General features: G+C 39.5%; 4 protein-coding genes, 2 long non-coding RNA genes and 1 other non-coding gene across 11 annotated transcripts; 2 read left to right on the forward strand and 5 right to left on the reverse strand.

Moving 5' to 3' along the window:
- Nucleotides 1–1,498: 1,498 nt before the first annotated feature.
- LOC134217496 (protein daughter of sevenless) lies at nucleotides 1,499–39,074 on the reverse strand. Of its 3 annotated transcripts, none has more exons than XM_062696264.1 (8): nucleotides 38,949–39,074; nucleotides 38,063–38,833; nucleotides 14,559–15,940; nucleotides 14,429–14,498; nucleotides 14,101–14,376; nucleotides 13,845–14,033; nucleotides 13,677–13,778; nucleotides 1,499–2,644 (listed from the first exon to the last, which is right to left on the reverse strand). In XM_062696264.1, the coding sequence occupies exons 2-8, from the start codon at nucleotides 38,135–38,137 to the stop codon at nucleotides 2,348–2,350; spliced, it is 2,391 nt and encodes a 796-aa protein (XP_062552248.1). In that variant the 5' UTR covers nucleotides 38,138–38,833; nucleotides 38,949–39,074; the 3' UTR covers nucleotides 1,499–2,347. The 3 variants fall into 3 exon arrangements, with proteins under 3 accessions (XP_062552248.1, XP_062552250.1, XP_062552251.1); XM_062696266.1 differs by having other exon boundaries at nucleotides 38,932–39,020; XM_062696267.1 differs by having other exon boundaries at nucleotides 38,973–38,991.
- On the reverse strand, nucleotides 27,061–27,171 carry Trnay-gua (transfer RNA tyrosine (anticodon GUA)). The gene is made up of 2 exons: nucleotides 27,135–27,171; nucleotides 27,061–27,096 (listed from the first exon to the last, which is right to left on the reverse strand). It is a non-coding gene; the product is annotated as a tRNA-Tyr (tRNA).
- A 570-nt stretch (nucleotides 39,075–39,644) lies between the features above and the next one.
- On the forward strand, nucleotides 39,645–58,867 carry LOC134217500 (acylglycerol kinase, mitochondrial). The gene is made up of 3 exons (XM_062696271.1): nucleotides 39,645–39,896; nucleotides 57,558–57,693; nucleotides 57,757–58,867. Exons 1-3 carry the CDS (start codon nucleotides 39,787–39,789, stop codon nucleotides 58,822–58,824), a joined length of 1,314 nt encoding a protein of 437 aa, XP_062552255.1. The 5' UTR covers nucleotides 39,645–39,786; the 3' UTR covers nucleotides 58,825–58,867.
- On the reverse strand, nucleotides 58,840–60,115 carry LOC134217501 (polyisoprenoid diphosphate/phosphate phosphohydrolase PLPP6). 2 transcript variants are annotated; one of them, XM_062696273.1, is made up of 5 exons: nucleotides 59,970–60,097; nucleotides 59,867–59,886; nucleotides 59,763–59,836; nucleotides 59,543–59,698; nucleotides 58,840–59,464 (listed from the first exon to the last, which is right to left on the reverse strand). In XM_062696273.1, exons 1-5 carry the CDS (start codon nucleotides 60,080–60,082, stop codon nucleotides 58,970–58,972), a joined length of 858 nt encoding a protein of 285 aa, XP_062552257.1. In that variant the 5' UTR covers nucleotides 60,083–60,097; the 3' UTR covers nucleotides 58,840–58,969. The 2 variants fall into 2 exon arrangements, with proteins under 2 accessions (XP_062552257.1, XP_062552256.1); XM_062696272.1 differs by having other exon boundaries at nucleotides 59,763–59,886; nucleotides 59,970–60,115.
- Nucleotides 60,116–61,166: 1,051 nt separating this feature from the next.
- LOC134213945 (ubiquitin-related modifier 1 homolog) lies at nucleotides 61,167–118,861 on the forward strand. Of its 2 annotated transcripts, none has more exons than XM_062693398.1 (5): nucleotides 61,167–61,325; nucleotides 81,306–81,411; nucleotides 81,736–81,803; nucleotides 118,232–118,362; nucleotides 118,426–118,861. In XM_062693398.1, the coding sequence occupies exons 2-5, from the start codon at nucleotides 81,350–81,352 to the stop codon at nucleotides 118,492–118,494; spliced, it is 330 nt and encodes a 109-aa protein (XP_062549382.1). In that variant the 5' UTR covers nucleotides 61,167–61,325; nucleotides 81,306–81,349; the 3' UTR covers nucleotides 118,495–118,861. The 2 variants fall into 2 exon arrangements, with proteins under 2 accessions (XP_062549382.1, XP_062549381.1); XM_062693397.1 differs by having other exon boundaries at nucleotides 61,168–61,325; nucleotides 81,101–81,411.
- Nucleotides 85,018–85,508, reverse strand: LOC134213943 (uncharacterized). Its single transcript, XR_009979580.1, has 3 exons — nucleotides 85,411–85,508; nucleotides 85,267–85,347; nucleotides 85,018–85,065 (listed from the first exon to the last, which is right to left on the reverse strand). It is a non-coding gene; the product is annotated as an uncharacterized LOC134213943 (long non-coding RNA).
- Nucleotides 104,008–117,095, reverse strand: LOC134213944 (uncharacterized). The gene is made up of 4 exons (XR_009979583.1): nucleotides 116,937–117,095; nucleotides 116,689–116,870; nucleotides 116,247–116,351; nucleotides 104,008–104,537 (listed from the first exon to the last, which is right to left on the reverse strand). It is a non-coding gene; the product is annotated as an uncharacterized LOC134213944 (long non-coding RNA).
- Nucleotides 118,862–144,179: the final 25,318 nt, after the last annotated feature.

A 144,179-nucleotide genomic window follows, 5' to 3' on the forward strand; every position in this document is an offset into this window, starting at 1 on the left:
CGTACTTTTGGATGTAAGGCTTTCGCGCATGTTCCAAAGGAGCATCGAAAGAAAATGGATGCGAAGGCGTGGAAGGGAATTTTCGTAGGCTACGCTCCCAACGGCTATCGTGTGTGGGACGAAAGATCGCAGAAGATTGTGCATGTGAGTGACGTTGTGTTTGACGAGTCTCGTGTCCCGACACTGAAGAATCAACGGATAAGCAATTCAGATATGTTTCTGTATCCGACTTCGAAGAATTAGTTAGCTGTTATAGACGAGTCTCCTGATAGTGATGAGCAAGTTTCTTCTGAAGAATCTGAAGAAGAGTTCGGAAGTTTTATGCAAGATAGTGAAATTGAACCGAATGACGAGCTTTATTCTCCGAACGAGAATTCTGGTGATGAGCCACAAGTTTAGCAGCAATCACAGCAGCGTTCGCAGCGTGTACGAAGTGTCCCTGAGTGGCACAAGGACTATGAGGTTGAATATGCGGCATATGCTCTAAATGCAACAGGGTACGTTGATGACGTACCGAATTCCTTCCTTCCTCCGGATCAAACGTGGTATAAATGGACAGCTGGATCGATAAAAGGCTCGTTTAGTAGCGCGCGGCTTTAGCTAACGAAGAGGTTTCGACTACAGTGAAACTTATTCACCGGTCGCGAAACTAGACACGCTTCGCACCGTCTTGGCGGTTGCAAATCATGAAGAGATGATCTTCCATCAAATGGACGTGAAGACCGCCTTCTTGAATGGAGGGCTTTCAGAAGAAATCTTCATGGTTCAGCCAGAAGGTTTTGAAGCTGGGAAAAATCTTGTGTGCCGTCTGGAGAAATGCTTGTATGGGCTAAAGCAGGCATCACGAGCTTGGAACGAGCGGTTTCATTCGTTTGTGGAAAAAACGGCTGAAGTTCACGAGGAGCATGAATGATCAGTGCCTGTACACTTGGACGACCAATGAAGGGACAGTGATTATGGTAATTTATGTGGACGATATCATCATCGCTGGTACTTCATTGTCGAGACGGTGAAGCATTGTTTGGCTAGTGAGTTCGAGATGACCGATGCTGGAGAAGTGAAATGCTTCCTTGGCATGCGCGTTGACCGTTATCAGCATAAGGGAGTGATGCGAATTAGCCAAAAGCAATATCTCGAAGGTTTACTGCGGCGTTTCGACATGGAAGACTGCAAGCCCATTTCAACTCCCATGGAAAATCGATTGAAGCTATCGCGCGGAGAAGAGGACAATCGGACGAACCAACCCTATAGAGAGTTGATAGGGTGTTTAACCTACGCTGCAATGACAACTCGTCCTGATTTGGCAGCATCTGTTAACTATCTCAGCCAATATCAGAGCTGTCCTACGGACTACCACTGCGCACTGGGCCTACTTGAAACGAATTCTGCGCTACATCAAGGGAACATTAGACATTGGTCTTGTGTTTCGACGGAGTTCTGATGCGGTAACAATGAAGGAAACAAACAGGAGAGTTTCGGATCAGTTACGTGGTCTGTGTTACAGTGTGAATTTGATGTATATTGACATAGTTTACGTGCATATAGACATATGGAATAAGTATCAACTAGCAATGGTTATTTTTCCATAAAATAGTGCGAATGCTCCCTTTCCCAGCATGCAACTTTAGCCCTCTATAAAATTGTTGATTTTTATAAAATCCTAATAGCATATAAAATATTTGCTACACCTAACAATGAACGAATATAAATTTGTGACTAAAGGAAGTACATATTTTCATTTTAACCTAAACTGGACTGTGAATATACGATACCGAAAATATCAGTTAAACATTAATACAAACGTTACATGATTTTACGTTGTTTTCTGTTTTTGTTTCTTGTATGGAATACGATTGGACGATGATCATTGGATTTTCTGGCGTAACTATCTCGTAATGCTTCGGAAATATTCATGTCGTTCTAAAATTGTTGCTTACTCATTTGCTAATTTATATGCTACAGTTAAAAAAAATACTTCTTTGCTTCACTTTGTGCGAAATCGTTCTAATATCAATGTTCGATTTGGATCTACATTTCGTTTCGTTTTTTAAAGAAAACGTTCTGTTGCTTGAACTCAATTTCCTTTTGAAATCACAGTTTTCTAGTATGCCTACAGCTAATTGAAAACTTACGTAGATTTTTTAAATGCAATAAAAAGTTCATTGTGTTTTCAAACTACTATTTTTGGATTTTTTTTTTCATATTACGTATTACAGTAAGGCATCATTAATTAATTGCACTTTTGAACGAAACCAACATTTTTCAATGTGCGCTTGAAATTATGCGTTCAGTCGCGGGCAACTGACCATACAAACTTGTTCAATTGATACTTACATTTAAGCTAAAACTATTCCTTCAGTTTGCGACTAGCTTCCGAGTCCTCGCGAATGCGGTTCAGCGCATCAGTTTTAACAAAGTCAACCGTTGTGTACGGTGTGCGTGTAACGGGTGGTGCAGCTAAGCTGTTGGAACCAACTAAACCATTACTGCCGATGTGGTTAACTGCTGTAGGGTGACCTCCACCGATCGAACCGTGATGGTGATGACCGGATGACTTTTGGGGGCTGTTCGAGTGATCGAGATCGAGGTACTGCAAGCAGTCGTCGCTTTTAATAGGGGTGCGTGGAGAAATTCCCGTAAAATGCTGAAATTAGGTAAATATTTATGAATTAGAGCTGGAATTTTTTTTTTTTTTGTAATGGTAGTCGGAGGATAAGGAATGTAAACAATGAACTACCAACAGTGGCTGGTTTCCTACCCGCCGCTGCCAGCATCCAGGCGTTACGTATATTCGTAAATAGCCAGCATGAGAAATTTGTATAGCGAAAGACATCTAACCCGGGTTTTCTCAAAAGTAATAGGTTTTCACGAAAAACTATTTGGTACCAGTTATGCAGGAAGGTGCCCTCTACTACGCTTACCAAATACTTTCTCAATAAAGGAGTCTAATTTCAAGAAATTCAACCATAGATGTCTTTCGCCAAACTGATTTTAGCAAGTTAACTCCTAGTGTGTCGCTGTAAGCACGCTCAAAGTGGGTGTTTCATTAACCCGTTTCGGCCCGGGTTACGATTTCAAATTGTAAAATCCACCGTTCTCTTGTTTTTCGACCGATTTGCATGAAACTTGGAGGAAAGATGCATTAAACCCTATATTTTTGTGTAGGTGTATTGATTTGATGATTGGATCCTTGGGTAGGGTTTTATCGAGGGGGTCCCCTGGGTCTAATGGGGTCAAAAATAGGTCAACTTCCTTTTAATCGTAGATAACTAGTGGTAAATGCTCTCAATAATGATGCAATCGTTTTTATTCATCCTTTTGCAATAGTGGGAATATAAACTGCACGTTTGGACCTCAAAAATCCGGTTACAGATGTTCCGGGAACCTGGTTCCCCCAGGGAAGTGGTCACTTTTTGAGATGTTCTGAATCCCAGCTTGCGACACATCAAACTTCATGATTTTGCAACGCAAATATAATAGAAGACATTCGTAGAGCATCTGAGTAATTTGGCCACTTCCGGAGGTTCCCTGGGAACCTGATGCCCCAAGGGAAGTGGTCACTTTTTGAGTGGTTCTGAAACCAAGCTTGCGACACATCGAACTTCATGATTTTTCAACGCAAATACAATAGGAGACATTTGCAGAACTTCTGAGCGCATTGGCCACTTTCGGAGGTTCCCTGGGAACCTGATGCCCCAAGGGAAGTGGTCACTTTTTGAGTGGTTCTGAAACCAAGCTTGCGACACATCGAACTTCATGATTTTGCAACGCTAGTACAATAGAAGACATTTGCAGAACATCAGATCACGTTGGCCACTTCCGGAGGTTCCCTGGGAACCTGAAGCCCTCAGGGAAGTGGTAACTTTTTGATTGATTCTGAAACCCAGCTTGCGACACATCGAACTTCATGATTTTCAACGCAAATACAATAGAAGACATTTGCAGAGCATATGTGCACATTCGCCACTTCCGGAGGGTCCCTGGGAACCTGAAGCCCTCAGGGAAGTGGTCACTTTTTTTTATTGATTCTGGAACCCAGCTTGCGACACATCAAACTTCATGATTTTGCAACACAAATACAATAGAAGACATTTGCTCAACATCTGGCCACATTGTCCACTTTCGGAGGTTCCCTGAGAACATGATGCCCCAAGGAAAGTTCCCACTTTTTGAGTCGATTTGATACCCACCCGAGTAGACGAAAATAGCTCAATAATATCAAATGTTGATAAGATAGCAAAATGAGATATGGACATGATTGATATAAGAGATATACAAATACAATAGAAGACATAGGCAGAATATCAGGGCACAATGACCTATTGCGGAGGTTTCCTGTAAACATACTGCATTTCACGACCTTGGGTGGTTATGAAACCCAGCTTGCGACACATCCAACTTGATGATTTTGTAACATAAAGAAGTTGAAGGCATTGCACATTTGCAGAGAATCTGGGGACATTGGGGTAATTCGCTGAAAACCTTGCCAAACAAACCCTCTCCCCCACCCGAAAGTCATGACACCCTGCTTGCTATATATCATACATGATTTTGCAACACGAATACAATAGGCAACATAAGCAGAACAGCAAGACCAATTCAATACTTCTTGAGGTTCGCGAGATGCCTGTGCAGCCATAAAAGTGATTACTTTTTTATGGTACTCCAGCTTGCGACATATCAAGCTCCTCATGAAACCTGGTGTCATCAGCACAGCACGATGTGTCCCAAGCTGGGTTTCAGAAACACTTATAAAGTGACCACTTTCCTAAGGGAACCAGGCTCCCAGGGAACCTCCTGAAGTGGCGGATGAGCACAGATGCTCTGCAAATACTTCCTATTGTATTTGTGTTGCGAAATCATGAAGTTCGATGTGTCGAAAGCTGGGTTTAGGAATCAATCAAAAAGTGACCACTTCCCTGAGGGTACCAGGTTCCCAGGGAACCTCCGGAAGTAACCAATATGGTCAGATGTTCTGCAAATGTCTCCTATTGTATTTGCGTTGCAAAATCATGAAGTTCGATGTGTCGCAAGCTGGGTTTCAGAATCAATCCAAAAAGTGACCACTTCCCTGAGGGCTTCAGGTTCCCAGGGACCCTCCGGAAGTGGCGAATGTGCACATATGCTCTGCAAATGTCTTCTATTGTATTTGTGTGGCAAAATCATGAAGTTTGATGTGTCGCAAGATGGGTTTAGGAATCAATCAAAAAGTGACCACTTCCCTGAGGGCTCCAGGTTCCCAAGGAACTTCCGGAAGTGGCCAATGTGGTCAGATGTTCTGCAAATGACTCCTATTTTATTTGCGTTGCAAAGTCATGAAGTTCGATGTGTCGCAAGCTGGGTTTCAGAATCAATCAAAAAAGTGACCACTTCTCTTGGGGCATTAGGTTCCCAGGGAACCTCCAGAAGTAGCCAATGTGGTCATATGTTCTGCAAATGTCTTCTATTGTATTTTCGTTGCAAAATCATGAAGTTCGATGTGTCGCAAGCTGGGTTTCAGAATCAATCAAAAAATTACCAGTTCCCTGAGGGCTTCAGGTTCCCAGGGACCCTCCGGAAGTGGCGAATGTGCACATATGCTCTACAAATGTCTTCAATTGTATTTGTGTGGCAAAATCATGAAGTTTGATTTGTCGCAAGCTGGGTTTCAGAATCAATCAAAAAGTGACCACTTCCCTGGGGGAACCATGTTCCCGGAACATCTGTAACCGAATTTTCGAGGTCCAAACGTGCAGATTGTATTCCCACTATTGCAAAATGATGAATAAAAGCGATTGCATCATTAATGAGAGCATTTACTACTAGTTATTCACGATTAAAAGGAAGTTGACCTATTTTTGACCCCATTTGACCCAGGGGACCCCCTCGATAAAACCGTACCCAAGGACCCAATTATTAAATCAATACACCTACACAAAAATATAGGGTTTAATGCATCCTTCCTCCAAGTTTCATGCAAATCGGTCGAAAAACAAGAGAACGGTGGATTTTACAATTTGAAATCGTAACCCGGGCCGAAACGGGTTAATGAATACCTAAATTGATGAAATAGCAAAAAAAAACTTCAGCTTCCTTTTTTAGAAAATTTGATAGGGAGTGAGTGCTAGTAGTGGACCCCGTGCGTATAATGGACCCCCTGAACAAAACCCCAAATTAAACGCTGGAATCGACTATTTTCTGCAAACTTACATCGGGTTGAGTTGCTTCATGTAACAGGACAGCAGTTCAATACATTTTTTACGTACTGGGAAGCAGGAATTTAATTATACTAACTATTTTGTAAATTTAAGTATGCTAAAGGGTCCATTCATTACTAGCACACAAGGGGGGGTCCATAATATGCACAAGGAACATATGGGAATGGAACATGTGGGAATAGAACATGTAAATCAAATGGGAGAACCATAATACGTATAGAAACAAACTCAACGTTGCGTATTATGGACCCGGGAGTGGCCATAATAGGCATGCTAGATATATCTTTTTAAAATGCTTGGTTTAGTAGTAACAATGAATGTTTTGGCTAGTTTTATGTACGAAACACGATGCTGATACCTATTGTTTGTCATCTGGTGCTGCAGAACTACAATTTGGCAAGAGGCTCGCTGATGCGGAGCGACTGAAGTAAATTTTAGTCGTTAAGGGGTCCATTACTAGCACTCACTCCCTATTTATTTTTCCAATAATTTTTTTATTTTTCCTCTCAAAATTTTTAATTAGATTAGAAATTAGACCCCCTCGGACAAAACAGCAAAATTATATTTGTCTCCACCATATTATTCATATTGTGCGAATTGTTTCAAAATATGTTTAGAATACCTAGACTAGATTTTACAGTTCCTACAGTTCCTTTTTCAGCTAGAAAGTTAGCTCTTTTTTTGCAAATCGAAACATGTGCTGTGCATATGCGCAGCCAAGTTATTTAACAAAAAAAAAAATTGTTCGTTCGGCCGTGTTGCCGAATAATATGCAATTCCTTCTTCCAATTTCTTCCTCCTTCCTTATTTCTTGCGTTTCTCGTACAACGAAGTTGTACTGAAAGGCTATCATTACACTCCGAAAAACAGAAGCCACTGAGACCCATAGTGTTATATACCAATCGACTCAGCTCGACGAACTGAGCACATGTCTGTCTGTCCGTGTGTATGTATGTGGAATTCTTGAAGAAATCTAAGAATGTCGGAAATTCCTTCAGGAATTCGTTCAAAAATTCCTCAAGATTTTTCTAGAATTTTGTCCTAGAACTCCAGAAGAAATTTTTGAAAGTATTCCTAAATAAATTGCCCAAGAAATCCACGCAAAATTTTCCGGAGGTCCTGAGGTTCTCCCTACGGAAATTTCTGGAGGAATTCATTGTGGTAGTTTTGATTTGATTTTAAGAGAAACTCCGAAGAAATTACTGGATTCATTTCCGGAGGGTGCTTTGAAGAAATCCCTTCAGTAATTTCGTAGCATTCCTAGAGTAATCTTCAAAGCATTTATTGGAGGAATTTTAGAATAAACTAGCTTTATGTACCCGGCCTTGCTCGGAATTGCCAGTTAGGTTCGCAGTTTTTTTTCACAATCGTAAAATGATAAAACCAATTGATCAACAGGGTAATTGTGTTTACTTATTCATACTTTATCATTTGATTAAAAGAAGGCTTTTGGAAACATTGACTGATTTTGAAGAAGGGATCTTGGGTTTGAAAGGTCTTATTCCGGGAAAACGTCTATTTCTAAAGAAGGAAAAACATTCATCGATGCCATATTCGGGCAACGCATATTTTTGAAGAAGGGATCACACCCACCATTGCCTTATTCCGGGCAAATGCCTACTTTTGAAGAAGCAATCACATCCACCATTCAGAAGGAAACACATTAATCATTACTTTTCACTGAGCATACAATTATTCCGATGAACAACAATACCCAATCCCAATACCCCCCCCCCCACATCCCATTCCAAAAGTCCCATCCAGCTTCTCTACAATAATTTTCTTTGGGTAGGGATTACGTGCTTACGTGTTTGGTTTGAATTGACCTATGCGATAAAAAGGTATACTAAACTGTTCGTTTAATGAATATACCCTCTCTCTCATTTAGCTATGGCACTCATACCCAGTCTGATATAGTCTTCCTCAGACAGATAATATGGGTTCCAAATTTGGTGGACATCGATAAATGGGTTCAGAAGTCATGCTGAATTGATCGATAACTAAACAATACCCCCTGTCCCACACCCACCCATTTTTTTAAAAATTACTTAACCACATCCACTAAAATCGCTGCCTTAGGACAGACAATATTTGATACAAATTTGGTTCAAATCGGTCATGAGGCTCAGGATTTACATTGAGTTGATCGATTGCTAAACAATACCCCTCCCCCCATACCCTCCCTCTTTTGTAAAGAACACCCCTCCTCCTACACCCTCCCTCTTTTCCAAAGAGCATGCCTAACCCCTATCGTCCCCTTCTTAAGATAAAGAATTTGTGTTCCAAATTTGGTCGAAATCGGCCAGGGGTTCAGAGTTTACACTGCGTTGATCGATAATTAAGCAATACCCCTCCCCATACCCTCCCCTTTTTCAAATAGCATACTTAACCTCCCTACCCGACTAGAAGAGCATAACAGAAACTTAACACAATTTTAACATATTGTGATATGTATAACTTATTTTGATACAATTTTGTTCTTAGTAGCCATTATCTTTCAAATATTGTAACAAGATTTTATCATAATATGATTTAAAAAATGCTGAGCACCGAATAGCCCAACAGTAGGCAATTAAAATGTATGCAGCAAAGTCTCCCAGCCATAGATACCACAACGCTGATATAATTTGAAAAGGTTGCCTAATTTGTAATGTTGTTAGTTTCATGTTCTTGAAAAATATTCTGACAAAAACAAAAATTGTGGGTTGTTGACCACAATCTGAAGACCTATCACGACCTGTAAAAAATCCAACTGCACAGAAACAATATATTTTGTATCTTATTCTGTTATAAATTTCTAACAAAATATGTTATTTTTATGATAAAATTGTAACCAAATTTGATAGTTTTTTGTTTCCAGTAGTGTAATTTTTGATAGAAATTTAGATATTTTAACAACATCCTGCACCATGTTCCTAACACATTTTGATATAAAAATTTAGTATAACATAATAACATATGTTGATATATTTTTGATATGACCTTCTAGTCGGGTATCGTTCCCTCTGTAAGATAAAGGATTTGTGTTTCAAATTCGGTTGAAATCGGCCAAGGGGTTCAGAATTTAAACTGAGCTGACCGATAACTAAGAAATACCCCTCCCCCACACCCCTTCCCTTTTCCAAAGAGCATGCTTAACCCCCGATCGTCCCCTTCTTAAGAGAAGGAAATTGTGTTCCAAATTTGGTCGAAATCGGCCAAGGGGTTCAGAATTTAAACTGCGTTGATCAATAGGGGCCCTCCTTAGCCGTGCGGTAAGACGCGCGGCTACAAAGCAAGACCATGCTGAGGGTGGCTGGGTTCGATTCCCGATGCCGGTCTAGGCAATTTTCGGATTGGAAATTGTCTCGACTTCCCTGGGCATAAAAGTATCATCGTGCTAGCCTCATGATATACGAATGCAAAAATGGTAACCTGGCTTAGAAACCTCGCAGTTAATAACTGTGGAAGTGCTTAATGAACACTAAGCTGCGAGGCGGCTCTGTCCCAGTGTGGGGATGTAATGCCAATGAGAAGAAGAAGAAGAATGATCAATAGTTAAGCAATAACCCTCCCCCCATACCCTCCTCCTTTTCCAAAGAGCACGCCTAACCCCCCTATCGTTCCCTCTGTAAGATAAAGAATTTGTGTTTCAAATTCGGTTGAAATCGGCCAAGGGGTTCAGAATTTACACTGAGTAGATCGATAACTAAGCAATACCCCTCCCCCCACTACCTCCCCCTTTTACAAAGAGCATGCTTAACTTCCTATCGTCCCCTTTTTAAGATAAGGAATTTGTGTTCCAAATTTGGTCGAATTCGGCCAAGGGGTTCAGAATTTAAACTGCGTAGATCGATAATTAAGCAATACCCCTCCCCCCACACCCTCCCCCTTTTCCAAAGAGCACGCCTAACCCCCCTATCGTCGTCTCCTCAAGATAATGAATGTGTGTTCCAAATTTGGTTAAAATCGGTAAATGGGTTCAGAAGTTATGCTGGAACATACATACAAACATTGAGTTTTATTGTATACTAGCAGACCCGGCGAACTTCGTTTCGCATAAAATTGATTTATTCTCTGTTTAGGTCTCGAGTTATGCAGGAATTCATGATTCATTTGTATGGGAGCCCCCATTTCCAAAAAAAAAAGGGAGGGGTCTCGAACCATCTTAAGAACCTTCCCCGGCCCCAAAAACCTCTACATGCAAATTTTTACGCCAATCGGTTCAGTAGTTTCCGAGTCTATAAGGGTCAGACAGACAGAAATTCATTTTTATGTCTATAGATAGAAGATAGATAGATAGATAGATTACTGGAAGAATTTCCAAAGGAATAACAACCTGGGGCTATTTTCGAGGGAAGTCCGGGAGAAATCTTCGGAAATTCCAATAAGTATTTCTACGGAAATTTTATTTGGAATTTTTTATTTATTTATTTGTTATTTAATTCATCTGACATAAGTAGCAGGGTTTGCAGAAATCGCTATCAATAGATAATGAACGACGATAAAATAGAGGCAAAAACTGTTCCGAATCATAACAAGCCATGATAACAAATTTATCAAACTTGTATTATACAATAATACAAGTTTGATAAGTATAATACAAGTGCGAAAAAACAGAATCGGACAGGCAGCCCCCACAGAAAAATGGTTTTTCTCGCTTTGTATTCGCTCCTTTCGTGTTGGTTACTGCTCAGCTGTGTAGAACAAGTTGAAATGCATCATCAGAGCCAGTGCTCCCCGGATTTGAAGCTTTCTAAAAGAAATTTATCATACCGCATGCATCCCGAATCAGTTCTCTATCATGACAGCTTGCGAAAAAAAAGTCTCTCGCGGTATGCTACATATCGTATATGTATACAGAGATGATAAGTGAGAGACTTGTTCTTTCTCTTTAGGATTCAATCCCTGATAAATAGTCTTAATGAATATGCCAAGTAATTGCCCATTATTCGACAACTCGGCCGTACGAAAACCATGGAGAGCATGGTGTGCGATCTTCTCGTTTAATAAACAATGTGCACTCGCTTGACTGTGGATAAATCAAGCATCCGAAAGATATTCAATTTGCAAAAAAGAGCTAACCGCGGTGGACTGTACTGTACTGGTGGTTGGTACTCGGATTCTGATGGCTTTTCCGCAAACGTGACCTTTAAGTGGTCTTGTTTTGTAGGGGTTATCACGCCTATCTAGAGAGTAGGAGGTTGAAGGTTCGACACGTGGATTCTTTTTCGCAAATTTCATATCAATTTGTCCATTTCGAAACATGTGCTGTGCATATGCACAGCCAAGATATTTAACAAAAAAAAGAATATGCCAAGGTTACATAATATTCAATTTTCTTATTCTGTAAGCGAATTAAGATGCCGACATACCAAAGTCAAACATATATTCAACGGAAGTAAACATGCGGATCATTGCACAAATTGGCTGGTTCCAATCCATAAAAAGTGCGATGAAAGTTCGGTTGCAACAGAGATCGCTGTCTTAGCATTCTTCCTGAAGTCCTAAAGTTAAGCTGCGACAAAAGACAGGGGCAATTGATGTCAGCGTTGAGCAATTTGACAACAAATGTAGCTTGCTGCACCTTACGCCTCCGATCAAGGGTTTCGAGGCCAAGTAGTTTGGTTTGCGAGATCACGCCACCGATGTTTGAAAGATGTTTGAAAGATGTTTGAAAGTTGTCCGTAAGAACCTTTCTTGGACCCGCGCAATTCGTAAGCTTCTCTTTACGTCGTTCGGCGCCCACATAACAGAAGCCGTTGCCAGAATTGGTTACACGTAAGCACAATAAAGTGTTTTAAAACAGTGCGAATCCGTGAAATCCTTGGATATTCTTGAGATGAATCCAATCTCTCGGTTTGCTTTTGAAATCATTGTGGCATAATGTGCATTGAAGGAGAGCTTGGGATCCAAAACAACACTAAGATCCATCACCTGGTCCACTCTGTTCAGCACAGTTTTCATGATGAGGTAATACATTATCGGATTTGTGGAGCGGTGGAAAGTCATCACGTGACATTTTGTAATGCTGATAATTAGCTTATTCACGGCCCACCAGTTGGTAAATGAGTTAATCAGCAATTGTAGTCTAATACAGTCATACAGTCACCCGTTTCAATCGGTTCAAATACGGTCCAGGAAATACAAAACTACCATAGAATACCATAACTTTTGAAATCATGAAGTTTGATGGGTCGCATGATGGTATTCGCCTATTTCCGTCAAGTGACCCCGTAACAGGTTCCGGCTGAAGGTCCGGATTCCGGAATACAGGCCATATTTCGGACCGATCAAATTCCTGATCAAATTTGGTATAGTTAGTGCGTCGTTTCTCTTCAAAATATCTCAAATAATAATTTCCGAAGTATGCGTTCTGGCATATGGCCAAAAGCTAACACCCATTTTAAATCCGGAATAACTCCGGTATCAAGTGGCCAGTCCTAAAAATTCATAGAGCACTTGAAACTTGAATAAATTCCGCTACTTATGGTGAAAGTTGCGAGAAAAAACAAACGTCAAAAGACAAAAAAGTTACAGCTAAAAAGATTTTTATTTTCGTTTTTAAAAGGGGGTTGGTAACGGAAGGGTTAATGTGGGTAAACTACACTGACTCCACCTTCATGGGTCACGCACTAATATGAGTCATTTACATTTGACCTACATGCAAAATGGAGTGACCAACTATTGTTACAAAGTGACCCATATATGTGGGGTCAGTGTATAACGCATATTTCTCGCTTAAGTTATCAAAAGGTCCTAAGTAACATTTTTTTCATGAATTAATTTGAATAGCGCAATCAACAGAACAACATGAAAGCTTTTGATTGCAGTACTCAAATTAATTCATGAAAAAAATGTTACTTAGGACCTTTTGAAAAATTAAGCGAGATTTAATCATTAAAGGATTTTTTTTCTCAATAAAATTAATGATTTTATATATACAACTTTAAATAAACTGATTACGAAATTATAAGAAAAATTAACCAAATCGACTTATAATGAATATTTCAAGAGATTTTTAGGTTTAAAAAAATGTTTTCCAGGTTCAATGCCCTTTTACGTTGTAGAGCATCTTTCCTCATATTATTAATGTAAAAATAATGCTTACTGATGCTACAATCGTTGTTGGCGATCTTGCCTTACTTTCTCCTATAATACGAATAGGCGCAGGTAAACGGGATCTTTCTTAGTTCACAATTATAGAAACATCCCGATCTATTGATTTGTTTTCCCTCCGTATTTTGCTAGAGAAAAGCGCGTGAAGTTATCGACATTTTTTTATGATTTTTTTATCTAAATATTCTTTATTTCCGTATCCGTCCGACACAAGTGTAACGTATTCTGATACCAAAACGCACTAAAGTAGAAATATTGTAGCCACACATTATAGGCGAACTTGGGTGATGCTTTCAAGTTTAAATTTGTTTGTGCAATATTCATAAAGTTGTCAGATTACTGATGTTGTCTAAAATGTTATAAATTTCGCATATCGCTTACCTGCATGCCATGCTCTTGTGTATTTCCATAAACATTCTCGTTATGATTCTGAATAGTAAGTGAAATAGGTCCACCCTTACGTCGCATTGAATTCGTGCCAATCTAAAACGTAACATAAACAGTTCACACTCTGAGCATATCAACGAAGTAAAAGAAAACTCATCTAACCTGTGGAGTGGTTGGCTTTTTTCTCCGGTCGACATTTGGCGGTTGGTTTTTCATGGCCGGTGTTGTCGGAACATTCACTGCTGGCGTAAAGCTAATCTGCTTGAACGATTGCCCAACGCTCTCGACCGATTTGGTAATGTCGACGGACGATTTGGGTTTCAAATTGCGATTGATTGCCGGCGCGTCACCCTAAAAGAATTGGATTCCATTAGCCAAGTATGGGGTGGGAATCCGAATTGGATAGATTTCTGCTTACCTGTTCGCTGAAATCGAACCGAAACACGTTGCCCTCGATGTGTTGTGGTGCGGCATTGGTGTAACAGTGCGGACGAAGCGTTCCACGACCAAGTGTTCCACATTGGCTGCCATTCGTGCTGCCGCTGGCCATCAAATTGGGTGTGCTGGATGCAATCAAATCACATTGACTAAGCGGTGAAAGTAAATCTGCTTCCGGTAGGTGCATCATACTGCTACCGCCTGGATATTGTCCAGGTTGATGCGATCGTGGGATATCGTAGAACTGCTCCACACACTGGAAATGCATTATTAGGAAATTTATTTAGTGCTTAACAAGGGGAACTCACCGAAGAAGCATCTTTTGGGCCAATTGCTGGGGAAGCATTCTCTGTGTCAGAAGACTGAATATCTTTGTGTCTAAAAAATACAACATTAATTTATAAAAATAAAATCTTCTTTTTACACCAGTCCACCTACTTCTCAATACTATCCAGAATTAAACTAGTTCTCTTTGGTGGCCTGGGTGGGGCGGATGCAGCCGGCAAGCCGGCTGTTTTCGATTGATCGTCTTGCGACACTCGGGCGAAACGTTGCACGTACGTCCACCCGATGGCGTCGTTCTCGATGGAACTATCGGAAGGTCTAGTGTTTCGATCCTTCGTTCGGGAAGAGTCAATTGACGCCGTTGCTGCACTCTCATCATCCGTAAAGACGCTTTCCGTGTCGGATGGACTGGATTTACCACTACGAGATGCCTTCGCGCAGCCGCTGGTAGCATGCTGAACCGGGACGGTGACGTTGCTACGTTTCGGAGAATACGGCTGCTCATTATTGATCAGATTGAAACCGGAATTTGGATGACTTCTGGGGGTGTCGTAAAAGCGAGGATCTAACGAGTTCAGTGGGGTGATCGGCGAATGCAGCATCGGACTGCCGGAAAAGCACTCGTGAATCGGAATGTACGGCCCAGAAGAAGTACTCAGCGCAGGAGAGGGTTGTTCGGTTCCACTATCGGCTCCTCCAGCGGTCATTCGATCGTTTAATTTTAGGTTTTCAGGAATTTTCTTTGCACTATTTGCCACAACGGATGCTATAGTTTTTTGGTCTGTGTTGAGAGATTGAGTTCGCATATGATTTCCAACTGGAATTGGAACAGAAGCACCCTTGTCGGGTGGAGTTGGTTTTCCACGCAATGATTGCGACCGTTCGATCGTACCCAAATTTGAATAGGCTTCGACGTTATTATTTCTAGGCGTCGATTGGTTTTGACTCAATTTTGAGTCACTAATGATCGTTTCTCTTTTACTGTACTCCGATGCCCGAAAATTCAACATCTCTTCGTTCTGATAAGTTCCATGCGGATTGTAACCCACCATTGTTGATTGCCTAGGCTGAGGTTGCACCTCTTGTACCTCTCCCAAAGACGAATGATTCAAAAACGAAATCTCAGTATCATTTGAATGGTCTTGCTGCTGCTGATCGCAATGCCCGGGAACATCCGTCGCCATGTTTATCGCATCCCCGGTGTTGATCGCACTGATGTTGTAGTACGGCCTCGATTCTTCATTTGTCTGTGTCTCCTGCAACTGACACACCTGGCAGATGCAATTTACCCACCCACGCATGTCTTCCTCGGTATCCGCCGCAAGATAGTACGTCCTTGTTGGAGTCTTTACATCGAACATGTGCGCATATTTTTCCTTCTGACGGTCCAAACGCAGCCCAGCGTCCACTTGTTCGCACTGATCCAGATCGATGATTCCCTTCAGCTTCCGGCACTTGCGGTCGGTGTAATATTCCAACACATACTGGCCGGGAAGCTCGCCCTGCTTCAGCGTGAACCAACGGCGTCGCCATCGCTAAATAATGCAAAACAGAAACACAGGAAGAGGAACAGTTTTAAAGCACAGTATGGATTTCGCTCCGAAGGTGTTGCGGGCGGAGGAAGCCGCGAGAACCGCAAATGGAAATCGAGGTAAGAAAAACAAACACCAGTCGCCCTCCCAACCCCTTGTTAGCAAACTATTTAAAAAGGAATGAATGAATGAATCATAAACCTGATTGGTTGAGCGTCGACGTCTATGAGACGACTACTTGAATGGAATACTTAAGAAGCACGAGGGACGGATGTTACACCGAGATGCCAATTAAGCTGTGACATAACATTTGCAGGTGAGTTAGTATGCGCGAATTGGTACATAAAATAGAATAAAAATGCTGGGCATGTTAGTTGGATGAAGCTAATGTGAAAGAATTCGTTTAGAATAAACATTTGATTACTGTACTAGAAATAGATATGCTCGTAATAGTTGCGTTTATTATTAGGGTGTAAATAACAGTTTTACAAAGCTTTCTCGCGCGATAAGCCGGATTTATAAGCACTAAATTCGAAAATTGACAATAAAGAGAAGAACCAAATAATTCAAATCAGTGGGTGACATTTTTCCTTATTAAAACGATTTTGTTTCAAAAAATTTTGCTCTTTTTATTTTTGCATAGTATTGTATATCAATCGAATCAGCTCGACGAACTGAGCAAATGCCTATCTGTCCGAACAAAGCTAGGTTGCATTTTCTGTTTCATTTCTTGTCCGATTTCCTTTAACAAGTTGCATTCAACGGGGGGCAAATTCTATAATTGATCACTTAATTTGATAACGATCAGCAATGCTTTCAAAAGTTAGAAAGAAAATGATTGTTTGAACAAAAATGGTTGCTGTTAATTTCTCTATAACTTTTTAAATGATTTTAAATGCTCTTTGGAATGGAATTGTAGAATTCCTCAAAGAATCCTAGTAAAAATTATTAGGAGGTATCTTTGTAATTGTTCTGTGGAAATACCTTTGTAGTTATCCAAAAATACCACAAATTTTTCGCATTGAATTACTGCAATTTTCTTTTTCAGACATTTGAAAGTCACCTTCAAAGTTATTTTTAAGTATTTCTGCGGAAGCTCGTATCAAAATGAGGCATCTGCATCAAATCAAGGAACATTTTTGCGTTTTCAACTGTTGTATAAATCCTGATTCGTTCTAGATGAATGCTATGAAAGCAATATAAAACGTTCAACAGTAAGGAGAAATACTGACGAAAAAACTTTCGAAAAATTATTTATCATGTTGTGTGGTCCATCGTAATTTTTGTTTGGATTAATTAATCGGAAACCGGCAAATATGACGAGATCATGTTATCGTAGTAGCAATCGGCTGCAACCGTACCCTTGATACGGAACGTAGTAACACCCTTGGTAACCAGTTTGTTACAGTGAAAAACTTCAGTTAGTCGTTATCAAGAACTACAAACTAGACGCTATTTTAAATAAAGCTGTTATCAATCCAGATTGAACCGATCGTTCATTTCGTCCCAAAATACTCGAATCTCAACAGGTTATGGGCCCAGAGATTTGGCGTGCGGAATTCCACAGTTCCGAGGACGGGAAGATCAATACTGGAGTTACAGGGTCAGACTGTTTCTAGATGCAACCGGTGTTTCGGAAGTGCTAACTGGAACTGTGCCAGACGTAGCTGTCGATAGAACGAAGTTTGAGCAGTTGGACATAAAAGCGAAAGCCATGCTAGTGCGCTGTCTTGCTGATGAATGTTTAGAAGATGTTTGAGAGCGAAACACGGCGAAGGAAATGTGGAGGCTAGACACTGCCGAGAAGTCAGTGGTCAGCTAGACGCTTGTGAGGAAGCGGTTGGCAGGATTGAGAATGCAAGATGAAACAGACATGCGAAATCACCTTATGGAGTTCGATGGGCTGGTCCAAAAGCTGAAAACTGCTGGACCAGGGTTGTAAATTTTCGGCAGCACTGGATGAAGGTGATGTTTTTTACATCATGTTTTTATTTTCTTCCTGCTTTGAAATCAACCTCACATTCCCGGAGAGGCAGAAAAGTAAACAACAGATGTCACATCACCCACTGCGCCGCGAAGATGAAATTTACCACAGCAAAATGTACACATTCACCCAGCAAATTGAAAAAATTCACCACGCGTTTAAATGGGCCACTCACAGTCATACGGTAAGGCGCGAACTGAGCAGTCTGTCAGAGCGACTTGTGAGTGGCTGAATGCGAAATTGAACAGACGGTGTTGGAAATGATTTTTCGGCTGCACCCAGTCGCACTCACCACGGCGGCGATGAAGGCGACTACAGATTATACTGAGATCCATGTTTTTCACTGCATTGACTGTGAAATATTTCTACCCTGGCTGGAACTACGCTGACAGAGGGGGATTTGGTGTCACAGTTATTTCTGACTCTACCAGAATCATACGATCCGTTGGTCATCGCCATGGAGAATGTACCTTACACTGGAACTGGTGAAGCAAAGACCTCTATCTGAAGAATCAAAGCGTAGCGATCGACAAGGAAATATTGGTGACGATAATCCGGCGGCTTTTTCGGGAAGTTTGCAGCAGCCAAGACAAAAGTTTAGGGTTAGGCGGGGCAAGATGGGTCAGGGCCGTTTTTAAGCATCGTATACATTTTAATGTGGAGAATATGACTTTGTAGGAGGAATTATTTGGATCTTCTTTATTGTCACTCGATTTGATGATAAAATTTAATTTTGGTGGAGTATGACAAGGTAAATTATTTTTCAGAATTGCTACTTATGCGAAACACATTTTCTATAAAACGTGTAATCTCGTCGAGCAATCTAAAATTAAAACATTTTTAGTAATATAGTGAAAGTATTATCAGTAATGTAGGCAATGTTGTACTAACTGCATTGAAATAAATAAATTTGATCGAAAATTAGACATTCTAACACGAACTTGCAAATGGGGCAAGATGGGTCAGCATATACTAAAGGACATAGTTCGTATTCAAAACATATTTTTCATTGCTGATGTAATCATTTTAAGGTTACTTTTTAGCATAATGATGTTAATTTGTTAATTAATGTATATTTTTGTCTTTAAAAAAGCAATGCTCAGACGACTTGTTTTCATAAGAAATTACAGACATTTTTAAATGTAGTGCCATTTCTTAATTCGAGATTTTAAAATCCTTTTTTATTCAATAACATCATTGGCATTAAACTTATCTATCTGTGTGTAATTTAATATTGTGAATAAAAAACAATATTAATTGCAGAATTTAAACCATCTTGCCCCGCTGTTTGACCCATCTTGCTCCGGCATTTTTTGATTGACAGAAAAATAGACTTCTACTTTAATGACTCAAAATAAAGTAGAATTTTTGTTATTTCATACCGCTGGCTTACAGATTATGAGCTATTCTTATACTGCCGCTAACCGCAAGTCAGACTTATCTATATGGGTGCCATATACAGATAAGTCTGACTTGCGGTTAGCGGCAGTATAGATCCACGTTGAAAAGCTACATTAAAATGTTTCTATTTTGAGGCATTGAAGGTTCGCCTTAGGTGACCCATCTTGCCCCATCCTACCCTACTGGAAAATGTCACAAGTGCGGTAAGCGTGGGCACGTGATAAAGAATTGTTGGAAGCAGTATGAAGATGATGAAGAAGAAGTCGCAAAAGAAGGACGGGTAATGCATGCAAGAATGATTGGAGAGATTCTGGGACTAAGAAGCAACAAAGGTATAGAGGTAAACTTGGAAAACGTGTTGTATGTGCCGCAGCTTCGGGAGAATCTAATATCGGTGTACAAGATGACGAATGCTGATATCCAAGTCGAGTTCAGAAAAAGGGAAGCCTTTTTTTGCCCAAAAACAATAATTTGAGGCGGCAAAACAAACAAACAAAAATTCCGGAAAAATTTGAAGATTTTCAGAATTTTTTTTAGCAAGTGTGAAGAGTTTTTTGACGTAGGACTTACGTCTTTCTTTACTATACTGGGTGTCATTTAGATTTTTGGAAATCGAGAGCGTTACGCTGCAAGGGAAGATTTCGAACGTTACTAGCGCCTTTATCTTTCGATGGATTTTATAGATTTATATATCAATCGACTCGGACACTCTCCAGCAATTTGTCAATTTCATTGAAACTTAAGATTATTAACGATAAGCTATTGAAATTTTCAATTCTTGTCAAAGCTAATAAAAATTTGATATATGTATAACCAATTCCATCCATTCCGAACACGGAAATCAGAATGCGGGTCCACTGAAAGATTTTCTTTGTATATAAAAGAAGCTGTGCCTGCCGTGTGTGAGTCATTCCAGGTGACAGCAGCGCGTACTGACCTGTACTGATGTGCTTTTGCTCGTGCATTTTTTTTTTCTCGCCAGCAGGATAATATGCTTGAAAGAAGAGTATGCATTTTTTTTGTCAATCTATGCTTGATGATGGTCGGATGAAGTGGTGTCGGTTGCGATTGATGCGATTGCCATGAGCGTAGCCAGGATTTCGATTTGGGAGGGGGGCAACTTTTTTAGGTCTTCTGAATCGTAGTTTTATAAAAATACATGAATATTAGTACTTGGTACTAAGTTCCAAAAACTTTGAAACCAAATCCACAACCAACAGTGAAGGCTGGATCACAATAGCGCGTCGTGCTGGGCGTTGAAGTCAGCGTTTTATAACAAAACGCAACGCCCATAAACGTGACACATTCACGCCCACAATGCTACGTTCGCGTTGTGTTTTTATTCAACAACAATAATGGATTTAAAAGATTTATTGGTCATTGAATATTTTTAAATAAAGTGAGAACATTATTAACGAACTTAGTATTCAGAAAGAATATAAAATCGGCTACAACAATTATTATAAAAATCCTGCATTCTTCCATAAGTTTAAAAAAACTAGAACAATACATCTGAATTTCTAAACAAATCCTCTGTGAAATAATATTTATTATAAATAGGCAGAAAAACAATACACAAGTTTTCTCCAGGTATTTCTTCGACACTTGTCATAAGACGAGTTAGTACAATCCCATTGAATTCCACCACTTAATTGTATCTTGACAGATACGTATTTCGACCTCAAATGTAAGGCCGTCTTCAGTGTCTCGTACTTGACTCGACTTCCGGCAGTTCCTACGGGGGTTCCTCTGAAAATTCTTTCGGGAATTTCTCCAGAATTTCCTCCGGGAATTCATTCAGGCTTTCTTTCTGGAATTCATTTAGGCTTCTTCAGGAATTTATATAGAAATTCCTCCAGAAGCTCCTCCGAGAATTTCTCTGGGAGCTCCTCAGGGAATTCTCCGGGAGGTCCTCTGATGATGAGCAGCTTTCAGCAGTTTTCAGTTAGACGAGAATTGTCTATAAGATGAATTCTTCAAGATTTTTTCCGAGAATTATTTCGGGTAGTTTCACTGGCAGTTCCTCCGAGGGTTCCTTTGAGAATTCTCCCGGGAGTTTCTTCAGAAATTCCTCCGGAAGTTCCTTCGAGAATTCCTCCGAGAGTTCCTCCGGGAATCCCACTATCATTTAGGCTTATAAATCATTTAGGCTTCCAGAGAAATTCTCCGAGGAAATGACGGAAAAGGAAGTGAAAATGGGAAAGGAAGAGGAAGTGAAGTTGAAAAGGGGAATAGAACAGTTTGCTGGAGAAGGAGGATATATTCAATAATACATACATATGATGCGAAGCGCGAATGAAACTGGATAAGTCACGCAATGCGAAAGCATATGATATAACATTTATAGGAAAGCCAGTTATGTAGGCTCACACGCATTAAACTAGGGACTAAAGAGAGGTGGCACAAAACCACTGAGGACGTAACAATGGACGAACGTCAAAGACGAAACACAGAGTGCACTGTGAAAATCGTAAAATGCGAATCCAAATAGGTGACAATTTGTTGAAAAACTAAGCAGAAAACATATTCATAACCCCACTATTATTTAACCTCAAGTTGAGATTGAATAAAAGCAGCCTAAACCAAACAAAGACGAAACACAGAGTACCCTGTGGAAAACGCATAATGATAATCCATATAAAGGACAATTTGTTAAAAAACTAAGTAAAAACATATTCATAACCCCATCCTTATTACCCCTAAAGTTGAGATTGAACAAGATTAGCCGAAGACGAACGTCGAATACAAAAAACAGAGTACACTGTGAAAAATGTATAATGCAAATCCATATAGGTGACAAACACAGAGTACATTGTAAAAACCCTAATTAATCCACCTAGCGGAATTGGTGCCTTTCTCGTGCAAAAAAAAAAAATACTAAAAAATATGAGTGAGTGCTTTTAAGCGTGTTTTGCGCATAACAAATAGTATTTTGCAATAACTTCTGATCCCATAGTCCAATCTGGCCAATTTTCAATAGTAAACAATGGGACAGGATTCTCAATCGAATGGAACTTGTTGCGAGCAATTTGGCCAATGCTAAGTTCCAAAAACGGTGTCTACAAAGTTTTGTACACACCGTACCGGTGAGAACCATGACCCATTCTCATCCCCCAGACCCATTGTCACCCACCAATGGCGGTATACGAGAAAGGCAAAACGCATAATGCGAATCCACATAGGTTACAATTTGTTAAAAAAAACTAAGTAAAACACACATCTTCATTACCCTATCCTTATTTAACCTCAAGTTGTGATTGAATAAGAGTTATCTCGGAGAAGCAAAAAATCAACTACGTCATAGCTTTGGTTAGCGCAGCGAAGGCTAAATACTGTGAAGGGGGCCCTGGTGCTTCAAAGGCTCCGTTAGGTTAGGTTCTTATTAGACCCCCCCAACCATTAATTCGTAGGCACGGTAAGCATAAAGCCGCATCACACCGAGAATTAGGGGTCACTTGTATGGTGGGCTTTTACCACTGGAACAGGCAATCCTTAATGTTATTCTTAGGCAGATAACCAGCTGCCGACACTACACGGCTATCTAGGCAGTTTGTGCAGAGAAGTTGACATTGACTTTACATCAACTCTCAAACCAATAGGACAACATTTTTATTAAATAATTGTAATGGCCTTAGTCCTCTTGAAAAGGTTAGGCCACAATAGACAACGAATTATTTGACAACAATATATATTGTCTGTAGAAATTTCGGAAGGATTTTTTAACCATTTTCGGTAGTATTATTTCTTCAATTAAACAAAACAAAATATTTTATTAAATAGTTTAGGAAGAAATTATCGGTTGATTAGAACCAGTGGCGTCTCGTATTTTCACTTTAAAGAGTTGATAAGCACATAAGAAATGTGCGCCGATTAAAAAAAAAAAACAGGCGGCGTGATATATCATATTCAACCAGCGGCAGCGGCGTGGCGGTGTCACGCCGTTGGTGATCGGCGTGGGTCGACGTGAACTGATTTCAAGTGTCAAAAAATCTACGTAATTTCATCAACGAGTTCGTTGGGAAGATCATCAAGAAATTTCTCTGGATATTCCTTCAGATATTCCTCCGGAAGTTCCACCAGAAGTTCCTCCAGAAATTCCTCCAAAAGTTTCTCCAAGAATTCATTCTGAAGTTCCTCTAGACATTACTGTTGAAGTTGCTCCAGAAATTCCACCTGAAGTTCCTCCATGAATTCCTTTAGAAGTTGTTCTAGGATTTTAAAGAAGTTCCTCCTAAAATTCTTTTGGAAGTTCTTCCACAGTTGCTAATAACTAGGATTTTCGGCTTTCAGTCACATGAAAATGTTGGTAATTTCAAATCATATCATTGCCAACATATCGATCCGTTGGCAATGATTTGAAATTATCAACATTTTCATGTGACTGAAAGCCAAAAATCCTAATTATTAGTTCTTCCAGAGATTCCTGGATTCTGAAGGATCTACCAGAAATTATTAGACAGAAGCTGTACGACCGTAATCAGTTCAAATTCAATTTTATTGGCATATCGGGCCATTTGAGAATAATTAAATTATCGAAGATTCCGTCTTTGTCGTACATCCTTTCTGGGCATGGCTCGGCCAGTGAACGAAAGTCACTGTTACAGAAGATCCTCCAGAAGTTCCTCCAGGAATTCATCCGGAAGTTTCACCAGGAGTTAGTTGGTAAGTGCTTCATTGAATTCTTCGAGAAGCTTCTTCAGGAATCCCTACAGAAGTTCCATGAAAAATCCTCCAGCAATTCCTAAGAAAATTTTTTCAAGAATTTCTTCGGAAGTTCTTCCAGGTATTCCTTCGGAAAGTCCTTCAGAAATTCCTCCAGAAGTTCCTCCAAAACTTTCATTAGAAGTTGCTCCATGATTTTTTTTAGTAGTTGCTCCTGAAATTCTTTCGAAGGTTCCACCAGAAATTAGTTGGGACGCTCCGCCAGGAATTCCTCCGGAAGTTTCTCCAGGTATTCATCCGGAAGATCCATCAGAAATTCCTCCGGAAGCTTCTCCAGGACTTCCTCTAAAAATTTCTCCAAGAATTCATCCTGAAGTTCCTTCGGCACCTCTTCCAGGCATTCCTGCTGAAGTTCCTCGAGGAATTTCTTCGGAATTTTTCTAAAGGAAATCCTTCGGAAGTTTGTCAGGAAGTTCATCCGGAAGTCGCTTAGGTAATTCCTCCGAAGACTGCTAGACGGTTTTTTTTGGAAGCGCCTGAAGCAATCCCTCGAAATTCCATTTAAATATTTCTGTGGAGTCCACAAGTTCCATAGAAGCTATTACGAAATTTCTTCATGAATTCTTCCAGAAATTTACCTGGGGATTATTTAGATTTTTTATGAATAGTCCCGAATAGCCCACCAGAAATTCTCAAAAAAATTGAACTCCTTTGGAATTTTACATAGAATTTCTAACCCAATTTCCACCCACCCAAATATCTTCAGGAGTTTTTCTAGGAATAAATTCTGATAAGACATAAATTTCTCCAGAAATCCCTCCAGGTATTTCCCAAAACATTCCTCCAAGAAGCTATAAAATCGTTTCTAAAAAAGTTACCCTGGACATTTCTAAACAAATTTAAAAAAACGGGTTCACCGTCTTCGACCAAAGGTCTTCGTCTTCGACAGACTGAATACCTACTTGAAAAAAATTCTACCTACTAGGGCGAGAACCGAACCCACACTCCACGGCTCGCAAATACGCTTTGACGACTGACACCGTTAACCGCACGGCCACTAAATTCCTCTAGAAATCGAATGCACACGAAAATTCTTCGGAAATTATATATATTTGAAATTCTCTCGGTAATTCCTACAGAATTCCGTCCGAATGTCCCCCATTTTTTTCTGGTACTTCCACCCAAATTTTGGTCCTGGAAATTCTTCTGCCTTTTCATCTTCGAGTTCCTCCAGGAATTTCGGCGGACATTACTTTAAGAATCCTTCTATAGATTATAGATAAATTCCTCAAGTAATTTCACGGAAAATTATTTTGAATTTTTCCTAGGAATTCCTTGAGGTATACTACAAAAAAAAAACTCCAGAAACTATTCCAGTATATTCCTCTAGATGGAATTTACGATGGAATTTTTGTGGGAATATTTGAAAGAGTTGTTCTTAAAAGGTACCATGACACAAGTCCTGAAGGATTTCTTAAAGAAATTTGCGAAAGAATTTTCGGTTGAAATCCTTATAGCAATTTTAGGATGAATTAATGTGGGAACTTTCGATGAAATTTCTTATTCCTTTCCCAATGAACATACTCGAGGAATTATCGAAAATTCTGAAAGAGTTGTGAAGCAATGAAGAAAAAAAAATTAAAATTAAATAAAGGAATTGCTGGTTTGAATCACTGTAAATATTTTTTGAAGAATTCTTGAAATAATTTCGTGTGGATTTGCCGATGATTTTCCAATAGATATTCTCGAAAGTATTGTAAAGAGGCTCCTGTGGGAGGTTCTTAAATTATTGGCTTATGCGCCAGACGACACTGTCGTCTGCCAAAATCCAGTTTTGGGCTGCCCAGCTAGCGACGTTTACGCCCACCAACAGAATCCTTCACTCCGTGTCTTTCCAACTCAAACTAACTAAATTCCTAATAATCCCAATAAATCTATTCGCGGTCATTCGAGATATTCATTCGCCATATTTGTCGGAATTTCGCCATATTTGTGGAATAAATTAAAAAATTGGAAATATTTTTTTTCTTCAATTTTGTCACATACCCTGTTTTATCACCCCAAAATTCACCAGGGGGATGATAAAATCGGGATACTACTGAATAACATCATGAGTCTCCGAGCCTTCTACAAAAAGTTTGATTTTGGAGTGAAATGATAGCCTTTCAGTAAAACTTTGTTGTATGAGAAAAAAAATCTTTTCGATTTTCCAAATTATATTAACTGAAATTTAAAATGAAATTCTGAAACAATTTCTGACCTGTTTTGGTCAGGCAAACACACCAATAGACATTTGTAAAAAGCAATTCAATGTCTGTCTTAATTTCCTCCATGAACTCGTCGAATACAAGAAGCTTCACAAAAAAATGTTACCCACATTTTTTTGTACATAGCTTTATCCGATTTGCTTGCAACAAATTGCATTCAACGCGGAATCCTGCCTAATTTTTTGCTATTAACAATTGGTTCAATTTCAAAAACTGCTGCTGTGAATTGATGTGAATTGATGAAAATACTGAATCTATCTCTCTAAATTGCAATTTGGCCTCTCTTTTATGTGCTTTTCTCATTACAATTTATAATACACGAGAAAGGCACCATCAGCGCTAGGTGGATTATTCAGGTTTGTATATTGTCGATAAACTATTTGCTATGCCATCGGATTCTCGTACAAGATCAAAGTATATAAACATTTCATAACAGGCTATCGGAAAGATGGAAGTTGTACACGAAACCACATGCCTAATTGAGCAAAGTAAAACAAACATTTTCCTTATTGTGTATAATTAACTGATTCATCGGTTTGAACAAATATAAATGATGAATGACTAATGATGCATCTGATTGTCTTGTTTTCACAATAATCTCTGACCTATCAAGCCCTATCAAACGAAACGATCCGAACACGTACAACGCATTACAACCTATTCTCAGATCTTACCAAACAGGAAAGTTCATCAAAGCATTATTGCTCTGCTACAGCAATTCAATACAATGTAATTATTTATTACAACGATTACAAATTTGTCAGCTGGTCAATAATATGCTGTGGTTGTTCATTCAAACAAAAAATGTATCCTTCGAACCGGATTTGAACCAGTGACCTATGGATTACTGCTGGCACGTTGTATGTTCAACGACCCACTTCTACTACAGTCCACCGCTCTACCAACTGAGCTATCGAAGGTTGGTTGAGTAGACCGTAATGAAATAGTAACAAAAACCTCCAACTGGATAGAGAGCTGAGCCACTGCCCCTAGACAAAAAAAATGCTGACTGAGTCCGTATCGCCTCCGCCTGCATTGCTGCGCTGATACCGAAACGTATAATTTACGACATTAGTGGAGGGGTCTGTTCAGCGAAAACTCTAGAGCGGTGGGAAAACAAAACAAACGAACGTCAGACGTGCGGCAATAACACAAGATAGTCAGCTGCTGGTGTGTGGAGGGATGGAATGCGAAAAATAAGGCACTATTATAGGCTTTGGTGGTGGTGACGCTTGAAGCTTAAAAGCAGCAACATTCACTTTTCTCGAGTGTACCTTCGTAATTTCGAGGCAGAGAGACCCCGAAGATATTTTTAAACAGAAACGGCATCTCATCTGAGCTTTTTCAGATCAAAATATGAAAAGTGCAAACTATGTATCGATAGCCAAGAGAGTTAAGGTTATTGGAAATAAACCTTGGTGGGAGGTCGATAAAGACGAAGCGTGCCGATTATTAACAAAACTATAGACACTGATCAACTAAGCAGGTCTGAATAGGTGAATGGTATGAAAAAATACCAGCGCAAAATATCTGCTTGAATGGTCATTTATGTGCAACAGAGGCGTGTATCAAATTAATTATGAGGTCACATTTCAACACTGCAACGATATTATCGTTTTGAACTTATTTAGTGACACGTTTTTGAGAACGATTTTGTTTTTATTTAATTTTAATTTCCCTAATGATATGTATCCAAGTTTTCCAATCGTAAAGTTACCTTTACTAAGTTTCACATATTTGACTTAAGGTTCAACGTTCGACTGCACACAATGCAATCCAAAATAATTATAATTATCCAAACAGACAATTTCAGCTTTTAAGCAGCAGCAAGCGCAAAATTGAAACCGTTATCAGCATTGTTGGTTGAATGCACTAAAGAAGGAGGATTGGCCTCTGCAGTGACCATATCTTTTTATGGACAATAGTATCCGATGCTGACGTATGCGAAAATGCCAATCACCTATCGATCGGATGTGCATTGGTAAATCGAACGTAAACAAGCATACTGGTGATTGCGTCTCGGAGATATTGAACATAAAAATCGTTACAACTTGAAATAAAAATTTCTTTTACTTCGTGTGAGGTCCCAGCGAAAAATAATTCTCGGCGTATGAGCGGCGCACGCACTTTTTGTTTCAAAGTTTATCGTACCGTTTCGCTTTTGATGTTGTTGCGTTCGTTTTAAGTATGATGAATTATCGTCTGGTCAACATCCATAGGAAGAACAAAGATAGATTTGTTTACTTTTTGAATCATTGATTAATGACGATGAGGCGGACAAAAGGTAGCTCGTTGATGTGAATTTGAGTGGAATAATGTCCCTAGTCATCCGTACGATAGATAGGTTAGACGAATGGAAACCGCTACCCTAATCCAGAGAGACCACACGTGCTTGAATAGAATAAAATAACGAGGGTATTTGACTTGAATATGCAGGAATGGGTATTCAGGCTAAAAGGATGGAAATAGCAGGCCCTTTCGATACAAGGCACGGTTAGGACAAGATTTTGAGGAAACTTAGGCACCAGTGGCACGGTTGGCCACAATCCGTGTAGTGTTGGCTGTTGGAGTTCATGGCAAGTTCCTCTTCCACCAAATGAATGTAAGGTCTTCTTCCTGTATGGTCGTCTCAAGGAAAACATCTATATGAAACCTCCAGCTGATGTTGAAGCGAAGCCTGATGAAGTATCTCGATTTATCAGATTGGAATGAGCGCTTCAACGACGAACTTCTCGAAATTGGAGCGTTTTGGGATGAGTTACCTCAATCCGGTCAGAGTTCCGGATTTGATACTGGACCAGACGCACAATGGCGGAAACCCGGACAAAACCTCTTTTTTTTTGTTCGTTTCGTGGAACACGTATTTTTTTAATTTCACACATATATTAGATGAACTGATTCCAAAATTTGATGATTGTAGCTTGTAAATTAAATTTTTGGTGGCTTGTTGAAGTTAATGCTGTAAAGTATCTTCCGAACAAATATGTATGGAAAAAGAAAATTTGACTAAAGTTTTTTCGGGAACGATTCGGAACGATCTGGTATCATGTATTGAAACCTATTTTTGGTCTACTTTCCGGTGGTTAGTGTGGTGATTTGCTCCTAGCTGCTCCAAAGCTGGAAATTGACTGCTTCAATGTAGAATGAGGACGCTGTTAATGCTTCAGACCTTAAGGCTTGCGCCTCCAGAAGTACTCGAGTAGCATAGTATATGTTGGATAACAATTCTGACCTCAAAATGAATTTAGCGTCCCAAAATTACTCTTTGGTGGAAGATTCGAGAACATATTAGGTTTTGTCCGGCATTTGTATGGGGGCCCGCCACTGTGAGACGGGACAACACTTCGATGAACCACATCGGGGAATGTTCGGGATCGCTGATGCAACAACCGACATACAGTTTCGTTTCGGGTCGTTCACCAAGGCTTGCATGTGCCATCCAAAATCGTCCATACAGGGAGTCACCCTGCCACGTGCAGTAGGAGAAAAAGGTGTCACCGTTATACACACACTATATGTGTTTCCCAGATCCAGCAGTTGCGAAGATAGTTCATGGAGTGCTTGAACCGCCACGAAATCTATCGCGCTATATATGAAGCCATTCAGGACCGGATAACTGCGACGAAGAATTATTGGCACTACTTTTTGCGGAAAAACGAGGAGAACAGCTGCAGAAATTGCAATTATGTAGATGATCTCGGTCGCCATAACGAAGTCGCCAAAATTGTGCACTCATATACTGCCGTCATACGCATAGTTGTCCCATGTTTGGTGGGATTCCCTATATACATGGGACAGTTATGCATATAACGGCAGTATAGCTTGCTTTAAAGCACAACTTGGTTGACCAGTTCGTCGCTTACTACAAATATGTGCCTGTCCGGTTCTGAAAAATAGTTTCCTAACTCTGTGCTGGGATAACGAGATCATAACGAATGTCCTCATTTGTGCCAATCGGGCCTATATTGTGGCCTACGTCAAAAGGATGAAGCGGGTTACCCTCATCGACATTGCTGTACCGCTACACCACAATGTCCAAACAATAAGATAACAAAGTACCACGCCTTGGCAGAAGATGTTCCTGCAGGACGTGTGTATGCAGGGTGTCGACTAAAATTTGAGAATAAAATTCCCTGACTTTCCAGACCATTCCTCGAAAAATTCCAGGTATGAAAAATGTTTTTTTTTAATTCCTATAAGCTTATGAAAATCTCTGCATGTTTTCAGAAAAATATATTAAGCTCTTTTAGTGGAATGTATTAAACCGTCTAAGACGAATTAAGTACTGTCCATTTAATTCCACCAGTTAATTTTCGTTATCTTTGCAAAGATAACGAAAATTAACTGGTGGAATTAAATGGACAGTACTTAATTCGTCTTAGACGGTTTCTCTGCATGTATTGGACCTGGGGACCAGGGTAGAAATATTTCACAGTCAATGCAGTGAAAAACATGGATCTCAGTATAATCTGCAGTCGCCTTCCTCGCCGCCGTGGTGAATGCGACTGGGTGCAGCCTAAAAATCATTTCCAACACCGACCATTCAGTTTCGCATTCAGCCACTCACAGGTCGCTCTGACATGCTGCTCTGTTCGCGCCTTACCGTATGACTGTGAGTGGCCCATTTAAACGCGTGGTGAATTTTTTCAATTTGCTGGGTGAATGTGTGCATTTTGCTGTGGTAAATTTCATCTTCGCGGCGCAATGGGTGATGTGAGTTCTGTTGTTTACTTTTCTGCCTCTCCGAGAATGTGAGGTTGATTTCAAAGCAGGAAAAAAATAAAAAAATGAAATAAAAAAACATCACTTTCATCCAGTGCTGCCGAATATTTACAACCCTGCTGGGGACATTATGAACACCCGGGGCAGATTGGACACCCCTTGTATCTTTTGAAATGTATAAAAAACTAAACTTTAAATGCCACTGGTATTTCATTTTTCTTATTAGTATTTAATTTATTCCATATTCTTGTTAAAATATGTCATAATTCAATAAGTTTTATTGAAAAGATCCGCAAGTTTGCTTTGACACTACAAAATTATAATGTTCATCAATCAGCAAATAAGACCTAGCAAATAAATTACGGTTATTTAGTCGCATATTATCAGCTTCGAAAAATCTTCAATTATTTCTACTATTCTGAAATATATGTTTGAATATGTTTACCAACTCAATAATATAAAAAAATGGAAATTATAATATGCTTTCACCCTGGGGTAGATTGAACACTCTGCAATGGGGTAGAGCTGACACCTTCATGGTTGACAGCCATAACCTCAAATTCAAAACAAATCAAACGCGTTCAGTGTTTTTGCTCGTTTCGTTTGAAGTTAGAATCAATAGTTATGGTGCGGAACTATAAATCGACTCAAAAACGCCGGAAGTGGACCAATACTGCATTGGAAGCCGCAGTGAAGGCGGTAAAATATGAAGGTACGTCAAAAAAAGGAGCTGCTCGAGCATATGGAATTCCCCGTGCGACTCTGATTCGATACCTTCAGCGGGAGGAAGAAATACAAGCACTGGGAGCTTTCGGGCCTGTTTTCACGCCGGCTGAAGAAAACGGCTTGATGCAACATTTAATTTCTGCGGAGTCTACTTGCTACGGAATTATTGCTAAGGATGCGAGAAGCTTGGCGTATCAACTCGCGGAGAAATACAATAAAAAACATCCTTTCAACAAGTCCGCAATGCTAGCAGGTACCGACTGGTTGCAATCTTTTAGAAAACGACATCCGGAGCTTTCATTACGCACACCGGAGGCAACATCGGCTGCCCGAGCTCAAGGATTCAATCGAGTGTCCGTTAATCCGAGCTGCTGGAGAACCAGTTGGAATCGGGAAAATTTACCCCGAGTCGTATTTACAATGTCGATGAAACCTCCGTGTTGACAGTAAGTTGAGAAAAAGATAATTTAAGAATAGTTTTCTTATTGCTAATTACTATTTACACTTTGTACTAAGAAATCGAAAGTGCTCGCCCTCTAAGGAAGGAGACAAGTAGGTTGTATTACTTCCGCGGATCGAGGGGTTCTGTCGACGGCCGGCATGTATGTGCGTTTCGGCAGCGGGACATTTCCTTCCACCCATGCTGATCTTCCCACGATCACCCTTAACGGATCAGTTAAAGAAAGGAGCACCCGCGGAGACCGTTTTCAGCTGTACTGGATAGGGATGGATGACCATAGCAGATTTCAACCTATGGTTTAACCATTTTTTGGCACAGACCCGTCCTAGTCCACAGGCTCCTGTGTTGCTTCTATTGGACGGTCATGCATCCCACGTTAAAAATTTGACACTTATTGAAAAAGCTCGTAATAACAATGTTACCATCCTCTGTTTTCCGCCTCACTGCAGCCACAAGCTGCAGCCTTTAGATGTGGCCTTTATGGGCCCTTTAATAATTAATGTTTCAATATCTACTGAAAAATATTTTAAACAGAATCCTGGCAAGGTTGAACGAAATAAGCAGTTTGGTTGGAAATGCTTTTTAAAGACAGCTGTTCCTATCACTTCGGATCTAACGGATTCAGAAAAACTGGCATCGTACCATTCAACAAGTATATATTTAACGAAACAGACTTCACTCCTTCGATGGTAACGGATGTTCTAATAGAAGATAATTCTGATTCTGATGGATCATTTTTAGGATACGAAGATGATATGAATCGACTGGCGTCTGGACAAGCACCTTTTTAGTTCACTTCCAACATTCAACCTGCAACATCACAAGTCCGTCCAGTAGAAGAATTACCTCATCTGTGTCACACAGCTAACAAACAGCCACCGACTACTAAAGCTTTCAAAGTGTCACCGGAAGCGATTCTTCCATTAGAAAAAACAACTACCAGGAAGATCATACGCAATAGACCGCCAACATAACAGCAAGTCCAAACAGGGATGAGCTGCAAAAATCACTGGCTGTGAAGGATATTGGTGACCTCCAAAAAGGATATCAGAAGCAAACTAATGTGCGTTCCAAAACAGTTTCCGAAACACCAAAGCGTGCTCGAGGACGCCCAAAAGGTTCAGCGTATATTCTTCAAGATTCCCTTTGCGAGTTATTTGGTGCAATTTTCAGTACCTCTAATGGAGGCCAAGGGTGGCATAAGTGCCCGGACTGTAACACTTGGTATCATGACTGCAATGAAGCCCATTGCCATATTTGTAAGTGAACACATTTGTTTTTATCCAAAGTTGACTCGATGTGTAATACTGTTATTTTTCTTTGTTATTTTCTACTTGGTCAATAAAAAGGATTGAATTTACTTATTATGTATGTTTAGTTGAAAACTAATTCTCTCTAATAGTCACTGATAGTTGGGCACTGGTAGGCACGTATTATTGAATTTTCTTGAAGGTGTCCATTCTGCCCCATAGGGGTGTCCATTTTGCCCCGGGTATCTCACGACGTTAACAAAAATGTTAAATTTTAAGTTGGCTTTTTGAATTGAATTTATGTATATTTTTTAACTAGTTTTCATATCTAACTTATATCAAATTAGTTACAAAAGCATGTAGATGGTATTGATCAGAAGTAAGTTAATTTACAATAAGTGAAACTTGCCAAAATGCTAAGGGTGTCCATAATGCCCCTAGTCCCCCTATAAACCCTTGAAGTCCATTATGAGTTCCAGAGCTACTGGAAGCCTAACATCTGGTCGTTCATAAAGATTCAAGTTAATGCGCAGAACTCCTGAAAATTTTTCATAATTCACATCTTTCAAAAATTGGCTCCAATTAATGTTACAAGTTTTCTAGTGCTTTCATCTACCATTGGGAATTCTCACGGACTCCCTGGAGTCGCAATAAACCTCCAATACTATACTGACGGGCTTCTTCAAATCGTTTTCATTATCTTTCTGGAAATTTTTGTGAAATCTTGTATCTTTTGACACGACTTTTGAACTCTTTCCAACCCATCGTGGAAATCCTTCTAATGCCGTTAAAAAATCTTATGGATTAGGTGAACATCTAGAAACCTCCATTGGCTTTCAAGTATACTTACGGAGTAATTACTTAATCTTATTCACTCTCTGTGGAGTTTATGGACTTCTAAAAATAGTTAAGGACTGCTTGCAATCTTCCAGATAGGGTAAGACGGTATAATATGCCCCCCCCCCCCTTAAGGCAATGCTTATGAAAACTTTTTACTTTTCAACGCAATTTAAGCAAACTTTGTGCTATTTGGTAGTCCAACAAGTCGCAAATGCACTGCCTGTGAGTAGTCATATAAAAATATTACCACATATTACTGAGAACACGTAATAAAGCTTTTTTGAAAAGTCGTGAAAAAATGGATTTCAAAAAGTGCCTGGGCAATACGCCCCACCGTTACTAAAGACGTTTCATAGCCCTTCATTAGTATTTTATCAATCCCATAATAAAAAGCTTACAAATCCTTATGTGCTTGACATTGAAAAACCAACATAAGTCCATTTAAGCAGGTGTGAATTACATTTCAATATTTTCCATATCATTTGGAAGCAACTGCTGCAGGCTCGCTGCGCTTGTGTCATATGTGCATATCGCCCTGCCTACACTGGGGCGTTTTGACCAGTGAAACATAAGGTTAAAAGACTATTATTCTTCCATTTACTTCCACTATTAACTTTTTTATGTATCAACAATCAGATACGCATTTCGTTTCCTACTTGGAAACTTCTTCAGTGTTTGTTATCGACTGAAGAAAAACATTGCTCATTAACTTTAAATATGGTGTGTAGGTAGAACTGTAGGTAAAAATTAGGGCATGTCGCTTGTACCGATTCGTCGTCGTCCCGTGGGTAGTAATCTAAACAGCCAGGTATATCCGTTTCCTTGATCTTTGTTAAGTAAGTTTATTTGTTTTTGTTTGTAAATTTCTAAGCTTTCCGCTACGTCAAGTTTCCAAGGATTTTGTATTTGTCTGAGAAGTGATATGTTGTCTTTGGTTAATTGATGATCTTCGTTAAATATATGTTCGGCTACTTTAGATTTGAAATGATAATGTATACCTTTTTCAGTGTCTTTGTTTGCTTTAGTTACTTCTGCCAAATGTTCTTTGAACCTCGTGTCTAGTGTTCGTTTTGTCTGTCCTATGTAGATTTTGTCACAGTGTGGGCATGATATTTTATAAACTCCAGATTTTCCTAATGCGGGGTCTTTTGTGCTTCCAAGTAGTGTCTTCAGTTGGTTGTTCCTGCTACTGAAAACTAATTCGATACCAATTTTCTAAATTTAGAGCGTAATGGTCTGGTTATATTATGGTCAAAATACTCGTCGGATACTCGTCGCAATTCATTTGTTATTGGTGATAATGTAGTTAATGATTTTCTGTACTGGGTTTTCTATGTTTGTCTATAATAGCTTGAATAGTTCTAGTTGAGTATCCGTTTAGTCTAGCTGTTTCAAAAATGTAATTTAATTCTTTCTGTTTCCCTGTGACGCTAAGTGGAAAAGTCTCGAGTCTATGTATCATGTGTTGGAATGCGGCTGCTTTGTGTTGGTGTGAATGGTTTGAAGTGTTAGGTATAACTCTTTGTGTGTGTGGGTTTTCTGTAAATTTCAAAATTCATCTGGTTTGATTCTCTAACTATTAAAATATCCAAAAAGGGCAATTTTCCGTCTTTCTCTTGTTCACAAGTGAACTTGATATCCCTATGTGCACTATTAATGGCTTCTAGGATTGATGGAAGTGCGTCTTTCCTAACGATGCTGAAGATATCATCTACATATCTCCACCATTCACATAGTATGATGATTTTACAAATATCTAAAGGTACCAACTATTTTTTTCTTAGTTAGTGAGTAAATACCATACCAAGTTTTTGGAGCGGAGCTTTTGAAAAAATCTACTGAACATCCATCGAGGAGCTCCAGGATAAAAACTTATCCAGACAGCTTTTTTAAATCCTTTGGGATTTTTTCTTGTTTCAATGAGAATTCTGAAGTAATTTTTGGACAATATTCTCAAAGATCAACCAGAATAAAATTGTTTTATAAAAATCAAAAGCAGCGAATGTAAAACTGAAACATTACCATTGACAACATCATCCTCCTCTTGCGTCCGAGCATAATTATGGAGTATCGAGTAACGTTTAATGTGGTTTAATTGAGACCATCGCCACCTACGTACATGAGGTAGTCCATATGATGCTATCCACTATCATTTTCACTACATGACCATTAATTGGTCAACCTAAGGACGTGAGGATCGACCAATGACTTTATAAGCTCATCATCAAATGGAAGTTCTCGTAATGTTTTTAAAACATTACCCTCAGAATCATATTTGGAGATGGGGCTTTTGTTTGATGGGAACATGCCTCAAACGCTACTAATAAGGAAACTGCAAAAAAAAAATCAAATTGATTCCGATACAAAACCATTCCAACTAAATAATCTAAAATATTAAAGGGGACTTTAAAAAACTATTTGGATCAGGTCTCAACAAAGACCATTTGACCAACATGGCTTTGGAACCTCTGTTATTGTTTAGTGATTTATAGAAACAAACTCTATTACTATGGGGAACATGAAAAGGGCCCGAATTGGCTGTCGACTGTATCTGCATCGGAGTTTTGTTTATCGGCAATGCAGTCTGATGACCAGCAGTTATATTAATTCCGATCCGACGTTTCAGTACCTTTATTGGTCCTTTTATAATGGATTAAAATTGGTTCAGAATTTCATTGTCATAAGTGTCCTTTGTTTAGTATATTGCCCGAATTAAAAAAAATCACTATAAATTTTCAATATTGGCTTATGTGATTTTTTCCCTGACCTCAATCAAATTTCCCTGACTTTCCCTGACATTCCAGGTCCAAAATGAAATTCCCTGACTTTCCAGGTTTTTCCAGGTAGTCGACACCCAGGTATGATTCCGGTAGATATGTCAGCAACCACCTTGAATAATGTGTTACGGGCGTAATATTCCTAGTTTTTTTTATTTGTTATTTAGTGGTTGTTTGTTATTTAGTCTCCAGGTCATTAAAAAAATGGTTAATTTTAAGTTTATTAGTTTATTTGATAGAGCACGCAAACCTTTTACAGTAATTAGTTATATTAAGTCGATAAGGATTTGAAAATATACGAAAATGAATTAATTGAATAAGTAATTGTTTTTTTTTTTTGTAAATGTGATTTTTATTGGGTACGACAAACTTTTTAGTTTACGCTGTACATTAAGTCAAGGAAGTCTATATATATATGGATAATACAATAGAGTTAGCTTGCAATACATAAGGGAAATGACAGCAGGTTTTGTTCTACAGTTAAACCTCCATGAGTCGATATTGAAGGGATCATCGACTCATGGAAATATCGAGATGTGGAATAGAAAATCCTTGGGAAGCTATTTGAAGGGACCATCACAGTAGCCCATAAAATATTTTTTAATATGGCATAATTTGCTTCCATGAGTCGATATCGAGTAATAGAACATCGACTCATGGAGGTTTAACTGTATTATTGTCAAGGGGATTTTTGTTGACCAAATTTTATGAAATTTGGCCACAATATTCTTTGATATGAAAAGTATGTTTAGGCCAACTTTGAGCACAATTAGTTATAGGAAACCCCCTGAAATAGAACAAAACCTGCCAAAGCCGTCATACACGAACATTTCTATACGTAAAAATGCTAAATCAATAATTTAGCCTAGGTCCTAGGAAATATATTGACTGTGAGAACGAGTGTTTAGTGTAGGAGTAGAAGCCAACGGATGAAGCGATGATGCATCAATAAACAGCACAACCACCCAAAAAAGCAGCCAAATAAAAATAGCAAGACAACCCATCACCAAAGAAGGCAAAGGCAAAAATGACTCACCGCTCGCCAGATTCGCTTCGTAGGAGGCGATTTGATCAGCCAGCCTTCGTGATAGACTTCTTTATTCGTCGTCATCTGTTTGCTCCCGGCTGCTTGTTTTCTGCTCCCCTTCCCTTTTTTCCGGTCGGTTCACGATGTGCTAACTTTCTTCTCGATTTTTTTACCGGCGATTCTAACGCGAGTTGAAAAAATGATCAAAGCAACACGCAGTTAAAATCTTCCGGGAGCTTACTCCACTTCTCCCACCTGTTGCTCCGCTACTTTATCCCCTCGCTCACACTGTTACGGAAAACAGATCGAACTGTTCGAGTTTAATTGGATTTCGTTGTTCTATGCCTCACTGGAGTTTTCCACCGGCAAACAACGCACAATCCAACAAAGCAAACCGATTGAAAACTTGGTTCTCTGTAGGCCAATCCAAGTAGGTATGTTGTGTTGTTGCTTTTATTCGATTCAACGGCTGCTAAGATGCTGCTTCTTATTACCGCTCCCGTAGCAGATCGGGGCAATTTGCATTCGACTTCTGACCAGCTCCACCCTTTTTCAGCAGATTTAGAAAATTTTCTTCAATGCACTTTATTTACATTTTAAAATAATATCACTAGCGAAAAGATTTCTTGGAACTTCCAGCAAGAAAGATAAGGCACTGCATTCTCATACTGAACAAATTCTCTTTCCACTTCCGTCTCGCACTTATGCACCGACTACTTCGTCTTTTTTTCTCATGCGATATCACAAGTTACTCCTCGCTGGACAGGAACTTGTTTTTATCTTTGTACAAAAAAAAGCAAACACTTGAAAAATAGAGATAACAAACATGCATCAACAAAACATGCATCGATAGAGATTGAAGTTTGAAATTCAATCACTTTGGCAAACACTTCACATTTTTTGATCTAAAAATTCCGACAGATTCTGATTTTTGTACGATTTCACTCCCCAGCGATCCGCGAAGATTCTGAGCCCGAAGATGGCGTTGAAATTTCCAGCAGAGGGTTCTTTCTTCTGCTCGGCTGTCTGATCTGTGGAACGTCCATTGAAAACGTTGCAAATAAAATACATTTCCTATCTCTTTAGAGATATTTGAGTATTCACAAATAAATTAACAAAAAAGAAAACAATAGAGCTTAATGTTGACATAACAGCGTTTCATATCTACAAAATGCTTTTTGTATGGAAGCGTTCCGAACGAAAATATTGTACGAATTGTGGTGTAATTTATGGATGCGCCGCGGCTGTAGCTGGACAAACCGAGCCGGTGACAAGCCCGGTGTCATCATCATCAATAGACATAGCCCGCTGTCATCATTGAAACGCAGTATGAAAAAAAATTATAGCCCGGGACATCCTGGCTACGATCTGGCGATGGGCTAAACAATAGGATGTCAATAGCCTGGGACAAACGAAACAAACCCGAAGTTTGCGTTTACGCAAAGCAAAACGTCAAAACCAAAAAGCTTTTTCCAACTACACTGTTGCCGAATTTCAAACCGAACGAAGATTCTGAAGGGATTACCTCGAACAACAAAACAGCACAGAATGGATGAAAGAAGGAATCAAAACAAAATCGGAACGCGATTGTCAAAAATATGTTCACGGTCGCGCACGCAATCACGCTGGCTACATAATCATTTCAAATTGTAATGTTTCTAATAAATTTAAGTCGAATTTAAATGTAAGTTCTACAATAAAGTGAAAATAGTCAGCAACAGACAGGGATAAAGATGGCATTCATTATACGTTTTGCCAAAGGAGTGCGAAATCACTGGAAAAAGTCAACCTTCCTGGCAAGCGCCGTAGCGTATGGAGTATCGTACTCTAACGAAAAATATGAGTGAGTATTTTTGATTCTGCATCTCTTCAATTTGCTGAAGTATAACTGAAACGAATGTTACCTCAATTGGCTTATGAGGTATACAATTTTATTGTTGTAAGCATCCAGGGAACTTTTGATTCTACATTTTTGATCACGGATTCCATCTCGTTCAGCTTACTTATGAACGAACTCAATGGTCATCAGTCCATAGCAGCATTTCAAAGACGGAATTATTCAAATACATATAACATGAAAAAACTTATAGCAATATTTTTCAAAGTTGGAACTACATTTGGATACATTTTTAGTTATCATTAATACATTTCAATTGCCTCTGGCAGTTATGATTTTTTCACTGGTCACCGGTGAACCATGAATGAAATACAATATTATGAACTTAAACTAAACTTATCCTAATTTATCCTAATAATACAATGAGTCAACCGTTGCAATAGAAGATTGCAACAATTTTTGTCTAAAATTGGAAATTATTTTATTGGACATTACAGTCCCATCCCGATTTTGGCAACACCCGTTTTTGTCTACCCCCGATTTTAGCAACACCCGTTTTTGGCAACAACCTCGAAAATATATTTTTATTACTTTTTAGTGCTAAAACCTTTTTATAATTATGTAATAGGATAAACAAAACCAAAAGTGAATATCATTAAGGTTTATATGCGTACTATGGGCTCTGTACGAATAGTAGGCGCTTTCACTGAATTAATGAACCACCACTTGTATTACCGCTCATTGCAAACAATGTCTATTGAAACTTTTCTGCACTTTTTACTCACGTTTTCCATGTCCCTATTCGCACTACCCCAATCTAACCAGCCCACCGTAGAATGTCGTATTTTTTGGCATCTCACTGATTTTGTCGTCGATAATATTGTACATAGTACAACACCTATAAAGCGAAGCCCGCTGTTGACATCACAATGCAACCGATACTGCATGAGTGATCCAGGAACAAGCAACCCCCGTAGGTTTAATTGCTAGTGATAGGCACATTCGATTTTCTAAATGCGCTGTCTAGCCATCAATTGCATGTGTCCATTGCATAACGAGCCTTTTGATTCCAGCATGTTTGCCAACAGTTCAATAGTAATGGTAAGAGTTTGGTAACATGTAACCGTAAGGCTCTCGAGCAGGCATTGACTTAAATCAGATCATGAGAAAAAATCGGGTTAATCTAAGCCTACTTGATGCTCTGCCGCGGGGCAAGTTATGAGCTTCCTAAGATCTTTGAAATTGAATGTTCGATGATTCATCGTTTATTGATCTTTAACGCTCATCAATAGAAACTGATTGAGTGAAGTGAATCACTTGGTAATACAACAATGAGCGTCGTTCTGGTGCGCTGATCAAGCATTCTAAAAATGAAGACCTCCATGAGTCTGGAACTCTAGTACACTGAATGGGAGGCGTTGATACTTCTCTCGTATATCTTATCACTTTGAAAGAAGGGCGAATAAAGGGGAACACATGATGTGATTTGATTGTTTGGTTTCGTTGTACTAGAGCCGGGGTACGAATGCAAAAATCGTTGCTTACATGGATACCTAACCACGGCTTGGCGGTGTTGCTCATTGTTTATCACAGCAACGATCGCTCCTACTCATTGCTTGACATCCATCTGAGTGAGGTAGTTCACTCATTGGCTATGGATGTAGCATAGATTGCAAAAGATCAATGTTCACAATGCTCACTCACACTTCCAATGCCTGCTCTCGTGTGTTCTGTTTGTGATGGCGAAGTATCAGAAGTGGAGTACCTCCTATGAAGTTCCCATTAGATCGCTGGTGTAATTCTAGCTGCTTCGATAGGCGAGTGATGCGTCACATGTGGTTTTATTATTATTTATTCAGCCTAAGGCCGGAGTGGCCTCTGCGGTACATAACAGTCGTCTCCGTCTACTACTGCTGTACGTTACCAGTCACGCAGTCTACGGAGGGTCCGTAAATCGTCTTCCACCTGATCGATCTACCTTGATCGCTGCACACCTCGCCTTATTGTGCCTGTCGGATCGTTGTAGAGAACCATTTTTACTCCAAGTGCTCGTTGGTCCTCTACAAGCATTGTCCAGATCTCGTACAAACGCTTTCCTGCCACGTTGCGTCTCCGAATTTGTCTGCTGATATCGTTATCGGAGGTCAAGTGAGCCCAAGTACACGGATTCTTCAACCACCTTGTTTTTGTCGAATATCCGTTGTCTTCTCTTGAGCATACTTCGTCTTCAACATGTTAATCACTAGCATGGAGAACTGGAGTGCGCTGAGCTGCAGCGAGCACCGGTAGGTTGACTGCTATCGAGTGTCAGAGGTGGCATGCCGCAAATGGTCTTCCAGCTTCCACTTGGCCACAGGATCACTCGTAGTGCGAGGTGCACATAGTGCGCATGGATCAATCATTGCCGCCTGAAATATTCCTGGGTTGAGTGCTAGGAGACCGACTAGTGCAAAGGGATTTGGTTTTAGTGAGTCGAGTGTAGTTAACCCATACTCACACTACATTGAATACGCTTGACCAATGTGCAGAATGGAGATTTCCGTTACCATTTTCTAAAACAATCTTATGCCTTGCGTTCGTTTTATCCATAATGTCAGCGAAAATTGTACACAGAACTTTGCTCTTAGTCACACCGACCACAAGAAAGTTTGCCTCCATAAAAATCCATTATATAAGAATCCGAAATTTGTAGCACATTTAGTCATCTTGTATCCGTCGGATCGCTATTTGATTTATATAGAGAATTATGATAAAAACAAGGACTTTCGGTGGATTTAAATTTATATGAGATGTCATTCGAGCTGTCAAACTAATCGTGTTTACAAGCTAACGAAAGTCTCGCGTACTTTTTATGCAAAAAACTCTTTTTCCACTCATCTCTTACCGTCAATTTTCGCGAAAGTGGCATCCAGGGAACTGGAAAATGCCAGGGCACTTAAAGTTTGTCCACAAAGTGCTCCCTTCGTAATGATTCGCCGCGATTACAAAGGTTCCGTGCGTGACATAACCTCTAACTGCCAAGATGCTAAGCGTAAAAAAACGGAAGATTCCCATTCCAGCCACAACGTAACGATACCAGCTACTGTTACTACTCACAATGGTTTCGGCCTCCTCGCGGATTCCGATGAATTTGATTCCCAAGTGCCACAACAGAACGACACACTTGTGCAGGAAAAAAAAGTCCGACTACCCCCAATCAACATTGTAAATAAAGGCACGAAGCAAATTCGTGAGTTGCTCAATGTTACTAATATCCCCCAGCAAGCATATCACCTGAAGGCAGTGAAAGCTGGCGTGCAACTTATGGTCCATGGCCACCAAGATGGACAACTTCAGCACCAAAACATTATCGCAGCACTGAATACAGCAAACATCGAGTACTTCTCGTACACCCGAGCCGAAAACCAACCATTGAAGATAATTCTCTCTGGCCTCCCGGACTACACTACACCGTGCAGGAGCTAGCAGAGGAACTCGCGTTGCACAACGTTGTACCGAAGGAAATAAAAATCTTCTCACGGAAAAGATCAGGTGCTGAAGAAAGTATCCTTTATCTTCTTTTTTTTGAGAAAGGTAAAGTGAAACTACTTGAACTACGAAAGTGAAAGAAAATTAAAGCACTGTTCAGTATCGTGGTCAAATGGCGCTATTTTACTCGGAAGTCCTCCGATGCGGTACAATGTTTTCGTTGTCAACGCTTTGGACATGGTATGCAAAATTGCAAAATCACTCCACTCTGCGTCAAGTGGGGAAAAACATCTCTCAGCGGCATGCAGCCTCCCAGCGAAAGCGGATCTCGAAAAGTTAGATCCAGCTATTACTCGTTCAAAAGTGCGATGTGCAAACTGTAGTGGTAATCATACCGCTAACTACCAAGGAAAAACTATCTACAAAGCCGAGCTCTTGCCAGAGATCACCAGCAGCAACAGCGAAAATCCAAAAACTTCTCGAACAAAACAACGACAGCAAACTGGCCTTCACTGGGTGATGATCAAATATGCACCCCAAAAGTTTCAGCTCCAAAAGCAGCTAGAGAGTCGCGCTTATTGTGCTTCCAGTTGAAAACCGAAGTGAGCTCTCGCGACAATTGAGTTTTTCCTTATTTCCTGATGTCGCAACTGCATCGCGACTAGTGCGCATCTATGCCACCATCATGCGCCATGATGCGCACTAGTCGCGACGTAGTTGCGACAAAAGGAAACGGGAGAAAACTCGATTGTCGCGAGAGCTCACTTCGGTTTTCAACTGGAAGTACAATATATTCGGAAGTAATGATCAACCTTACTGAAGAGAGCAGTACAACTGGTCTTTTCACTTTATCGGAATTTATGTGTCTGGCTAGGGACCTATTCGCACGCTTGAAAGGATGCCGCAATAAAGAGCAACAGTTCATGGCTCTATCCGAGCTTATGATAAAATATGTCTACAATGTCTAACCCACAAACTCTAAATGTGGTTAACTGCTGGAACAGCAGATCTGTATCGAACAAAAAAATCGAATTCTTCGACTTCCTGCTTCGTTTTAAAATCGACGTGGGAATCGTCACCGAAACCTGGTTGCGCCCTGAATCTTCTTTTGTTCACCCCACGTACAACTGTATTCGATTCGATCGTCCTACTGGCGAAAACGAACGAGGGGGAGGAGTGTTAATCGCTGTCCGAAAAGGAATCAAATACGTCACACTAAATACCTCAACTACATCAATGGAAACTGTTGGCATCTCGATCCCAACAAGACGCGGAGTCAACGTTCACTTCATTGCGGCTTACTTTCCGGGAGTCAAATCATCACTATGTTGGAATAAGTACAAGGACGATCTCAAAAGTTTAATGCGTTATAACGGACCGGCGTTTGTTATCGGTGATTTGAACGCAAGGCATCGCCAGTGGAACTGTATGAAAGCAAACAAAGCAGGAACAACTCTCCAAAATATTGTTTCACAGTACAATTTCCACGTACACCACCCAGACTCTTTCACCTTCCACCCCGTAGGCCGTGGAAGACCGTCGACACTAGACTTAGTTTTGTCCAACAATGTTATTGACATGACGAAACCAATAACTCACAACGAACTATCGTCTACCTACCTGTAACTTTCACTGTGCACCTTGACGCTGAACCTACGATACAAATGCGCTCCTTTCGCTGCTACAGCCGAGCTAACTGGAGAATGTTTCAACAAAAAATAGATACGAGCCTACTTTCGTTGCTCTAGAAAATGTAGCAGATATTAACAGAGCAGTTGAGTCCTTCACAAAGATGCTGCTAGAGGCTGAAAATGCTGCTGTACCCCTAGTAACCAGTCGGCCATATGAACCAACGACAGTTCCTGAAAATACTCGATTGCTTATCGCGCTACGTAACCGACGTCGGCGTCAGTGGATTAGGACAAGGGATCCAACGTACAAGAACATCGTTCTGTCGCTGAACCGTAGAATTGTGGATGAATGCAATCAGGCACACTTCCGCAAATTTAGTGAAACACTACAATCGATAGACTACCGGAGCAATCAGCTCTGGAAAATATCGAAGGCGTTGCGGAAAAATTGTAAGTACAGCCCTCCTCTCCGCAGTAACACTATGCTGGTTTCTTCTCCGGCGACGAAGGCTCAAATATTAGCGGAAAACTTCGCAAAATCACACACTAACTCAATGATAAGTGACTTTGCAACCACTGAAAGTGTCAATCGTACCCTGGATTATCTGGACAATGCCTGTCCAGAACCAGACAACTCATGGCTTGTTCGTCCAAAAGAAGTAAAAAAACTTATTCATTCTTTGAAAACTAAAAAGTCTCCAGGTAACGACCAGATACGGAACGTCTTGCTAAAAAATCTTCCTCGAAAGGGTATAGTTTTTCTTGCTAAAGTTTTTTCGGCATGTTTAAAAACCAGCTACTTCCCTACTCAATGGAAGCACGCCGTTATAATTTCAATCCCAAAACCAAAGAAAGATGCCACGCTCCCTTCAAACCATCGCCCGATTAGCCTTCTTCCAACAATCAGTAAGCTACTGGAACGATTGATTCTAACTCGGATCGAAGCTCACCTAGAAACTACACGAATCATTCCTGATCAACAATTTGGGTTCAAGAGAGGCCACTCAACCGCTCACCAATTATTGCGACTAGTAAAACACGTTCGTAGTAACTTCACCCAAGGAAGATCGTCTGGAATGATACTCCTTGACGTAGAAAAAGCTTACGACTCAGTCTGGCAAGAAGCTATTCTTCATAAAATGAACTTGGGTAACTTCCCAATTGCCACAATAAAGATTATCCGGAGTTTTCTTAACGATCGATCCTTCCATGTAGCCGTCGACGGCGAAAAATCAGAGAAGAAACTCATTTCATACGGCGTACCTCAAGGAGCAGTACTTAGTCCAATCCTCTACAACATATTTACTGCAGATATGATAATGATCGATGACGTTGAATACTACCTGTTCGCTGATGACACGGGCTACCTAGCATCGCATCGTAATGCCGCGGTGCCGCTCAGCAATCACTCGAATCGTACCACCAGAAATGGAAGATCAAGATCAACGCCAATAAAACTCAAGCCATCTTTTTCACCAGAAGAAGAAGTCTTCGAAACCTGCCACGAGGTGAGATCAGAGCCAATGGTCAACTAATTCCTTGGTCAGATGACGTTCAGTACCTCGGTGCTATCCTGGATCGGAGGCTGAACTTTTCGAAACATATATCCATGAATATAAAGAAATGCGACAAGCTAACCAAATCGTTATATCCACTGGTCAATCGTCGATCAAAACTAGATGTACGTTCAAAACTGCTTCTGTACAAATCAGTTTTCCGACCAACTTTGACTTACGCTTTCCAAGCGTGGCATACTTGCGCTCGTAGTTATCGGTTAAAAATCCAACGAAAGCAGAACCGTCTCCTCAAAACGATGATGAATCTGGACTTCCTACATCCGACTGATGACCTCCATGAGCTTGCAGGTATTGAAAAAATCGACGACTGGTTTCAACGGCTTCTACCCAAATTCCATCTCCATCTCCAACATTTGGTGCACTAGAACCTGTGATATATAATTAGATTTTTTTTCACCCATTTCCTTAGACCAGCGGTTCTCAACCTTTTTGTTGAGAGGTACCCCTTCATGTGTTTGTATTCATTGAGGTACCCCCTATTTTAATAACTATTTTATAAGATTATCTCATAGAGTACTTTCGAACTTATTGAAAAGAGACTTTTGAGCTTCTTGAAATTAAGTTTCTGACCCTTTTGAAAGAATAATTCCGAGCCCCTCAAAAGGGAGTTTCCAAGGCTTTCAAAAGGAGGCTTCCAAGCCACATGAAAGGGATCATTCGAGCCTTTTGAAAGGAGGCTTTGAGGATCTTGAAATGACGTTGCTGAGCCGTTTGAAAGTTGACTTCTTGAAAGAAGAATTCCGAGCCACTCGAAAAGAAAATTTCCGAGACACTTGAAAGGGGGCTTCTGAGCATCTTGAAACTGGGCTTCTAACCCCTTTGAAAAGCGGCTTCCGAGCCACTCGTGTAGTTGGCTAAACTGATTCCGAGCCCCTCGAATGCAGGATTCAAAGCCCCTTAAAAGGAGGCTTCCGAGCCTCATGAAAAAGTGTCTTTCCAGCCTCTTGAAATGAGGCTTTGGGCATCTTGAAATGACATTTCTGAGCCTTTTAAATGCAGGCTTCTAAGCCCCTCTAAAGGAAGTTTTCGAGTCACTTGAAAGGGGGTTTCCGAGCCCTTGAAAGTGAGCTTCTGAGCCTCTTGAAAGAAGGCTTCCGACCCTTTCATAAAGAGGCTTTCGAACCACTTGAAAGGGGCCTGACTGAAAGAAGAATTCCGAGCCCCTTCGAAAGGTGGTTTTCAGCCGTTGCTGAGCCTTTTGAAAATAGGCTTCCAAGCTTCTTGAACAAAGAAACCCGAGCCCCTTGATTGGGTTTCTGAGCCACTTTATAGTAGGCTTCCGATCTTCTTTAAAGGGGCTACTGGGTCTTTTGAAAGAGGGCTTCAAACCATCTGGAAAAAGGGGGATTGTGACCCTCTTAAAAAAGGGCATCTGAGCCTCTTGAATGAGGGCTTCCTATCTGTTTTGAAAGGGGGCTTCCGAAAAGAGGCTTCCGAACCACTTCAAAGGGGGCTGACTGAAAGAAGAATTCGGTTTTCGAGTCTCTTGAAAGGAGGCATTGAGCATCTTAAAATAACGTTGCTTAGCCTTAGGCTTCCAAGCTTCTCCAAGGAAGAATTCCGAGCCCTTCGAAAGGAAGTTTACGAACCACTTAAAAGGGGGTTTCCGAGTCTCTTGAAATTGGGCTTCTGAGCCCCTTGAAAAAGGGGCTTCTGAGCCTCCTGAAACTGGGTTTCCGAACATTTTGAAAATAAGCCTCCGAACCACTTGTGGGCTTCTTCAGGGAAGAATTCCGAGCACTTCGAAAGGAAGTTTCCGAACCACTTGACAGGAGGTTTCCGAGTCTCCTTCTGAGCCCCTTGAAAAAGGGGCTTCTGAGCCTCTTGAAACTGGGTTTGCGACCATTGGACCACCATGGAAATAGGCCTCCGAACCACTTATGGGGATTGGCTGAAAGAATTTGGAGCCCCTCTTAAAGGGGGCCTCTTAAAAGGAGGCTTTCGAGCCTAATGAAAGGGGATGTTACGGTGGATAATGCCGAACCCATCTAGGCGGTGTAACGGGATGGATTTTTGGCAACCCGGTCACCGCGTTTGTTAGTGTATGAACTTATGAGAGGGAAACAATGATCAGATTTGTTTTGATTGAAAGTAGATAGAAAGAAGGGAGAAATTAACACGAAATTGAAATTGTACGGTTTAGGAAGTGTGAAGTAGCTTATTGCGTTAAATTGGATTTGTATCCCATTATCCGTGAGTATTGAATTCGATTATAGTGATATGTACTGAATTTGGATATTTATGTAGGGCTACGATTTGTATTATTACGTTCACGGCGAGGCATTGGAAGAACATATTGGTAGTAATAGGGTGACCAATGTGAGTAGATTTAAAGTTATTTTTCTTGAATGATGCTAATAAAATATGTTTAGCTTTTAGCATATCTCCACCAGAAAGCACAGGTGTGTGAGGCTCAAAAGACCCCGAAAATCTCCCCAACAAATCTAAAAGTTTGTGGTTGACTGCTTAATATGCCTATGAGACTGCAGTGCGAAGGTAGCAGAGACTGGCAGTGAATCTCACTGCCAATTATGTACGGAAAAGGACACGGAAAGGATGGTTAGCTGCGGCGGCTGCAAAACTTGGTGGCATTTTGAGTGCGTTGGTGTCAACGACAGCATCGCGGAGCCGGACAGAACATTCACTTGTCCGAATTGCCAGCAGCCTTCGCTGGTCATTCCTACGGTCGTGGAAAATCCCGACAGCAAGTCGTATAAATCGGTTAGTTCATCCGGCAGGACCAGTTCCAGTGCTCGAGCGAAGAGAGCACAACTACAACTAGACAAGCTGCAGGCACAGAAGGCTCTAGCTCTGAAGCGTTTGGAATTAGAGAACAAGAAGCTGCAGTTGGAAGAAGAAATGCTTGAGAAGTCGTTTCAGTTGCGGGAAGAGATGGTGTCGGACGATGGAAGCGATACACGGAGCGAGCTCTCGGAGCGCAACTCTCGCAGGAAAGTGGAGGATTGGCAGAGGAAGCATAATGATGTTCTAAGCTCGACGATCGGTGTGACTACACCGAACCAAACGGATACCGGCATTCCGATTGAAACCACGACGACGTCCAGAATAGAAGAAAGTCAGGGCGGCGATTTGCAGCCGACTGGAGTCATTTTGGACAGGGCGTTAGCAGGTATTAATCTTGAAGATAGTGCTAGGGCAGTTCCGTTAGGAGGTATGATAGGGAGAACATCAGAGGTCGTTAAACATACAGGCGCTATTAGAAAGTCAGTTTGCTCCCGTTGCTCCCCCTATGTCTTCTTCACCGGGAACAAAAGATACTCTCTTGAATTCGTTTATCCTCCTCCCCTTCTTGATAGTTTTCTGAATGATCTCAATAACAACGAGATTATGAACTCCCCGCCTATCTCCAGTCAAATTATCAATGGACCTACGATCTCGAACCATGCGCGAAACGATCGAATTGCGAATAATAGTGTAAATTATGATAGTGCTTCTAACAAAGTGGCAGCAAATCCACCAGTTAGGGAAAGACTATTGCCAACATGGTTCGAGCCATTGCCTAGTAGTCATCAAGAACTGCCGCCGGCGGTTCTTCAGTCGGAGCGATACCATGGGGAGAGGATGTCAACCATAGCAAGGCAACCAATCCTGGATCCAAATATGGGCCCTGCATCGAACGGCAGGCCGAATGGCTGGGGTCCAAGTCCACAACAAATCGCAGCCAGGCAGGTAATATCCAAGGATCTGCTGACATTCACTGGAAACCCGGAAGACTGGCCTCTTTTCATCAGCTCGTTTATCAACTCTACCGATGCGTGTGGGTACTCAGACGCGGAGAATCTGGCTAGGTTGCAAAGGTGCTTTAAATGGAATGCTCTTGAGGCGGTGCGCAGTCGTTTACTGCTCCCATCCTCGGTGCCCAGTGTTATTGCTACACTAGAGACGCTTTACGGTAGACCAGAGCTACTAATATATACGTTGCTGCAGAAAGTACGTGGAACTCCGGCTCCAAAGCTGGATTGGTTAGAGACTTCAATTGGACATGGGATGGCGGTGCAAAGCCTCAGCGATCACCTCAAGGCAGGAGGGCATCAAGCCCACCTCGATAGCCCGATGCTGTTCGAGTTAGTGGACAAGCTACCCACTAGCATGAAGCTAGACTGGCCACTGTATAAACAACGGTGTACGGTCGTGAATATACTGTCATTCTCGCAATACATGGCAACCTTGGTGAGAGCAGCGACGGACGTAACTCTACACTGCGAACCGAAGCAGCCACAACAGTTGCAGCAACGCGGAGAGAAGGGTAACAAAGATAGGAATTTCTGTGGCGCGCATTCCACTGAAGAGGCAACTAAAGTGCCGCGGGAAGAAGATGTCATCTGCAAAGACAAGACGGAGTCATCGTGCCCCCTGTGCCTAATCTGTAAGGACCCTAATCATCGAGTGAAAAACTGTACCGTGTTTGCGAGGAAAAGGTTGGACGAGCGTTGGAAACTCACGGAACTTCTGGGATTGTGTCGTATCTGCTTGGGTTTGCATGGCAAGCGTCCGTGCAGAATTCGGCAGAAGTGCGAGATCGATGGATGTCAAGCTGGCATCATTCCCTCTTGCATTCGAAGCAGGGGATAAGCGAAAGTAAGCAAGAGAAAATGGAATCGAAATCAGGCCCGTCTAGCGCGATTACCAACCACCACTTTGTTGGGAAAGCGGCACTATTTTGTATTATTCCGGTGGAGTTACACGGCAATGATCGGTCTATGACAGGCTACGCGTTTCTGGACGACGGATCGGCAAAGACATTGCTGGATGAGAAGATCGCGAAGGAGCTGGGAGTAACTGGTGAAACGCTGCCGCTGTGTCTGCAGTGGACTGCCAACGTAAAACGAGTCGATGCGAATTCACAGCAAGTTGTATTAGGCGAAGGCGGCGAAGCTAGATTTCCCTTGAGAGACGTGCAGACGGTACGCAAGCTGGATCTGCCACGACAATCAGTGCGTTACTCGGAGTTAGCGCAAGTATTTCCGTACCTATAGGGATTGCCGATTAAAGGATACGAAAACGCTCTGCCTCGAATCCTCATCGGAAACGACAACGCGCATGTTACAGCGATGCTGAAGGTTCGGGAAGGCCAGCCAGGAGAACCTATCTCAGCTAAATCGCGACTCGGGTGGACTGTCCGCGGATCCCAAATCGGAGGTGTTACTCACGTGCACAGCTTCCATATTTGTGAATGCCGGGATGACAAGAAGACGCTGCAGGATCTATTGAAGCAGTACTTTGCGGTAGAAAGCCTGGGTGTCGACATTGTGACATATCCGGAGTCGGAGGAAGTGCGGCGAGCGAAGCAGATACTGGAAAATACCACGAAACGAGTAGGGCAACGGTTCGAGACCGGACTCTTATGGAAGTACGAATGTTTTGAGTTCCCGGACAGTTACGCAATGGCGGTTCGACGACTGAAATGTTTGGAGCGGCGTATTAGTAGAGACCAAGTGGTTGGCGAGAGTGTTCTGCAGCAGTGGTCCGAATATCAGGCAAAGGGTTACGTTCATAAAGCGACCCCGAGGGATCCGAAGCGGACGTGGTATCTACCGCTAGGAATCGCTATTAATCCTAAAAGCCTTCGAAAATTCGAATATTTTGCGACGCAGCGGCTAAAGTAGACGGGATCTCGCTAAACACGATGCTCTTAAAAGGACCGGACCTACTGAACACGCTATTGGATGTCCTCTTCGGATTTCGAGAAAAACGAATCGCTCTCTGCGCCGATCTGAAGGAAATGTTCCATCAAATTCAGATTCGGCCGGAAGATCGCCACTCTCAACGTTTGCTATGGAGAGAAGATTCAACTAAATCGCCGGACGTGTACCTTATGTCGCGACGTTCGGAGCAGCATGTTCACCCTGTTCGGCACAGTTTGTTAAGAACCGAAACGCCAAGGAGCATTCGTTGAAGTATCCGAAAGCGGCTGATGCCATAGTACGGAAGCACTACGTGGATGATTATCTCGACAGCGCGGACACGATCGAGGAAGCAGTGAAGATAGCATTGGAAGTCAGGCATGTTCACTCCCTCGGGGGATTCCACTTGCGAAACTGACTGTCAAATTCCAAAGAGGTTCTTGAACGGGTCGGGGAGAACGATACAGCAATTCAAAAGAGTCTCCAGTTAGACAGCAGAAGCGCTACAGAACGAGTGCTAGGCATGTTTTGGAAACCGGAGGAAGATGTGTTCACCTTTTCGACGAAGCTAGCGATTGAAACGCAGCATCCTACGAAGCGGCAAGCATTGCGCGTCGTGATGAGTCCGTTCGACCCAGCCGGGTTATTATGCTTCTACCTTGTTCACGGGAAAATTCTAATCCAGAAGCTATGGAGAGCGAAGACCGATTGAAATCATCAGATACCGATAGCACTGAAGGAAAATTGGACGCGCTGGACAGACTTGTTTCAACACCTCGGAGAAGTTCGAGTACCTCGTTGTTATTTTCCGCATCATGCGCTCGAAGATCTTATCGAGCTGCAACTGCACATTTTCGTCGATGCCAGTGAAGAAGCGTACGCATGCGTAGCGTATTTCCGGGCGGAGTTTCCAGGTGGAGTAGAGCTAGCGTTAGTTGGAGGGAAATTAAAGGTAGCGCCTCTGAATACAGTATCGATCCCACGACTCGAACTGATGGCTGCAACGATTGGAGTACGGTTCCTGAAATCCACTCGGAACGGGCATTCGCTAAAAATCGACAAAGCGGTTTTATGGAGTGACTCCAAGACTGTGCTGGCATGGATAAATGCAGATCATAGGAACTATCGACAGTTCGTCGCATGTCGCGTGGGTGAAATACTATCTAAGTCGGACGTTGAGCAATGGCGATGGGTGCCGACTAAGGAAAACCCGGCCGATTTGGCCACTAAGTGGGGAAAAGGTCCCTGCTTATCTCCTAGTGGCTTATGGTTTAGAGGACCAGCTTTCTTGTGTTTGCCGGAAGACAAATGGCCCAATGAAGTGAAGCCGTCAAAACAGACGACGGAGGAAGAGTTGCGGCCATGTCTCGTGCATACGGAGACGACTGTGGATTTGGTGATCGACTGGGCGCGCTTCTCCAATTGGGCACGTTTACTACGTTCTGTGGCATTTGCTCTCCGATTTTCCCAAAATCTACGGAAAAAGGTGAAGAAGCAGGCGACGACGGCTGGACCGTTGACACAGCAAGAGCTGGTGCTAGCGGAGCTGGTTATATTCCGCATGGTGCAAAGCGAGCAATATTCCGACGAAGTAGCCGTCTTACACAAGGAGCGAAATCAGCAGATGATGCCGAGTTCAGCAAGTTTGGAGCGTACGAGTAAGATCCGAAATTTGACGCCGTACATAGACGACGACGGAGTGCTTCGGTCGGAATCCAGAATCTCCGCTGCGACGTTCGTGTCACATGATACCAGATTTCCGATCATCCTTCCGAAGGAACACTTAGTGACCCGACTGCTACTACAATGGTATCATCGGAGATTCCTACACGCAAACGGGGAGACGGTAGTGAATGAAGTGAGACAACGCTTCCATGTGCCGGCCCTCCGTGCTCAGGTGCGCAAGGCGGCAAAATCTTGTCATGAGTGCAAAGTGAAGAAGGCGGTTCCAGAAGTTCCCCGAATGGCTCCACTTCCTGCGGCGAGACTAAAACCGTACGAGCGTCCATTTTCTTACGTGGGCCTCGACTACTTCGGACCGATCGCAGTTCGGGTAAACAGGAGCACGGTGAAGAGATGGATAGCATTGTTTACTTGCCTTACCACGCGTGCCGTTCATCTGGAGATAGCCCATTCGCTTTCTACCGAGTCTTGCAAGCAAGCTGTGCGACGGTTTATCGGTCGCAGGGGCTCGCCAGTAGAGATCCGCAGCGATAGAGGAACGAACTTTGTGGGGGCGAATAATGAACTGCGTAAGGAGATGTCCGCGATGAACGGGCGGCTTGCCGAAACGTCTACACGCTGGGTGTTCAATCCGCCGGCTGCGCCACACATGGGTGGTTCTTGGGAACGATTGGTTAGGTCTGTTAAAACGGCGATGGCAGCAATCAAAACTAGTGAAATCCCGAAGGAAGAGGCGTTAGCTACATTTGCCGTAGAGGCCGAGAGCGTTGTTAATTCCAGGCCACTGACGTTTATTCCTTTGGAAAGCGAACAGCAGGAGGCCCTTACGCCGAACCATTTTATCCTGTTGAGTTCTACTGGAGTGGTGCAACCACCGAAGATGCCGGCAGATCCAAGGATGGTCAGCACTGGGTGGTGCGGATAGAATCGATTTGGTTGTCAAACTGAAGCCAAACTTTTCTATTGTGCCGGAGCCAAACATTGAAGATTGTGGTTATGTTCGTTTCTGATTTAATATTGAGAAGTATTGTTATTATTTGGGGAAAAAATAAAAATAAACTTTGTTTGAGTTTTGTATTCTTTGTAACTAATATTCTCTTCGATTGGAAAATTAGTAGGTATGCAACTAAAAAGCACTCGTTACGAAATTTCACGAGATTCAGCAGCCGATTGGAGCATGAATGTATGTAAACAATCGTAAAGTCATGTAGAGTCTAGCGCATTTGTGCGCCCTCCTGCAGCGTGGAAAGAGAAATTCGAAGAGCGGGAAATGTTTGACAGCCAAATAACTGCAAAATAATTTTGTTTATGGGAGTAATTTCAAAATATCCCTCTACTCGCTTGAGCGCAGAAAAGCGGCTCTATCCGCAGTACCCAGGTCAGCAGAGCAGACTGGCAACTCTGCCGGTCCATGGTAGACCAGTTTTGGAGAAGATGGATACGGGAGTACCTGCCGACTATTGCACGGCGGACCAAGTGGTTTGAAGAAGTGAAGCCGATAGGAGTAGGGGATTTAGTCATCGTAGTTGAAGAGAAGGTACGTAACGGATGGCTACGTGGAAGAGTAGTGGAGGTCAGCGAAGGACGTGATGGAAGAGTACGTGACGCCGTAGTGCAGACGACAGCCGGTCTTACCGGTGGCGAAGATTGCGCGACTGGATATAGAAGGTGGTAAAGCTGATTAGTAGCTGTTTAGCCGCTGAACCAGCCTTACGGGTCGGGGAAGTGTTACGGTGGATAATGCCGAACCCATCTAGGCGGTGTAACGGGATGGATTTTTGGCAACCCGGTCACCGCGTTTGTTAGTGTATGAACTTATGAGAGGGAAACAATGATCAGATTTGTTTTGATTGAAAGTAGATAGAAAGAAGGGACGAAATTAACACGAAATTGAAATTGTACGGTTTAGGAAGTGTGAAGTAGCTTATTGCGTTAAATTGGATTTGTATCCCATTATCCGTGAGTATTGAATTCGATTATAGTGATATGTACTGAATTTGGATATTTATGTAGGGCTACGATTTGTATTATTACGTTCACGGCGAGGCATTGGAAGAACATATTGGTAGTAATAGGGTGACCAATGTGAGTAGATTTAAAGTTATTTATCTAGAATGATGCTAATAAAATATGTTTAGCTTTTAGCATATCTCCACCAGAAAGCACAGGTGTGTGAGGCTCAAAAGACCCCGAAAATCTCCCCAACAGGGGAATTTCGAGCCTTTTGGAATGACGATGCTGAGCCTTTTAAAAATAGGCTTTCAAGCTTCTCGAAGATAGAATTCGGACCCCCTTTAAAGGAAGTTTTCGAGCAACTTGAAAGGGTGCTTCCAACCCTTTCGAAAAGAGGCTTCCGAACCACTTGAAAGAGGGCTGGCTGAAAGAAGAATTCTGAGCCCCTCAAAAGGAGGTTTCCAAGTCTCTCCAAGCAATGAGGCTTTTGAATCGCGTAGAAGAAGGCTCTAAACATTTTTTTTTTATAAAAGCCTTAATCCTAAACTTCAAATTTAATATTTCAATTATTTGCTTGGAAGGATGCTTTCGAACCGCGTAGATGAAGATTTACGAAGATGAAGATAAGCTACCAAGATTTCTTTTTGAAAAAAAAGCCTTATGTCTCAAGGCTTCTGAACCTTCAAATTTAATATTTTAGTTAAGAAGTATATAAGTAGATTGTTTTTGAAGATATCTTTGATCTTTTGTCCCACAGTCCTTAATACACTGTGTTGGTGTGGTGGACATGGTTCGATATGTTTTAATTTACTAATTGCTATGCAAATTATGTTCAATTCAAAGTCTTGGAATATAAATTAATACAATTATTAAAATTTTACCATAAGTTTTTTTTTATTAGAATTGTAGTTCGTCCGCCATTACGCAATTTCGTCCGAGGTACCCCCTGGGGTCAGCGAAGGTACCCCCGGGGGTACATGTACCCCAGGTTGAGAACCGCTGCCTTAGACTATCCATTTTCTATTGTAATTACGAAGGTTTCTTAGAAGTATTATTGTTAAATTATCACTGATGTCAGGCATCGCCATCTCGGTCAAAAATTTATTGCAACAAATTGTAAATGAATGATCAAAATAGATAAATAAATTGAAATTGAAATTGAAACTTAGTGTTCTATTAGCATTTCCTCAGTTATTATTGACAGCTTTTATATGCCCGCCATTGCATAAGTATACTTGTGTGGCAAATAATCTTTACAGATATGTATTTCGTCCTCAACTGTAAGACCGTCTTCAATGTCTCGTACTTGACTCGAAGACATAAGAGAACTTTTCTCATATAAGCTGTTTGAAAAGGCATTCATTGGTTACTTGGTCTTCAGATCACCACAACATCTTGCTCGATGGATTAACTGTTGGCCGGAAAAGGGAACCCCCTCACGAAGAACAAAAAAATTCTAGAGTTCCCTCTCTACACCACGGCATGCTACTGACTGATACTTCTGCCAGCAGCTGCAGTTCTCTTTATTCAACAATAGGTATATACAATAATCCATAACAAACTTCCTTAATCTATACCAACTACAACTAACCGGCGCCCGCTTCTTATCCATCTTCGATCTACAGCGAAGCGTCGCACACTACCTGATATTTCAACATTAACCGCACACAAATGAAATTAATTATTTTATCTCTTGAATAATATTTTCAGAATAAAACAACTTATGCGTCACTACTGTACCGAAGCCTCCAAGTACGGTGAGGTTGTGGTCGGCAGTACTCAACGGCTGCAAAAGGTCTTGGTCCTTCTCAACCCTGCTGCCAACCGAAAATCTTGCGAAGAAGATGTAAGTCCATTTACAAATCAGGCGACATTTAAATCTCACGCTCTAATTTTTTTCTTCCAATAGTTCCACGATTACTGCGAGCCGATTCTGCATCTGGCGGGTTTCGAGGTGGAGATTGTCAAAACCGATTCCGAGGGTCACGCGCGCCGCTATCTGGAGGAGTTGGCCAAGCTTCCGGACGCCATTGTGGTGGCCGGTGGCGATGGAACCGTATCGGAGGTGGTTTCCGGATTGAAACGGCGCGGCGACGGTGCCGAGTGTCCGATCGGGGTGCTTCCCGTGGGGCGGACGAATGGGTTGGCCACGGCACTGTTCCGCACCAGCGATGAGACTACGACGCTGGAGGATGTGCGGGCAATGGCGAATGCGGCCTATGCTGTCGTTGCCGGGAAGAAGGAGAAGATAGATCTGATGAAGATCGAAGTGCTGCCCAACGAGATCGACGAGAAGGTGCCAGAAAAGCCGGTTTATGCTGTGGGAAGTCTGCAGTGGGGAGCATTTCGAGACATTCTGACGCTGAGAGACAAGTACTGGTATACGGGATCGCTGCGGGATTATACGGCCTTCCTGTTCAATGCTTTTGATGGGAAGCATACGTGGAGTTGCAAGGCGAAACTGACGTACACAGACCCCTGTCAAGGGTGTAGCAAGTGCTATAAGGAACATCAGCATCAGCAACCTAAAAAAGAAGAAACTAAACGATGGTGGTCGGCATTTATTCCAAGGGCCAATGGTACACAAGGTGTGGACTATTCAAAAATCGTCAATGAACAATGTTCGATCCCGCATGAACTGGAAGTTGATCCGGCTGAACTAGTTCTAGAGACTACGAATGCCAATTTGATCGGATCAAATGCACAAAACTCGAAGCTTTGCGTTAAGATTGGTACTCAGGTGGATTCTGGCTTTAGTTTCTTGAACGAAAGCTGGTCCCGAATATGGAATCGAAAGTTCATTGATTGTCCCACGGAGAAACTCGTTGAAGCGCGGACCGTTTATTTAATACCGGAAAAACTTCAATCAAACGAAGAGGACAGCGAAGCATTTTATTCCATCGACAGTGAAGCGTATGAAGTGCGACCGGTTCGAGTGACTGTCGTGCCAAAATCGGTGGAAGTGTTCACGTTTTGAAAAAAAGATAATGAATAGATGTGTATTAAAACTTTAAAAATCATTTTAATGTTTAGTCATTTAATGGCCGAAATTATGATTGTAACTTTCTACGAGATGATTTTTTTATATAGAAACTTTTGTCCTATTATTCTTTGGGATTCCTTTAAACTCCATATTCCGCTCCGGAAAGTTTTTCATCCGTCATGTACGAGATTACCCAAACGCAGCTTTCCTGATCGAGCCAGATAATGGAGATGAGAAAAGCATTGAACAGGCCCACAAAGATTCCAGCGATCACGTCCAGGATGTGATGTCTGTAAAGAATCAGTCGCGACAGACACATCGACACGCACCAAGCCAGCATCGGGGGCCACAGAACAAATGTCACAGGGTCCAACCAGGTCAGGAAGGTTACGATGAATACCGCTCTGGAAACGTGCCCCGATGGAAAGCTGAACTTGTCCGGGCCGATGCAAAACGGATCATCATTAACGGCCGGACGGCGACGACGAGTGGCTGCTTTGATGACCGCCACCATGACGATGTCCGTCAGAAGGCCTATGAACAAATTAACCTGCATTTGGTACCATTCCGGTTTGTCTATCATCCAGCAAAAAGCAAGCCACCCTGCCAGCCAAGCTATTCCATGGCAAGAATACTGAAAAAAGAAACAAAGTTGATTTCCCAATCTTATCACATCAACAGAAACCATCGGCGATTTATTTATAAAACCTACCTCCAAGACTTTGCAATGTGTACGTAACGATCTCAGCGCGATAAAGTTCATCATGAAGCTGACGAATCGTTTGGTCGTCACCACGTCCCATTCCAGCAGCTTCTTCAGTGCCGGTGGAATGTTACGACCGCCTTCCATTCTGGTTTTGTTATCCACCTGAAATGCACAGTCAGTGATTCATTGATGCTCGGTCATCGTTTCAAGTGCTGGAATTACTTACGCTGTCCATTTGTGCAGAAGTGTTTGGCGTCATTTTGTCAGCCTTGACCCTCAACGGTTCCAAAACGGAACCCCCGAATTTGTTGCAATCTGAAGCGCCACACGCGTTGACAACACAAATGCTTCTAGAGATGTAGACAAATCGTATTAAGTAAATACATGTAGAAACAAATAAAGTCTTATCAGGCTTTGGAATCGAAAGTCTTACCTTTTTCTGCTGTATACCTCTACTCTGAGTGGACACACTTCTGCTGATCCAGCTGATTCAATGCTGCTGATCAAATTTTTATTTTTATTCAATGGAAATCTCAAATGTGTCATCCAAGAGAAACTGTCAACGCCCTTCAGAAATATATTTGCCGTGACCTGAAAGCTCTGTAGCGTCTGCTGCCAAAAGCTTTTACGAATCCGTCACGGCCAATGATGCCAGATTTGAAGACATTTGAATCACTGTGAAGAATAGCGCAATCAACAGAGAAACATGAAAACTTTTTATTGCAGTACTCAAATTAATTCATGAAAAAAATGTTACTTAGGTCCTTTTAAAAATTTAGCGGGAATTGTAAATTTTATTTCGTCAAGACCGCGGAATTCCTCCAAAAGTTTCTTTAGGAATTTCTCCGAAAGTTTCATCAAGATTTTATCCGGAAGTTCCTTCAGAAAATCCTTTGGAAGTTTCTTCAAGTATTTCACGATAAATTTTGAATCCCTACAGGGAACTCTTCTGTTAAAAATTAAAAAAAAATAGAGTCCTGACGTTTGAGCCTGGTGTCGTAACCGAAAACGCTCCTGAACAGGCACTCGCAAGACTCGCCAACATGCCGCTTCAAGATTAGCCAACAGAATGTCAAGAAGTCGCTATATACAGAAAAACTGAAGCTCTCACCCCTCTCGCTTTCATGTCATCATCATCACATCATCACATTGATTCGAAGTTAGTTCGAAATTCACACTGAACTACATCTACATTTTTGGCCAATAAATAAGTGCTAACAATATATACTACACCTGGGAAAGGTCAATTCCACGTGGAAATACTAGTGGAATTTTAATTAAAGATTTAATAGAAAATCCAGGGATTTTCGATACACAATCTCGTTTCAAAGAATATTCTTTTGAACGTGAAAATATTTAACCATTTCGACATAAATAAAACAAGGAGATGATTGAATTCACAAACCTATTGGATTTTAAAATTTCTCGCTGATAATCATAATTTTAATATTGATAAATTAATATTGATGATCTTTATATCTATTTAAAAATCACTATAATAAAGTAATAAAAAAATATTGAAGACACTTTTACTCGACTTTGAAGACTTTGAAAACATCACCTGGCATCCCTGGTCACGGCGTCACGACCGTCACGACGCGGCCAAGCAATCATCAGCTGCTCAGCCCGGCCCGAGTCGGAAAAGGACCAAAACGTGCGTTTGTTTACATTTGCACTCCTGATTATTCACGGTGGTTTTTTTTCGCGATTTTGCACGACTTCGTACTGATTGGTGAAATTTAAAAACTGTGATCAACGTCCTCAGTTCATAGGAAGCAAATTTTAATCGGTGAGCTGAATGATTATTGTTATAATTGTATGTATTTCATTTAGATATCAATTTATTCCGCATGAAGCTTGTTAATCTTGTGGTGTTATACGCCAAGCCAGCACCGGCCAGATTACGAGCTACATATAAAATAATCTCGTACTCCAAGTGCACGTTGGTCCTCCACAAGTATCGTCCAGGTCTCGTGCCCTTAGAGCGTTTTGTAGATAGCTACGGCGGAGATCGGAGTCTATTGTCTTGTGGAGTCCAAAGTATGTACGATTTCCTGCCATGATGCGTCTCCGAATTTCTCTGCTGGTATCGTTATCGGAGGTCACCAGTGAGCCCAAGTAAACAACCACCTCGATTTCGTCACCACCGATACAAACTCGTGGTGGGTGGCTCACATTGACCTCTCTTGAGCCTCTTCCTATCATGTACTTCGTCTTCGACGTGTTGATGACTAGTCCAATCCGTTTAGCTTCGCTTTTCAGTCTGATGTAGACTTTCCTCCATCCTCTCAAAGTTACGTGTTATGATATCAATGTCATCGGCGAAACCAAATAACTGGATGGACTTCGTGAAAATCGTACCACTCGTGTCAATCCCTACCCTTTCGTATTACTACCTCCACAGCGATGTTGAATAGCAGAAACGAAAGACCATCACCTTGCCGTAACCCTCTATGCGTTTCGAAGGAACTCGGGAATGCCCCTGATACTCGAACTACGCACATCACCCGATCCATCGTCGCCTTGATCAACCGTAACAGTTTACCCGAAAATCCCTTTTCGTGCATTAGCTGCCATAGCTGGTCCCGATCGATTGTATCATATGCGGCTTTGAAGTCGATGAATAGATGATGTGTGGGCACGATGTATTTGCGGCATTTCTGCAATACCTGGCGTACGGTGAACATCTGGTCTGTGATAGAGCGTTCACCCATACACCCCGCCTGGTACTGCCTTACAAACTCTCTTGCAAATGGCGTTAGTCGGCGGCATTGAATTTCGGGGAATATCTTGTAGGCGACGTTCAGCAATTTGATTGTGCGATAGTTGCTACAATCCAGCTTATCGGCCTGACCCAGTGCAGCGCTCTAGCCAGTGCCTCAGTTGGACAACCACAGTGGGTTTGTTGTTTTTCTGCTGGTCAATCTCCTCCTGGATTTCCTGGAGATCCGGGGCTTGAAAACGTATGTTCTGCACGCGTGCTCCCAAGTTCGCCACTATGCCGCCATCGTTCTCTGCCACGTCGTCATTCAGGCACTCTTCGTAGTGCTGCTGCCACCTTTGGATCTCTTCACGCTCGTTCGTAAGAAGTTTATGTCCTTATACACACATCAGGCTGTGGCACGCTCCCTTACATGAATGGTTCAGCTTCTCATAAAACTTTCGTGCGTTATAAGCGCGGTACAGATGCTCCGTCTTTTCGCAGTTTCGATCTTCCTGTTGGCGCTTTTTCCTCCGGAAATCAATTTTTGTCTGTCCGCGACCGTTTGTAACGGTCTCGTGCGGTTTTGCAGCAATCTCGCCCATGCTGTATTCTTCTCCTCCACTAACTTCTTACATTTACCGATAAGGAATGCATAATTAAATTATAACACAATTCAATGGTTGTTATTTACAACAACGTTTGTTATAATTAGATAATTCGATAAAAATGTGTCTTCGGTCAGTTTTATTCTATATCGAAATTATAACAACGTTAGTTACGTATATTTTTACAAAATAATTGCCTAAATTTTTTGTAGATATGGGGAAAAAATCGGACGTAATCACCTTCAGTATAACCTAAGTTCAATTCGATATTACTAGCTGGCCAAATTTAATTGCCTACATTATGGATGGAAATCCGTAGTTGTAGCATACCAGATCTTTATCCGTTATGTAGGTAAGGTCAATTCGATATTAAGTAGATTTGGAAGTAGATTTTTGTACCGAAGACTTCCAGGGTGTCTACTACCTGGAAAAACCTGGAATTATCAGGGAATTTCTCCCCACCTGGAAAAAACCTGGAATTATCAGGGAATTCCTGACATAATCAGGGGAATTTCAATACCCGGTGATCATGAATGAAATTATTCCAAAAGATGAAAAAAACATTGAAAATAATTGAATAAATATACCAATCAAATCTATTGAAAATGTAGTGAACGATAATGGATCATTGTTCCGCAAAAAAAAAAACGTTTTACCATCTTCAAAAGAATTCCTGGAGAATTTCCGAAGCTATTCTTGGTGAAATCTAGGAATTTATCCGGGAAATCAATAAGGGATTACTTTGTAAATTCTTTTGAGTATTCCATCGGAAATTCTTTATGAATATAACAAAAATAGGCATGAATAAAACCACCTTCCTTTTGCCAGTGGAGATATATCAGCTTCCACACTGATATTCTTCCCTCCCCCTTCATACGGGAGCTTGGCAGAAGGAAGGTCGTGTGATATGTGCCATCACAAATATTGCCCTCCGCTCGCTTTCAAATCGACTTCTATAAAAACATTCTTCATGCCTGCCGTATCCTAACGGAACTATCAATTCTATAGTTTCGCCTCTAATGCTATCATGAACATGTACGTCCAAGTTTTGGAAGATGATATTAGCATTTCCATATCATTGTAAATCGTTTAACTTCACGTAGAAGTAACACACACGAAATCATTAATTTAGAGATTATAATGTTAGCAGATATGAAAACAAGACAACAGCCGATTTACTGTTTATTTGGCTGCTGTCTTGTTTTCCATTAGCTTACTTTTGCCTAATGTGACCAGACGTCCCGCGTTTCGCGGGACGCTGCGTTTTTCAACTTCGTTTTACGAATTCATTACAATTCATACAGCCTTACAAATATTTTTCCAATTTTTTTTGGGCCAAAATCTATGGGAAATGCATTTTTGGAGGTTCAATTTTCAAGCCAGTGACGCAATCCAGATAGGCGTCCCGCGTTTCGCAGGACGCTTACTGGTCACATTACTTTTGCCAAATGTTTTAGGTGGCAAGGATAAGCAAATCTTTATTGACTTTTCGTATAAATAAATATTTCTCTATTTAGAACACAAATTGTTAAGAAAATTATTTTGAGCTTTTTAGTGGAATGTCTTCACTTGTCATAAGACGAGTTGTCGACTTCAAGTACGAGACACTGAAGACGGCCTTACTGTTGAGGTCGAAATACGTATCTGTCAAGATACAATTAAGTGGTGAAATTCAATGGGATTGTACAAACTCGTCTTATGATCAGGGACGGATTTATGGGGGGCGGGGGCGTCTGTGGCCCCGGGCCCCCACAAATCTTATGTACCAAAACCAACCTTTTTTGTACATTTTGGAGCCCCCACATACCGTCAGCCCCGGGGCCCCCTTCCGGCTAAATCCGGCCCTGCTTATGACAAACAAATTATTATATAAATCAGTACTTCAGAAGAAACGTTTTTATTCAGGCGATGCGCAGTGTTTTTAATTTGTAACAGAAAAAAATTGCCAATTTATGTGTTACGCACTTTATTTATCTGAGAATATGATGCGAAGTTTGAAAATAACAAAACACAACATAAATCCTGTTGACCTATTGTAGAATAAATAGATAATTTGCATTATAAACGGAAGAATATCGTATCATAGTTATAGCCATTGCTCTTCTTTATGCGGGAGATAATTTACAGAATGCAAAATACACATTTGATAACTAACTGTACAACACTTTCTAATATCGAAATCAAACTGCAACTGATTCAGATCCGTATGATATATGAATGACGAAGTTATTTCTCACTGACAACTATCTAAAAACTGTTAAAATAGCTTTTCGGAAATGTTGTTCAATTATGTCCCACTTGCCCCATGTACAGTCACTCTCAAAATTGAGCGTACAGTATGGATTAGTTGATTATATTCGAAAATTTCAAAGGAAATTGAATGGTTAGCTCGGTTGTTTTTAATGCATTTCAATATTCATCCCTTCCTTTAATGTATGTGTACATAAAATTGTTCAATTTTTTTCTCTAAAGTTCATTTATTTGAAAATAATCTCAAAATACGCCTATTAGATGTGACAAAATTGAGCGTACAGCTAATGTTTTTCTATAAAATTTCTTATTATAAACACGAATAATGTATTTTAATATTGTTTTTTCATGATTATATTTATAATAATAAACATCCGCTACTTAAACATTCAATGTTTTGAAATTAAACCATGTTTTAATCAAAATGGCGAACAAGTAAGATGTATAAACAATGCTATTTTACAATTCAATGCTGCTGTTCAAAATAGATGCTTTAAGATATGGATTTCACCAGCATCGTGACTTATATATGATAGATAATCGAAATCGAGCGAGACATACGATAAATTTGGGAAAATTCAGTCGGTAAATGATGAAAGCAGATGTAAACATACAGAGAAAACGACAAATGTTAGGAACGTCATAATTTAAATTTGGTATGTCTTTAACATAAATTTGTTTTAAAGCTCGGTTATTGTCTCAGGTTTATCATTAAGAGTAATATTATTGAATCCAATCATTCACAGTCAAATTCTAAAAGTACAAGGTGCAGTTAAGGTACCGAACAAAAAAAACGCTTTTCAACCCCGTAGAGCACTTCTGATTGAATATTGAAAAGATAGCTTAAAATCGTAATTTCATAATTAAATTTGGATTGAACTCCACGGTCTGTTACCATAAGGAATACAATTGGATGATTTCCATGTGGCGAGTAAAAATGAACTTTTTTAAGAGTTCAGCAGCTTATTTAATGATATCTTGGTGAATTTAAATGATTCAACCAAATTTGTTCCTACAGTGACTGAGTCTTCAAATATATACAGTATACCCCCGCTGATCCGACAAATGTATGGCCGGACTATCGGGGTTGCTCTCGTTAAACCGACTGTCAAATCCATACAAATGAACCAAAACAAAATCACAGCACAAATTTGAAAACTGACAGCATAATGTGTCTAAATGGGTGTTGATACTTTTTAATCCGGAAAATTCCGAATTAGTGAGATCCGGACTAACGAGTCGTCGGATTGGCGAGGTCCGGATAAACGGGGGGATACTGTAATGACATCTTATAATGTATCCGTGTGCTGCTCTTTTATTAATATTATTATTAATGAGTGTCCTGAGCTTATAAGCTACCTATACATCGACTTTTAAATAAAGTTATACTTAATTTGAAATATGCCGTTCCCAACATTTGTCGTTTTCTCTGTATGTTTACATCTGTTTTCATCATTTACCGACTGAATTTTCCCAAATGTATCGTATGTCTCGCTCGATTTCGATTATCTATCATATATAAGACACGATGCCGGTGAAATCCATATCTTAAAGCATCTATTTTGCCCAGCAGCATTGAATTGTAAAATAGCATTGTTTATACATCTTACTTGTTCGCCATTTTGATTAAAACATGGTTTAATTTCAAAACATTGAATGTTTAAGTAGCGGATGTTATTATGAATATAATCATGAAAAAACAATATTAAAATACATTAATCGTGTTTATAATAAGAAATTGTATAGAAAAACATTAGCTGTACGCTCAATTTTGTCACATCTAATAGGCGTATTTTGAGATCATTTTCAAATAAATGAACTTTAGAGAAAAAATTTCAACCATTTTATGTACGCATACATTGAAGGAAGGGATAAATATTGAAATGCATTAAAAACAACCGAGCCAACAATGAAATTTCCTTTGGAATTTTCGAATATATTCATCTAATCCATGCTGTACGCTCAATTTTGAGAGTGACTGTATGTTAAAACTCAAGGGCAAATGAAAATTGCATTTTGGCTTTAATTAAAAATTTCAAATAGTTTTCGATGTCACACAATTATTTAATTGCTCAAAACATTCACTTTCCACATCAATGATAAATTTAGAAACGACTATTTAGTTTGAAATCCATTGAAATAAAATAAAAGTAATAGATTTTCTCGGTAGTTTAAAGTCATGATCAAGCAATAGCATTAGTATGGTGCCTTAAATGGTTTTGATTCCAAATATTTTTGTGTCGGGTGAATTCGTTTATAGTTCTGCTTCATCTTCCTAGAACATTGTTACCATTGAAAACGTTCATCGATTCATCTGCAGTCATAGTACCCACTTACCCCGTTTTTTCACTTGCCCCGGGGTACCTTATTTTGCTGTTAAAATCTATATATGGCACGTTTGTTTTTACCTGGAAATTAATGTAAAACACCTGAAAAAACCTGAAAAAATCAGGGAATCTTTTTTTACAGATGAGTAGACACCCTCTACGTTTGTTAAAATTTTGCTATGAAGGTATCAACCTCTGAATTGTGTTACGGCTAGAGTGATTTTTGATATATTTTTTGTTATTTTAACAATCCAGCCAAATTATAAAACATATCTTTTACCGATTATGGATCGACTGTACACACTCAGTTTTTATATCTGCAGCTCGGCAAAAATCCGCACAGCCGTGCGCCAGCAAAATAAATAACTGATATTCCGGCAAAAATAGTGTTTGTTAGCTGATTTTCGGCAAATTATTTGCTGATTATCAGCAATTTTGACAGAAATCTCGGCAAAAAACATATTTACTGGGGCGCGGCTGTGCGATTCTCGGTAAAAGTTCAACGTTTTGCTGAGATCCCGGTAAAAAAAATTAAGTGTGTACGTTTTAATTATATCTATTGAACGGCGTTACGACACAATCCCCGTGTCGGGTGAATAAAAAACTCGTTGTAATAATTGCAAGACTGAGTAGCCGTTCAATAAATATAAATAAAACATATCTTAACACATATCTTTGAAGTTCAGTGTAGGATCTGTGCTGAAACTTATCAGCAGAGCCTGAACCACTTTGGACTGTTTGGTCGCAATGCCCCGCACAGCTTTCGGTGACATAGTGTAATCTGCCAAATACCTAGTAAACGGATAAGACAAAATCTTGTGTAAATGTAAAATGTAGTAATTTACTACAGTTAGCTTTTGGCAAATCACACTATTGATTGTTTATTGCACTAATTCTTTCTAATTCATTGGTAGGTATCAAATGGAATTATATTTAATAAGAAATAAATTTAGATTCGAATATAGTTACTTAAATTTTTGATTGTGCTGCTAATTAGCATCATTCTGTTTTAGAAAGAGTTAAGTGCATGTCATTGCATATCATAATTTAGATTATCCAGCTTTCCATGCTCGCCATAATGGCGAATGCTATAAAAAGTTGGACGTTAACTGTTTCCCGACACTGAACTGGAATTTTCATCTAGCAAATATTGATGTTCAGCGTTGCCAATGACAGCTAGAAATTTGTTATTTTTCATCAACAAAAGAATCTACTACAGGAATGAAACTTGCCATTTATATTTTCAACTTATTATTGTTCATTGTCTTCATAATCCAATATTTTATTCAGAAACTATCAAGGCTATCTAATAACTCTTCAAAAATTATAAGATGGAGACACCAGCGTAGAACCAATCCATTGTTGATCAATAAAGAAGTGTTCTTCCGCTATTTCATCACACGAATGAAGAAATCACCTGGATAAAAGTACTTGTGCTTTTGATTATATGCACCGGGAGACGAAGGGTGGTTGCATCCATTTACTAGTCAGAAAAGCACTTTCAAGTCTTTCTTTGATATTTATTTTATGAAAAAAGTTGACAAGACCATATTTATCCTGTGTTTATTTATTCACTCGTAGGGTATCTGTTCCATTATTAATAACATGCTCCTATATCAATAACATTCGCAAAACAGGCAATTTAGGCTTAATTTGTGTCGTGTTTTGTTGTTTTCCGGCGTGCTCACTGCTGAAAAAAATCACAAAAATGAGAAATAAAACAACTAGCGCATCAATTCTTTGTTTTCGAGTGGTATTGATTTGGGTACATGGTATGAATTCAAGGAGCAGTTCCCCTATTATTGTCACATTTGAATACTCTTTCAAGTTGATGCACATTCTTGTTAATGACAGCCAAGTCAAACGGAATAATGATTTGAGCGAGCGTTCATTTGAAAATATTGGATCAGTAGTGGGTCAGTTGAAATTTAGATGAAAAAAGCACGAAAATAGGAGGATCACGATCAGTCATGACTCAGAGGATATCTCTATTTGGGAATGAATATCTAACCTTCGAACTGATTAGGTATGGATTAAATTTAGGTAAAACCACAGATAACAGATATTGAGGCTGGTATCCGATACGTGTGTAAACATCCGCAACCGTTAATTCAATTATGTATTTTTAATTGGGACCACGTTTGGCAATCGATTGGAGATGGCGCAAGGATCATTGTTATTGAAAACGCAGCCCGAACAGGGATGCCAGATACAATTTTTAAATGTCTGTGTTAATCTCAGTAAAATGTCTGTATTTGTCTGTATGGGGCTTCAGAGGTATACTGGAAAAAGAAAATGACTCAAAAGCATACGTTGTTGATATAATCTAATATCAAGACTTCAATAATCTGAAATTGGAAATAAGCTTTCGTTCCATGAAATGATTAATAATGTATAATAAAAGTAATTGTAATTAATTTAGTTTCCATTAGCGATTATCCAGCTGAAATTCAGCGGTCACACTCTATCTTTCGAGTCCACCCGGATTCACAAAACGCAAATTTCAATTCTGCGTTTTCCGCCTCAGAGCAGCCTTTGCCCTCTCAATGAGTAATGGAAAATCATCAGGTCTCGATATGTTTGGTTATTTCATCATCAAAACCTTTCCCTACTCCGCCAAAATCTGGTTCTGGGGTTGCTCGACCAAGCATGGTCTGATCGAATCTTTCCGGATGAATGGCGGAAAAACCTCGTTGTAAATTTGCATCCACAAAGACACCATTTCCTCTCGAGATGTCACAATGTACCGGCCTATTTATCTGACAAAAGGAGTCTTCAAAGCCGTGGAAAGGTTTGTAAATCAGTGGCTGTAAATTAGAAGTCGATAATAGGTTCGGCTTTCGCTAACAAGCGTTCTGCCCGGAATACGGCACGGGCACATACTTCGCATATCTGGAAGATGTACTGCACAATGCCTACAACGACGGCAAGCACGCGGATCTAGAACATTACCAAGGCCTTCATCAGGACTTCTAACAGTGGCAAGAATGGGAATTTTCCGGCAATCTCATTGGTTTTACCGGAAGTTGGTAGACTTTGACAACCAGCAAATGCGTTCGAGGGCACGTCCTCATTCCGCTAGTTGGGTGACTAACCCATCTCCAACAAAAAGATTGTAGATGTTCTCGGAGTCTCCATTGATCGGAGACTCTCGTTCCTTTCGCACTTCCGTGAACTCAAAGTAAATTATCGAACCAGAGACAACGTGGTTCGGACCTTGTCTCATCCTCATCGAACCAACAACAGGAGGTCCTTCAATTCCTACGTTCGAGCCGCCTCAGAATTGTTACTCGCAACACCAGCCGAGGCTGGCATTCTGTATTTTTGCCAACGTGCGCTGGCGGCTATTTGCCGCTAGCCGGCTCGTTCGCCGCAGCCACTGCTGGAGAATACAAGATCCTCTCTCCTAGCTGAAAGGGGCCGGAATCGACGCACTACGGTCAGCGGTGAATATAAATAGTTTGCAATTTCCGCAGGGGTGACAATTCCGTGGCTCTAAGAAGGTTGGTGGTTGAGCCACAGATATTTTCCACAACTATGAACACAGGTTTAAGGATGGGTGGAGTCGGCATTGGTGTCACTGGGACCGGTTTTACTATATCGGACCGCCTCCCAACACGCTCTCGAACACGACCTTCCTTCCCTAGGATCCTGGGGCACTGCGGAGTGCCAGGCAACAACAAGGCGTGTCTCCTTGCTGAAGTCGTCAAGGATGTCAAGGTGATGTCAAAACCTGGATGAAGAAAATCATTTGAGAAAACTGGGAAAACTGGACAACTACATTCGTTTACCTCCGGAAAATTAAAGGGACCACATCGGCGTGGACATAGGTTCCCTATTTTGAAGAACAGCAGATCATCTCCCGGCTCCGAATCAGACACAGACGGCCCTTGCATAATTTCGGCAGGAGACCTTTCTGTACTATCTACAATGTCTGTGACGTTAGCATTTTGTCAGTGAATGCTTGTAAAATAAAGTTCTTCCATTCAAGTTCACCTTCGAATTACTTATAATTTACTTATTACAGTAGACGTTATAACTGCAAGTCATTTAACTGCAATGCTTTTTAACTGCAATTCGATAGTTGCAACAGTTTTGCAGTTATCGGACCGCTAAACTTAAAACTGATGTCAAACTTAATGACAACTGCATTGCGCTGCACATTTATATGCACTTTTATTTTGCACATGATTTTTCTGCTTCGGTTTTCCTCCAAAGATATCAAATGTCTGTAAAAGTCTGTAACATCAATCAAAAGTCTGTATAATGTCTGTAATCTGGATGATGTCTGTGTGCAAGACCAAAGTCTGTATAAATACAGACATGTCTGTATATCTGGCATCCCTGAGCCCGAATGCGGTTGTCAAATGCATTGGCTGCGTTCGACGGTTGTTAATCAGCTGCATCCTTATGTACTGCCGCAATCAGTTGAGTAGATGGCAGTAGTGGGCCAACGTATATCAATTCAAAAGTTTACACAGGATTTTCAATAAAATTTGTTCTAGCTTCAATATCTGTTATCTGTGGTAAAACTTTCAATAAGCCATTTTATGAGACAGATTCGAACAGCTGATCGAAATTTTGAGTGAACGGCTCGGTCTTTGTTTTGGTAAATTTGCATGCAAACCATCATCATTTCGTCATCATCATAATCATTTCATTCCATTTTCGCAAATGTTCCTTACAAAATGTAAATATTAGTGTTAGGTCTCCTGTCATTTGGGCTTTCTATAAAATGGCTTATATTCGTGCTGTCGAGAATTTCAGTCGTCCACTTTGGTTTACCAGTGTGCCACGTAAACAGATCAAGTTCGCTACAATATTCATTTGAACGCCCAAAAGAATTAAAAAAGATACTAAATACCTGAAACGAAATAAAAATTATTAATTTTAAAGAAAGAGCTTAACATTTAAATAGGTTTCATATTTATACAAGTACTTCTCGTTGAAGAAAAACAAACAACATGATTGTTAATGATATGGAAATTCCAAACTTTGACGTAGAGTAGAGTGGGGCAAGAGTGCGCGTGGGGTAAGAGTACGTTTTCGATTTTTTGTAGTAATAAAAAAAGATAAACTAGCAGCACTGCATCAGTTTGGTAGGTATTCTGACCAACTATTTTCATGTGTAATTGTAAACGATTTGAATAAACAACAAGGGAGATATGGAGTTAGATAACTTTTTGGTCATTTTTCTAAAAATAATTGGATTTCCGCAACTAGTATTTCATTACCATATATACGTTCAATCAGGTGAACATTATACCATTTCGATAACCTATTGCTTAGAGTACTTTATGGTACATAACACCACTCCGCACACTGGTTCAGAAGCCCCCAAAACGTGCGTTTTTTAGTTTTCGACCTGAAAACTACATTTTAGAGTCATGATGTCTTCGGAAGAGTTGAAGGATGTTTCTTGAGCTTTCTTTTGATAAGAAAATATCAATGATCTATCTACCTTGAAGGGCGGTATGAAATAAAAAATTTACGCAGATGTACAAAAGCAGTGGTTGTTCTCTGCAATATTATAAAGAATGTGAATCTGAACATCTTTTCTGAAGACACAATATTGGACAAACGGTTTCTAAGGAATTAGAGCACGTTTTGTATGAATAACCCCCAAAAATCATATTTTGAGCATAACGTTTTTGGAAATGATTTTGGCACTATGGTTTATTCTAGAAAGTTGTGCATAATGACAAAAAACATGTTTGTCTAGAAGACTACTTTGATCTATCTTGAAACCTGTCAAAGTTATTAAGGAATCTTTAGAAAAAATAGTAAATTTTCACATCAACACACCATGAAAAGCGGCAAGAGGCGGCAAGCCAAACAGCCACCATCTGAAAGATTCGGTTTTAAGCTACCGAATGCACAATGTTTTGTTTTGTTCCGTCGTGTTCCACTATTGTTTTGAATCGACTTAAAATAGTCCTTAATGTACGTTTTTCAGTACAACTGTTACGAAAACAATTAAAAAGTGGCTAACATGATTAGTTATTTATTGCATGGTTACAATCTCGACAAATGACAGCCTTAAATGTGGCTGTTTCGTCTTGATGGAGATTGTTACTATCCAATAAATAACCAATCATGTTAGCCACTTTTTAATTGTTTATATATTGTGGATTTACTTGACCAATGGATTCGAAGGTCGGTTCACTTGCCTATTTCAAGCGTTCCCTTTTCCAGCAAGGTTTGCCAAACTCAATAAATGTTTGGTAGATTACCTTGTTTTTTGCTACTTGTCTATCAAAACAGATGTCAAAACATCGGAAATAGAAAGAGAAGTCCGAGGTAAACACCAAAAAGCTCACCAAAAAGTCAGTGTTGGCAGATTTTACTATGAAGACCACTCAAAATAATTGTCACTTCAATTCCACTATAAAAAGTCATGTAGACTTTAAAAATCTAAACTTTCATCGGCCTTGCTGGAATCAAATAAAACTTACTCAAATCAAAAGTGCATCTTAATAAGAAATGTAGTGGAATCCATTAGAAACAATAGAAAATAATATCTATATACTCTTCTAGTGAATTCTACTTAAAATGAATGTATGAAAAATATATGAGTGGGGTTCTCAAAGCGAAATATATGTTTATCAACTATCGCTAATGAAACATTCTGCAAAAGCATTATGAGAACAATTTGCGAAGCAAAATGTTTGAGTATGAAATAGTTTTCTACTCCTATTTTTGTCCTCGTCCGCTTCTAGTGGACGGGATACATTAATAGGGATACTAATAGGGATACTATAGGGATACTTTAGAAAAAAATTATCAAAGTTTCACTTTAAATTTAAGTACATGGCCAAACAAAAATACACTGAAATTTTATTTTATTTTCTAGTGAATTGAGAATAATGAGTGCCATCACTAACAAATCATTTAGCTTTTACATACGAAACTACATGGAAAATATCTGCATATGTTTTCAAGTAGCTTCTAAGTGAACATTATTTTGAGTGACGGGTGGGAAGGTGAAAACGGCGATTTCAACGACCGTTCAAGGAGCGACTATTTTGAACGGTCGGGTCCTATAGGGAAATCCAAGTAAAATAACAATTGTACTGAAAAACGTATATTAAGGACTATTTTAAGTTGATTCAAAACAATAGTGGAACACGACGGAACAAAACAAAACATTGTGCATTCGGTAGCTTAAAACCGAATCCTTCAGATGGTGGCTGTTTGGCTTGCCGCCTCTTGCCGCTTTTCATGGTGTGTTGATGTGAAAATTTACTATTTTTTCTAAAGATTCCTTAATAACTTTGACAGGTTTCAAGATAGATCAAAGTAGTCTTCTAGACAAACATGTTTTTTGTCATCAAGTACAACTTTCTAGAATAAACCATAGTGCCAAAATCATTTCCAAAAAAGTTATGCTCAAAATATGATTTTTGGGGGTCATTCATACAAAACGTGCTCTAATTCCTTACAAAACCGTTTGTCCAATATTGTGTCTTCAGAAAAGATGTTCCAATTCACATTCTTTATAACATTACAGAGAACAACCACTGCTTTTGTACATCTGCGTAAATTTTTTATTCCATACCGCCCTTCAGGGTGGATAGATCATTGATATTTTCTTATCAAAAGAAAGCCCAAGAAACATCCTTCAACTCTTCTGAAGACATCATGACTCTAAAATGTAGTTTTCAGGTCGAAAACTAAAAAACGCACGTTTTGGGGGCTTCTGAACCAGTGTGCTCCGGTTGGTTTTCCAAAAAGTCAAAACCATTACTTGAATATTTTTTGGGACTGTGGGGTAAAAGTACGCAGGAACCGGTGGGGCAAGAGTACGCATATAAATCTTCAAGTTATAAAGTCAAACCCGTATCTCCGGCCGAAATAAGACTTCTTCCAAAGCGTAAACATCCACAACTAAGAAAAAAGGGACAGAATTTGAAATTATCACAAGTTTTTAGGATAAGTTGAAGTAATTCGGTGTTAGAAAGGACTTAGTGAACAAAGCACTGAAGCGAAATAATGAAATTGTATTAGGACTTGTTGTAAACCTAAACATAGTACGAAAACACAATTCCTCGCTTAACTTTTCAAAAGGTCCTAAGTAACATGTTTTTCATGAATTAATTTGAGTACTGCAATCAAAAGCTTTCATGTTATTCTGTTGATTGCGCTATTCAAATTAATTCATGAAAAAAATGTTACTTAGGACCTTTTGAAAAGTTAAGCGAGATTTCATCTAAATGATAATTTCATTCAATCAAAAGAAACATTCATAAATTACGCAACGTTTAGCTGGGAGGGGTTGTGAGAAGTGTGACGATCCATATAATTTTTAGAGGATTCATACAAATAGTGTAAGATAGGGGAAGGGGTGATGAAATAGCCAAATTTTACATTACGTGATTGGTGGACCTTTGGTGGACCGTGATTGGAAAATGCCTTTGTATATGCCACGTGAAACCTGATATATATTTTTACCTCTGTAGTTTTTTGTATATATAAAAAACAATGGTTTTTCGAATGAAAGTGCACATTTTTAGGACCCCCTCCCTCTTTAAGAGTTGCGTAATCTTTAAACATTCCCTAATATATGCTCATTAAACATCAATTAAATGTTATTAACTCTTATTTGTGTCAATATATACTTAATGATTGGATTAATGGATAAATTGGATAAATGCGTACTCTTACCCCACCCGATGCGCACTTTTACCCCACCGGTGGGGTAAGAGTGCGTTTTTCACTTGTCTTGCAATAAGGGTTCTACTAAAACGAATTTGAATAATTTCAATATTTTTTCCACTGATGATGAAGGAAGAGTATATGAATCATCGACACTGATTTGATGTGCAGAAGCTTGCTTCATAAGGGCCACATGATCGATTGAAAACTAAGTGCGTACTCTTGCCCCACTCTACTCTACATGTTCATTATAAGCTATTTTATAAAAAGCTCAAATGACAGGAGACCAAACACTAATATTTACATTTTACAAGGAACATTTGCGAAAATGGAATGAAATGATGATTACTACATACTGGCGAATTGATGATGGTTTGCATGCAAATTTACCAAAACAAAGACCGAGCAGTCCACTCAAAATTTCGATCAGCTGTTCGAACCTGTCTCGTAAAATGGATTATAGAATTAGAGTACACTGAATTTTGTTTTTACACGATTTACATTTTCTCAATTTTGCACTCATCCTGAATGTTCAACGCATATCAATTATCATGTGATTTTTCTTTGATTTGTTCAGGATTTTTTAAAATATGTTGCAAAGATGTATATTTGGTGGTAAATTGAAGACACACAATCAAAAACACGAGCGAAAAAAAATCGCGTAAAAACAAAATCCTGTGTATATAATTGATAGTTCCGTTAGGATACGGCAGGCATGAAGAATGCTTGATAGAAGTCGATTTGAAAGCGAGCGGAGGGCTACATTTGTGATGGTATATATCGCACGACCTTCCTTCTGTCAAACTTCCGTATGAAAGGGGAGAGAATAATGTCATGGTGGAAGCTGATATATCTCCACTCTGCCGTAATCTGGAAAAGTGACGTAACAGCCATTTTACAACATGCATGTTTTCTATTTTTCTGTTAAAGAGCTCGATGAGTAGTACTCGTTAACACCATTTTTAGAAAATGGCGTATACGTCACTTTTTCAGATTACGGCAGCACTCGCTTCAGATTCCACACTAATATTCAATGAACTATTTGCAGCACCGTACTCTAGATCAATCTTCGTGCGTTTGTTTTGTTTTCCTCAACAGCTGACCTAAAATTGTATTCAAATGATTTTTTTTTACATTTCCCCGATAAGTCACCAACTGTTTATATACATATACAAACCTTGCGGAACCCAGAACGAATCAATTAAGGAGAAAATCTTGCTAATCGGTCAACCCGTTCGCGAGTTAAATCGTCAGGAAGGAAACTGGCAGACATGCGTTAAAAATGTTCTCTATGCGCGCCCCCCACTTTACGAAATGCCGAAAATTGGCGTTATATCCCGTTATATATTGGCGTTGTTGTCACCAAGCGATTATAATTTGCACTTTAAACAAAATTCATCTCGGCTGAACCATCGCTTTCATGAAATTGTGATACTTGAAAAAAACTATTGATTTTCAATAATTCGCCTTCGCAGTCATAAAGAGTAACAAAACCAAATCAGAATATTGACGAATCCAAGAGATAAAAAGAAGAAGACATGCGATGGTGAGAAACAACAAAATCGTTCATGTTACATTAATTAGTTTTTAATTAGAACACCTTTAGAATTTTATACGGGCGTTTTAAAATCACCGCCGTATACTTCGCCATGAACGATTTTGTTGTTTCTCACCATCGCATGTCTTCTTCTTTTTATCTCTTGGATTCGTCAATTGACAAAATTTCACTTGGCTGCCACTGATGCCATCCATGCGAAAAAAATATGTGTAGCATCTCCTTCCGGCGTGCGTTCGTGATTCTGATACGGACGGCAACTTTCTGGCGTCGCAAAGTGGTTAATATGCACTTTAAACAAATTTCTTCACACAACAACCTTCCCCTGTATAAAATGATGGTCCTGAAAAGATATTGGTCCTGCAACAAAACCAAAACCAGATAGCCATTCGATAATTTGCCGCTAAACCGCTACAGATGCATAAACCACCGCCATCGATGCTAGGACCGCTACCAACGTCATCGTTCTGTGCGCTCTCCGCGACTTCTTACCGTGGATCATCGTACAGAAATAAAGCGCGAATAGAGATACCGCAAAATATTACGCATAGCAAGAAAAATTTGGAACCCTGGAAAATCCAAAGCGCCTCCAATGAATATTTTCCAGGCTAGTGATCAAAGCAGCTAATGCTAGATTTGCGATGTTTTGTTTATATTTATAATTATGACATTGCTAGAAAATATGCTTTATTGAACAGAAAACACATAACGGAGACGAGCCAGCCTCGGGCTGAAAGTCTCTTTAATAAAGACACAAAAAAAAAGAAAACACATAATTTAATGAAATGTTGAAAAGCTTTGAAATTTTATGTGTCTCAAGGGTCAGCAGAAGCACTGCGATTTGTGGCAGGATTTGACTGCGGGCTCTGGTAACCTTTGGCAGGGTGTTTCTGTATGTACCTGCAAACTGGCTCAACTAAACGTTTCGCTCAGAACGCACTAGTACAAATCTTGGTATTGAGTGGGTCTCTTAACCAAACTGACACGAGGACCTTTCAAGGAAAGAGAAGGTCGTTTCATGTTCAATAAGACGCCGTAAAACCAATTATTACGAATAGTGTAAGCGCTTTGGGACGTGTGACTATATGGAAGCATCATTTCAAATTTGATATGAAGTTGAGATTATGTAAAATACTTCATTGATTAGCTTCCCTAAGAAACTGAACCACTGAAAATAAAATTCAAAACCTAGACAGAGAACTAATAATTGATCTTTTTGTGTTTATGGGCACTCCATCAAATGATTGGATTGCATGACAGTTGATTTGCTTTAATAATTTGAGCTCAATTCAAAGCACACTATGCATGATTTGTTCTATGCGGGGATTGTCCTCTGCGCGTTATTTCCGCGGAGCTATCCAAATTTTTCTTTTTCTCCGTAATAATCGTTTACTTCGATTGATCGATTCATCATCGATTAGTTTTGAATCGATTACTTACAAAGATTAAGCGGTTCAATAATCGACAAAAATCGAGAGTAATTGATTAGTCATTATTCGATTAATCGGTATTTTACGACATCTCTAAGCACGAACCATGGGCCTTTTTATACCAGGAAAAAATGAAACGGTGGGTCACAAGCAGGGCTGACAATAGTCATTCTCGTCGTATGAAGAAAGCGAAAAAGATTTAGTCTTCGTCATAACATTGCACGACGCAACACAAAAGATATTTTAGTTACTAGATAAAGATTGTCGTTGTCGTCGCTGTCCGGAACATCTTTTGCTGGCGAGGATAGGGGAGCTAAATGTCAAAGAAGAAAAATCCATACGATTTGACAGGTATGTAACACACATGTTTCGGACAGCAGAACAAAGGGAACAGAAGCGACAATCTTTATCTAGTAACTAAAATATCTTTTCGCAACACCTATTCGTTTTCTTCGCGCCGCATGCATACCACGACGATAGTCGCGCAACCAAAAGTTATGACGATTTTTGTCGTAACTTCTTCACACAATTGATTGCATGTCATTATAGACGAACTGGTTAAACACAAAATGGCGTCTCAAATAAACAAATCGTAGGAATTTTGGCAACATAAATGTATCGGTAACACTCATAATGGAACGTACACACGGTCAAGCAGTTTGACCAACATTGACTCCACCTCTCGTTTGTTCCAACATCCATCAAGTTTTACCAACAGCGGCACGAACAATCAATTTATTCGACCAACAATATCACACACGAACGACCGGAGCGCTAACTTGAGCATCAACCATCAAAAAATATATGGGGGTTTGTGCAACTTCACTACAAATGCTCAAACATGTTCGGCGAACCTTGACTCCACCCCGACAACTCAAACCAAAATCAAACCGTTTTAATTTTTTCCAACCGAGCCGCCAACTGTCAAATGGTTGTTCGAACAACTTCACACACGTTCCAACAAAGCAGCAACCGAAGCGTTTTCTTGGGGGTGGAGTCAATGTTCGTCGAACTGCTTGACTGGTGTGTACGTAGCATAACGCTTTCATACGTTACTTCAAACTCATTATTATAAAGGACTAGCAGAAAATACCCAGCTTTGCCCGGGTGTTGCTATCGAAATTAACCAATCTGTCTGTTTTATATCGTCATGTGAAAGTGTCCTCTCAATAAACTGAACCTTAATGGCTCTATTAACGTTCAAAATCTTACATGATTTCGTGACGGTCCCCAATATTAGACTCTGATTTAACATCCAGTTCCTTCGGGTAAGACGTTGTCCAACGTCAAAATGACATGGGACAACTATGCTTGGGACGGCAGTGTAGTTGAAGAATCGGCCATTGATCCTCAGCTTACACATCCTTGCGTTTTGGCTGCCACTCAATCACCCAGTGGTGCATCTCGCCCAGCACTATGAAGCCGATTCCCAGGTCATTGATAATGCCACAGCTTTGTTAGAATGTAGCCGCTCGATGGTCACTTTTCCACACTTTCTGTTCTTTCTGTTATGTCCAGCAAATTTCCTGCAGCACTCGAAGTTGTGGCTATGTAATTTATCGTAGATTATCCTATCGTCAATAATGATTGATTTTGCAGGCGACATATTGCGCCTGCGCAAACCTCCTGTCTTACCAAGGTTGTCGTGTCTTCCTAAAGTCCCACGTGGTCCCACCCAACACCAGGAACTGGGGTAGTGTGCTGGAGCGGCACACTGTAGCTTTGGTGGGGCCTGCTTGAGGACACATGTAGCTTTTTGTAAATGTCGAATGTCAGCACATCCTAGGCAAGTTTAGGACAGACAAACACTAAATTCGGATAAACATTTTATTCTCAAAATTGTAATTTCTACTTTATAATAATTATTTTATTGTATGTCATCGTATAAAGACCAAACAAAATACGACTCTGCCTTTCTTCGGCTGATGTCATCACGATCGTACTTATTTTCTCCTGTGACAACACACGGAGAATCACGCACGATCGCGTCTTTCTCAGCGGTAACGCTTTTCTCACGATCGGTGTCGAATCTTAAAAGTTAAAACCAACTGCCGTTCGGTGCCGAGATTCAGTCTACTTCGGACGACGGTGGAAAGTGAATCTTGTTTGGCAGTTCCCCCGAGAAAGCGAAGCCGAGTCATTAACTAGCAGCGAGGAACCGCGCCGATCCTCTCTTCCTACATATTGCTACACTATATAAAGAGCCGTGCTTTAATCCTATTCTTCAATCGTGGCTACCTTAGTGGAACATTACCGCACCGGCACCGGCAGCAGAAGCAGCACCAATATGGACGACACAATCGACGAGGAAGTGATCTCCGCCGGCGCTACCATCACGGTGGAGTTTAGGTGAGCCATTTATATCTTCACCGGTCCGTGTGAGTGGAGTGAGCGAGTGTGAATTTGCCAAAAAATTTCCGCGTACGTGCGCCAGTGTCTGTTACGTGAAGATCTGAACTAGTTGGGAAGATCAAAGGAAAGCATTCGGGTTGGTGGTCGCGGCTTGAAGCAAACTGTTATCATCATGTTGGGTAGTTGTGTATGGGATGAACGTTGATAACGAAAACAAGAAGTAGAAAGTGTGAGGTTCTAATTTTAATCAAGTGATCTTTTGTCCATTTCTTACATTCGCTTACATATTCGGCTAACGATTTGACTCGACGCGGTGAACAGCGGTGGCGCAGAGACGTTGTTCGGTGGCATCAAGGAACATGAGGTTCCGCTGGATGGGTCCAAGATTGGTGAGTACGAAAATCTACGTTGTTTATTTTCTTGGAGTTGTAAAGTAGGCGTTGATAGACTTTTACGACTGTACTATGGGATTCTCAGTATGAGGTTATTCACAAAAATAGATTAATGGGAGCAAATTTGTTTGGCGCAGGTAGATCGGTAAAATTTTCCAAATGAATCTTCGTTTGTTAGCAAGTTATGACTCAAACGATTCATACGCGTTTTACAGTATCATGGGTCTGCTAAGGATTTGTCATGTTATTCAAATAAAAATCCTTTGGTCTATATTCTAACATCTAACTTATTTTTAAGCAGTTAAAGTTTTGAATTACTAGGAAACACAAAACTCGGCAGAAGATACCTTTGTTTTATACCTCAAAGTTTTCACGGTATTTACTAAACAGTTTTCAAACTTAAAACCTATTTTTGTAAAATCCTTGTAACTTTTAAATGCGTTATTGAAAAGGACTGGTTCACAGATTGACTATATGTTCAAACTGGTAAGAAAATTACAGCGAAATCGATCCAGAACTAGACCATCAAACTTGACTAATGACTATTTTGCATGATTAATGGCTAATGCACCTATTATATTGTCCAGCAGTGTACCTGTGCTGGAATAATTTGTTGAAAAATAATTTAAAAAACGCTCAGTTGTCGAGTTGAGTTAATTGGTGTGGGTTAGGAAAACCGAATGTACGCTGTTTTCAGAGAAAAAGTAGAATCACAAAAAATTACCACGGCAGATATAGCTAATAGAATTCAAAATAATTTAAAAAATACGTTTTGACTTATTTTGGAAATGGTTTATTACACGAGATTAGAAATGCAATAAACATTAGTATCATTTTTTTTCTCGAATTGATCCCGGAAAAGGTCTTATTTCTTCCGGGATCAATTCGAGATTTATTTTTATTTTTTTCATTTGTTTTGCATTATTAAATTGTTCTTATTTGACCTGATGTAAAGGTAACAGGTTCACGTGTAGTTAATAAATTACAATTATAATTTACAATCATATAAATATATCTACAATGCAGATAATCAAAAGTCTAACCTGATGCTCAATTTTTTTCCAAATAGGGGGAATGACGGCTTTGGCAGGTTTTGTTTTATTTTTGGCAGGGGTTTTTTTTATGAATGACTATGCTCAAATTTGGGCTAAACAATCTTTGCATATCAAAGAATATTGTGGCCAAATTTCATAAAATTTGGTCGACAAAAACCCCCCTGACAGTAATAGAACAAAACCTGCCAAAGCCGTCTTTCCCCTTACCTACATATCATTTTGAAATTTTTAAAATTATTCGGCGAATTGCATCCAATATCTCGCAATGGAAATATTTTCTTTTTTAACATTTCTCCTAGCGTATGCAGTATTGACCCGATTTTGTCACTCCCCGATTTTGTCAACCCCGAATTTACCACGCTTTCGGCCAGATTTTATCCAGTGATGGAAATACTCGCTTCACGAGTAAGAAACGAGTGTAATTTGGCCTTAACAAAAACGCCGCATACGCGCGAACCTGCTGCTTTCAATTTTTCTGGTGCTTGCTTTGTTCGCGATTAAGGGTACCGTGCTGTGCCCTTATTCCGTTCACCTAAGACACTGAGCTATGTCCTTCTTCTTCTTCTTCTTCATTGGCATTACATCCCCCACTGGGACATTGCCGCCTCGCAGCTTAGTGTTCATTAGCAACCCTATAACCAGAGACCGGCGGAGTGAAAAACTGTCGAAATGGCAACGTATGAAAATGCATGAAATCGTGAAAACAATACTGGCAGCACTTGAACTTTTTGCTTGCTTCTTATGGATGCAAAAAGTAAACAAGTCGAAATGGAACCGCTTTTGACGGTTCGATTGGAAACAAGATGGCGTCTTCGCCGATCTCTTATTCTAGTATTTCTAGTGTTCATTAAGCACTTCCACAGTTATTAACTATGTCCTAAAACTCTCAAATATAGCCGTTAAGTATTTTGAAGCTGCGATTTCGCTACATTGTGTCATTTTCTATATACAATTGAATATTGTCCTAATACTATATATAATAGCCCTGTTTGCCTGTCCGGTGACTAGCCAAACAGACGCAGCACGCGGGGAAGTTCTCACAAAAAAATAAAATATTTGACACTGTAATTCTTTTTTTACTATCATATGCAGAAAACAAAACCAGTGACAACCTTAGACAACCAGACACAGCATTTTAGGAAAACAAAATCACAGACAACAGACGTTGAAAATTTTGATTTTTTTTAATGCACGAATTAATGAGCCGTTTATATTGAAAACAAAAAAAAACTTGCCACGGGCGCTACTGCGTCCACAAATGAACTAGTATTTAATATTGTCCTAATTCCAATCATCTGAAATGGCATTGTTCCTGATTCCGTTCATTCGTGTTCCTACCCGAATTGAAAGGTATTATTTAACTATTTTTCTAGTTATCGTTTTTAGATCAAAAAGAATTGAAATTGAATTTTAAATGGAAACATAAAAAATATCAAACGATAATTATACCATAAATAATATTTACGATAGCGTCAATAATAATTTGATTTTGGACGATACACTGAATGGGTTGTTAAGTATCGTTAGCATTCAAAAAGGCCTATTTTTCCTTATATTTTTGTCAGGCGATTTTACCATATATCGTTAGTTTATCATCATTTCTTGTCCTGCGATGATTCGGATTATAATTGTATTCAACAAAAAAGATCAGTAGTATGGTTTTTGAAATTAAATTATGGATCAAATAAAGATTCCATGGTTAATTCAAATTAAAAGAGGTATAATAAACATCAAAATATATGATAGCCGTATTAAATTTTGTATAATATTATTTTAAGAAATATGATACAGAATATGATAGTTGAAGACCACTACCGTATTAAATTTTGTATAATATTATTTTAAGAAATATGATACAGAATATGATAGTTGAAGACCACTACCATTCCTGTAATCATTGCTTTGGATTTTGTTTTCCTGGTTATTCAGTTCATACAATTATTTTGCACAAAACAAGTTTTAATAACATTTTATTTATTATCTCATACATTTATTATATACATTTTCTGAACAAATCTAAAAAATCGACGTATGATTTTGTTTTTATAAATGCACTATTTAGCCATAGTATACGCTGACTGGTTCATACAATACCTATAAAAGGATTCTTAGTCGTGCCAAATCTTTGTCCATGTTCAGTGGATATCCTGTTCTTGGTTCTTGCATCAGCGACTAATAACATGTTTCGGTGGAGCTGCATGTTTCTAGAAAATATGTCAAAGAAAACAATTATTGACTGTTATATGAATATGGAGTCCAGGGCAATCATCTGTGCCCTGACTTCTTGATAATAGCAGCCCAATTCGATACTATAATTATCAGCCAGTCACAAGACAGAAGAATTATATGATCGATTGTGGGGCATGTAAACACTTTATAGAAGATCCATAATAAACTTTTCTTACCTTTGCAAGCCTTTTTCGCGTTTCAGTTGAATCCGCAAGTGTAAAGGCGAACCGTTTTTTCCCTTGTGGGAGCTGTTATTTCTGAAAAAAAAAACAGTAAATATATTCTTGCATTTTTTACCGTATAATTTAATTTTAACTTACATGTATTATAATTCGATTTTTGCAGTTTTTGGCATGCAAATTTCCTATTTAAATAAATCCACATCGCCTTGCACATCGCCGTGGACTTCAAGACAAAATATCAGATAATCCTCACTACAACATGTATAATCTGTAAATCATTGTATATGATCGGGTCGTTATTTTTGGTAATCATATAAATGTTCATGTATCATACAGTTTATGATTATTATAAGTGAAATGGAAAACTTATAATATCAACTATTCGGCGTACAATTTATTTCTATTCGTGTAATTCCAATCAGACATATTTTTTCTCACAAATTTATCTTTTCATTCATTATTATTGCAAATAAAAAACTTAAAATGTTATTTTCTTCTAAATTTAAAATACAATGAATGATATTCCCTTAGTTTAGTTGAGTTGGCTATTTTTTCCTTTGTTTCACTATTCGAGTTCAACATGAACATTAATGCTAGCTGTCCAGTAGCATTAGGTAGCACAGATAAGGACAGATACGATTCACTATCACAGTTTCCCAATTTATCCTCATCGTAATTTTTACTTTAGCCTGGATAATTAGCATTAGCATTAGCATTGAGCAATTAGCACAAATTCGTAGGTGGTACAAGCCAAGACTATTGTATGAGAGTAGAATCACCTTCAACCGTTACCACAGATATTGATTTGGGACTAATTACTATCTCTTAGTCAGCGGTTCTCAACCTTTTTCTTGAGAGGTACCCCTTCTTGTTTTTGTATTCATTGAGGTACCCCCTATTTTAATAAGCATAACTCATAAGATTATCTTGGAAGAGTGCTTTCGAACCTATTGAAAAGAGACTTTTGAGCATCTTGAAATGACGTTTCTGAACCTTTTGAAAGTAGGCTTCCAAGCCTTTTGAAAGAATAATTCCGAGTCCCTCAGAGGCTTTCAAAAGGAGGCTTCCAAGCCACATGAAAGGGATTCGAGCCTCTTGAAAGGAGGCTTTGAGGATCCTGAAATAACGTTGCTGAGCCGTGACTTCTTGAAAGAAGAATTCCGAGCCACTCGAAAGGAAAATTCCGAGCCACTTGAAAGGGGGCTTCCGAGCATCTTGAAACTGGGCTTCCGACTCTTTTGGCTAAAAGGATTACGAGCCCCTCGAATGGAGGATTCTGAGCCCCTTAAAAGTGAGCTTCCGAGCCTCATGAAAAAGGGTCTTTGAAATGAGGCTTTGGGCATCTTGAAATGACATTTCTGAGCCTTTTTAAAGTAGGCTCCTAAGCTTCTCGAAGGAAGAATTCCGAGCCCCTCCAAATGAAGTTTTCGAGCCACTTGAAAGGGGGTTTCAGAGTCTTTAGAAAGTAGGCTTCCAAACCACTTGTGGGGATTGGCTGAAAGAATTCGAAGCCCGTCTAAAGGGGGGCCTCTTAAAAGGAAGCTTTCGCGCCTAAATAAAAGGGAATTTCGAGCCTAAAGAAAAGACGATGCTTTTAAAAAAAGGCTTCCAAGCTTCTCGAAGGTAGAATTCGGACCCCCTTTGAAGGAAGTTTCCGAGCCACTTGAAAGATGGCTTCCGAGTCTTTTGAAATTGGGCTTCTGATCCTCTTGAAAAAGGGCTTCCGAGTCTTTTTAAAAGGAGCTTCCAACTCTCTTAAAAAAGAGGGCTTCCGAGTCTCATGGAAGGCTTCCTACCCTTTCAAAAAATGCTTCCAAACCACCTGAAAGGGGGCTGGCTGAAAGAAGAATTCTGAGCCCCTCGGAAGGAGGTCTCCAAGTCGCTTTTGAACCGCGTAGAAGAAGGCTTCCAATAGTTTTTTTTTCAAAGCCTTCATCCTAACCTTTAAATTTAATATTTCAATTATGGTGCTTGGGAGGATTCTTTCGAACCGCATAGAAGAAGGCTACCAAGAGCTTTTTTTTTGAAACCTGAACCTTCAAATTTAATATTTTAGTTAAGAAGTATATTCTTAACAGATTTCATAATTTTGTTTCGATTAAGTGGATTGTTTTTGAAGATTTCTTTGATATTTTGTCCCACAGCCCTTCATGCACTGTGTGGGCTGTGGTGGATATGGTTCGATATGTTTTAGTTTACTAATTGCTATGCATATTATGTTTAATTCAAAGTCTTGGAATATAAATTTATACAATTATTATAACTACACCAATATTACACCATGTACCCCAGGTTGAGAACCACTGTCTTAGATGGAAGCAATGCACTCTCCAATAGTCGTGATCTGCCCTGGCCACGTCCTTGCGAATGCTGAGGAAAGGGAAGGATGGTTAGTTGGACACCTACTTAAGAAAGATGCAGAGAACTCTACGACCTCTCATAGGTGCCACGGGAGGTTTTGGGATTGTGTGGAAGGTTATAGCAACAGTAGGAATCGTTCTGGTAGAACGTGAAACACAGAAAGAACTAAGATGGAAATTCAAAGTAGGAAAGGGACGAGCCTAGAATTGAACCCACGACCTCCTGCTTATAAGGCAGAAGCGGTAGCCGCTAGACATTTTTACTTTAGCCTGGATAATAGGCCTTTAATTTTAACATGAATCTTCCAAAACAGTGTCTCTGTTTGTTTGGAATTGTTCGTATCCCTGTTTCGTTCAAATGAATGTTTATTTGTTCTTCGGAAGCTTTTTTAACATTGTCCAGTAACCACTTCACAATTCGTCATTCTCCATCAACTGAAAAAAACTGCGTTTTCCCGACATGAATTGAAAAACGTTTCCATAAAACCATTTTGCGTAGAGTTGTAAATGGAGCTCTTTTCAGTCTGACTGCTTGCAGGATAGAATTTCTAAAGTTCATCATGCATATGATCCAGACCCATAGAACGGAATAAGGAACATGTTGATTTAGATGTGCCCTGATTCTGGTCAAGATATTTTTCACTTTTTAGCATTTTATATCGGAAAAATACAGACAACGATTAGGTAGTACACTTCAGTGTTACTGTTTTGTTTCAAATTCAGAGCAAATTTTCATTTTGTTGAAATTTTAACTGTTTATCGCTAAAAATGACGCTGATTTTCATTTCATTTCATGCATACATAACCAAAAAAAGTACAAATAATATGTTTCTTCTATTTTTATACAAAAATTCTTCATTATTTATTATTTTGTCTTGAGTGAACGGAATTAGGGTTCCCCCAAACACACGCGACACGACAATCGCGACGCAATTCTATCGCATGGCGACTGCGATTCTGTCGCCGTCGGGGGTCTGATGTTTTGGTTGTGTTTTCGTAGTGTAGATGCAGTCTCCTTTCTTCTGCTTGTCGTTTATGGAGCTGTCAGTGTGGAACGCACCTATCTCTTTCTTTCCCATGATTCTTCTTATGGCTGTCAGTGCGGAATTTTCTATGTTGGCTACGAAATGAACTGTGGTAGAGGTATACAAGTGTCAGTCCCGTGGTCGCCGTTGGTATGGAAGCGTAAATGGAACATTGCCTGCAGCGACCCAGGAAATGTTCCATTTACGCTTCCATTGTTGTCGCCATCGCGGTGATGAAATCGCTTAGGTTTGGGAGATCCTTTAAGCACTGATTGGAATAAGGGCACAGCACGGTAGAGCAAAGACAGAAAATATGACAGTATTTTGTACACGAGTAAAAGTCGCGGTCGCGAGTTTTTGTGGTTTTTTCGAATAGAATGAATAAATTTAAATCTAAATGAACACTATAACAACAAATAAGTGTTTTCTTGCTCGATAAACATGTCCTGATGTTTGTTATGCTATTCTGCAAATTGACCCGATTGACTCGCGAAGCTTCACAAACGTTTTTCGGGTTTCTCAGCGAGTTAGTAGGTAGGCAAAAAAGGCGAAACAAATGTTCGTGAGTATTTTGCATTACCTATTTCTCGTTTTGGGGGGTAAGCTCACCGATTTTTATCACGTCCCGATTTATAACGTTTTCGATCTGATTTTGTCACCAAAACAAAATTGAAAATTTAGCCGTTGTATTGACGTAGGACTTACGTCTTTCTTTACTATACTGGGTGTCACCTTTGAGTTTTTTCTTAAAAGAAGCCGCTTCTGAAATGATTTCACAGCAGTATCTGAGTAAAGACACCATTCGATTTTAACAAAATTACTTTTGGCAACATTCGATTTGGGTAACACATTTTTATTTTATTTTTGAAATTGTTTATAAACCGCGTAAATCTCATAATCTACGTAAAAATTTGTTTGAATCCCAAAACCGGTGTAAAAACATCATGTAAAGAGATGTTTTCAAACAAATGCTTTTTGTAGAATGTAGAACATGAGCATTATTAGTTGCTACTCCGTGATTGACTAGAACTTGCGAAATTGTGCAGAGAACACAATAAATGGGGCTTGGGATCAGCTACCCATTCTCAATGTACACGTTTCGGGAGCTCAAATATTCAAAGTCACGGCGCCGGCCACGACCTTCCGGTCATATAGAAAGGGAAGGATTGTTAGACCGACTCTCGTTGCTACTAAAGACCGAGTATATCTATGCATCTCCACGATTGTCTTGGGATAAGATATCGTTTCACTTACAAAGGATAATTTATCTGGATTCACTTCAATGAGCGATGTGATCTATGGGATGGGAAGTAACACTGATTCGTTCTCTCGCTTCGAGAAAAAAGGTAAACCATGCACGTTTCGAGGAATACGAAAACTAAGGAGAATCGCGTTTAGGACGACCGAACAGACGGGCAGCACTCTGTAATTACGTGTCCGATACATGGGCGTAGCCAAGGGGGGCAGCCCCCCTAAATTGTGGAAAGATTGCACAGGTACTGAAATGAATTCCTTTAAACATGTGCACTTTACGATCCAATCATATACAGAAATTGGTGGTTGAAATTCAAAAGATTCCCAAAACTTATTAGGGCATCCAGGATCCATAATATATGAAAGTTCAAAACAACTCGAAACATTTCGGACTTAAAAATTCTCCTTGAAATCCTTCTAGAGGCTCCCATGGGAACTTCTGAATTCCTCCGGAAAGTTATCCACAAATTCCTCTGAAAATCGTTCGAAAATCCTTCTCATGTAATTGTAATTCCTCCTTATCTAGAAACCACCCACTAATTTTTTTTTTAGGAAATTCACGAGGAAATTCTTTGAAGATTTCTTTTCTTCTCTCCAAGATTTACTTCTAGATATTTCTTCGGTTATTCTCTCTTCAGGAAAAATCCGGCATTTCCTTCAGGCATGCATTCGAGAGTTCCGTCAAGAATACATACGGAATTTCTTCCCAAAATTCTACCAGAAGTTTCTTCAAAAATTTATGACGGAAATCCTCCGATTTAGCTCCATAATTTCACTTGTAAATCTATAAGAAATTCCTTCGGAAATTCTTCTAGGAACTTCTCCGGGCATTTCTCTCGGAACTCTTCCTTTAATTCCTCCGGGATTACTTCCAGGAAATTTTCCGGGAATACTTCCAAACATTCAATAGCGAAATCATCTAGCATTCCAATCTGGAATTCTTTTCGCAATTACTTCAGAATATCCTTCAAGAAATCCTGTAGAAATATCTTCATGAATTTCTCCTGGAATTCGTCCAAGTATTTCCCCAGAAATTCTTACAGGTATTTTTTCGAGAGTTTCTTCAGGTACTTCTCCAGGAATTCCTTCAGGAATTTTCCCGGGAGATTTTCCGCGGAAGTGTACTAGAATTCCTTCCGGACTTCACTCGGATATCTGCCAAGAGTTCTTCCAGAAATTTCTTCGAAACAATCCGCAGGGATTTTCTTCAGCAATTCATCTGGGAATACTTTCAGGATTTCATCTGGGAATTTCTGCATTAATTCCTCCTGGTATTTTTCTGGGAATTCCTTCAGATATTTTTTTCGGAAATTCCTTTAGGAACTTCTCTAAGAATTATTTCAGGACTTCCATGTGGGAATTCCTCCGGAAGTGCTTGTGGGAGTTCCTCCGGGAGTTCTTCCAGTTTTTCCAAGAAATTCTCCGGTAATACCTCCAGGAACTTAACAGGGAATTCCTGGACGATATTTGGCAGGAATTTCACGGGAAATGGAATTTCGGAAGTTCCTTCAGAAATATTTTTTCTCTTCCTCTAGGGTATTCCACCGGATATTCCTCTGAAGTTCCACCAGTAGTTCCTTCGGGAATTCAATCAGGCTTTCTTCCAGGAATTCATTTAGCATTTCTTTAGGCATTTATCTACAAATTCCTCCAGAAGTTCCTCGGAGAATTTCTCTGGGAGTTCTTACGGGAATTCCTCCGGAAGGTTCTTTTAAGAATTCTTCCAGGAGTTCCTCCTGGAATTCTTACGGAAGTTCCTTTGGGAGTTCATTCTAGAATTCTTACGAGAGTTCCTCCAGGATTTCCTCCGGAAACTCTTCCTGTAGTTCTTCAATAAATTCCTCCAGAAGTTCCACCGGCAGTTCCTCCGAGAATTCGTCTGATAATTTCTCCGGAAATTCCTATAGAAAATCCGCCGGGAGTTTCTCCGGAAATTACTCTGGGAGTTCCTCCGGGAGTTCTTTTTCAGAGAAACACCCGGAGAAACTGCCGGTGAAACTCCCGGAGGGATTCTCGTAGAAACTGCTGGTGGATCACCCGGAGGAACTGCCGGAGGAATTTCAGGAGGAACTTCTAGAAGAATTCCTAGAGGACCTCCCGGATGAGTTCCCAGAGAAACTATCGGAAGAACTTCTGGAGGAATTTTCAGCCTAATTTCTGAAGAAAGCCTAAATGATTTCCTGAAAAAAAGCCTGAATAATTTCCTGGAATAGCTTCTGGTGGAACTCCCGGAGGAATTTCCGGAGAAACTCCCGGATGAATTGCTGGTGGAATTCCCGGAGGAACTTTCGAAGGAATTTTCTGGATAAATATCTGAAGAAACTCCCGGAAGAATTTTCGAAGGAACCCTGGGGAAACTAGCAGAAGCATTCTCGGAAACAAGAGAATTCATCTTATAGACAAATCTCGTCTAGCTGAAACCTTTGTTGGGGTTTGTAGCTGGACCATCATCATCATCAGAGGACCTCCCGGAGAATTCCCTGAGGAGCTCGCAGAGAAATTCTCTGAGGAGCTTCTGGTGGAAAATCTATAAATTCCTGAAAAAGCCTAAATAAATTCTAATTCTGCCAAAATTCCCGGAAGAATTTTCAGAGGAACTGCCGATAGAACTACCGGAATAATTCTTCGGAATAAGGAATAAGGAAATCCTAGAGAAATTTTTGGTGGAAATGCCGGTGGAACTCCTGGAAGAATTCCAGGAGGAATTTTCGGAGAAACTCCTGGAGGATCTCCCAGTGAAAATCTTGAAGTTTCCACCGGAATTCTTTCAGGATTTCATTGCGAATTAATCTAGGAATTCCCCCGAAAATTCCATTGTTAACTTCTGTATAAATTTCCGGTGGAATTCCTGGAGAAATTCCTTGAAATCTTTGAAATTTTCACAAGAAATTATTCGAAACAATTCACGGAAAATTTTATGGAATTTACACAGGAAATTCGAAGATTTTTCGTGAAATTCTCAGGAATGTTTACTGGCAATTCTGCGGAATTTCCATGGAATATTCTTATTCTTAAAAATTATGGGAAACAGCACGAAATTATTTGAATTATTGCAGAGAATTCTGCAGAACTTATAAAGAAGTTCGTGAAGATTTTCTTGGAGTAAATAATGGTGGAATTTCCGGATCAATTCCCGGCAAAATTTATGGTGGAATTCCTGAAGACACTGCCGAAGAAGTTGCTGGAGGCATTCCTAAAGAATCCCTGATAGAATTCCTGGAGAAAGCTTGCATATTGTTTTTTTCTGCCTATTCTATAATAAATATTATTTCGAAGAGGATTTGTTTAGAAATTCAGATGTATGGTTCTAGTTTTCTTAAACTTATGGAAGAATGCATAAGACAAGACTTATGGAAGAATGCAGGATTTTTATAATAATTGTTATAGCCGATTTTATATTCTTTCTCAATACTAAGTTCGTTAATATGAGAAATTGAGACCCAAGTAAAAGACAAATAATCGGAGAACATAATTGGGTTGTTACCGCGGCTGGGGACATCTTGGAAGCCTTGGTTGATTCGGCAGAACATTTGATTCAAACTCCAGGACAGTATGGAGATCTTGCAACATCTCATATGTCTGGATTTGAGACGCAAATGAAAGATAAATATTCGGAGGACATAATTGGGTTGATACCATAGCTGGGGACATCATGGAAGCCTTGGCTAATTTGCCAGACCATTTGCTTCAAACTCAAGGTCAATTTGAAGATCTTAGAACAACTCATATGAGATACGAGCGAAAGACAAATACTTAGAGGACATAATTGGGTGGTTTCCGTGGCTGGGGACATCATGAAACCTTGGTTGATTCGGTAGACCATTTCATTCCAACTCCAGAACAATTTTTAAATCTTACAACATCTCATATGCCTGGATTTGAGACGCAAGTGAAATACAAATACTTGGAGGGCAGTATTGGGTTGTTACCGCGGCTGGGGATCTCAGGAAAGACTTGGTTGATACGATAGACCATTTAATTCAAACTCCAGGACAATTTGGAGATCTTAACTAATACTCCAGGGAATTTTTGGATGACTTGGAACTTGGAATTTTGTTTAATATATCAAATAGGGCATCAACCATTTTTAACCCTTTATAAGGCAGAGGCAACTATATTGCCACCAACAAATTATATGTTTTTCTATTTATTAACAAGAGCTCTACTTATTATTTCCCATGTAGTGACTTTATTTGCTCCCTAGTAACACCCCAGATGAATTTGAGCCATAAAAAAATTGAAATGTCAATTTGAGAACAGTTTTTTACGAACAGATCGTAAGTTTCGAGTTGAAGGTGGATTTTCAGTTATAATTCGTTAAAAAAACGACAAAGATATATTTTTTCCCGTTGGTATTAATTATTTTGAATCTCTTGTGTTTGATTATTACGTGATTAGCGTGAAAAAAGCTGTGCCTTTCTGTATATTTGGTTTTTGGATTTTTGACGAAATTGTGTTTTTTTTTCAAAGGTCCCCCCTTGGGAACAAAAGCGCAAAAAAATTTCTTTCACTTATGATGCATTTTCCGACTAGGACTCTGCACAACAAAAATGTAACGTTCCTTGATTTGACTGGTTTTACGTAGAACCTAATTTTTAAAAATCTTTTATTTATTATTGTTGTTGCCTGTTTTTCCGCTTGCCGGACAGAGGCAACTATATTGCCACCAATTTTTCAATGTTTCTGAACTGTTTAATGTATAACAAACATACATTTTAGTTTAATACCATTTTTTTGTTAAATATCTTGGCTGTGCATATGCACAGCATATGTTTCGAAATGGACAAATTGATATGAAATTTGCGAAAAAGAATCCACGTGTCTTGGAGGGACTCAAACCCTCAACCTCCTACTCTCTAGATAGGCGTGATAACCCCTACACAACAAGACCACTTAAAGGTCACGTTTGCGGAAAAGCCGTCAGAATCCGAGTACCATCCTCCACCGCGGTTAGCTCTCTTTTTTGCAAATTGAATATCTTTCGGATGCTTGATTTGCCCAATCTCCACATGTGCTTTACTGTTGTATATCCACAGCCAAGCGAGTGCACATTGTTTATTAAACGAGAGGATCGCACTCCATGCCCCCCAGTAACGGACTGGGCGGGACGGTATAGAATGCGAATTCAATCGCACTCTGCTGTGCCAAAGGCTTGCTTGGCTATACCATGTCAACATTGTGTCCTATTGTTGTTTTTGTTAATTTATTGTTTAGATTCGTCTGCCTTATAAAGGGTTAAAAAGAGATAACAGCTCTTGTAGATCCAGAAAATTCTTGGATGACCTGGAATGAAACAATTTTTTAAGGCAAATAATTAATATACAAAGCTTCTATTTTGTTCTTTGGGTTTCTAAGAGTGCCTTCTTATACACAGCAAAAAAAATATTAATATGCTGCGACGTAACGCTTCGAAACGTACTCAATAATTCTATGTAAAAATGGATTTAACGTATTTTTACACCATATTGATGCTTATGTACATCGCTCAACGTAAAACACGATTGATGAAAATATTTTTATGGCCGCGTAAAAAAATCGCAATATTACCTCTTAATTGCTGTAATTTAATACATAAGAAAAGCTGCATATCATGTTGGTTCAAAAACAAGGGTAATATTACATAAAAAAGCGATATATTGCGCGTAATCAATGTAATATTACCGGAACGTGATCACAACTGTCACTTCGGTCGAGCTATAAGTTTTCACTTTTTCGTCTGGAAAGAACAGTTCAGCAGCAGAAGCAGCAGCAAAAAATCTTTTGGAAGCGGAAATAAACGCACGGGACCTCGAAATTTAACTTTGCTGACTCTCGATGGACAAACGACAACGCGGGAGTGATCCGAAACAAGGAAATTTTACAGGTAAGATATTCCCCAGATGCATGAAATCGGAAACAAAATTTCAATATGCTCTTTCCAAACAGTTGCTTGTGAATCTTGTTTTCTTTTTTGTAGATCCTGTGGTTGCCTTTCGTCGTATGCTACCGGGAGCAGATATCGAAAATCATGACGAGTACAGGCGCTTGCCAATTTCAACCAATTTGGGAATCTACCAGGTAAGCTGATATTTTAGATGCACAGAAAATTCATTCATCTGGAACAAATTACCTATTTATTTTTCTTATTATTGTTATAGCGGATCGAATGTTCCCGATGCAGACTTTTGGTCAAAACAAAATTTAGTTTCGACCTATGCGATTTGCAGAGGATGAAGGAGCTGAAATCATCAATTGTGATGTCGGTGCAGCACTTCGCCGAACGCGGAACAAAGCGACATCGACGGAACAGGTACAAAAAAGCAGAAAAGCGTAACAATATTATGAACATTGCTGTATTACAGCTATTGCGATTAAATACAAAATAACTCAAGTTAAAAATTAAAAATTTTCCCAATTAAAAATTTTAAGTTTCAAATTTTCAATTTAACATTTAAATCTCTTCTTTAAAATTTAAAATCTTAAATTTAAAGTACAAAATTACGTTTTAATTTTGAAATCTATCGATATTCTATCTTCTTCTTCTATATAATCTTCTTCTCTATATAATAAAAATGAAATGGTCTGTGTTCGTATCCGCATATCTCAAAAACGGCTGGATGGATTTTCTTCATTCCTTCAGCAGATATGATCATTATAGTTTCCGACGGGTTTATATGATATTTCCTGATTCGAAAATTATGAGTAAGGTCGAGTAAAAAAAAATATACGTATGGAAAATGCGTATGAGCAGTTCACAACGCGCATTTTCGCCTACTATGCAGGACAACGTCTGCCGGGTGAAAAATATATTAAAATTGTATATTCAACATTTTCGTCCCTGAAGTCTGTTTTTAAGAGCTTTCAATTAAAACCACTGTAAAAACACATTTCTTGACCGATTCCTTTGCAACAAGTTGCATTCGATCCGGATGGATCCCAATTTTCGATTCTTATTTGAATTGGGTCATTCCTCAGTACGGTTCCAGAATCTGTTGAGGTTAGTTGTCTCCGAAAAAAAGTGGACATTCTTAAACTTAAGTCAAAACAGGTCGTGTGACACCTCAAACTTCATGATTTCATAAAACAATGATGGAAATATTATGTTTAGGGCTCTTGGGCCACTCGGGTTCAATCTGGTTACAATCCAGTGGTCCTCCGGAATGGCCATTTCCTAAATTGAGCCAAAATAGGTCGTGTGACACCTTCTTATCATAACTTCATGATTACACAAAACAATCATCGGAATTATATTTCCAGGATTCCTGGGCTACTAGGGTTCCGGCCCCAATCTGGAGGGCCTCCAAAATAGCCATTTCCAAAATAGAGCCAAAATGGGTCGTGCGACAACTCAAACTTCATGGTTTCACAAGGCAAAGAAGGGAATTTGGGTCATTTGGGTTTAGTATGGCCACATCAGCCATAATCCGGGGGATCTTCGGAATGGCCAATTCCTAAGTAGAGTCAAAATAAGTCGTTTGACACCTCACACCTGGAATGACGCTTTGCTTAAAAGAGTCAAACTAAGTCATGTGTGACACTTCAAACTTCAAGATTTTACAAAATAATGATAGAAAAGATATTTTAAGGTTTCCTGGGCCATTTTCTGAATTGAACTAAAATAGGATGTGCGACACATCAAGCTTTATGATTTCACAAAAGAATGATCGGATTGATGCTTTTAGTCCGGGAACCTCCAGAATAACCATGTCTAATTTGAGCCAAAATAGGTCGTGCGATACCAGTTTCCAAGTAACTAATTTGAAAGGAATTCTTGGAATTTGTGGGGAATTTCGGAAGGAATTTTCGCTGGACTTCTTGGATAATATCAAGACAAATCACTTTCTAAATTCCAGGGAATTTTTTTGAGAAATTTTCTGTACTTTTGGTGGACTTCTAGTTTAGTTTTTTGATCATTGAAAACATCGGATGAAATTTTTTGATGAACTTGCGGAGAAACTGATGAAGCTAATGTCTGGAAGATTTCCTGGGGACAATTTCGGAGTAATTAATAAATTATTTTTTAAAGAGATTCTCGGATGATTTTTTGGTGAAATTCTTAGGGAAAATCGGAGGAACTTCCAGGGAATAATTCCTTCCTTTCCAGAGAATTTTGGGGAATTTGAGGTGGAATTCCTAGGATATTTGGAGGAATCCATAAGGGAATCTTCGGGTTAATTCCTGGAGAAATTTTAGAAGCTATTCCAACTTCTAAAGGATTTTTGGAGGAGCTTCTGGAGGAATTGCCCGAGGAATTCGCGGAAGAACGCTTGTACGTACGGAGGTATTCCTGAAGAATCTTTCGGAAGAATTTAAAAAGGAACCTTCGAAGAAGTCTCTGAGGTAATGTTAGGAGGAACTTCCGGAGAAATTACTGGAGGAACTTCCGGAGGAATTCCTGGAGGAACTTTCGGAGGAATTTCTGGAGGAACTACCGGAGGAATTTCTGGAGGAACTTCCGGAGGAATTCCTGGATGAACTTACGGAGGAATTCCTGGAGGTGAACTCATGGGTGAATTTCCGGTGGAACTCCTGGATGAACATCCAAAGGAACTTCCGTATGAATTCTCTAAGGAACGCCTGGAGGATTTCCGGACGAACTCCTGGAGAAATTCTCGGATGAATTCTTGGATGAACTTCCGGATGAATTTCTGAAGGAACTTCTGGAGGAATTGCGGAAGGAACTTCTGGAGGAATTGCTGACAGAGCTTCCGGAGGAATTTCTTGATGAACTTCTCAATGAACTAGTTGAGGAACGTCCGAAGAAACTTTTGAGAATTTTCGACGTTTGAAATCAGTTCACGCCGCTGCCACCGATCACCAACGGACTTACCGGAGAAATTCCGGGAGGACTTACCGGAGGAATTCCTGGAGGAACTTTCGGAGAAATTCCTGAAGGAACTTCCCGAGGAATCCCTGAAGGAACTTCCGGAGGAATTCCTGAAGGAACTTCCCGAGGAATTCCTGAAGAAACTTCCGGAGGAATTCCAGGAGGAACTTCCCAAGAAATTCCTGGGGGAACTTCCGGAGGAATTCCTGGAATAACTTCCTGGAAACTCCTGAAGGAACTTCCCGAGGAATTCCTGGAGCAACTTCCCGAGGAATTTCTGGAGAAAATTTCGGAGGAATACCTGATGGAACTTCCCGAGGAATTCCTGGAAGAACTTCATGAGGAACTTCTTAAAGAATTTCTGGAGGAACTTCTGGAGGAATTCCGGGTGAACTTCCGGAAGAATTCCTGGAGGAACTTGCGGAAGAATTCCTGGAGGAACTTGAGGAAGAATTCTTGGAGGAACTTCCGGAAGAATTCCTGGAGGAACTTCCGGAAGAATTCCTGGAGGAACTTCCGGAAGAATTCCTGGAGGAACTTTCGGAGGAATTCCTGGAGGAACTTTCGGAGGAATTTCTGGAGAAACCTCCGGAGGAATTCTTGGAAGAACTTCCGGAGGAATTCCTGGAGGAACATCCCGAGCGATTCCTGGAGGAACTTCCGGAGGAATTCCTGGAGTATTTTCTCGGAAACTCCTGAAGAAACTTCCCGAGGAATTCCTGAAGAAACTTCCCGAGGAATTGCTGAAGAAACTTCCTGAGGAATTACTGGAGGATCTTCCCGAAGAGTTCCTGGAGGAACTTTCAGAGGAATACCTGGAGGAACTTCCGGTGGAATTCCTGGAGAAACTTCCGGTGGAATTCCTGGAGGAACTTCCGGAAGAATTCCTGGAGGAACTTCCGGAAGAATTCCTGGAGGAACTTCCGAAGGAATTCCAGGAGGAAATTCTGGAGGAATTCCTGGAGAAACTTCCGGAGGAATTCCTGGAGGAACTTCCGGAGGAATTCCTGGAGGAACTTCCGGAAGAATTCCTGGAGGAACTTTCGGAGGAATTCCTGGAGGCACTTCCGGAAGAATTCCTGGAGGATCTTCCGGAGGAATTCCTGGAGGAACTTCCGGAGGAATTCCTGGAGGAACTTCCGGAGGAATTCTTGGAGGAACTTCCGGAGGAATTCCTGGAGGAACTTCCGGAGGAATTCCTGGAGGAACTTCCGGAGGAATTCCTGGAGGAACTTCCGGAGGAATTCCTGGAGGAACTTCCGGAGGAATTCCTGGAGGAACTTCCGGAGGAATTCCTGGAGGAACTTCCGGAGGAATTCCTGGAGGAACTTCCGGAGGAATTCCTGGAGGAACTTCCGGAAGAATTCCTGGAGGAACTTCCGAAGGAATTCCAGGAGGAAATTCTGGAGGAATTCCTGGAGAAACTTCCGGAGGAATTCTTGGAGGAACTTCCGGAGGAATTCCTGGAGGAACTTCCGGAAGAATTCCTGGAGGAACTTTCGGAGGAATTCCTGGAGAAACTTTCGAAGGAATTCCTGGAGGATCTTCCGGAGGAATTCCTGGAGGAACTTCCGGAAGAATTCCTGGAGGAACTTCCGGAGGAATTCCTGGAGGAACTTCCGGAGGAATTTCTGGAGGAACTTCGGGAGGAATTTCTGGAGGAACTTCGGGAGGAATTCCTGGAGGAACTTCCGGAGGAATTTCTGGAGGAACTTCCGGAGGAATTCCTGGAGGAACTTCCGGAGGAATTCCTGGAGGAACTTCCGGAGGAATTCCTGGAGGAACTTCCGGAGGAATTCCTGGAGGAACTTCCGGAGGAATTCCTGGAGGAACTTCCGGAGGAATTCCTGGAGGAACTTCCGGAGGAATTCCTGGAGGAACTTCCGGAGGAATTCCTGGAGGAACTTCCGGAGGAATTCCTGGAGGAACTTCCGGAGGATTTCCTGGAGGAACTTCCGGAGGAATTCCTGGAAGAACTTCCCGAGGAATTCCTGGAGGAACTTCCCGAGGAATTCCTGGAGGAAGCTCCAGAGGATTTCCTGGAGGAACTTCCCGGAGAATTCCTGGAGAAACTTTCGGAGGAATTCCTGGAGAAACTTTCGAAGGAATTCCTGGAGGATATTCCGAACGAATTCCTGGAGGAATTTCCGGAGGTATTCCTGGAGGAACTTCCGGAGGATTTCCTGGAGGAACTTTCGGAAGAATTCCTGGAGGAATTTCGACGGAAAATCATCCAAGAATTCTTCTGGAAATTCCTGATATTCCAATGGGAGCAACTTTCAAAAGAATTCTTGGAACAACTTCCGGACGAATACCTGGAGGACTTTTTGGAGGTATTCCGGGAGGGATTTCAGAACAGTTTGGAAAATATAGAACATTTGTTCCGGGTATTACTGAGCTTCAAATCATACGCGTGTTCTTTCAGTATTTGTATGTATAATATGTTTGCTGTCAGATTTGCATCGAGCGCAGTTGACCTGGTAGGCCAACTGATTCAAAGTTCGGAATAGTTTTGAGAACCAAGAATATTTGGTTCGAGAAAAACTGAGTGGAATAACGTTCGCATGGGCTCTAAGGATTTGTATGGTCATGACTGGTTAATTTCAGATAGCTATCGAGCACAGTTAACCTGGTAGACCAATTGATCCAAACTCCCGAACAGTTTGGACAGCCTAGAATATCTGGTGTGGATATTTCTGAGTTGCATATTATACTCGTAGGCTCTACGGACTCGTGTGGGCTTGACTGGTTGATTTCAGATAGCTATCGAGCTCAGTTTGCCTTGTAGATCAATTGATCCAAACTCCAGAACACATTGGAGAGTCTAGAACATCTGGTTTGGACATATCTGAGTTGCAAATCATACGCTTGTATGGTCATGACTGGTTGATCTCAGATATCTATCGAGCGCTGTTGACCTGGTAGACACATTGAGCTAAACTCCGGAACAGTTTGGAGAACCAAGAATATCCGGTGTGGATATATCTGAGGTTCAAATCATATATGTGGGCTCTACGGACTTTAATGGACATGACTGGTCAATTTCAGATAGCTATCGAACGCAGTTGACCTGGTATTCCAATTGATCCAAACTCCAGAACAGTCCTAGTGGAGAACCTAGAATATCTGGTTTGGGTATATCTGAGTTGCAAATCATACGCGTGGGCTCTAAGGACGTTTATGGTCATGACTGGTTGATCGCAGATATCTGTCGATCGCAGTTGACCTGGAAGACGCATTGTTCTAAACTCCAGAACAGTTTGGAGAGCCTAGAACATCTGGTATGGGTATATCTGAGGTTCCTATCTTACGCGTGGGCTCTAAGGACTTGCATGTTCTTGACTGGTTTATTTCAGATAGCTATCGAGCGCAGTTGACCTGGTAGACGCATTGATTCCAACACCAGAACAGTTTGGATAACCTAGGACATCCGGTTTGGGCAGAACTGAGTGGAATACCGTACACATTGTCTTTGCAAACTGGCATGGACATGACGGGTTCATTGACATGGGTTTCCGTAGTTTTCTTCGACAAAATTTGCATATCATCTTTCATCAGTCATAAAGATCATTTTGCGGTCGGTAGGGATGTCCAGAAGAAGCATATTGTTCACACTAGAATAGTGTTATGTAAAGTCATGTGAAGAAAATTTTACTATATTTTGAAAATAACATCCTTACTCACGCCCCTCTAGGGAAAAATGAGCATCCCTAGAATCATAACTCACCAGTATAATAAAACTAGATTAGATGGATAAGACATCTGTAAAAGAATTGTGAAAATCGGTCAAAAGACGCCTGGTAATCAGCTGTTTGAAGATTAGTTCCCGTGATTTTCTGATCACGGTAGTCCGCGTTAGTAATTTTATCACGGTATTCGTAGTGTTAATCGGCGCGCAGGTCTAATTTTTAAATTTGATTGTATAGTTCACGCCGATCCAAGCTGGCGTCGATTGTAGGCGGCATGACTCCGCCACGCCATCGAATAAATGTGATCTGTCATGCCGCCGACATTAGTTTAATCGACGCAAAGACCTATTAAAAATTAACTTGTAAAAATCTGACTTTAAAAATACCAAAAACAAAAACCGTAAAGTAACGAGAGAAAAAAAATGTTTTGTTATACTTTAAATTGCTGTACAACATATTGAGAAATAAAATAATGCATTACATTCCTTCAAACTGTATTTTGAAAGCATAAAAGAAAATTCCCGAACACCCCTATTCCAGTCGCCGAAAGCGAGGTTTCTGCCGGCTGCTTTCTACGTCGTTTCTATTATTACGTCGAACATATTACGTCGAAAATCGATTACATCCCTTTATTTAGAGGAGAAAATGTCAAGTACGTCACTTTTGTCTTACACAAAACTGATGTAATATCACATTCAATTTACGACGGCGATGATGTGCACCAAATCCGATGTGATATTACAAATTTTTTTTTGCTGTGTAGGCTTACTTTTGGTTTCAGTTCAATCAAAGTTATCAAAGCTTTTGTAGGCAGATGAGTTTGTTACCTATAAGTGCATCACGCAACATGAACACCATATGACAATTGTCCATAAGGGAGTGTCCACAAATTACGTAACGCTTAGAGGGGATGGGTGGTTAAGCTAAGTGTTACAATCTATACAAAATTTTCAAATGTTTCATACAAAATGTGTGACACAGGGGGGCCAAATGCGCATTTTTTGCGTTACGTATTTGATGGATCTTCCCTAATTTGTTGTCCACGTTTCGAAATTTTGGTAAATTTCATGATATTTTCAAAATTAGGAATTTATTTAAAAAGCCTGTTAATGGTAATCCTCACCAGCAACGAGCAATACCACGTTCTATACGCCGATGGTGTCCTCAACTTCTGTGATAGCACCAAAGTTTTTCCACTTATTCTTTCACTCTCTTTTATATCTATCTATATATATATATAAAATCTTCTATATATATATAAAAATAATGTTGGCATTTGTACGACCGCACATCACTCAAGAATAGACAACCCAATTTTTCCTACACAGCAAAAAAAGTTGTTGAATATTACATCGAAATCGCTGCAACCAACTGAATCCATCGGTTGATGAATATTACACTGCTCGATGTACTCGAGAGCTCGCTGTGTAATAAACAGGAGCGATGTAATTTCGTACGACGTAATCAATAAAACGACGTAATCAAAGCGATGTAGATGAATGTGATGTAAATTCGGTAAATCCCCAAAATGTATGGTAGGAATATGTGAATTATCATTATTTTGGTAAAATCATGTTCGTAATGTAATATGTTCTGTTGTTAGTCATGTCTTTATTTAAATGTTATTTAAATTTACGCATAAGTATAATTTTACTCATACAATCTACCACAGCTTGAACATTTTTTTAGTCTATTGTAGGCACATACAAATTTGGTTACTTCCATACAACTAAAACAGCAAAGTATTCTTAAGCAGATGATCGGATCCTGGTCGGATCCATATGCGATGAAGATAAAGTCGGTGAAAACGCAGCATTGTATTTAGACCACCATGCACAGCTACATCATATCGTCCCACTTCAGAGCTCCACATTTAATGCTTCTCAGACGAATTCCCAGACGAGTGGTATTGTTCGCTCGCTGACTTTGATTGTTGATTGTTCATGTTGTCCATACGCAGCCGTTAACTAGAATGGCAGTATCGGCCAGGGGTGGCGAGTCATCGTGAACATAAACCTCTGATCCGGTGAACTGGTATGACTGGATTGTGCCCTCTTGCTTGAAACTCGAAGGACAGTTCTAGACGAATTTCCATGGTGCACCGTTGAAAATACTTATAATACTTCAGTATCTGAAACAGGTGAAAAAAAAGTTTAGGGCTGGTGAGGAGCAATGATTTAAGATGATGCATCTAAGAAGTAGATGATTCTTTGTAGGATTATCTTCAAGGAATTGTTAAGTGGTATGGCATCTGAACCAACTAGTGATTCTTGAATTAACCGCAGTGAAATCTAGTACAAAATATATTTCGGAACGATTATAGGAATGGTTTGATCCAATAGTGAATGTTGCCCAGAAGGATTTCAATCGGAATCTCATAATGGGAGGATTTTGATGGAAATACTATTCTAATGCAAATCTCTCTGTGAATCCGAAGGGAAGGGAGTCCGGTTGACGAATCCGAAGAGAATCTGTTTTGATATTCCGGAAAGAATTTATATGAGATTTGGGAGATTATTCTTCCGGGATTCCAAAGAGTAACGCTGAGTATCTCTTGTGGATTCTGAAAGGAATACTTAAGGAAGTCAGATGGAAATACTTTGGCGATTTCAAAAAGTATATAATTCAGGAATTCCTAAGGAAATCTATCAGGGATTCGATGTAAATACATCTGCGATTATTATAAAGGGGTCTCTTCAAATATGTCACTCAAGGAATCCGAACAAAAAGATATAGAACGCAATTCTTTCTGAATTTATATAAAACTACTTCACAAATCTTCTTAAGTTTTGGGATTTCTTAAAGAATTCTCTTGGTATTATGATGGAAATACTTCTGGGATTGCATAGCAAATACGAATAACTCACTCAGATGAGTGTCTATCGGATGTCCACAGCGATTCCCGCCAGAAGAATTTCTTTTAAAATTTCAGAAGCATTTCTATCGAAATCTTGTAAAAATCTTCAAATGATTTCTTTTGAATATTAATATCATCATTGGAATCTTGATATCTCCGTATGATTCCATTTATACCTCGAATTATACTTCGGAGGATTCTCCTCGAAACCCCCAGTGGATTCTCTTTGAAACCTCTGGACGATTCTTTTCTCTGGAAAATTATTTTCGGAACACATATGATTTTCTTCGGAATCTCCAAAAATTATTTTCGGAATCCTTGAAGAATTCACGTCGTATCCCAAGGGGAAGTCGCCTAAAAATCCCCCTCAGAATCCCTTGTGAATTCCCTTCGGGATTCCCAGAGGGTCTCTTTAGAATACTGGGAGGATTCTCTTCGAAATCGACGGAAGATTCTCTTCGGAATATTGGGAGGATTATCCTCTAAGACGTAAGACTCTCTTTGGATCCTCTTCAAAAACCACGAAAAATTTCCCTTGGAATCCTAGGAATATCAACTTTGGAATCCTTGGAAGATCTCCCTCAGCATCCACGAAAGATTATCATCAAAGTCCCGGAGGAATTTCCGCAGTAATCACCAAAGAACTCTATCAGAAATTTATAAAGTTTAGAATACCCGAAGATTTTCCTTCTGAATGATAAAAATTCCCTTCGGATTAAGCATTCCCCGAAGGAAAACCTCAAAGTATTCTCTTCGGAATCCTTGAAGGACTCTTCTAGAAATCCCCGAAGGATTTTCTTAGAAATTCCCGGAGGATTATCTTAAGGGATTTTTTTATCAGACGGAAAAGCTTCGGGCATTCTGAAAGGAATCCTTCGTCAATTTCTGATAGAATGGTTCTTTGGTGGTTCCTTAAGCCCCAAACACAATGTCAGCGGAACGGCAACGGAAACGGCAAATTTGACAGTTAGCCCATACATTTTCTGTCAAATTTGCCGTTTCCATTGCCATTCCGCTAACATTGTGTTTGGGGCTTTAAGAGAATCATAGCATAGCATAGCATAGCATAGTTACGGTGTACTTCGTAGATTGGACATTAGTGATACTCATATTTTTCTTTTGAAATCCTTATTCAGATTTCTATCAGAAATCAAGGTGGGTGTGGTCTTTGATTTCAATCTAGAATAAAAATCACAAAAGCATGAGGATTACTACTCCACGCCCATCTTCACCGTAACTTGGGAGGGGAAGGAAGTGTTGAGTACTTACTTAACGAGAGGCCCCCGACTCAGCGACACTCTCATAAGTACCACGGAGTTGGATATTGGGGAAGGTATTCGTTGGGTAAGACGCGCGGCTACAAAGCAAGACCATGCTGAGGGTGGCTGGTTTCGTTTCCCGGTGCCGGTCTAGGCAATTTTCGGATTGGAAATTGTCTCGACTTACCTGGGCATAAAAGTATCATCGTGTTAGCCTCATGATATACGAATGCAAAAATGGTAACCTGGCTTAGAAACCTCGCAGTTAATAACTGTGGAAGTGCTTAATGAACACTAAGCTGCGAAGAGGCTCTGTCCCAGTGTGGGGATGTAATCCCAATAAGAAGAAGAAGATTCGTTGGGTTAGGATTTGCCTGTAGCTGACAATGTGACCGTGGTAGATCTTACACCGTAACACACCACGCAAAGGTGTCTACCAAGTGTTACGAGGCTTTGTTGGTTCCTAAGAGAACCCTTCGAAAATACCGCAGATAATTATCCAGAGTTTCTGAAGAGAATCCTTCATGGATGCTAAGGGGGATCTTCCAAGTATTCCAAGGAAGATATTCAAATGTGAATATTCCGGAGGATTCCGAAATTGTGAAGAAAAAATCTCCGGGGATTCCGAAATTGTGAAGAGGATCCGAAGAGAAACAGGAATTGTAAAGGGAATCCGAAGAAAGACTTCCGTCGAGAATCCTCTAGGGATTTCAAAGAATATCTTCCTGGGATTCTGAAGAAAATCCTGCCTAGTATTCCGAACAGAATCATCCGGGGATTTTGAAGAGAATCCTCTGGGGATTCCAAAAAGAATTCTCCGGGAATTTCGAGGAGACTTCTGCTTGGATTCCAATAAGAATCTTCCCGGGATTCCGAAGAAAATCCTCCAGGGATTACGAAAAGAATTCTCCGAAAAAGACAATCCTCTGTGTAGTCCGAAGAGAAGCCTCCAAGAACTTCGAAGAGCATTCCTCCAAATTCCAGACGAAAATCCCCCGGGATTTCCAAAAGTTCCGAACGGAATTCTTCTGTGGTTCCAACGAATATCACTTTGACTTAGCAATGCATGCATACCCAAAATAATCCTCAGCTCTTAAATTTTTCATAACTGACCTCAGATTGTTTATCGGCCACACCTACATCCTGTAATCGTTGGAGGGAGTATCGTCAGTTGGCATTTATATGGACGAAAATTGCACACGAATCGCATGAACGATTTTATTGCTGTTTTTTCTCTGAAATGTACTCAATACTATTTTAGAGACGACGAATCTTGAATGCAGTTTAGTTTCTCCCAAATATTCTGGATTTCAGAGCCTTGGTCTGCCAAGTCAAATGGGCTCAATACAAAGCCAATAGCAACCCATGGTGTCCATATAGGCCCTTAGAGGGCGTATGCATGATTTACGATCTAGATATGTCCAAACCAAATGTTCTAAGTTTTTCAAATCATTCTTGAGTTCAAACCAACTGGTTTACCAAGTCAGCTGCGCTCAATACAAAGTCAGTACCATACATGCCAATAGAGCCCATATGCATGATTTAAGATTTGGATATGTTCAAACCAGATGTTCTAAGTTCTCCAAATCATTCTGGAGTTTAAACGAATTGGTCTACCAAGACAACTGGGCTCGATATAAAGCCAATATCAACCCATACAGGCCCTCAGTAGTCATGTGCAATATTAACGATTTGGATATGTCCAAACCGGATATCTTAAGTTCTTCAAATAATTCTGGATTTGACAAATTGATCTACCAAGTCAACTGAGATCGATTGATTTACGATTTAGATATGTCCAAGCCGGATAATATAAGTTCTCCAAATCACCAAGGAGTTCAGACCAATTTATCTACTAAGTCAACAAGGCTCGGTTCAATACCCGTAATGCTGGGTAGATACCTCTTCGTGGTGTGTTACGGGGTAAGTTCTACCATGGTCACATTGCCAGCTACAGGCACATCCTGACCCAACGAATACCTTCCCAATATCCATCTCCGTGATACTTATTCCTTCTCTCCCTAGTAACGGTACAGACAAGCGTGACCAGGAATAGTAATTCTAATGCTTTTGTCATTTTTGTCACAGATTGAAATGAGGGATTACACCCACCTTGATTTCTGATAGCAATCTGAACAGAGATTTCAAAGGAAACATGAGTATCACTAGTTTCCAGTCCACGAAATATACCGGAGCAATGCCATGCTTTCGTGTTTTTATATATTCGTAAAATATTTATTTTCCATATTTTATTATACTTATTTTCATATTTCATTATATTTATTTTTCATATTTTTACATTTTAATTTTTTTAATTTCTATATTTTTATAATTTCATATTTTACATTCAATTATTTTTGTGTCTTAAAATTTTCATATTATTATGTTATAATATTATCATAGTTTCATATTTCTTTAAATTGAACATTCCACTTTCAAATTTGATATTTTATGTTTTATATTTTTGTATTTTCATATTTATATAATTTCATGTTATTACACCTTCATATTATAATATTTTTATATTATCATATTTTCCTTACTCTTATATTTTTTCTATTTTTATACTTATATACACATTATGATGCCTTTTTTATGCTTTCACATTTTTTATACTTGTATATGTTCATATTTTTATACTTTTATATTTTCATATATTTGTATTTTTTTCATGTCATATTTTCATATTGTAGTTTGAAATATTTAATTTTCATATTTTAATTTTTTTGCCTTTCTTATATTTTCATACTTTCATGTTGTTATAATTTAATTAGCATATTTACATATTTCTATATTTTATTATATTATTTTTTATACTTTCATATTTCCATCTTCTATATTTTTGTGTTTTAATATTTTTATATTATCTTATTTTCAGATCTTTATATTGTCATATTCTCAAAATTTAATACTTTAATATCACATTTTATATTTTAACATTTGCAATATTATCATATTCTCATGTTTTTTTGTACTCATATTTTTGTATCTTCATTTTTTATTTTCATGTTTTCATATTTTTAAATTTTCATATAGCAATTTTATTCTATTATTACACTATATTTTTATGTTTCTTATTTTCATATTTAAAAATCATATTTTTATGCTTTTATATATTTATATTATTGTATTATGTACCTTCATACTGATTTAACATTTTCATAGCCCACTACAAAACATCCCAGGAAGGAAAGCTTCACAACCTGCCATGTAACCTTTACGTAGACGACTTCCTGGCACATAAACTGCTATCTGATATATAACATTCTAAATAATAAATAAATTCTTTACAGTTTCCAGCTTCTTCTACAAGAGATGTACATCCCGAATCAACTTCGGCTCCTAGTTGACGTTGTACTCTACAAATATATATAAAACTAGCGGAAGAAACCCAGCTTTGCCCGGGTGTTTCAAATGTCACAATGAACTATTTGGAGCACCGCACTCTAGATCAATTTCCGTGCGTTTGTTTTGTTTTCCTCAACAGATGATCCAAAATTGTAATCTAATGATTGTTTACATTTCCCCGTTAAATTCACCAACTTTTTGTATATACAAACCTTGCGGATCCCAAAACGAATCGATTGGGGAAAAATCTTGCAAATCGGTCAACCCGTTCGCGAGTTAAATCGTCAGGAAGGAAATCTCAACTCATTTTTATTATATAGATTTAATATATATATAATTTCTTATCATAATGTTATTCATTTCACTACATATTTATTTATATACAATTACCAAAATAAGAACTTATAAAGAACGCGGTGCGTATGGTACGGTATGTCCACGCATCCTTCAACCCCTGTAGATTCGTGATATGTATCATGTTGAAGTGACTACTTGAACACGATACATCTCGAAGAATCATCTCTGCGGCAAACACAACGCAGTGGGCCTGGCCGCTTTGAAGTTTATGTCATACCACTGGTATGCTGTGAGCCTCAATATTGACAAGAAAAATTATTGGGCGTCATCTAACTCAATAGTTTTCCAGGATGCTTTCTTTGTACTGGCTGCGTTTGTGTTCGATTAGATTAGATTAGATTAGATTAAGTCAACAAGGCTCGGTTCAAAATAAATAGCAGCCCATGGTGTCCATATAGGCTCATGGAAGTAATGCGCATTATTTGCGATTTTGTTATGTTCAAATTGAATGTTCGAAGTTCTACAAATCATTGTGGAGTTTAAACCAATACATTTTTCAAGTCAACTGTGCTCAGTTTGAAACCAGTAGAAACCAATGATGACCCGATCGACACTTAGAGGCCTTTCAGAGGAATTTCCTGGAGGTTAAAAGAAGGCATTTCTGTAGGATTATTATTATTTAATCAGACTAAGGCCGAAGTGGCCTGTACGGTATATAAGAGTCTTCTCCATTCGGCTCGGTCCATGGCTACACGTCGCCAACCACGCAGTCTACGGAGGGTCCGCAAGTCATCTTCCACCTGATCGATCCACCTTGCCCGCTGCGCACCTCGCCTTCTTGTGCCCGTCGGATCGTTGTCGAGAACCATTTTCACCGGGTTACTATCCGACATTCTGGCTACGTGCCCGGCCCATCGCAGTCGTCCGATTTTCGCGGTGTGAACGATGGATGGTTCTCCCAACAGCTGATGCAATTCGTGGTTCATTCGCCTCCTCCACGTACCGTCCGCCATCTGCACCCCACCATAGATGGTACGCAGCACTTTCCTTTCGAAAACTCCAAGTGCGCGTTGGTCCTCCACGAGCATCGTCCAGGTCTCGTGTCCGTAGAGGACTACCGGTCTAATTAGCGTTTTGTAGATTGTCAGTTTGGTACGGCGGCGAACTCTATTCGATAGGAGCGTCTTGCGGAGTCCAAAGTACGTACGATTTCCAGCCACTATGCGTCTCCGAATTTCTCTGCTGGTGTCATTTTCGGCAGTCACCAGTGAGCCCAAGTACACAAATTCTTCTACCACCTCGATTTCGTCACCACCGATGCAAACTCGCGGTGGGTGGCTCACATTGTCTTCTCTTGAACCTCTTCCTATCATGTACTTCGTCTTCGACGTGTTGATGACTAGTCCGATCCGCTTAGCTTCCCTCTTCAGTCTGATGTAGGCTTCCTCCATCTTCTCAAAGTTACGTGCCATAATATCTATGTCGTCGGCGAAACCAAATAGCTGGACGGACTTATTGAAAATTGTACCACTCGTGTTAATCCCTGCTCTTCGTATTACCCCTTCCAAAGCGATGTTGAATAGCAAACACGAAAGACCATCACCATCACCATCACGCATTTCTGTAGGAATCTGGTGGAATTTCTGAGATGTTTATGAAAAAAAAACTTCCCATCACAAAATTTTATTCGCTCGATCGATTCTTTTATTTATTCAAAGTCAACAATTCCAAACAACCCATAGTATTGAACGCCTTCAACTATTTTTAAAACTTAAAACAAAAAATCGAAAAAGTACTGCTTTTAGAATTGGTCTACCATTCTTCAGATTTTGAATCAACATCAGGCCAATCCAATGGTTTCCACGTGCAGAAATTTTTCTTTTTGAGTTTAAAAATAGTTAGAGGCTTCAATTAATTCGTTCTGCACAAAAGTTGGTATAAAATAAATCAAAGATTTGACTGGGATAATTGAACGAGATGAAGTCTATGGCGAGGAAGATCGAACCAATGAAGAAATTTCAGGAATAATATTCGTCAGAATTTCAGAAGAAATGGAAAAGTTTTAAATTCTCTCCTAGTCGATTTTGTGGACATATTTCCAGAGGAATGTACAACGGAACTACGGGAGGAACTTTCAGAGGAATCGCTAGAGGAATTCCCGGTGATTCTTCCGGAGGACCTTTGCAGAAGAACTTCGAAAAGGTGCTTCCAGAAGAAAAACCAGAAGGAATTTCCCGGAAGAACTTCCGAAGGAACTTGCCTAAGGAACTTCCAGAGGCAATTCCCAGAGAAATTTCTGGAGACATCTTCCGGAGGAACTTCTCGGAGGATCTATCCGGAGGAACTTCCCGGGGGAACTTCCGAAGGTACTTCCCGAGAGAACTTCCCAGAGAAACTTTCGGATGAGCTTCCCGGATGAACTTCCTGAGGAATTTCCCAGAGGAATTTCTGAGTAACTTCCGGAGGAACTTCAAGAGAAACTTCCCGGAGGAACTTACCGGAGCAACTTTCCGCAGGAACTTTCCGGAGGAATTTCCCGGATGAACTTTCCGGAGGAACTTCCTGAAAGAAACTTTCCGAGGAATTCTCGAGGGATCTTCCTGGAGGAACTTCCGGAGGAACTTATCATCTAACGAGTAATTCAATATAATAAACATTCGTCAAGCAAATGTAGTCTACAGTAATAAGGTCTTCAGTATGATCGGTATGATTTGAACATTGTTAATCTTAAGGATATCAAAATATTCAACCGATCAAATTTTCACAAAAACATTAGCGCTGCCGAGCAGATGACTTTCGAAATAGTACGATCCGTAACAATATGGTTTCGACCCCTGAAAAAAATCTGTAGTAATCGCCAGCTTTCTAAAACTTACGGATTCTACAATATCTAAGCCAACAAGTATTTTTATATACAACGCCACCAAGCGGATGAGTTCCGACATAATATGATCTGCAGCAGTTTGGTTTTGTCCTCTTGAACAAATTTGTGGAAAACTACAACTTTCTACATCTTAGGGACTCCACAATAGCTAACCAAACGAGTATTCTCTTAAACGTTAGCTCCGTCAAGCGGATAGTTTCCAAATATGATCTGCGGAAAATTTGTTTTGACCAAATTTATATAAAACGGCATGTTTCTGAATCTCACGGATTCCACAATATCTAACCCAACGTGTATTCCCATATACACTAGCGCCCCCAAGCGAATGGGTTCAGAAATTATCTGATCTGCGACAGGTTCGTTTTGACCTTTTGAACAAATTTATAGAAGATGGCAACATTCCAAAATTAACGGATTCCACAATATCTACACCCAAAAAAATCTGCACGTTGTTTCCACCTGAAAAAGTACGTAGATTTTTTCCACCTGAAATTCACGTAACTTTTACCTGATATTTTGATAGAATTCTCATTCTACGTGAAAATCAGGTAAGTTCTACCTGAGTTTTGGATAGAATTCACCGGACACGTAAGTTTCACCTGAATTTTCTGAAGCATTTGCAGCTACGTGTGCACGTAAAATGTACCTGAAAATTCAGGTGGAAACAACGTTAAGATTATTTGGAGTGTAACCCAAGGTCCCAAGGAGTATTTTTATATACACTAGCGCCGCCAAGCGGATGAGTTTTGAAATAACATGATCTGCGGCAGCTTTGATTTGATCTTTTGAACATATTTGTAGAAAACGGCAACTTTCTAAATCTTACGCATTCCACAATATCTAATCCATCGAGCATTTCTGTATACACTAGCGCCGCCAAGCGGTTGAGTTCTGAAATATTTTTATCTGCGACAGTTTTGCTAGCGTTCAGTAAAGGTTCCCCCAAACACACGCGACGCGATTCTATCGCTTGGCGACAGCGATTCTGTCGTCGTTGGTATGGAAGCGTAGATAGAACATTGCCTGCAGCGACCCAACGATAGAATCTTGGCGATTAGTTGTCGCCGTCGCGGCGATGAAATTGCTTAGGTCTGGGGGAGCCTTAATAGTGGAATGCGGTACGTTTTTGGGACGACAGGCTATATGGGACAAGTAGGCTAAATCTGGGACTGTCCAGCATAATCCGGGACGTCTGGTCACTTTAGATTAGGAACAAGTACTGCCAAATGGCTCGCATGTGTCGACAGTCGGTTCCTCAAGCCTCAAACACAATGGAACGGAACGGAGACGGCAATGGTAGATAAACGTAAAAAAAAACTTAAAGTTATGGAAAAAATAATTAGAAAAAAATAATACACTTCATTTTGTCACTTGATGAATGATTTGATGCCAAAAAGATTCATAAGTTAATGAAAAGTTTGGAAATGTATGTGGCTTATGCAATGTATAAGTTTTTTCTTTACATATCATTAAGCCCCTGCTTTGGCAAAAAGTAGGTATTAGGGCGTTCAGGGCTTTATCCGTAAAATCATTTCATCCTTCGACATAATTGTTAGTCCATTGAAATATAAATGTAATTAGTCAAAATCGTTTTTTTGAAAATCAATTATCTTTTAAAAACATTGTAAATGAAATAATATTTCATAAGCATATTATTAAACAACGTTGTGATCATTTTAATTAAGGAAATCAAGAAAAAAAGCAAACAATCATTAATATAAGCTACATATATAACATATTAGCCTGGAGCTACTGCAAATATCTGTATAGCCCACACATAAATCATATAATATATGGAATTATTTCCACAGTGTTAAAATATGCGATTTGTAATTCCATAAGGAGAGGCCCCTTCTTGGCCGTGCCGTAAGACGCGCGGCTACAAAGCAAGACCATGCTGAGGGTTGCTGGGTTCGACTCTCGGGGCCGGTCTAGGCAATTTTCGGATTGGAAATTGTCTCGACTTCCCTGGGCATAAGTATATCATCGTGCTAGCCTCATGATATACGAATGCAAAAATGGTAACCTGGCTTAGAAACATCGCAGTTAATAACTGTGGAAGTGCTTAATGAAGCTTCTAATCTGCGAGGCGGCTCTGTCCCAGTGTGGGGGTGTAATGCCAAGAAGAAGAAGAAGAATTCCAAAAGATTTCCGCTAGGAACCTCGAAATAATTTGCTACGGAATCCCAACAGAAAGCATTTCGGGATCCAAAATGGAGTCGGTTCAGAATTTTGAAAGGATAAAGTTCAAAATCCCAAAAGGTTTCAAGTCTCAGAAAGATTTCCTTCGTGCCTTCGAAAAGATTTGGTTCGGAATAACGAAAGGATTATCAAGGAAAAAGTATTCGTTTCGGAATCGAAAAAGTTTTAGTTTCGGAGTTCAGAAACAAAGCAGTTCTAAATCTTAGTATGTTTCAACTATGAATCACGAAAGTATTTGGTTGAGAATTCCAGATAGATTCGGTTCGGAATCCAAAAGGATTCGATTCAGAATCCCAAAAAAGATTTGGTTTCGCATCTCAAAAGGATTAGTTTTCCAAAAAAAAATCGTTTACCGAACTTCAAAAAAGCGTTTCGGAAAACCAACAGGATTGAACTCGTCGGAGTCCCGAAAAATATCGCATAAAAATCGCAATAGAATTCGGTTTAGAATCCTAAATGGAACTCGGTTCAAGATCCCCGAAAGGATTAAGTTCAAAATGGGAACCCGAAAGAATTTGGTTCGGAATCTTAAAAGGATGCGGTTTGGAATGTCAAAAGGATTCAGCTCGGAGTTCCAACAGTAGGGGGAATGACGACTTTGGCAGGTTTTGTTCTATTATTGTCAAAGGGGTTTTTGTTGACCAAATTTTATGGAATTTGGCCACAATATTCTTTGATATGCAAAGAATGTTAAGGCCATATTTGAGCATAATTGGTTATAGAGAACCCCCTTGCCAATAATAGAACAAAACCTGCCACAGCCGTATTTCCCCTATTTGATTTGAAATTTCAATAGAATTAGACTAGAATTTCTAAACAGATTTGACATAGAATTTTAAAAGTATTCTGTACGAAATTGAGACTGAATTGAAACGGTTTGGAATCCCGAATGGATTTGATTCGAAATCCCGGTTCAGTTCGATTCCAGAGAAGTTTTCCACCACCGCATATGCTTCCCGAAAGATCAAAAATGGTTTATGTTTTAGTTCTTACCAGTTATTCGTGTTCTCCAATTCATCGTGTCTTGATGCTATAACAACTTTACTTTGTGGCATATTCGTTTTCTTTTGGCAGGGCAGTAGAACGAGTATACCTCCGCTGAAATTCAAGATAATTAAATTAGTAGATTATAATACTTCGTACATTGATTTTCTAAATTGAAGCGGAAATGACCAAGCATGAAAATCAGAACGGCAACTCATTTCTAGCCATGTAACGAGATTTCCTAGAATTAGGTTCTATAGCACTTATAAAGATGTTCTTAACTAAAACTTAACCTGGTCTAGCTGGACATTTATACAAAGAACTTCCTGGACAAATTTTTATAAAAATTGTCTGAAACCCCCACTTTTCGATAATAAACATCTGTCAAAGACGCTTTATGCTTTCTATTAGTGTTTGGATCATTTTTTTTTAAATTCGACTATTATCTTACTTCTGGACCGGAACAGGGCAACCAATAAACAGTAAAGAGGCCGCACACTTGCTATTAAGGTCTTCCGGCATCATTTTCATGATTCGAAACTTATCGCCGCATATTCAACTGAAAACCAAACCAACCTGGTTGATTCCTGGCAAGTTATTTCTCGTTATTGTTCTGCAATATGGTCGTAGTTCCTGAAACATAAATTGAACAATAATCAGTCATTATATAGTTATCCTAAATAAGCAAAAGAAACTTACATCTTGTACGGCACCACGTTATAATAAAGTCTATTATTATCATCACTTTTTTGGCTGTTATAATTGGTGTTTAATACGATAAATAATTGAAAATCTAAAAACTCTCACGCGATGTGCGTGATATAATTTCAAAATGGCACCTCAACCTCAACTCAACCAAACTCGATTTTGTCGGACTGAGAATGGGAAGTGCAGTGCAGCCAGATTTAATATTGTATCATCATTCGACGCAATATTACAATAAATTTGTGTAATAGTACACACGCCTATCGGAACCAGTTGGTTGCACTTGTTTCTGTGTAATATTATCATTTTTGGAATGTTAATATTACACGATTGTGACGTTATGCCAAATAAGATTTTTATTCCTGTGTAATTTTAAGGCGATTTAAAACCACATAAAATCGATGTAGTTTTGTATCTTTTTTTCGCATTTACATAGCTTTTTCATCACATCGTGCTAATTACGTCGACGTGTCTTACAATAATTTTTGCTGTGTAATTTATATTCGTTTTTCTTCTTCTATTTACGATGAAACTGAAAATCAAAATCCAATCTCTTCGATGAAATGGGTTTTCGTACATTTTGTATGGGAATTGCAAATTTTTATCATCTGTATATATATAACATGAAGTTTTAAATCGATGTGTACAAAACTTTTTTGTTTGACAAATGTTGGGATAAATCTGTAAAATTATTTAAAAATTATTCTGATAAACCCGATTTGTTTTCTAAATAAATTGTGTACGCATGAACATGTTGTAGAAAATTGATCAATTTTTGGCGAGACAAAGTTCGCCGGGTCAGCTAGTGTTGATATATGATGATGATGATGATGATGATGATGATGATGATGGTCCCGCCACATACCCCTACAAAGGTTTGAGCTAGACGAGTTATCTTTTAGATAATTAATTAATTATAAAATTAATTAATTAATATATATCTATCTGTATTGAATGAATCCCAGGACCTTCGTTGTCTTCGGCTGGGCGATCTTCCCTTAAACTTTCTTGAGTCTGAAATCTTATATCCTGCGTGCGTGCATCCTCTTTTATTAGCTGCCACATTCTCTGGAATACCGCTCACTTATCCGTGTGAAGATTTCCGATTTGATCTTCATACTTCCCTTTACTTCGAAAGATTGAAATCACAAGACGAGTTCATATAATTTAATTCAAAATCTACACATGATCTGCAATTAACAACTCCTAGTCCGACCTCAATTGAATCTTAATTTGTTTGAACTATGCAATTCTAACCCGTTAAGTCTATATTCGTCTTTTCCTTCCAGTGCTGCTCGAGGAAATGCTCCGATGGCTGCGAGACAACCTTCTCACAGGCGATCCCAACCTATTCCTGCAGGAGAACACCGTGCGGCCGGGCATCCTTGTCATGATTAACGACACTGACTGGGATTTGATGGTAGGTTCTGATATCTGTCGTCAGAAGTAGAACACAAATTTAAACTTGACATGTTCTCCATAGGGCGAAACCGAGTACATTCTGCAACCAGGCGACCATGTCCTGTTCATTTCCACCCTCCACGGAGGTTAGACGCTGCCCGCAGGAGTTGGGATCTGTGATACAAAACATGTTTGGTACGGAACAGTTGAATTTGTCCTTTGTGTAATTTGTATTAGAGCAAACAAAGTAGGGGATGCTTTCTTTCTTACTTTATTGCTTGGGTAGGTAATTGACTAAACAATGAAATTTAAGAAGCCTGAGGATCAGACACCACCGTCATGGTGGGTCGATCATAGTTGTGTATGTGGAAATAATCGTTGTCTGGATCGAGAGTAAGAAACACTAGAGACGAAGAAATTAATTTAATTTATAGCACGTCAGTATCTTTTTTATACAAAATAAATAATAAATAAAAATGTTGAAAAATATTAATAAAAAATACAAGTTGTAATTGTAATCGCTGGTGTTTTCTTTCGTCTGCCATATTTATTTTTCTATCGCAAATAAAGACTCTGACGTAGGTTTGCGGCGATAACGTATGGTCTGAAAATAACGGCAGCCTGAAATGATGGGATGGACTCAAATTTTGTCTAGTTGCCCCATTGGACATCGCATGGGAGGAAGTAAATCCACAAAACAAAAAAAAAGTCTATGATCGCTTTCTTTTCCGCCGTTCGGTGCGAAAATTCACGAAAAAATTTCATTTCGGACAAAAGACTTAGCAAGCAGCTGATGCATTTTGCGTCAGTCGAACGATTCGAAAATAAAATAAATGTATCTGAGGCGTGTGGAAATTGAACAAACGTGCGATCCACCCACCAGCCGCCAACCGACTCGCTGCCAGTAGCATTCATCATCCGTTTTGACTTTCGGGAACATGACAGACAACAGGACGTCGGCCGAATGGAGCAGCCGGGTGCAAAAGTGTTTCCTAGGAAACCTTTCGTCGAAGTAGGCAATGCCCTTGGAGTAAGAGTTTTTTTGTTTTGACCACCCACGCGCTGCCGGCAGTTGATAGGTGTATTATAGTACGCGCGTGTATGGTGGTTTTCCCATGTTTATTGTCCGTAGGTGCTTACAATTTTTGGAAGGAGGTTTTTGTTCGTAGCAGAAAAGCAGGTAATGTATGTACATTAATTGACTAAAATTACTAATGAATTATGGCCAAGTATTAGAAGCGCGATAGAAAATCCATCATTTGCACTAATGAAGCTTATAATTTTTCACAATTAGTGAAACTTCTAAGGTGTAAAAAATCGAGTGAATATACGTACGCGCAGAGTATCTAAAAATAAAGCCCACGAAAATGCTACAATGTAAACATCGTTTTTCGCTCCGGTAAATTGGAACTGACTAAATTTGTAAGCGATCGGCCAACCGCCGGCAATGTTTTGAAATCTACACAAAGAATATTGCGCAAATGTCCCATTCAGGGTCAGTTAACCCTGAACTTGTTCGATGGTTCGTTTATTTGCGATTTGTTTATATTTTGAGTGTTGCTGGCCCAGAAATGGCCCTGAGCGATCACTGCTATGGGATACTCATTAGGTTCTGCAGCGTCTGTACGTAACCTCAATCTGGTGACAGATTAGTAGTACTTCTTGTTGGTCTCAGGGGCAGCCAACCAATCACGAACTCCACCCTTGTCGGAGTCAGTGGAAAGTACTACTGAACTGTCAAAAAAGTTCATTTGGCGAGGACCGAATTCATTCGTGACGTCATGCTGCAGAACCTAATACGGGTAGTGTCGGACATGACGGCAGTATACATATCAAGAGTAGGTCACTGTCAGGATCACTCGTGAAGGATTTCGCACCTGCTACGCAGGGTTGCCACTACTTTTTGGGAAAAGTCTGGCATGCTATAAATTAAAAATCTGGCAAAATCTGGCGAAGAAATTCGCCTGTATATTTTTTTCAAATAAGAGATTCTAACTAAAAATGTGATCTAATTATTTGTGCCAATATTTAAAAAATCTGTTTTACCCTCTTTTTGCTCTTGCTGTACGTTTTGCCTTTCTCGTATACTAAGTATACGTAAAGGCTATAATTTCACTCCAAAACCAAACTTTTGATAGAAGGCTCGGAGACCCATAGTGTTATATACCAATTGAATCAGCTCGACGAATTGAGGTGATGTCTGTTTGTGTGTATGTATGTATGTGTGTGTGTGTATGTGTATGTGTACAAATTTTGTAGACGCACTTTTTGGAACTTAGCATGACCCGATTTACTCGCACAAGCTGCATTCGACAGGAAATGCGGTCTTATTGTTTGCTATTGAAAATTGGCCTGATCGGACATTGCATTTCGGAATTATTGAAAAATCATTGTTTTTTCCCAAGGGTCCCCCCTTGGAAAAAAAATTTCAAGATCGAAAATTTTTTTTTTCAAGAATGGTGGAAATGCATAGTAATTAATGCAAAAACATGCAAAATGATAGAAAATATGCGATCTATCCCCCTAAAGTGCTTTTTTGACCTTTCCTATGTGATTTTTTCAGTACATTTTACGATGCACGAGAAAGGCATCATCGCCGCTAGGTGGATTAATCTGGGTTTTTCAAAATTTATTCTTAAAAAGAATATCTTCTTCCACCTCCAGTATTTGTTGAAAATATTTGATATCCATAAAAATTAGATTCCTAAAATCATACCATTTTAGGCAATTCAGAAAATGTAAATAGAATTGAATGAAATCTGCGCTCTGAAATATCTGAAAATAATAAAAATAATATAAATAATTATTTTTGAAACTTGACTTCATTCAAAATAACGGGGTTCGCTTTTATTTCCAATTTCTAAGTAACAACAAATGACGTTTAAGCCATTTTTAATTGTTAATTTTTATTTTTTTTTTAATTTTGATCGATTAACTATCAAACGGAGCTCAAATTAAAAAGTATTCAGATTTAAAACGGTCTACGGTACCCGTAAGCCAAAGGTATTTCAAAAACAATTTTGATAAAGATAGATGAAAATTGAATATTTTTTTATGAATTGTCCATAATAGCAGAGGATTTTGATCTTCCGAAGCGTAACAAGTCCATGAGAAGGGGTTACGACAATCATTTGTTACTCCGAGTACGATAATAAAAATTGAACAAAATTGCGCTCTGAGTTTCATGAATTGACCACATTTACGAAGGTTCCGGATTTTCCGCAGGAATTCCGGTGGCCACTCAAATTCATGAGAACGGACCACGCAAATCATTCGATATTCAGAGACGGATGAGTTTTAAGAACTGTTAACTAATACGTATGTCCCGAATATTCCGTAGGACCTCCGGTGGCCAATCAGGACTTAAAAAAAGAGTTTAATGATGTTTCGGATCTTGCAGAAGGACGCCGATTCGACGAATAACCAGGGAATGTAGAAAGCCATGGAAACAGACAATGATTACATTTTTTGGGATCATTGTAAGCATTTTCAGAACTCGAAAAGCAAGAAATTAGGCCAAAAAATGGAATTGAAAGATACCTTCAAAATTGATTTCTGGGAACTAGCATGGTCAAACTGCAACATCCGCGGAAACCATAACTTTGATTATAAAAGATTGAAATTGATTCAAAAATGAGTTTTTGGAAGCGAGATGAAGTTGCGGTCATTTTTAACTTGCTAATGCACTGTGTATAACGTGGTATAACTGTTTTTGCTGTAGCTTAGACGAGTTTCTGTGATTCATAATTTAACCGATTCTGGTCACACAAAGGTTGCTGCAGTCGGATATGTACTATTAGGGATTCCTAGACGTCGCTGGAAGTAAAAATAATTTTGTTTCGAAATGTTAGGAAAAGTCAAAAATGTAAAAGCCTTAACTCATTTCATTACCAAACTACAACGTTTTTAAATCATCTTTGGGCCAAAATGGACTCTAATCCACTAGAAAGGTTAAACTAATGGGGTGATAATTTAGGTTCTTGAGAAGTGAAGCTGTCTTGTGAAGCGAACGTATACATACATACGGCATGTTTATGCTAACAATTCAACTGTTGCCATTAATAAATATGAATTTCAGTTATTGAATGAAAATGAAAGTAATAACTGCATGACTCATTAGAAATGTTTGAAAATGTTTATGCAGATCATAATTTAAAAAAATCTGTCTGAAATTTGAAAAGTCTGGCATTTCGGGTAGTGTCTCTTTTTCTCTTTTTGCTGCCAAAAAGTCTGGCAGTGCCAGATATATCTGGCATAATGGCAACCCTGCTGCTACGGTGAGGTAGCGCCAAGTTCAAGACTGCAATTTGGCACCGGTTAACAATTGATAGCGGCAATGTTATAACAAACAATCGTGCATTTAGGTGTGTGTTTAAAATAGTCCCAAATTTGCATCGCTATTGCCAATTAACGCTCGAAATAGAGCCTACCGGCCGGCTGGCAATTCTTGATTGCGCTCATCTATGGCGGGGTCGGTTTTGCAAGTGAAATTTATTGACGGCCGAAAATAAACGCAAACATCCCCAATCCCAGCACGAAAATAGATTGATTCGACCGCATGTGTAATGGCTTTCGCCAATACAGCAGTGATGGATTTACGGCTTTTATCAAATGGTGATCTCGCGATCTTATACCAGATTGGGCGATCAGATTGAGTGTTTTTGGATAATAACGAGGAACACCGCCGAACGAGAGCCAAACTACTGTGATTCAGAATATTTTTATTGCTTGCTTATACGAAAATTGTTTAAGGTTGACGTACCGGCAATAGTGGTTTGTTGACAGACCTAGGATATTGATGTCATAAAAACAGAAAAAGACGTTTACTATAATCTAAGAGTATTAAGTAAAAGCAATCGAAATTGCTTCCTTCATTAACCAAGAAAGTTGTGCAGAAAGGCGTATGTTTTGACAGAATTTGGCCATTAGGTAATGGTACGTATGAAATCATTCTTCTAGACTACCGACTACGCATGGTATGCCGATATATGAAATATTTTACATTGTATCGTAAAACAAAAATGGAATCTGCAAGGTGATGTTTTAGTGAATATCATCAGGTGGAAGAAAACTACAGAGAAACATGATCGACATGGTTCCCATTGTTGTACTGTCCATGCAGGGATGGGAATGGTAGACATTTCTCTATGCCATTCATTCCATGAAGCATTCATTTATTCAGCTTACGTCTAAAGGTATGGGTATTGTATGAGTAAGAGTTTGCGATAATATACTTTTTCTTAACGAAACTATGCGAAATTTAAAATGTCTATGTTGATTCGAAACTGTGCAGTGTAATCTGACTGTAGGCAAGTGGGAGCCACGTGCACTTCCAACACCTTATGCCGGTTCACTTAGGGTGACCATATGAAATTTTGCCAAAGGAGGACAATTCACCTAAATCGTAGCGAAAAAGGAGGACATTTGGTTTAAAAGGAGGACATAAAAAACATCGATCGATTTTGTTTTTTGACATGATTAAAAATATTATATTTGTTAGAGCTTTGCACACTAATGTTTATTGGAAGAAGTTTTTGTAAGAACCAGCAAGTAACCCAACAAACAAGAGATCGTATAACATTGGGAATAAGTGCACAAAGTGGAGGCCATATACGTGCACTTTGCATGAACTCGAATAAAGGCATGTACCTATATCGCCTCCAACTTACACTTATTAGCTAGCACATGCAACTTTGTTTTAGCTGGGAGATATGACATCTTATTCTACTTTTTACTTTTTTAAGTTATTAACATTACATCTCCAGATGAAATACTCCTAATGTGATCAGACGCATTTTTCAACTTCGTTTTACAAATTTATTACATTTCATACAGCCTTACAAATATTTTTTTTGGGCCAAAATCTATGCAAAATGCACTTTTGGAGGATCCATTTTTAAGCAAGTGACGCAATCCAGATAGGCATCCCGCGTTTCGCAGGACGCTTGCTGGTCACATTAAATATTCCCAACTGTCATTATAGCACATTATAGTGTATATCACTTTTCAGTTATAAACTTCCAGCACCTTCTTTATAATGGTAAGATTTTCGCTTTAACTAAATTTGAAATCAACAGTGAACCGAATTTTAACAAGAACAGCTCATCGCTTACAATCTATATATATAAAAACCAATCTATGTATGTATGTTCGCTAACTACTTCTGAACCACTTGGCCGATTTCAACCAAATTTGGTACACACATTCTCTATCCTCAGGGGAAGTTAACAAAGGGGTGGGATGGTCATTTAGAAAAGGAGGAGTGGTGGTAGAAGGGTTTTTTTTAGAAAACGAACAATTCTGTGTAACTTTCAACTCCCAGGATCGATTTCAACCAAATTTTGTACACATATTCACTATGAGGAGCCGATCATATGGGATTTGGGAAAGGGGAGGGGTCTGGAGGGAGGGTTTTGTTCAAAAACGGGCAATTCAAAGTAAATTATGAACCCCTGGACCGATTTGAACCAAATTTGCTACACATTCTCTATTCTAAGGAAAAAATAACAAAGATGGTGGGATGGTCATTGGGAAAAGGGGAGGGTATGAAGGGAGGCGTTGTCTTTGGAAATCGAGCAATTAAGTGCAACATCCAACCCCCAGGACCAATTTCAACCAAATTTTGTACACATAATTTTCAGGATTTTCAGCTTTCAGTCACATGAAAATGTTGATAATTTCAAATCATTGCCAACGTTTCGATCCGGGGGTTTGGATCTTCATCAACGTTGGCAATGATTTGAAATTATCAACATTTTCATGTGACTGAAAACTGAAAATCCTGAAAATTTGTACACATATTCACTACGAGGAGATACACATATTCACTACGATCACTACGAGGAGACGATCATATGGGATGGTAAATTGGGAAAGGGGGAGGGGTCTGGAGGGTGGGGTATTGTTCAGAAAACGGGCAATTCATTGTAACTTCTAAACCCCTGTACCGATTTCAACCAAATTTGGTACACCCATTCTCTATCCTAAGGAGAAGAAGACAAAGGGGGTGGAATGGTCATTGGGGAAAGAAGGAGAGTAAGGGGGAAGGGGTTATCTTTAGAAAACGAGCAATTCAGTGTAACTCCCAACCTCCAAGACCAATTCCAACCTGATTTGGTATACATATTCTCTATTTTTGAAAGATGTTTATTGAAAAGGTAGAAGGGCCAAGGTGACAATGGGTCAAATGGGGGTGAGAATGGGTCACTGTTTCAACTACTTAGAATGATTGTAGAATGGATTCAATGTATCTAAGGGCAAGAAGACTAAAATATAGAAAACCTTTTTGAACGATTTTATTTTACGACCTCCAGACTGCCGGTGAGAGCGATGACCCATTGTCACCCCAGACCCATTGTCACCCCGATGGCGGTAATATATGGTTATATTTTATATAACTCAATGTTTGTATGCATGTGTGTATATTCCAGCATAACTTCTGAACCTCTTAGCCGATTTCAGCCAAATTTGGAACACACATTTTCAAATTAATGAGACGACGATAGAAGTTTTGGGAATGCTCTTTAGAAAAGAGGGAGGGTGTGTGGGAAGGAGTATTGTTAAGTTATCGATCAACTCAGTGTAACTGCTGTACCCATTGGCCGATTTCAACCAAATTTGGAACACACATTCTTTTTCTCGAGAAGACGAAGATCGGGGTTAGGGATGGTATTTAGAAAACAAGCAGGTTGTGGAGAGACTGGTTTTGTTAAGCTCTCAATAACCTCAGTGTAACTTCTGGTCTTAGCCGATTTCAGCCAAATTTGGAACACACATTCTTCATATTAAGGAAACGACGATAGTGGGTCAAAGAGGGAAAAGGGGAGGGTGTGGGGGAGTGGTATTGTTTAGTTATCGATCAACTTAACCCTTCATCGAAATCATGGTTTGCCCAGTGAAAAGCAATGATTAATGTGTTTCCTTCTGGATGGTGAATGTGATCCCTTCTTTAAAAATAGACGTTTGCCCGGAATAAAACACCGGTGGTTGTTTTTCCTTCTTTAGAAATAGACGTTTATCCGGAATAAGACGAGTTTGAGTTTAAACCCCCTTTTTCAAAATCAGTCAATGTTTTCACATAAAATCTGCCTTCTTTTAAAAATGATGAAGTATCAATAAAAAAACACAGTTATCCTGTTGACCAATTGGTTTATTCATTTTCCGATTGTGAAAAAAAACTGCGAATCAAACTGGGAACTCCGAGCAAGGCCGGGTACATACTGCTAGTTCTGAATATTTGTAAATAGATAACTGACTGAACATTAGGTTCTATAAGAACGGAACACAAGATGCTTAGGGGACCAATGAAATTTGTTTCTTGAATGCCATTAAGAATCACAATTTGAGGCATGTAAATAATAATGATATTGTATGTATGATATTGTAACTGTATCACCAAGTTCCTAACTGAAGAAATTTAAAACTGTTCAGATTTAGACTAAAGAAACTCAACTGTTCAGATTTCTATTCCATTCTAGACATGGCATAGGAACTGCTCTTTGCCGCACATATTCAAGAAACGTACCGTGCGATGCGTTCCAAAGGCAATGGGTGTTTACTCGTAGAAAATTTTGAGAAGCATTTGCATTTTTCCTAATTCAATTTTCAATCCAATCCAATACCTAATCTTCTGTTATCTTTGACATCTGTGTTACTGCAACTCAAGCATTTAATTTCCGATATTAACATAGATTTTATTCAAAAACTTAAAGGAAAATATTTCATATCTGCTAATGCATCTCTGTTGCAGTAACTAGAATTACTACAGAAGAAAGCAATTTTTTTAAATATCCAAAAAGGAGGACATTTTAGCGCAAAAGGAGGACATCTGATTTTTAATGAAAAAGGAGGACATGTCCTCCTTTAGGATACCATATGGTCACCCAAGGTTCACTGCATGTGGCTATCGACGCATTGCCCGATTGCTTTGATTGCTAATAATGTGACTGTCAGGTATGGTTCGCATTGAGCCTACTTCGATGGTTTCAAAGTAATTTAGAAAGAAATGACATTTATTGTGTTGTCATTTTTTCATAGCAAAGGGCTTTTTTGGTTCTAGTACCCATTTCAGTTTTTCTTCGATTCCTCGATATCTCTCTATCTCGATGGTCCCTTCAATATCGAGATGTGTAGAGGCGACTGTATATGCTTATTCCTGAATTGCACTCAGCACTTAATTCTGACACTCATACAAAATTTTACACCATTCGCGCTTTTTTACGAGGATTAACAACACTAAGTCGCACTGAGCACTTTATGCGAGCACCACTCGCGCTCATTCAAAAATCAAAACAACTCGTACTGAGCACTTTATGCGAGCACCACTCGCGCTCTTTACGAAGATTAGCAACACTAAGTCGCACTGAGCACTTTATACGAGCACCACTCGCGCTCATTAAAAAAAATCAAAACAACTCGTAGAGTAGAGTGGGGCAAGAGTACGCACTTAGTTCACAGAGAACAGACGTTCATCTTACGTCGCAAAGTTGTGTAAAACTTTGTACTGGCCATTTTGAAGTATGTCGTTGCGCGGTGCTAGTGTGCTAATAATGTGGGTGAAAATTTTGCCGTATTTTACTTTTTGGCGCTAGTGTTCAGTCCGTATTGTCACTAGATGGCAGTATCACCTTGTTTACGAAGTGTAAGCCAACGCCATCGCTTGGTGAGATTGAGTTTGTATGTCGGGCAGTCTGCGTTGGCGGCGATGCGAACCTTTACACACGTTTTCAGCAAAATTTTGTATGAGCTTCCATGTCTGTTCTCTGTGCTTAGTTTTAAATCGATCATGTGGCCCTTATGAAGCAAGCTTCTGCATTTAAAATCAGTGTCGATGATTCATATACTCTTCCTTTATGTTATCCAGTGGAAAAAAAAATGAAATTATTGAGATTCGTTTTAGTAGAACCCTTATTGCAAGACAAGTTAAAAACGCACTCTTACCCCACCGGTGGGGTAAAAGTGCGCATCGGGTGGGGTAAGAGTACGCATTTATCCAATCATGTGCTTTAAGTATATATTAACGCAAATAAGAGTTAATAACATTTAATTGATGTTTAATGAGCATATATTAGGGAATGTTTAAAGATTACGTAACTCTTAAAGGGGGAGGGGGTCCTAAAAATGTGCACTTTCATACGAAAAACCATTGTTTTTTTATATATACAAAAAACTACAGAGGTGAAAATATATATCACGTTACGCGTGGCGTATACAAAGGCATTTTCCTTAAAGAAAGTCCACCAATCACGTAACGTAAAATTGGGCTATTTCATCACCCCTTCCCCCCTATCTTACACTATTTGTATGAATCCTCTAAAAATTATATGGATCGTCACACATCTCCCAACCCCTCCCAGCTAAATGTTGCGTAATTTATGAATATTTCTTTTGATTAAATGAAATTATCATTTAGATGAAATTGTGTTTTCGTACTATGTTTAGGTGTACAACAAGTCCTAATACAATTTCATTATTTCGCTTTAGTGCTTTGTTCGCTAAGTCCTTTCTAACACCCCGCATAACTACGAACCATTAATGAACTGCATATCATAGTATTTTGAACCATCTTGTGTTGTGTCATAACCGTTTCACATAAATTTCCATAACTGTAAGCCGACAGTATCATGAATAGTTTTGACCATGTGGAAAATGGTTATTGGTCATTTAACCTTATGGCGAAAGGGTTGTTAAGTTAGGTCACCATAAAAAATGGCCGTTTTCTCGAACAAAATTTTCTGGGGATTCTACATCATATGGTCGATATACATTCGATATCTGCAATACAGAACATTATAATTTAAGGTTGAGTTGTAATTGGAAGGTACTAAATAAGTATGGAATCACTCCAATCTGTAATGTTGAGATATGATTGCATTTTACTGAATTCAAATACGATTTTTTTCGGAAGAAAACAACAAAAATTAAAATTGATTTTTTTCTGGTTTATTCAAAAAACATAAAACATGCATCCATAATTCCACTTATCCTATCAATAAAGTTTTAACACGGAATACCAAACCAATGCTAATGCATGACATAATGTAGCTTCTTCTACAATTTGTCCACCTGAGCCGTTTATCGCCCCAAAAGTGCTGCTGCATCGTCTCCTTGTGAATGGCCTAAGAGAATGGAATGTTATATTTACAATTTTAATCAAAATTATCAATAGCTTACCACGTTTTTAAACATTTGCCCAATTAGTGTGCAGTTCAGTAGAGTTTATTGGCCGGCCGGGAAACTCTCGAACCTAGAATGAACAGTTTTCATAATGCGCAAGAAAAAAAAATCATTCAGAACTTCGGGAAAAACACTCACCAGCTCACACAGTATTCGCCTAAAGCGCCCAAAGCTGAGGAGCACCATAAACTTTTTCGTAACACCGCAACTTGCGAAGCAGACAATTTTATTATTACAATCTATATTCCCGAATAATTACAAACTGTACATGGATATTTTCCCGTACGGTCGACAACAGTATCCTTTACTGTTGACAACTGTAAATGAACAATCTCATATAAAGCTTTAACAGTTTGTGGTACGGTTATTTGACAAATAACAATATGTTGAATGGGTTGTTAAGTTATGTCACCATAAAAAATCGTCTGTTTTCGCGTGCAAAATTTTCGCTCAACAGTATGATAAAATGTTGACATATAATGCAGGAAATAAAGAACATTTTAGAGACAGCATGTTATATGTTGACATTTAGTGATGATGTCGAGTAGTTATGGTTGAATCGATCGAAAAGTATTCGATAACCGCAACGTAAACTGTGAAGCTATGTCTTACATCGTAATAATGATTCTGACCATATAACATGTTGTTTTTGCCTTTCTCGTACAACAAAGTTGTACCTGAAAGGCTTTCATTTCACTCCCAAAACGTACTTTTTATAGAGCGCTTGTAGACCCATAGTATTATATACCATTCGATTCAGCTCGACAAACTGAGCAAATGTCTGTCTGTCCGTGTGTGTGTCCGTGTGTGTGTGCGTATGTGTGTGCACATTGAAACATTAGACAATTTTTCTAGTACTAAACCTGAATCGATTTTGCTACAACAAGTTGCATTCGATGGGGAATGTTTTCTTCTTGTTCGCTATTGAATTTCATAATGATGGCACGGCTCAAAAAATAGTAAATATTCAAAGAGTTATGAGACATCATTATTTCGTAACAAATAAGCTATCGATTTTCTAGGTTATGTTCTCCCAAGACACAATTCAAGACAAAATTTTCAAAACGACTTATCTGCTTTTGTAAACAAAGATTCAAACGACGATTTGACGAATCTGATAGCTCTCCCACGCAAACCAACACCATCAATAGGTAGGTTAAGGATTCCGCTATCTGTTGATAGTGTTGGTTTGCGTGGGAAAGCTATCAGATTCGTCAAATCGTCGTTTGAATCTTTGTTTACAAAAGCAGATAAGTCGTTTTGAAAATTTTGTCTTGAATTTATTCGAAACCGGCACACTGACAGCATAGAATACACAGCTTACACGGAAGAAAAAAAAACTTCACAAAGAAACATAGAAACCCATTAATGAGTTAAAAAGTACCTATTTTAAGATTTCATGTATACACTGAAAATTCTAGTTTATTTTTTCAAAATGACCTAAGAAACATATTTTCATGAATGAATTTTAATATTGCGATCAACAGACCAATATGATAGCTTTTGATTGCGGTACACAAATTAATTCATGAAAAAAGGTGACATATGTTCTTTTTAAAAGTTAAGCGTCATTTCTGCCATTTCTTTCCCCTATGGGCCGATGTGAGCAGTGAGAAGTGAAAAGTGAAAAGTGAGACGTGAGAAGTGCGAAGTGAGGAGTGAAAAGTAAGAAGTAAGAAATGAAAAATGAGAAATGAAAAATCACCAGATTATCCGAAATGAAAACAAAAATGTTTTCCAAATTTAATCTAGACTATCCTTTGAAAAGAGCTGAAATTTTTTGCTAATATTTTCAAATGGATATAATAGAAAAACGACGCATCCACACAAAAAGTGTTGTATGGGTGACCATCGCAAAATCAGTCAAAATTTCTAGTGAAAATATCGGAAACAATCCAAATTGAGCCCTACACTGAAAAAATCAGTTTAAAATTTTAAAGTCGATTTGCGAAAAATGCTCTTTTATTTAAATGAAATTTTGTCTCAAGATAGGTGATTATGTTCCCTACCAACCGTCCATACATCGCAAGCTGGGCACTCTTAAGGAAAAAAGTTTTTCTAACAAAAACTTTTTCTTGACGACAAAATTTCTTCCAAATCAAAAAGAGCGTTTTTTTGCAAATTGACTTTTATTTTTTTAAATTGATTTTTTTAGTGTAGGGTTCTATTTAGAGTTTTTCAAAAAGTTTTATTAGAAAGTTTGAATGATTTTGCGACAGTCACCCATACAACACTTTTTTGTAGGAAGCGTCGTTTATCGATTATATCCATTTGAAAAATCAGTAAAAACAAGTGTGACCCTTTTCAAAAGATAGTCTGCATCAGATTTGGAAAACCTAAGCATGCACTCTTCTTTTTGAAACACATTTTAAGTTTTGACAAACAAATTGACAAAAAGTAAACTAAAAAAAAAGAACACTTGAAAGTTCCCAAAAAGACCTATTTGGCTTCATGCATTTCAATTAATTTTCTCAAAAATCTTTTCAAAAGGACCTAAGTAACATTTTTCATGAATTTTCCTTAACTTTTCAAAAGATCCTAAGTAACATTTTTTACTGAATTAATTTGAATACTGCAACCAATAGCTTTCATGTTGATCTGTTGATTGCAGTACCCAAATTAATTCAAGAAAAAATGTTACTTAGGCCCTTTGAAAAGTTATGCGAGATTTATAGTACAGCAAAACGCCATCTAGTAGAAAATCTAGATGGATTATTCCATTGCTGACAAACGTTCATTTCGAACCAAAACCGCAAGTTGCTGGTTGATTTTTTGTCATATACTCTGTCTCGCTCAAACCAACAGCGAATAATCTAACGACTACTTTCACGAACACTTTATTGTCAGATTTTCTGGATATGATACACTGCGCGGCGTTTGTAATGTTCCCAAATGGGTACTTGCACAAAACTTCACGCGGCGAATGACTGTCGAAAGGTACGGCCGCGACAAACGATACACCGCAATGCTATTCATCCATAAGAATCAAGTAAACGGGGTGCAGAAAGCGCGGCGGTACCTTTCATGAAAGGTTCGCCGCGTGCAATTTGAGAAAATCAGGCAATAAGGACCAGCCACTTTAACCGACCGTGTCCATTTAGCAAGTATGGTGTTGAATATAATCTGTAGATTAAAAAAAAACAGTTTAATAAAGTAAAAAAAACTCAGCAAGTAACCGCACAATATTGAGTAAAACAAATTAAGTGTGTAGCATTTCCACATTCAATGAATAAATTTCGCACCGTGTATACTGACAGCATTAAAGTTTGTGTTGCTTCTTTCGTGCTTTATTATTGATGATGCTAACCTCTCAAGCAAAGCTTTCCAAAGCTTCAAATGTGGAACACGAAAACTAAACACACGCGCTATAGAGACCGAAGCCGATGACTTTATCCGCTCGCATCAACACAGTTGTAAAAATTTGATCGTTGGAAATAAAAATTGCATTCGTACATGCTTTCTCGCTACGTTTGCTGCCATTTTTTTCCTGCTTTGGAAGGAAAGAAGAGGCGTGTCATTGAGGCTAACTGCTTATTGGGTTGGGTGGTTTGGGTGAAATGATGGTGTAGTTTGGGCTTTTGGGTGATTTGAACATAACGTTCGTTTTCATACACCTCATTATTTCCATATTATGCGGCTTTTTTCCATTGATATTTATGTGAATTGTGTTGTTAATTTTCACAAATATACTTGTACAATTATTACACAAAGGCATGCAAAATCAATGTATGACATACAACTAGTTTTATTGAACTTTAATATTACATTGGTGAAAAAACACTACGTGGGAATCGGCCCTAAAACAATTGTAGACGCGCTGTCTGGACAGTTAATCCATAATGTATTTTATAATGTATTTTTAAAACGTGCCGCTGCGCTAATTATTGTACTATTTACCCACGATCGCATATTTGTAACATATGCATTTTTTCCTTTCTCGTACAACAAAGTTGTACCGAAAGGCTATATGATTGCTCCAAAAAAACTTTTGATAGAAGGCCCGGAGACCCATAGTGTTATATACCGATCTACTCAGCTCGACAAACTGAGGTGACGTCTGTTTTTTTTTGTGTATGTATGTGTATGTGTACAAATTTTGTAGACACACGTTTTAGAACTTAGAATTATCCGATTTACTCGCAACAAGTTGCATTCGACAGGGAATTGTTTGCTATTGAAAATGGGCCCGATCATTGCTTTTCGGAATTATTGAAAAATCATTGTTTTTTCCCACAGGTCCCCCTTGGAAAAAAAAATCAAAAAACAATTGTTTTTGAATGGTGGCAAGGCAAAAATATTAAAAATGATCGAAAAATGTGATCTATTCACCCAAAGAGCTTTTTTGACCTTTTAAAGTGATTTTTCAATATATTTTATAATGCACGAGAAAGGCATCATCACTGCTAGGTGGATTAATCTGGGTTTTTATTATGCGGGTTAAGTTGTAGCTGAAAGACCTTCCAGAAAAAACTCAACCAATGAAGTAAATAAACATGGCCTCTTCGAAGTTAAATTAAATTGATCCGGAATAACATACACATATTCGGCATAACAATAACACTTAAAATCCATTTAGAATTAAAAAATAAGACTTATCAACGTGTTTGTGACATCTGCGGTTTATGTTGAACTTTGATCGAAACATATAATGTAATGTCACTACATGTGATTGAATCCATTTAAGTGTTTTTAAAGTGTGTACTCATTATGAAGGAAATGTGAAGTATAAGTCATTATTAAATGACATCTAGACAAAGAGTCACAACAAGAGATGGTGTAGATTCACAATGACTTATAATTCGTTGATGGAAAATAATTAATGTGCAACTGTTCAATAACTTTATCACGAACGGTGAATATATTTCATAAATCATTTTTGAAGTTGTGACAATATTGTATGCTGTTATTGATTATGCGGGACCGAATTACTTCAACTTATCCTAAAAACTTGTGATAATTTCAAATTCTGTCCCTTTTTTCTTAGTTGTGGATCTTTACGCTTTGGAAGAAGTCTTATTTCGGCCGGAGATACGGGTTTGACATCATAACTTGAAGATTAATATGCGTACTCTTGCCCCACCGGTTCCTGCGTACTTTTACCCCACAGTCCCAAAAATGATTCAAGTAATGGTTTTGACTTATTGGAAAACCAACCGGATTGGTGTTCTGTACCATAAAGTACTCTATACAATAGGTTATCGAAATGGTATAATGTTCACCTGATTGAACGTATATATGGTAATGAAATACTAGTTGCGGAAATCCAATTATTTTTAGCAAAATGACTAAAAAGTTAACTAACTCCATATCTCCCTTGTTGTTTATTCAAATCGTTTATAATTACACATGATAATAGTTGGCCAGAATACCTGTCAAACTGATACAGTGCTGCTAGTTTATCTTTTTTTATTACTTCAAAAAATCGAAAACGTACTCTTACCCCACGCGCACTCTTGCCCCACTCTACTCTACTGAGCATGGCGAAAGACATCTAAGGCGGGTTTTCTCAACAGTAGGAACTTTTTACGAAAAACTATTTGGTAGGAATGTGTCCGCCTACGCCTACCAAATATTTTCACGATTAAGGCTGTGAACCATTCCACCGATTCGTTTAACTTTTAGTTAAAATTTGACAGTTCGATGGTTATTTCGCCGTGGTTAAAAATAACCCTGCTCCGGAGCATGGTTAGATTTGACAGTTCGATAGTTAAACTTTGTTCGCGAGAAAATTGGCGCCAAATCCATTTCGTTCCGAATAACTATCAATCTGTCAAAACTCAAATGGGTCGGCTTCGGAGTAAAATTTTAACCACGATGGGAAAATAACCATCGGAGTGTCAAATTTTAACTAAAAGTTAAACGAATCGGTGGAATGGTTCACAGCCTAAGGTGCTTATTTTCGAGATATTAAACTTTAGATGCCTTTCGCCATTCGATACTGATTTACGAAAGTTTACTCCTAGTGTGTCACTGTAAGCACCCTCAAAGTACATAGGCGATTCGTTAGATTTACTTTATGTACACTATCCCCACGGTTATGGAACGGAGTTCAGTGCGTGATGTCTCTTGTTTCGGACAGCAGAACGATGGCGCGATCGGTCGAAATATTGTGTTCTGCTTTGCGCGGCCGGTAATAAAAATCAGTTCAGTGCGAGTGTTGCGCAAACGCATTTTAAATTAGAACTTCCAATATTTAATAATTGTATAAAATTTAAGCATCCCTAGATCCACAGTAGCCCTATGTGTAATGTACGTATTGTAACTTGTGAGGAGGTGTAACAAAGCAGGAGCTTATTGTGCTCCGTGATAATTTCACCGAATTTGTGAGTAATACGCTGTAGTATGTTTTTGATTATATGTATTATTAAATAAATATATATTACAGCTTTGTAGCTGACCAAAATAACAATATTATTTGTCTGTCTGCTGGAAGAATCGGCGTCTAGTTGCACCTCCCGCAACAGCGAGATTTCTCTTGTTTCGGACAGCACACTATGGGGGATCCCCATACAAGCGAGCGGTCAAAAATAAAATTGGACTTTTAAAGTGATTTTCCACTTAGTTTTAGCTGTGTATGGTCGAAATAGCATGAATATACAATTTCCAACCCCCCCCCCTTTGGGGATCGTCTATGAATTACGTAATTATTTTTTTCATAGGTTCGATTAACGTGACAAAGCAAACCTATTTGGGAAGTTGAAATTTCGTGCGTTTTCTTAAGGAGAAGGAAGGGGCTGTACAAAAACTAAGTTCAGCAATTTATGGACATTATGGCGGCGATCATGTTAAATGACATTAATTTCATGACATTCCGTGATATTTTTTGTTCTCACTCTCATGCCTCACAATTTGTATTTAGAACAATTTGTTTGACAAAGTACTAGGATCTGAAGGATCATAAAGCATTAAATGTTAATCAAATAATCAGAATTGAAAATAACTTTTGAAAAAGGGTATTAGCAAATTAGAAATCGCAATCCCATGACATTTTTACGTGTACAAGTTATTCAAAAATGAGATTAATATATTCTCAAAAATGTGGACATTCATTGTGGAATGTAAGAATGCTCCATTCTTCCGAAAAGCAAAATTCTTTTAATTTAAATAACAACACTATTTGAATTACTTTTGATTTGTTTTCATGATTTCTACAAGTTATATACAGCATCATTCTTTTTCTGTGTCAAGGTTTAAGTCTTCAATGATATTTTCTTCAATTCCATCAACGATGGAAGATGAGATAAATTCATCTAAAGTATTAGAAGATAAAGAACTTTTGAAAATCTTCAAATATTACAAAATTACGCATGGCATAAGAATAACTAAGTGAAAAATTTTTTTCCAACGTCTCCTCGTTATCCAAATCGAGCTTAAAATGGATCTGATTCATGTAAGGCACGAAGGAAAATGTCAACATTTGCCTCTCTTGATCATTTTCTTGCATTATGAGTTCTAAATTTCTTCAACTGTTTATATTGACTTTCCGCTGGTTGTTCAGCCAGTGAACCTCAAAGTGTAGATGAGTGAATAAATATTTCCCTACCATTAGCCAGACATTCATGAACACTAGCAGGAATTTCATACGCTCCGTTCTAACTAAGATATTGTTCGTCTTTACTTTTGCAATAAACATGTCGGGAATTATTGATTCCAGGAGATTTATAAATATTTACATATTATGAAATCTCATATTTAGTTCTCCATCAGTAGCTAATGAATAGCTCAGAAAATTAGGTTTAGAGAATGACTCAAACCACTCAAGCCCCAAACGCATTTCAGCGGAATGGCGACGGAAACGGTAAAATTTGACAGGAAATATATGAGCGAACTGTTAAATCCTTCCGTTACCGTTGTGCTGCATTGCATTGGGGTTTTATTCATTACTCCTTTGAAAAGTTAATTAAATGAGCTCAAATGGTTATAAATAAAGTCGAAGTTATTACCAATAAATGTATTTTGACCATACCCTTTGAGCGCATAGTTCAGTCTGACCCATTTTCAATAGGAAACGATGGGACTAGATTTCCCGTCGAATGAAACTTGTTGCGAGAAAATCGGACACAAATAAGTGTCTAAATGGCGATTGCGTTCTTTTGCGCACATACATACAGACGCGCATGCACACACATACAGACATCACCTCAATTCTTCGCGCTGAGTTAGTTGATATATACCACTAGGGGTCTCCGGGCCTTCTATCAAACATTCGTTTTTGGAATGAGCATTAACCTTGGAGTACGAGAGAGGCAAAACACGGTAAAACCACAACTGAAAAAAAAATCAGAGTGCCTTAACTCTGTTAATTGCAAATACTGGCAAGAAATTCTTTCAGGACATTTTAGTCGAAGCTTTGTCCTTGATGTGTATCATAAAGAACCCGGGGATTCCTGAGGAAAAAAGTTCTTCACTATCAAAGTTGAAAATAGCGTCGTTTTTGGAAAAAATATTGCTTCCGCATTTTTTCAATTTTTTTCACAGTGTAACCATTAGTTTTGCACACCATTTAAAAGCTTATACAATAACCTTTGTAATGATGTATTAACATTGAAGAAAAACATTTAAAAAATATTTCAATAAATAGTTGAAAATAAAATATTTTTTCAGAAAATTTGCTAACTTTTTTACCCATTTCTGACTTTGCCACCTTATATCTTTGGAACTAGTGCACCTAGAGACTTCAAATTCAGAATTTCTCTTAATTAGAGTATTGACAATGGAGAGAAAATATTTTAAAATAATTCGGAAGACATGACATTTTCGATTAATGACCGCCCGAAATCCTATAGTGCAGCAGAACGATGGCGCGATCGGCTGAAATATTGTGTTCTGCTTTGCGCGGCCTTACTGTTGAGGTCGAAATACGTATCTGTCAAGATACAATTAAGTGGTGGAATTCAATGGGATTGTACAAACTCGTCTTATGACAAGTGAATAAAAATCAGTTCAGTGCGAGATTTCTCTTGTTTCGGACAGCAGAACGATGGCGCGATCGGCCGAAATATTGTGTTCTGCATTGCGCGCCCGGTAGGCCGGTAGTTAGTTTGTACTACTTTTCGCGCCCGATTCATGGCTAGGTAAAATCACTGTGTATAAAGAATGGCACGGTCGTATCGCTTATCAGAGTGAATCCAGATCCAACGATGCCTACCAATTAACTGATAATCCTTCCTGTGTTTTTTGTGGAGACGCAGAGGTGAACACGGTCTTCAAATAGCAAAAACCACCTACTAATATTCCTTCCTTCTTCCTAACTGACAACAAGGACGTGGCCGGCGCCGTTATTGATCATTTGAATTTTAGAGTCACTGAAACTTGCACATTGAGAATGCTTGAACAATCCCAGTCAATCATTCAGTTGATTCTTTGTGCAATTTCACTGATTCTGGTCAATCACGGAGTAGCAACCATAGATATGTGTAGTCAGTCAAAGCTAAGCCAAACTAACTATCCCCACGGTTATGGAACGCTTAACGACTTTCTCAACATTCAATTATTTCTAACACGCCACAAAATCAACCAACTTTAGATATTAATACTTGAAAACCATCGTTAGGATCTAAGCTTTCGATCCGCTATGTAATATCCCATCCAAAATAGGTTTAGTTACTCAAGTTTAATTTGATTGCAAATAACCATATTGTGTACCACTTCGTGTCCAATATGGCGCGAATGTAAACAATGCCGTTTTAATGCAAATATTAGCTACGAATTCGTTCATACCGCCAGTGTTATATTATTATTTATTTAGTCTACATCTAAACAGATAACACTGAATCAACAATTTGACGCCACAATACACGGTTCGAGGCCGCATCTCTCCATCCTCGAATACGCCCCACGCTCGAAAAGTCGTTCTGCACCTGGTCTGCCCATCTCGCTCGTTGCGCTCCACGTTGTCTCGTGCCTGCCGGATCGGAAGCGAACACCATCTTTGCAGGGTTGCTGTTCGGCATTCTTGCAACATGTCCTACCCATCGTACCCTTCCGGCTTTAGCTACCTTCTGGATACTGGGTTCGCCGTAGAGCTGGGCGAGCTCATGGTTCATTCTTCGCCGCCACACACCGTCTTCTTGCACACCACTAAGGATGGTCCTAAGTACCAGTCTCTCGAATACTCGAGTGCTTGCAAGTCCTCCTCGAGCATTGTCCATGTTTCATGTCCGTAGAGAACAACCGGTCTTATTAGCGTACATGACATATTTGGTGCGGTGGCGAATCTTTTTTGACCGCAGTTTCTTCTGGAGCCCGTAGTAGGCCCGACTTCCACAGATGATGCGCCTTCGTATTTCACGACTGATATTGTTATCAGCCGTTAGCAAAGATCCAAGGTAGACGAATTCCTCGACCACCTCGAAGGTATCCTCGTCTATCATAACAGTGCTTCCCAGGCGGGCCCTGTCGCGCTCTGTTCCGCCCACAAGCATGTACTTTGTCTTTGGGGCATTCACCAGCAGTCCAACTTTTGTTGCTTCACGTTTTAGGCGGGTCTACAGTTCTGCCACCTTTGCAAATGTTCGGCTGACAATGTCCATGTCATCCGCGAAACAAATAAATTGACTGGATCTGTTGAAAATCGTACCCCGGCTGTTACACCCGGCTCTCCACATGACACCTTCTAGCGCAATGTTGAACAACAGGCACAAAAGTCCATCACCTTGTCTTAGTCCCCGGCGCGATTCGAACGAACTGGAGTGTTCGCCCGAAATCTTCACACAGTTTTGAACACCATCCACCGTTGCTTTGATCAGTCTGGTAAGCTTCCCAGGGAAGCTGTTCTCGTCCATAATTTTTCATAGCTCTACGCGGTCTATACTGTCGTTTGTCGCCTTGAAATCAATGAACAGATGTGTAGTTAAGGGACGTATACTTGATAATTGATTTTGTAATGATCAATATTGTAGTATGAAGATACATTAAGTCTGTGTAGTGTTTTTTTTTATTTGGGCCGAGTTTCGGCTGGTGCAAATCGGCTCCCGGATGGATACGACAAGATGGTGCGTTGGGACCTGGTATTCACGGCATTTTTGAAGGATTTGCCGTACAGTAAAGATCTGGTCCGTTGTCGAGCGGCCGTCAACGAAGCCAGCTTGATAACCTCCCAGGAACTCATTCACTAATGGTGACAGACGACGGAAGATGAGCTGGGATATCACTTTGAAGGCGGCATTAAGGATGGTGATCGCTCGATAGTTCTCACACTCCAGCTTGTAGCCTTTCTTGTAGATGGGGCATATAACCCCTTCCTTCCACTCCTCCGGTAGCTGTTCAGTTTCCCAGATTCTGACTATCAGTTTGTGCAGGCAAGTGGCCACCCAGTCAACATTTCAATACGTATTGCAAATTATATAGGTTAACATATGCCTCCAATAAATCATGTATATATTCACTTGTCATAAGACGAGTTTGTACAATCCCATTTAATTCCACCACTTAATTTTACCTTGACAGATACGTATTTCGACCTCAACAGTAAGGTCGTCTAAGTGATGAACTTTGTCAACAACTTAAAAATCACTCTAATAAAGCTTTAAAAAAAAAAGTAAGGTCGTCTTCAGTGTCTCGTACTCTCGGCCGCATCGCAGCTTAGTGTTCATTAAGCACTTCCACAGTTATTATTTCGAATAATCGGAATTCCGTTTCGAACCACCTGAAATGATTTTTTTTTCCGTTTAATTCAAACCCCGAACATGGCGATACGCCATGATGATACAGCTAGAAAAACAGGGGAATATATTACCATAGATATTTTGATTTGAAATGGTCGCAATAATGAAAATACCCGACAAGGAAAAAAACTGCAGAACAGGTGTCCAGTACTTCAACAATGTTGCGCATTGCAGTCAGCGTGTGCTTCATTCGAACAATTTTCTCTTCCCGCTGGGATAACCGCACGATGAAAATTCGCTAAATCTTATGTAGACGATCACATAAACTGATTTCCCTTGACAAAAAACGATCCCGGAACCATCTGGTTGGCGCAACGAAGAAAAGTTGAAATACCTCACCGGTATTTCGTTGCCGATGTCGAAAACCTAAACACTACAGACGAATTCCTTAATCGAAATTCCTTAGTTGCAAGTCGTGTGCCTCTGCTCTACCATCCCGATTGCAAGTCCCATTACATCAGTAAACAAGCGAATACTTGGCAATCGCACCGTTACCGACTAAGACAGTTGAGTAAATTGTGCGACGCGTTGCATTCATCGTTCTCTCTGGGTCAAGTTCTTGTGTTCCGTCAACAAACATATCTTTCGTCGGTTCCGAAATCGTTTCCTCCTCGACCCCCTCTCAAGGAAACCTTTCGCAATCTGTCCTGTCTGATGCCTGTCCTGCTGATACTCCCGCTGTAATGAACTGCAGGCCGAAGCGAATCAGTTCATGGACTACTGCGTTGGATCAGCAACCATCCGAGCAAGCCGCCAGTCACGGGAAACTACGCCTCATCAACCAACGCCAGATGACCGCAAACGCAAACCGGACCCAGCTTAGTTTTTTATTCCCCGCTAACCGCTTCAAGGAGATTGCGAACGAGACAGGTGTTGTGGTGGGAATCCCCCACCAACCAATAACCAATCTCAGCGGTTACCGATCGTGGGTTGTAAGTAATGGATGTGTTTTCATTTCACACTGCCCCGTTTACAGTGACGTTAGTCGAAGGAAGGAACGTGTGTCTAGAAATGCCGGAAAATGTGTCTCTCGTTTGCGCGCGTGGTGTTGTCAGGCTTAGGTACGGTGAACGTTCGTTACAGACGGAGTGGAAATTTATGACACTTGCTGTAGGGATTTGGCTAACTCTTATTGAGTGGAAATAGGAATGATCAAATATGAGGACGACTACCTTAGTATTGCCTTGAGGGTGGTCCAAAAGATTACAAATACATTTCACAGTTTAGCTCAAGCTCATTAAGCTCATTAGGTATGAGTTCTAAGCACAAAATGCGACTGATTATCACTCCATTGGCCAATTTTCACCCTCCAACAATCAACAACAATTCCAGGTCGAATTCAAGTATTGACATCTCAATCTTAAACTCTAAGCAAGTCAAATAATTGAAGCACCCTAACTGCCGTATTTAGCGTGTGATGCGCGTAAATCGTCCGCGTGGAAATCGAGTAGGTGGCTGCGATGGTGGTTTAGCCGAAAGATTTATTGTTGGTGTACAGAGAAAATTGGAAAATATGCGAATGTACCAGCGCTGCGTTTGTTCCGAGGCAAGACAATATCTTTGCTGGGTTAATTACAACGAGTTCTTGGAAAAATTAAAAATGACTTCATCGAAATTATTTAATTGGAAATCAATGTTGTACGTGAGGTTGCGAATATTTACTTTAAATCCGTCCGTAGACAAGCTTGGAAAAGTCTATACTCAGTTTTCATACATCTTTCGGAAGTTCACAGCTTGACAGACAGGCCGCGATTGAAAGGAGAGGTCAGTGGCAACCTCGAACACCGATGCGCGTTTATTGTTTATTCCTATTCCGGAGCCGCAAGGATGAGGGCAAGAGCATGTTTATTTCAAAATTTCTTAACGTATCACGCGCAAACAAAGCCACCCTTGATCCCTGTTTATTGCCGGATAATTACACTTTAATCCACGCAATTTAAAAATAATCATCGTCATTATGAAGAAGACGTCTTTCAAGCAAAATGTTTGTAACTCCGGATCATACATCTGTCCTGTTTGCGTGTGGACTATCCGACCGAGAATAGTTATTTGGCAGTGGTTTCACTGTTTGCTAACAGGTTGATCAGATCAATCTTGGTTAAACGAGACATTTTGATTGGTCGATGAACTCGCTTACAGACGCAAACGGCTAGTAGGTGGACAGCCGCGGGGTAAGCGATTGCGCCGTTTTCCACGCGAAGGGGCGGTGTTCGCCTGCTGTGAACAGCACGTCGGATGATTTTACTAGACAAAGCGACGCGGCGGCGTCCTGCGGCAACACAATCGGCGATCACGATGGAAACGGGTTATGACGACAGATTTTATTTATTACTTGAAACACACTGTTTATATTATTTTGTCGGCCTTGATACGAAATACTTCATTACGCTTGCTCACTGAATATGGAAAACTCATTCATTTGAATAAGGACAGTTTCTACAATTATGGTTTGAACCAAAAAGCAGTCGTTTGGAATTATTTAAGAAAACCCCTGATTAATCCACCCAGCGCACTATGGGGAATCAGGTGGCCGAAAATAAAAAATCGACTTTCTCTGATTCGTAATTCAAGTTGACCTACTAAATGCTAATGCTTTGGAGCATTAAACCCCAGCATATCAGCACTCTAAGCCATATGGTTATCAAGATATAGGCATTAGAGCCAGACACTTTTTAGTTCTTGTAAAATCAATGCATTATTCAACTGTCAATATCTTCGGCTACAGTAGCTCTTTTTCAACTCTTTAAAAAGTTTCTGAAAGCTTGTTTCATGGACTTGCGAAGAACGGGTTAGTTATGGGAAAATAGGTAGTGAAACATCCGAAAATGAGCCGAAGAAAAAAAAAATTGTTTTCATACAAAAAGTTCCATACAAAAAAACTTTCTCAAAGTTTCGCTTAGCGACTACCACTACGACTTTCTTTGGACCTCCCAGAAGGCATTAAAACAAATTCCAGCTGCTTATGGCTGCAAATCTGCGATTCCGATCACTTTTT

Source organism: Armigeres subalbatus, chromosome 2 (assembly GCF_024139115.2).
Source record: "Armigeres subalbatus isolate Guangzhou_Male chromosome 2, GZ_Asu_2, whole genome shotgun sequence".
Taxonomy (NCBI): domain Eukaryota; kingdom Metazoa; phylum Arthropoda; class Insecta; order Diptera; family Culicidae; genus Armigeres; species Armigeres subalbatus.

What these genes read in the sequence shown, in the direction of transcription:
- LOC134217496 (XM_062696264.1), bottom strand. Translation starts at nt 38,137, where the DNA reads ATGACGACGAATAAAGAAGTCTATCACGAAGGCTGGCTGATCAAATCG. An exon ending in ATTCTGGATAGTATTGAGAA is followed by an intron (nt 14,499 to 14,558) that starts GTAGGTGGACTG and finishes TGTATTTTTTAG; the next exon opens with ACACAAAGATATTCAGTCTT. An exon ending in CACAAGAGCATGGCATGCAG is followed by an intron (nt 2,645 to 13,676) that starts GTAAGCGATATG and finishes ACCTAATTTCAG; the next exon opens with CATTTTACGGGAATTTCTCC.
- LOC134213945 (XM_062693398.1), top strand. Translation starts at nt 81,350, where the DNA reads ATGGACGACACAATCGACGAGGAAGTGATCTCCGCCGGCGCTACCATC. An exon ending in ACCATCACGGTGGAGTTTAG is followed by an intron (nt 81,412 to 81,735) that starts GTGAGCCATTTA and finishes CGCGGTGAACAG; the next exon opens with CGGTGGCGCAGAGACGTTGT. An exon ending in ACACTGACTGGGATTTGATG is followed by an intron (nt 118,363 to 118,425) that starts GTAGGTTCTGAT and finishes TGTTCTCCATAG; the next exon opens with GGCGAAACCGAGTACATTCT.
- LOC134217501 (XM_062696272.1), bottom strand. Translation starts at nt 60,082, where the DNA reads ATGACACATTTGAGATTTCCATTGAATAAAAATAAAAATTTGATCAGC. An exon ending in GAGGTATACAGCAGAAAAAG is followed by an intron (nt 59,887 to 59,969) that starts GTAAGACTTTCG and finishes CTACATCTCTAG; the next exon opens with AAGCATTTGTGTTGTCAACG. An exon ending in CTTCTGCACAAATGGACAGC is followed by an intron (nt 59,699 to 59,762) that starts GTAAGTAATTCC and finishes TGTGCATTTCAG; the next exon opens with GTGGATAACAAAACCAGAAT.
- LOC134217500 (XM_062696271.1), top strand. Translation starts at nt 39,787, where the DNA reads ATGGCATTCATTATACGTTTTGCCAAAGGAGTGCGAAATCACTGGAAA. An exon ending in TACTCTAACGAAAAATATGA is followed by an intron (nt 39,897 to 57,557) that starts GTGAGTATTTTT and finishes TAATATTTTCAG; the next exon opens with AATAAAACAACTTATGCGTC. An exon ending in GAAAATCTTGCGAAGAAGAT is followed by an intron (nt 57,694 to 57,756) that starts GTAAGTCCATTT and finishes TTCTTCCAATAG; the next exon opens with TTCCACGATTACTGCGAGCC.